The sequence below is a fragment of the Manacus candei genome, unplaced genomic scaffold (genome assembly GCF_025592945.1).
Source record: "Manacus candei isolate 608988 ecotype Guabito, Panama unplaced genomic scaffold, ASM2559294v1 h1tg000022l, whole genome shotgun sequence".
Lineage (NCBI taxonomy): Eukaryota > Metazoa > Chordata > Aves > Passeriformes > Pipridae > Manacus > Manacus candei.
This window is the reverse complement of record NW_026138070.1, coordinates 2,192,846-2,333,784: the sequence shown is the minus strand read 5'-3', so window position 1 is coordinate 2,333,784 and position 140,939 is coordinate 2,192,846. Positions and strand designations below refer to the sequence as shown.

The following is a 140,939-nucleotide window of genomic DNA, read 5'->3' as shown; positions in this document are numbered from 1 at the left end:
GTGGGCAGTAAGTGTGAAGGCTCAGCACGTGGCTCTGCCAATGCAGTTCCAGGTATATTCTTCCCATGCACACCTGGAATTCCTGCTTTCAGAGCAATGCCACACAACCTGGACAGGGGTGCCTTTATTTCGGTGGTATGTGCCAGCTGTCTTCCCACGAGGACATTTTCCACTGACTGGTAGATGTGCCCCTCTGACTATAAATGTCCTGACATTCCCAGTGTTCTCCCACAGGTTTTCCTACAGGGTACTTGCCAAGGGGTGCTGTGAAAAAGGCCAGGATAAGGACAGGGCTGGAGAACCAACAAGCCAGGAACGATGAAATATTACAAATGCAGAGGCATAGAATATGTCTGCTGGTAGTGGTTTTGTCCAATGCCTTTTTATTTATTTGTCCAATGCTTTTCTTTACCAGCACACTTCCTTCTTGGGACTTTTATGTTTGCTGAACAGATTGTACCCCCAGGACATGATCACTGATGTGGCAAAGGGAAAGGTCCTTGCTCCTGCCAGAACTGCAGGGACTGATACAACGATACCAGTCCATATCCTTGTTTTTCAGACAGAGTTCAGTTAAACCAACAGGGGCAGTGTAACAGGGATGCTCTTGGAAGCAAGTGATGTGTGGTCACTTCCAAAAAACATCCCTGATCACACTGCCTATGGTATCTCTGCAGGTCTTCCCAAGAGATCGTCTCTCTCCACACCCAAGGGTGGGTTTCAGATGAGATTTCAGTAATGGCACCAGGCTTCTAGAGAGGTCTTGCTGCACTGCAGAGGCCAGTTGGCAATTTGGAGAGGTTAGTGTGTGAGGTCTCACACCAACAACAGCCCTTGATGGAAAGAAGGTGCTTGTGTGGCGTTTCCAACCAGAAGGAGGTCACTAGAAGAGATGGTTTGGGAAACTCCATAGGGAGCCTGTGGTGTGTGGAGAGCAGGTCTCCCTCAAACATGTGCAGTGTGTCTGTGGGGAAAGAGTCTATTTTCTTGGGATTTGCAATGAAGTTTTAATTCAGCATTGAAATTAAAATTCATTTTATTATGGGGCCTTTAAATATTTCCAGAGCCTGACCTTTCTGGAGGCTGTTGACTAATTAATGTCTGGTCTGGTGTTCTTCAAACTTTCCACATAGTTCAACTTGTTGCCAGCTGCTTTCAAACACATTTTTCAAGAAATTAGGTTGTAATTAAGTACAGTTATTAATGACTGTTTTTCCTGCATGTCCCATTGGGTTTGCAACTTACTTTGCTCCATGTGGCAGAAAATGGCCAATATTTCACAGGATGAGTGAAGGAATGCCTAATATGATCTTTGACATGTTGACTTGACACAGTTCCAACTCTGCAAAGCATAGTGGTGATCACCCAACCATGTAGGAGAGACATGGGTAGAATATACAGAGTCAGGGTCAGGTCCCTGTGGGCAACCTAAGAAAGGGGGCAGGGAGCTCCTCCACCCTTGGAGAGCCTGCCCATGGGGCGAGCAGTTCATGCAGATGGGTTGGTCAGAGGATGGAGAGGAAGGAGGATGGAGAGGAGATGATGCAGACCTGCTGCAGTGATGGGCAATCACTCTCCTGCTTAAAATTCAGGGCATGAATCTGGGAGCTCTGCAAATAATGTGAAGCCCATTCGTGTGAACATTTGTCTCCTGCCCAGTCCTCTCTCCACCCAAGAGGGACCATCAGGGGAGACCCATGTGTGGAGAGAGCAGATGGAGCCCAGAGCAGCCAAGAAGGGAAGCGGCACTCCTACGCAGAGCCCAGAAAGGTTTTATACGCTCTCTGCTCTCCCGTGTCGCTGAGGTCACTCCTCTTTGTCAGGCACATGGCAGCAAATCCCCCTCTAAGCCCCAGATCTCCAAGGCATTATAATAATAAAAGCCTGGGCTGAAGCGTCTGAGCAAACACATCGGCTGAGCAAAGTGTTTTTCCCCGGCCCCAGGACCGGGTTATTCTGGGAACTGGCAGTGCTGAAACATCAAGGCGGCAACATCATCCAGTGAAATCTGCTGCCAGAGGGCCGGTGGGGCGCGGGGGGTGACGGGCAGGTGAGGGAGCCCACCCACGAGGGAGGGACAAGGGGGGTACATAGCACCTATTTCATTTCCTGACCTGCCTTCAACTGAGTCCTGGCAGCTCCGGGCAGCCAAGGCACAGGGGTGGAGGCAGAGAGATGCTGACAAGTCACATGTGCATATGTGCACAGCCCCTGGGCACACACACCAACAGCCCCTTGCCAGAGGGCTAGGGTTTGTCCAGGCCTTTTACGTCCCCCTTGTTTCCAGGGTCTCGCTCTTTTCCTTGGACCACATGCCATCCGTTCCCAGTGGGACAGAGGAGCCCTGTGGGCTGGCACCACCGTGGCCATGGGGAGGAGTGGGGATGCCCCCCACCCACCCCTGCCACTCCTGGCACACGCCTGCAGGCACAGTGTGTGCCACGTGGTGCCAGCTGTGCCCATGCACGGGGTGATGGGCTAACAGGGACACTGGTGCTAGAGGTATCCCAACAGCACAGAAACCCATCTGTGCTCTGCTCCCAAACGCAAAATCTGCTTAGGAGACAACAATGAAAACCAGCCCAGCAGCCACCTGCCTGGAGAGGTGCTGAGGGGCAGGTCAGCCCACAGAGCACCACTCCTCACCATGCAGCTCCAGCCACATCTGGGGCCTGTCCCTGCCTTGTGTTTTATCAGCAGATGCTCACACATCTCTGTCAGGCTGCCCTGCAGTTTATCAGCATCCACTGCTGCCCTTCAGCACCTGGGACCTGGTTTGGGCTGATCTTTATGGGCTCAGTACCCGATGGAAGAAGCAGCAGGAAGGAGGAGTTAGGAGGGAGGTGGTGAGAGAGGACACAGGGAGATGAGCCACCGATGCAGGTGAATCTAGAAAGGTAGAACTTGGCCTTGATCAAGAGCCAGGGCAGCCCGTGGTCATTCCTGGAATCAGAGCAAAGCTGGCGTCTCCAAAAGGATGAACAACAGGCCTGCTTCATCAGCTCAGCCGCTAGAAAGGAGGAGCAGAGCCAAAAATCCAGGAGAAAAATGTTATGCAAAATTGTTCATCTGTTACTGATTGGGAGGCTGAGAGCTCAATACAAACCACCCAATAAAACTGGCTTGGACGAGAATTTCCTGAATCCCAGATTAAGTGAATAAAGATGTTTCAGGAGTTCAGGGCCGTAGTTGGGTGGTTTGCACACAATTTGCTGTTGGTTTCACCCTTTGTTTCTTAATGAAGAACAGAAGGAGGATCTCCCATCTCATTCAACCAAGGGAAAAAATTATTTCTTCTAAATTTAAATTAATTTCCTGTTGCAGTCACGGCTCTGTTTATCTGTCCTACACAGGGTCTCCATCTTGGATTGTGGCTCATTCTGCTCCTTGCAAGACACTGTTCCCCCCAGGGACTGTGGCATCCTCAGGCTGGTGGCATTGAGGCAGCTTGGCAGGATTTTGGCATGACAAGGTTTTTGTCAGAAGTTAATGGTAAGAAGTATTTTGAAACCCAGGTCCAGCTCTGAGGAAATACCTGCAATTTTGCACACTCTGTGTGTGTGTCCCTGACTCATTCAAGGTCCTTCCTCTCCATACACCCCACTGCCACCAGTGTGCTCCCAGTCATGTCCTTGGAGGAAGCTGCAAGGAGCAATGGGTGCTCCACTCAACCTATAGATCTACCTATCATGTTTTTTTTTTCCCATCTTCTACCTTGCAAGTAAATGCCTGTGTCCCTCTACAAACTGAAAACCTTTAAGTCACCTGGCACCTGGAACATTCCTTCAAGTGGCACCATGAGCCTTGCTGGCGCTTCAAGCTCTAATTAAGTGTGGAAATGGGATGAAGATCCCTGGAGCAATCAGAGATTAAATTTTAAAGAAGGAAAACTAGATCAGAACAAAAGATAAAGAACTATAATGAGAAACTTGACCCAATGGTTCATCTCTCTAAGCCTCATCCTAGATTTTGCACAAAAATCTCCCCAGAATATTCCCCTTTGCAGAATGTCTGGGGAATACAGCTTCTTAGGAGGAGTCCAAAGGCTCCAAGGATGCAGAAAGCTGTTTGCAGCCTTGGGTCTGGAGTCCTTACCACCATACAGTAAAATGCAGCTTGTCCAAATGGCAACTCAGGGAAAATCTGACCATAACTGTCAGCAGGAAGGTGATGGGTCTGAACACCAAGGAGAGACGTGCTTTCAAAGGGTCCCACGGGGGGATCAGCAGGAGTAATGGGATGTGTGTGAGCAACAGCATATTTAGGCAGGGTATCAGGAAACGTTTCCATCTCAGCTGTTAGTTTTATTAGGAAAAGTCTCCCGTGGGAAACTGGAAGCTGCATCACTTGACTCACTCCAAGCTCAGCTCTAGATAACATGAAGCAGAGAACAGGCGGGTATTGGCGGAGGCAGATGGCCCAGATGACCTAATGGTCTTTTCCATCACTCTGATTACAATCCAGCCTGGGTAGAGGCTCTTCACTCGTCTCCATCTGACTCAGGGTAATGACAGGCTGGAGAATAACATCTGAGTTTGTTCCAGGGTTATATTCCAGTGTCTTCATTTGAGGTCTGTGGGTAGAAGATGGGCTGCAGAGTGACCTCAGCTGAAGTGACAATATTTCCCAGTCCTTTTGCCAGGTTCTCCTCCTCACAGAGCTTGTGTGTGTTGGTGTGGGGGCTGCAGGGTGGCCTGGGCTGCAAAGGCCAGGCCCTGGGTCAGGAACTTAGCAAAGGAGTGAAGGAAATACAGGTACAAAAGCCATCCAGAAAAGCTAGAAGAGCATCTCACCAGCTTTTGCCATCTGAGACACAGTTGTTTCGGAGTTGGTTATTTCCTTTTCTTGGCATTTGCTAGGTTCCCGTGGATGGATGGTGGGAGGGGTGGAAGGAGCAGGATATTTAGGTGCAGTTGAACAAGCAGAAGGTACTGAGTGCTTTTTCCTGGTGCTTGGGGAAAGCACAGCTCTGCTGAGATGGTGCCAGGAGTGATCCACAGATTTGTCTTGTCCCCAGAGGGTACCCTCAGGAAAGCCTATTCCTCTGAAAACAAAGCCTTTCTCAGCTCCTGAGACCTCCTCCCATGGTCCGAGGTGTGCAGACTGACATATGCTTGGCACCCATGCTGGGGTCCTCCTCTCTCCCCTGTGGTAGTTCCCCATTCCATCATCCTTAATGTCTGGGAGCAATATTCCTTCTTCTCAGCTGACTTCACTCTCCCCTCTATTTCAAATCCCCTTTTTAAAACTACTTCATCAGAAATCCAGCAGCCTCTGCCCACCCAGCCTGGCCAGGCTGCCCTGCACTGTTCATGGCTGAGACAAAGCAACTTATGATCTACCAAACAGGTCATGCAGCCTCAGTCCACCCTTCTCCCAACTACGTGCGGAGCCAAGTGGGATGTGCAGGGAGACAGCAAAGGGCTCTGGGTTCACCCTGGTGGCTCTGGAGCCCACCCAGCTCCTCTGCTGAAACCTCTCAGGTTGCCTCTGGCTTCACAGGGCTTGGGTTTGACACTGTACCCTCAGCAGTACAGCTCAGGTATGATCGAGCTGACATTTCCCTGCTCTTCCCACTGCAAAGTGCTTCGCTCAAGTTCACCTCTTAACATCAAAGGTATTTCTAAGTGCATTATTAAGAGGCACCAAAACCTCTTAAATATTTTGTTAACTAGGGGCCTTTACAGATAGATGGGAAGGAGCTGTGTCAGGGCAGGTTTAGGTTGGATCTCAGGAAAAGGTTCTTCCCCCAGAGGGTGGTTGGGCACCGAACAGACTCCTCAGGGCAGTGGTCCCCAAGGCTGCCAGAGCTCAAGGAGCACTTGGACAATACCCCAATTGCACAGCACATGGAATTCTTGGGGTGCCCTGTACAGGGCCTGGAGCTGGACTCGATGGACCCTTCCAACTCAGGATATTCCATGATTCTTTGACTCTTGTTGGCTGTTTGAAAAACAGGACTTTGTCACTCAGCTTCCCTCACTCTGCTCTCCAGTCTAAGAGCTGTCTGGGATTCTCTGCAGCTGGAGAAGAAAGGTGGACCCCTCCAAATGGCAATTCCTTTCAATACTTCAGATGCCTTTTCAGAGGGGGATGCACTGCCTCTGCCAACCCCATGATACTCTTCCCAGAATGCAAACATGGGACTGCCTGTGATGCTTTCTAAAAGGTTCTCATTTTAGAAATACCTGACTTAATGCTGCAGAAATCACCTGGAATGGGCTGTACTGCAAAGGGATAGCAAGAATTTTTTCTTTCCCTCTTGGAAGCAACTGGTATGCTGCAAGCACAAGAACATCATGGGAAAAGCTTGTTTATGGGACTAGTGACAGCACAGAGTGGTTGTCTGGTGTGGGATAAAAGCTTATCTAAAGAAAAACACAGACGGATACTTGGTGGCACAGGAAAAATCAAGCTGGAGGGATGAGGGGTTCATAGGCACTGGAATACAGAAAAACAGGGACATTTCGGTCACCACTTAATGATGGTTTGATATCAGACGTGCAGACCACTCTGTGATGATGGAACAGAGAGAGTGGGGACTCTGGAGAGGGTTCAGGCTTCAGCTGAAAGCCAGAGAGCAGAACTGCTGCTGCAAGGCTGGACAGGATCTTGCCATTCACAGGCAGGGAATATCACAGAGGTGGCACTGCTCCTGCATGTGAGTTTAGTGACATCATCACCAAGATGGCACGCTCAGGTTTAGTGCTTATGCTTGGGAGTCACAGTGAAAACTTGGAAAAGGCTCAGGAAAGAAGTAGAAAATTATCCCAGGGCTAGAAATCATTCTCAGTGAGAGACTAATGGAACATGATCTGTTTAGTTTATCTGGTTTTTAAGAGGTGATTTAATCATGGTCTGTGAGAACTGATGTGGGGAAATACTTTGAGTGCAAAGGGCTCTTTAATAGGGCAGACAAAGACAGAAAAAGATCCAGGGATTGGAAAGCAAAGCTGGTGGTTGTTGGGCTCAAGATAAAGTAACTATTTTTAACAGTGGGAATAACTGACCATTGGAACAAGGAGCTCAGAGACATGGTAAACTCTCCATCCCACACAGCCTTGGAACGTAGACTGGCCACTCTTCCCTGGGTATGAACTGAATCATATAAGCTATTGGTCTGGGTTAAATTAAAAATGTGAATTTTCAGCTAAGAAAACCTGAAATGACCCATGGTGGCACGAGAGGGATACTCCATCTCCATCACATGCTTCCATTGACACTGGCGAAGGCTGAGAGGCACAAAGCTGCTCTTCCTTTGCACCAAGTCCTGCCTGAGACTGCAAAACTTCTGCTATTGAACCTCCCTTCTGTGATGCATTCTTCCTTGTTGATCCCTTCTTCATTGATCCATCAATGCCATGTTGCTGGGAGCTCATTTGACACCACACCTTTCTGCCACTGACCGATACTTTGAAAATACATTTTGAAAATGCCTCTCCATGAGGAGAAAGCTCCTGGGAAGTTATACAGAACAAAACTTGGTGAAACAGGAGTGTCGTGGCTGGGCCTTGTGGCGGTTCAGTTGCTCCTTCTTGCACCAGCTCAGCTTGCAGGAGTGAATTAGTGTAGCATATCTCAGCCCAGCCTGACGAGGCTGATAACATGAAGGTACCAAGGGCAGGATTCCATGAATGTGCAGACTGTCACCTTTCCTTTGGAGAGGATCCTGGCTGGTGACCCTTGGAGGTGAGGGGGTCCCCCTTCCCTCAGCATGCAACGAATTTCCCCAGGCAAGCCCCCAGGTCTCATAACTCCCAAACTCACTGGGTTGCCTCATTTGGAGATTGCTGTAATTCTCCTAAAAGGCAGCTCTAGACCAACAGAGATAAACTTTATTCTAGGAAAGCAAGAGGTTAGGTTTCTCAGGACAAAACTGAAAATAAGTTTTCTCAAAGAAAACATGAAACAAGGAATCACCATGCCTGAACTTCCCCAACGTTGTCTGCTCAAGTGTCAGCAGAGGGGATGTTGGGTCCTGCAGAAGCAGCTGTCAATGGGGCAGCTCAGCCTCTCTCCCCAGACACCCTTCCTAAGGAACTCCCTCTTCCCAGTTATACTGAAGGGTTAACAATATGTTCAGACTCATTTGAGGACTTTGCTCTCTTGCCTCTAGGAAGGAACAATAATCATGTCATGTCTTTCACGAGTATGGTGATGAAAACTGCTGGGCTGCAGCTGATGTAGCAGAAGCCCTTTACAGGCTGCTTTGGTCCAGGAGGAGTCAGTGGACTCATCACTTCCCCAGGCACCTTCTATGGCATCACAACAGCTCATAGTGTCTGAATTAGGGAGACTGGGAGATGCTGCAGGGTCTCCCAGGGCGTTACTGGATGGTATTATAACAATTGCAGCATACAAATAATGTAGCTCTGCTCTGCAGGGGCTCCTCCTCCATGTCTTATGGCACTAAGAAAGTCTCAGCACTGCCACAGTAAGATGCCTTCTGGTCAGTCAGATGAAGATGCTTTGTGTAGGTGGTCTTTGCACCTTAAACCATCCTTTCTCTGATGTGAGAGGGCTCAGACAAGCAGAGCCCTCGTGGCAGAAAGGTTGACATCTGACATTGCCATGACTTAAACCACAGGCTCCCTACATGGCAACCAAGCTGGTCACCTCTCTGGTGCACTGAATAGAAGCCACCCAAATGTGGCCAAGCAGCCCAGACAGGCAGTGTGGTGAACAAATAGCAAATAAGCAGAAAATATTCTCAAAATAGTTTAAGGCTAACTCTTGTTTGTCCAAATTACTTGACCAAGACTCATGACTGAGGAAGTTACTGGCAGGAACTGAGATCACCCTGGGAAGGACTTGGAAAGGAGGGAAATTCATCTGCAGCTTTGTGTTGCTGGACAGTGGCAGCTTACATACCCGACTGGTTGTGTTTTGAAATGCCTCTCATGCCTGAAGCCAGAGTCGATGCTTTGGTCAAGCTGAAATCCTGGGCTTGAACTGCACCCCTCAGCTCACTGCTACAGACAGGGTTTATCTAAGTGTGTTACCAAGGCTGGGAGGAGTCCTGCATCCTGACACAGAATCCTGAAGAAGTACAGCTTACACATTAGTTTCTGGGAAGGACATAAGATCTTCTAAATAACTTCTCTGTGAAACTGGGAACTGAGAGGTGGAGACAAAAGCTTTCTTCCTAACTCAGCCCAACCAATTTTACCCATCCCAGGTTGCTTCCTATATATCTTTACGAGCACTTCCTTGTCATGCAGCACTTGCAGTGAGATCAGTGTTAGTTGGCTGGGAAGATGGCTCATTATTATGATGTCCTAGGTCTGCCTCCTGTTCAGAGAGGAATCACAGAATGGTTCATGTTGGATGGGACTTTAAAGCCCATCTCATTCCAAGCCCCTGCCATGGGCAGGGACAGCTTCCACTAGACCAGGTTGCTCCGAGCCCCGTCCAAAGTCTCAATAATTTAGGGGTTAATACGTTGGAAAAGCAGATGTACCCTGGGCTGCATCTCTCCAGCACAGAGGCACAGCAAGGCCTCTGGCTCCAGTATGAGGCACAGGCACTTCAGGGCTGTGCAGGCAAGAACTGAGCTGCCAAGGGTGTTCTGTGTTTGCAGCTGAGTGTGGATGGTCTCACTGCCTGGACACGGGCACAGGACACACCATCTGCTCCAGCCCTATCAATATGAGCTTGTCCTTCCCACCATGAGGGTGGAGGTTATTTATCCTCCTGGGCACACCCCTCAGCCCCATTGCTGAGATACCCCATTAGCTGAGTGCTAACTCATGGAAAAATCCTGCAGAAGAAAACTGGAAGAGGGAAGGGAACAGGAACTTTACTGGGTCAGAGCTACAGCCCAGCTAGCCTGCAACTAACAGGGCAAATAGGAGATGCTGTTTTGGGGGAGCCTTCTGCAGCCCAAGAACCTCCTACTTCAGCACTCACAGTCACTGGGCTCGGGACAGCAGAAGTCACAAGCCTGACTGTTCCTTTGGATATTCCCTTATGGCCCTGCTCTCCATCAGCTCTAATCCCTTTCTCACCATGCTGACAGCATCTCCCTCCACAGCTTCTTGTGGCAGCAGATTCTTGAGGTTTTACTCACTGGATGAAGAAATCTTTGCTTTTCTCTGTTTCAGAGTGATATCCTACCAGTTCCACTGATTGCTCCCAGCTCTTGGTCTCAAGATTTGATTTCAGTTTCACCTGATTCACTCCCTTGGGGAGTTTGCAAACTTCAGTCACATCCCTCCCAATTTTCTCTACTCTTCAAAATTACTAATTCCAATCTTGTCATGCTTTTCACAAGACAGCTCCTCCAGCCTCTCGATCATTTTAATTATTAATTGAATTGCCCTTAGTATATGAAAATTATCTCTGAGTCTCCTCTCCATTTTTCCAGGTGGTGCAGGTGCCTGTGAGGTACAGAGGAGGTGCCAGTGGAGTTTTTCCCAGAGGATGATTGTTGTTAGGTCCCATACATTAGAACAGAGAACACCATACAACTGGCACAGGGTTAGTGTTGCCCTGAGCCAGCTCTGCAGGGGAAGGTGGTCATGCACAACCTGTCCCCAGTGTGTGGGGACAGAGCTAAAACAGTCAGAGGGGCTAAAACACTTCCTTTGCAAAGAGCTCTGTGGCAAACAGACCTTTTCCATGTCTGCCCTGCCCAGAGAGATCCCAAAATAAATAATCCCGAGGCATGGAGCCCCAGGGGAGAGAGGAGCAGGAGCAGGGAGCAGGCTCAGGCCAGAGCACTCAGCCCCACACACAGGGCAGCCACACAGATCCACGCTGTTTACAGAGCCAAGAATAACTCCAGCATCTCTATTTAATGCTATTAAGAAAAGCCTCCTTCTCTGAAATTGGTGAGCTTCCCCAAAGACAGGATCAATATTTATAAAGGCCGTGACTTCCAGGCCCTGGTGATTTATGCAGGACCCAGGTTGGACAGGGTTCCTGCAGCCCTGGCTGGGTCTGTGGGCAGTAACAGTGTCCATAATTTTGGCTGTTCCCAGGGAAGCAGGATGGCCTGGGGCAGCCCGAGGAGAAGGTCTGGGCTGCAGGGCAGGGGCAGCTCATGCAGAGCCCGAACTTTCCTCCCACGTGAAAATATGATGAATTTTTGAGGGAATGCAGTGCCAGTGCCAACCGAGTCAGGATGAAGTTGCCCAGTAAGGTTGGCTGGTGGTGAGCTGGTTTCCCACATCAGAAAGAGCTGGGGGCTCCTCTGTGGTGGCAGAGGGAGCTGGGGGTAACCCCTGAACACAGAAGATTGACTCCATCCTCCCATGCCCAGATTTCAGGTCATCCTTCCCCTTCCCAGAAGCATGTTTTCTTGGGGGACAAAGATGATTTTAATAATTTCTTTCCCCTCAGGGCCCTGTCATCCCCTCCACTGCTCCTATCCAGCTGACTGTGAGTGCTATAGAAAGCAGATGGGGGGTTATATTTAACCCCCCCAAGTCATCCCCACAGCTCAATCTTCAGCACAAACAAGGGTGTCAGCAGACCATGGGGACAGCAAGTTGTGGATGAGGATGGAGAGATGATCTTCAGCAACCCCATAAATTGATTTCCCCTGATAAAAAAGCTTCCTTTGCAACACCACTTCCCAAAATGTCCTGCCTGGCATTCGGACTGGGATAGCCAAGGGGTGATATATGGGGTACAGGTTACTCTGCCTGTATCAGATAGGGATAGGTCCCACCTCGCTAGATGCCAGCCATCAGGACCTCTCCCACCTGACCTCCATTGATCCTACAACAGGACAGGTCCCAGTCCATGAGAAAGGACCTTTGTGAAGTATTTGGGGCACAGGTCCTCTGTGATGGAGGCCTGGAGGAAGGATGCTTCCCAGGCAGGTGCACAGGGCACAGATTTATCTGCATGGCTGAGTGATGGAGAACATCCCCCTTGACAGGACAAGGGGGAACGGCCTTAAGCTGAAGGGGGGTAGATTTAGATCGGATGTTAGGAAGAAATTCTTCCCTGTGAGGGTGGTGAGACCCTGGAACGGGTTGCCCAGAAAGGCTGTGGCTGCCCCATCTCTGGAAGTGTTTCAGGCCAGGTTGGATGGGGCTTGGAGCAACCTGGGATAGTGGAAGGTGTCCCTGCCCACGGCAGAGGGCTAGAGAGAGATGAGCTTTAGGGTCCCTTCCAACCTAAAGCATCCTACGATTCTTTGCTCAAGCCCTTCTCTTTTCTGCAGCTCAACACTTCTGCCCAGGGAGGAGCTTGTGATCCAAACCATGATACTGCCTTGGAACCATCAGGGGACTGCAGGAGATTCCATCCCCCATTCCTCCAGCAGGAAAAGCAAAGCAAGGTGGTGGGAAGGCCGAGCACTCTCTTCCCTTCCAGCCAGCAGCAGGCACTGGTGTGCAGCTGCCTGCCTGTGCTGAGGGCCAAAAAGGGACAGAGAGGGATTGACCCCAGCAGGAACATGGCCCATGCAGCAACTGGGTTGGGACGTGCAGAGGGACATGTGCCATGGGGAGTCGTTTGGAGGGAGAGCAACTAAATCAGCAAGGCTGGAGCCCTGCCAGCACCTGCCACCTCTGGAAATAGCTCTTACAGAGCCCCGGGGTCCAGGCATCGAGCCCCCTTCCCTTGGGTTATTACGCAGCACAGGATACGTGAAACATGCTGGCAGCAGTCAGTCTAGGGAGAGCTGAGGAAGGGAGGGAGGCAGATTAATAGGAAAACAAATCAGCACCTAGAAACAGAGCAAATGGACAACATGTAGGGACTCAGACCACCGGGGATGCTGGATCGCAGACAAACCCAGGCACATGCACGGAAGGGAAAACAGACTGTGAGCAGAGCTGAGCACCTGGAGCAAAGGCAGGAAAATGAAAGGAAAACCTTTTATTATCTAAATGAGGACACAATTTCTGGAAGAACAGACTCTTCGGCTCAGGAATGGTGTTTGAAGCACTAGAACAGCTGAGAGAGGTGTTGATGGGTGCTGTCATGAGAAAAAATGAGAGTACAGAGATACTGGGCTTTACCTAAAGCCAAGGCACAGGAGAAAGAAATAGATACTTGATTCTGGAGCAGGGAACTCTGCAGCAGCATGGGCCTGTGGAGGGAGCAAAGCAGTGGGAGAACTGCATGTGCTCAGTGTCCAGGACAGTCTGCAGCTTGCAGATCTTGGAGCAGGGATCCTGCTAAGCCAGGATCTTCCTGCTCTGCTAACAGCAGCTATAGATAGGAAGGAGGTTGTGCTCAGACAGAACAGGAGCTGCTGACTGCAGCCTCTGGCCTCTGAACCCCCAGCTCACTGCATTGCAGATGCTGAGCAATCCCTGCTCACCAGGAAGCCCCTCCTGAGGAGCTTTGGAGATCAGTTCTGAGAGAAAAGAGTTCCAGCAGAGCTGGGCAACCCCTTCACCACACACGCAGATGGATCTGCAGCCTGTCACTTTGTGATAGCATTGGTGTGGCTGGAAGGAGAGACCCGAGGGGTGTCCCAAAGATCCCAGCATATGTGAGTACCGTGGCAGGACAATAATTTGTACAGCAGGGTTGGTGAGATCACAGAAAATCAATGTGACAGGTACCAGTAGTTCCTACCAGCAGGTGAGGGGTGAGCTTTGGGTCGCATTTAGGGTGGGATTTTGTTTAAAAGAGGCCAGGCACTAATAGCAAGGGACTGGAGAGCTGACATCATGGACAGATGCCTAGGCATGCTGAGTGGAGGATGAAGGCATGCCTGGAGTGGTGCCAGGACTGGATATTGATGCTCAGCTGAAGACGAGTGCTGTGCCCCATTCTGAAAGGAATCTCTGCAGCCTCCTGAAACTCCAACCTGTCTGTGGAAAGACTGGAAGAAACCTGATCATATTTAGGAATGGATCACAGATATGTGCTAGCTGCAATAGCAACCACAGAGCCTGGGAACCAGACTTTCTAGAGGCCACAGAAGTCAGAATCTGATGGAGAAGGGGCAGTGCCCTTTGGAAAGCCTGATGTTCTCAACATGTTCTCAGACACTGGGCCACCACACTCAGCAACAGTGGGCACAGCCCAGTATCCTGTGGGAACCTGGACACAAGACTTCTTTTCCCACATACCCCACAGAAGGGAGCAGGAATAGCAAATGCCACAGAGATGGTCTTCCTTGGGAATCCTTGCAATACAAAGCAATGAAGTCAAAGCCAAGGAAATTGGTGGACCAGGAACTACAAGAGGGCATTACAAAGTCAGTCTGGGTGCCACCAGTCCACCTCTTCAGCGAAACTTCACTTTGGCTGGAGAAACACAGCAGCGAAGTATTCCAATCCCATTTACAGTCTCTTCCTAACGGGAAAGTCCCCTTCCCCACAACATCATCCAACTCAGTTTTGAGGGCAATTTAGCTGGAATAACAGGGCAACTTACAGTCTCTGAGTACAACCCTGGAATTTGCTGGCAAAGGCAAGAGGATGGGGCAAAAGGGGAAATAGAGATTTCTCTACCATAAAGCAGCTGCTCTAGTGGGAGCTCCAGGAGAGGGGAGGATTGGGGTGGGAGGAAATCTGGAGTTTGGTACAGGGAGAGTGCACTTTGCTTGGTAACTCCCAGCATGTCCGCTGGGACAGCTCGGAGGGGTTGTGCATGGTGTTCCACTCCATTAGCTATTACTTTATGCCAGCACATGTAAATAGTAATTCTGGCACAGGTTCCAGCAGAGAGCTGTGTGCACTGACCCTCAGCACACCCTGTGATTCCAGCTCCCTTGGAGACCAACACCGGGAGCAAGGAGATTTTTGTCCACACATGGACAGGCTGTGCCTCCTTGCATCAACAGTGCTTTGGAAATTTAAAGGATCTGTGCAGGTGAAGTGTAATCTCGTGTGATCAAACTCTCTGCTTCCTCTGGAGAACTACTGTGCAGCTCCGAGATCTGGCCCTCAAGAGAGAAGCCTTGGGGTTAAAAAGATGGAAGGGAGAAATGTTTACAGAAAAAGGAAGATAAATGAAGCCTGCGTGACTCGATATTTTCTGTGAAAGGTTTTGCCCGAGATGGAGCGTTCAGGCCAAAGCTACGAACCCCTGAGAACAGCAGTGCTCCAATGGAAGCCACAAAACTGATGTGCCTCTGCATGGTGTGACACGAAACAAACCTTTAACGCAGAAATCTGCCTCTTTCCGAACTCCAACAGTGCCCTCAAGTGCTCAAAGCAGAAGCCGCAAGCCAGGGATGGAGCTCGCTGCAGAAGAGACTGTGAACGAGGAGGGGAGAGATGTGGTCGCATGGCCTTGAGCTCGGCTCGCTGCTGTCCCTGCCTCAACTAAGCTGGAATGTCTGTGTCTTTTCCCACTTCTTTTGCCCTGAATGGGCGAATCTGTGCCGTGTGACAGCCCATCTGTCACCAAGAGATGCTCCAAGAGCATCAAGAGCAGATCCAAAGTCTGTGTTGCCCGGAAAAGATGCACACATCACAATCTGGTGAGAACAGCATGGTTTGGATTTCGCCACCGCAGTGATCCCACCCGGGAGACTTCCTGGACCCGTTCCTTCAGAAGACGTGACCTCTGGAGAGGAAAGGACTGCGCCCCAGTGTCCCAGCTCCAGAGGGGAGGTTGAGTTTCACCCCTTCTGACTCCCTGCCGTGAGCTTTTCAAGCTGTGTGGAGGCAGTTTTGGCAGCGAAAGGCAGGACAGTCCTCACTCCTTCAGTGGGCTGGCTCTCAGCAAGAGGGGCTCTTTCCAGGGGCAAGAGATAAGGCCTGTTTGGATCTGTGGGACCTCTGACTCCACTCCCAGTAAGAGGGGGAGCTGGAGACATGCTCACCTGGGCTCCTTTGTGTGATGTTCAGGTGATCCTTGTCAGGATAGTGAACTCAAAACCAGCTCACCTCACTCAGGGCTTCCCCTGTGGGTTCCCTGGAGATTCATGTGGTACAGCTTTATCCCACAGTCCTACACTTTGGGGAAAGCAAGCACTCAATGCTATAGCTTCACTCACCAGGACTTGCTGCACAAGAATTAAGATGACTCCAAGGGACAACAGGGAGTTACTGTGGTGGGAATTGACAGGACCTATACTGGGGCACTCTTCTTGTTTCCTGTTTCCTCACCCTTTTCCTTATTTGGGGAGGGTACTCCTGGATCATGGAACTGGTTTGATTTACACTGCATGGACTCAAATCCCATTGAGTTAAGCAGCAGAGGGGACAGAAACGGGGAGATGGGGAACTTCTGAATCTGTTTTTGTCCCTGCAGCCAGAGTGTCACGGTGCCCCTGACCACCCTACCCCTGCCCTTGGAGGAAAGTCTGCCCAGCTTCTCTGAAGGCATGTGTGTTGTTCTCTTCCTTCAGTTCTCAACATGCCACTGTCTTGTCACCTCCTACACCACTGTCTACCCCCCACAAGGTAGAAGACCACAGCTGCTCTCCCAGTAGGCTGCTGTCATCCCATCAGGCCACCCTGAATCACAGACACTGTCCAGCAAACAGCAATTTCAGCTGCAGAGCTGGTTTCAGCAAAGAGCCACCCCTTTATCACCTTTTGCTGCACTAGCTTGATCTGGGCAGGGATAGACATTCAGCTTTTTCCTCTCTCTAATGCTGGCGAAAAGCTGCTCCCACAGGTGCCTGCTCCAGGAGCTTGCTGGAAGTACCACAACACAAAGCCACACACTACACAGGCAGGCTCACAAGAATGTAGCCAAAACCTCACTGCTTTTAGTGCCTGAACTGAAAGTTTCTCCCCCAAGGACCAAATCTCAAGGTACCAGAGACATCAGGACTCTTCTCTGCTATCAAGGACGGTCTTGCAGGAAAGGTTTTTCTGCTGCGGAGAAGGCACCTGATGCAACACACAGCTCCTGCTCAGCACACCACAGACAGAATGAGATGGCCCTGCAGCAAGCACAGATCTGACAGCGTTGGGGATGGTGTGCCTTGTGTAGCAGCCACTGCCCTTCGTCTCACCAATGCTCCTTGTCCAGTGCCAGTCTCTCGCCCCGGCAGCCTGGAGCAGGTCATCATCACAGCCAGGGCATCACCTCCAGGTCAGCTGCTGACAGCAGCCTCAGAGCAAAAGCCACTGGTGACTTCTCAGGGCTTCAGCATCCCCTTGCTTTGATCATCACCAGCCTGGGGATAAAAATAACCAGATGTGGGTGCAGCGCTTTCTCACAGGGATCCCTTCAGCATATAAAATAGGAACACTCAGGGGAAAACTGGTGGAGCGGGCACTGACAGCTGTAGCAGAGACAACTCAGTGCAGGAGACTGGCAAAGGACCGTGGTCTGAACAGGTCCCCAGGAACCTCTCTCCACAACTCCACAAGAAAACAGCCTGTCCTGCTTTTGTTGCATGCATCAAAAGTGACCTTGAAACCTACTGCTGCTATGCCATTTCTATTGTACTGGCAGAATAGCTGCTGTGCCACTCTCGGCCAAGAATCCTGGCCAAGAGGCATTTCCCTGGCAGAGAACAGAGGCCTCAGAGCAGAGCAGGTCTCATCATGACGTTGTGGGTTTATAATTAATACCCATTTGTCTGCAAGCTGATCTGCTTGACCACATGCCAGCCCCAGAATTTCATCTGCATCCCTGTGGAGAGGGCTTGGCAGTTGCCAGGACCCGCAGTCCCAGGCCCTGCTGCCTGTCTGGTGCTCCTACACCAGGTCGAACACAGCCTAGGATATCACTCTCCACACCTCTGTGCACTTATCCTGCAATTAGCACTTGTTTATGCAAATGAGCGAGTTCATTAGCTCTTCTCCTCAATCTATCAATAGATGGAGCAGATAACCCCCCTCCAGGCCTAGGAATGTGAATGGTCACACCTGAACCTGCTGCTGCCAGGCAAGGCTGTTTTTTTTTTTTTTTATTATTTTTCATGCAAAATACAGCCAAAATCTTTCTGCTTCCCCAGTGACACCAGTCAAAAACAAAGCTTCCCCGGAGCCCTGCCGCAGCCAAGCACAGAGGGACCGGCAGTTTTCAGGTGTCCAACCATGCAGAGCGCAGAGAATGCCTGCTTGAGAGGGGTCACATCAGCTGGCACAGGCATGGTCCCTGGAGAGCTGTGGCTCAGCAAGGCCAGCGGGGCGACTCGGTGGCCTCCGACTGTCCCCTGCACTGGCTGCTGGAGGCAGGGCCAGTCCTGCTTGCTGGGGCCATCTGGAAACTCTCAGACCTGCTGAAATGAATTCACCCAGAGACCTTGTGTGAGCCGCGGGCCGGGTCTGGTTACTGACAGGGAGACCCGGAACATAAACACACCGAGGTCTCCAGGAGGCGCGAGGAGCACTCGTGCTATGGCAGAAATACAGATCGGGATCTCAGGGAGGAACAAGGAGCGCCCGTGCTATGGCAGAAATACAGACCGGGGTCCTGTCACCCCTGCCCTGAGAGCAGGATGCCGGCGCACAGACTGGGAACAGCCTGTTCCCACCCTGCATCCCGCTGCAGGCCGACACACGGCTGACACGCACGGAACATTGGCGAGCACGGTGGTCTTCAGCATCTGAGGGCTCCTCTGCCCCTCGCACGCCCTGGGGGCAGCCATACACCCTGGCGTCCCTGCCTGTGACACACACACCCCCCTCACCACCCCGGGTTTAGGCCTGGTGCTGGGAGAGGCCTCTGGGATCAAGTCCAACCTATGGCCCAACACCACCTTGTCAACTAGACAGCGGCACTAAGCGCCATGTCCAGTCTTTCCCTGAACACCTCCAGGGACGGTGACTCCCGCACCTCCCCGGGCAGCCCGGCCCGATGTCTGCCCGCGGGGGCTGCGAGAGCGCCTGAGGCGGCGGGCACGGGGTGAGGGTGCGGCGGGAGGAGCAGCCTCGGCCGGCGGGTCCCTCGGGGGTGGTTGTTCGCGACTTCGGGAGCTCTCAAAGTACAGGCACAGCGTTTCTAGCTCAGAAAGGAGTTTATGTTTATTCACCTCAAGATGCAACGCGGAGGTTTCCGCAAACCAAGTACACCCAGGGCCAAAAAGCTACGTCTTTTACACAGTAAAATTCGCATGAACCCGCCTATCTAACACATATTCTCCGCCTTCCTAATGCATATTTATTTGGGCGATGTGATCTCACGCAATGCTTGAAACACAGAGTTCTTTCCCTCATTAAGCAGCTTCTGTTGCAGAAGTTATCTGACTACATCAGTCGCCTTTACAAAAGGTGACAAAAGTCAGCCTGGGGGACAGAGAATTCCACTGAACACACTGCGGGGAGGCGGCCTCAAGATGGCGGCGCCGTGAGGGGGGAGCGGGCGGGGCCGGGGGCGGCTGTTGTTGAGGGTGTTTTTGTTCCCGCCGCGTCCACCGCGCCGCTCCTAATAAAGGTAAAACCGTGGCGATGGGGTTCGGGGCCGCGACCCTGTCGGGCTGTCCCGGCTCCGGCCGCCTCCGCCCTCGCTACCCCAGACCCGCGCGGCGGGTTCGCCTCGTTCCGCGGGGCTGGGGGACGGGAGGGTCCCTCCCTCGCCCGCAGGGCCCCTGCGAAGCCTTTCAGGAGGTTGAGGGGGGCCTGGGGGTGCCCCTGCCTGCATCCTGGCCGGGAGGGGAGACCCCCGCGGCCCACCCGTGGGTGCTGTGTTACATCGGAGTGAGCCTTTGTAGGTGCTCCGCGGGTGCCCAAAAAACCACTTTGCCTCTCATTTAGAACACTGCCCGCGTTCCCTCTGCCGAAGGGAGCTGGGCGATCTCATGTGGCAAGGGCTTTTCCTTTTGTAACCTGCACATAAAAGATGCTCCCACCGGAATTTTGGCTCTACCTGCCCGCTGGGTACCTCTGACCCTCCAAAGGTGTTTGTCATTAGCTGTGCATTAGGGCCTCTTTGAGCTGTGACCCTCTCCAGGATGTTTTTTAAAGGTAGGCTTGGAAGGGGGTTTATCTTTTGCTTTCACACCTATGGCCACAGCACATTCCTCTCTAATCACATCCACTAATCACATCTGTTCTTTGCCATGATCCATCAAGACCGGGCCTTCAAGAGACAAATAAATAGGTTTTTTGCACAACACCAAAAAGTGAGCATTGCATTTTTTCCTGTGTGATCTCCAGCTCGACAGAGCTGCTACAGAGGAGCAGTGAGAAGAGAGCAGCAGGGCTGATTAGATGTCTTACAGGTCAGATTAGATGTCTTACAGAAAGGTGCTGTGGTGGGTTCTGGTCAGTGAAGCCCAGCTCCTCCCTACAGAGGGTGAGCCTGGGGGGCAGTTTGCTCTCCTGTGCTGACACCCCTATGGGCCAGACGTGATATAAGGCAGCAGGATTCTGCAGGGTTTTGATTAAGAGATGCCAAGCGTCTTGTGTTTGAGGAGGAATTTGGGTTAAAACCCCCATTGAAAGACCGGGTGATGCAGGAAACAGCCTGTCAGAGCACAAACTGGAACAGAGGTCCTCTCCCGGCCTCTCGGCCCTCCTCATTTGCTCATGTTTCATCTCTTCCCGCTATATTTTAGCTGCCTCAACATACACTTAAAGAAGGTGCCAAAGATGAGCCCGTTGTCACCTGAAAAGCGGCTCAGCAGTTATAGAGTTCTTCCAGGAGGTGGAGGAAGCGCATTGGCTTCCTGGGGTAAACCCCACTCGGCTTTCCCAGTGCTGGATCTTCCTCTGCTGGGTCTTAGAGCAGATTCGCTCACGTTTGAAGAGCTGTTGAAGGGTCTTTTGTGTTAATGGAATCTTGTGGCTGAGAAGGTGCCTCGGATGGCCCAAAGCAGGTGGAGACAGCGATGGAAGTCCAAGTGTCCATAGACTCAGCTCACAGTAATTGTGTGTACTTACTAAGAAGTCTGAGGGAATTGGACCCGTTTTGGGGTGACCACGCTTGAGAAATGTCATTTTCAAGCTTTTTTTTTTTTTTTTTTTAATTCCCTGTGTGCTTAAACAGGCCTTTGGATCAAGGCACCTCAGGGATGTGTTAAGCCATGTCTGCCCTTGGCTGTGGGAACAGACGTCTCCTGTGCTTCTGCTGATGCAAAATGGGTCACAAAAACTGGTCTAGTGTCATTTTGACAAGTCAAAATAACTTACAACACACAGTTCGCTGACGTAAACCTGCCTTACAAACAGCAGTTCAAATGTCCAGCTTCTGTTTTTTGAGGATGTTAGGGGAACCTGCAAAATACAATTAGCACTTTTCAGCGTTCTTGGGAACAGTGATCTGTGGCTGAGCAGTGACTGGAGCAAACTGGCATTTTTTTGGAGTTGTGCAGGTTTTCCACTGCGTGATTTTATTCGCTTTTTGAGGCAACCCTCGGTTTGAAGTGTAACAGAAAACTTAACATTAAGAGTTGGAGCAGAGCCGTTTGTTTTTCAATCCGTTTATATTTCTGTTCTGAGCATCAGTGCAGACAAAATGCGTGGGGTTCAAGCTGTATATTCTGCTGCCTTTAGAGACTGTGGAGCGCTGAATTTAGTCAAAGTGTTGCCTATTTTCCTCTGTTATCAGCCTGCACTGATGCTCTGAACTGCAACAAAATAGATTGAAAAACAAATTGGTGTGCCCTATCTCCTTGTGCTGGATTTCACATTATCCTCTGGGCGAGCTGCCTGCTCTGCCCCGTTGGAGCACCCCAGAGACAAGTAATGACCCCCTCAAACCTCTTTCAGCACTTCAAAGACTGAATTGCTTTTGGTGGGAGAGGTAAGAAAATTGAATTGCAGTCCTTGATTTTCTGGCTTTCCAATAACCCTCATTGTAAGATCATCATCTTGGTAACAAAAAAACAGGAAACCGGTAAACACACGCAGAAAATATTCAGATTGTGATTTAAGGCTGCCACTGCCCTTAACTCCTCAGAGATAAAAACAAAACACTGCCCCTCGTTTAGAGGCCAGTGTCATTCCCAGGGTCGAGGAACATGAGAGATGAATCCCAGCTTTCCATCCTGCTGAATTCACTGATTTCCATAAGAACTGTGAAATGAGCCTTTGAGTGGTTGCAAGTGGGCCGGGGTGGAGTGAGCTCCTCTCACAGGGCAGGGAGCCTTTGTGGGCTGGCACCTGCTTCACTGACCACTTCTGGTTTTAGCTCCCTGAGCAGAGAGAGCTGGGGAGCAGGAGGGTTGAGGGGTGCTCCTGTGAGCGCCTCCCGTCAGCTCCAGCAGAAGTGGCATTTACTTAAGACAGGGAAGTTGGATTCTTCCATTTTGCTTATCTCTTTCTGTCCGCTTTGTGTTTTGTTTTGTTTTGTTTTCTGCCTGCTTTGGTTCGGCTTTTTAGAACTCACATGGGACTTGCTTTCTTCTGCTTTCTCATCGGGTGTGCTGGCTGATTTTATGAAGCTTCATTATCCATGTGGGTGCTCCAGGTTATCCATCTCTGCCTGGCCCTGGCAGTGCTGGGCTGTGCCGTGCCGGCAGCAGAGGGAGCAGCAGGCTGTGGGTTTTGTGCCTTTCAGAACCACTGTGCTGGGAGTGCTTCATGTTTTGGTAGTGTGCAGCAATAGTAGTTGGTTTGGGGTTTATTTTAAAGCTACAAAAAGCCTGCTCCAGGAGGAATTTCAGGTGTGGAACACATCCTCAAGCTGGCCACTGAGAGGGATGCAGAAAGAGCTTTTGGTGTTATTAATGGCAGCAGCTGTGTTGACCAGCACCTTGCAAAAGTCCTTAGTTATGGCAGTGAGGGACATACAGAATCCTTTTGCTAAGGCCACAGAGACATTAAAATTCTTTCTGTGCCTTGTGATGGGTGTTCTAAAGGTGTGGGTACTGTGGCAGCAGGAATTGTGAGGGAAGAGTGGTCTCATCCATGCACCTTTGGAGCACCTGTCTCTGCAGAGTCTTAATTGCCAAAGTGCTTGGTCCTAAATTTCAATTATCTTTTGATGAACCTGGTGATGTGGGTGGCTTTTGAATCTGTTGGATCTAGATGGAAGTAATTATGTGAATAATGAAGAGAAGTAATTTAATTTGGGCACTCTTTTTTAGTTATTTGGATAGAATTGGGTGTCCATCTTTCCTCCTTCTCTGTGAAGAAAGGTTGTTGCTCTCAACAGATCTTTTTCTGTTCTACTATAGCTTAAAGAAAAAGACACGATTCCCTTAAACTGTGGAGTTGTGTGAGGGCAGGAATACCTGGGAAAAGGTGGAATGAGCTGGAACTGAACAGTGGAGGGTGATGTTTGCTGCAGACCTGTTCTGGACCACCTCTACTTGGGAGTTCAGAAGAAGAAGGGGCATTTTGCTGAAGTGGGTGTCCTGAGAGCAATCACAGATGGCAGCTGCTGCTTAAGGATGACGGGGGACATTTATCGACATGTTGTCAAGCAGAGCCTTAGGAACTTTAGGCACTGTTGAAAATTTGGCTTAAATTGCTTATTTCACAGTCTCACTGGAAGCTGGTGGAAGGAAAACTCTTAAGCCATCTTGGTGTTCTCCCTGGAAAGCTGGAAGGATGGGGTTTAAGATGTCCCATCAAAGGATTAATTTTGCAAAGCCCGTTTCTTGTGCAGCTCAGATGGGCAAATGCCCTGTCTCCTTTGTCCCCTTTGTGACTCAAGTGAGTCAGACTTTGTCTTGGTTTACTGGCAGTATGTCCCAGGAGGGCTGCAGAGAAGCAGCTTTAAGATGAAGATGTGACAGTTGGCTATTTCTTACCAGTGCTGCTGGCAGAGGCAGACAGCTCATGTTCTGTCAGCACTCATCGCTGCTGAAGGATCAGTTACCTGCTCTCAGAGATTCCCAGTTCCACCCAGTCCCCCAGCCAGCTCTCCCAGAAGTCATCCAGAGGACGGCTGGGAGATGAAGCCAGACAAACTCAGGTGAGAAAGAAGACATGTAAATTAACAGGTAGAATAACTGTGGTGGTGGAGGGTCCTCCCCCTAAAAATCAGTTCTTATCATGACTAGGCACCTTGCTGGAAGAGAGGCTTTAGCCAAACCCAAGTTATGAGCCTGGAAATCTGGGAGGCAGTGATGGATGAGGAATCAGATTGCTGGTGTGGTCCCTTCTGGCTCTAAGCTTTGAATAAAAGCCTGAAGTGTGCTCTAAGTAGGGGGCAGTTGCCTTGAGGCTGATCTTGGCCAGCACCCCTTGTTACAAATGCCTGTTCTCTTTGGCGGTACTGGGTTGTTGGGTCCCTATAATTAAAGAAGTAAAATGTATTTAAACAAATATGTCTGTGCTAATTGCTTAGGACACATTTTCCAGTACTCTGAGTTGCTGTGATGAAGAAGGGGACACGCTGCTAGGCTGCTTAGAGCTTCACTGTTTCGAGCTGTCATGAGCAAATATGTCTTCTATATTCCTGCCAGGAATAGAGGGAGCAGACGGTGCTGCTGCTTCCTCCAGCTTGCCATGGTGCAAGCAATAGGTTTCATGCAGAAGGCTGTTCATGGCAAAGTGAGCAGACGTCTCTTCCAGGACATCGATGTTTCCTGCTTGTCCTTTTGTAGGAAGAGCCACAGCTATTATTATTTAACCAGCAGACCCAATTTCATCTCAGATACTGGAAGTCCTTCAGCTTCAGGAAAGAGTGGGTGGACTGAAAATGCTATTTACATTGAGCCTGGCAAAAGAATCAGGTCTTTCTCTTCTCCCACGGCCAGCAGCGACTCTGCTCATGGCAGCTTGATTCCTTGTGATTTACAACAGCGTGGGAGGAGAGCAGAGCCCACATGTTGGATAGGCTGGAAGTGCAGGTGGCCAGCCCTGTGCATGGCTGAAGGGGTGGATCTGGTACAGCAAAGATGAGCTGCAAACCAGCCAACCTTTGGTAGCGATGTGCCCCGAGAAGCTCTGTCTCTGAGGAGCAGGAGGGTGGGCTGTCATTCCGCTCAGGTTTTCCTGCCTTCCAGAGAAGGACCTAACCACCATGTGCTCTTGCTTCACAGGTGCCCAGATGGGGAGCAGGACACCTCTGCCTTGAGGTGATGGCAAAACCATCTGGGATCTTCACCTGGTGATTGAAAAACGTGTTCCATAGCACTTCATCTTTAGAGCCTGTGGGAGTTCTTGGCCACTCAGGAGAGCTCTCCTGCGTGGCTGGGATCCACCAACCAGTTGCTCAGCTGTCTGTACCTCTGGAATGAGGTGATGCCTCTTGACTTCTTCTGTCTTCCCACAGCCACCACAGGCAGTGCCACTCAGAAGGACAGCTGGGGTCCTGCCTGCCTGTGGACAGGAAGTCCTACTTCCCACAAAGGCTGAGCTCCAGAGGGGTTTGTGCCTTGAAGAAGCAAGGTGCCAGCTCAGCCTATGCCCAGTGTCTGCTTGTGACTTGGAGTGTTGGGAATTGCTCCGAGCCTGCTTTCCTGAGAGGCAGCGCTTCGAGGTGGAGTATGTGCTCCTTAAAGCTCATGGCCTGCTGACAGGCAATATTAGTCCTGTTCTCTGCAAGAGAGCAGGAAGCTGAGTGCAAAGATGTTAAGCGTTGAAGGTCATGTAAATTGTGTCCATCCAGGTGCTCTTTCTCTGGTGTTCATGCTGTTTTGTGGCCTGCACTAGTGTTAGGCATCCAAGTGTGTAGACAAGGCAGTGACATCTTTATCTTGTCTGGCTTAGATAAAAACTCCAGGTATCCCGCTGATACAAAATTCTGTTGGCAGATGTCCTATATGTTCTCCCTCCTGCAACAGGGTGGGGAGGAGGGAAGTAAAAGGAAGGCTCTGGTAGATGAGATTTAGGGCTCTGGACTTCTGCAAAAAAATTACAGCTTGGGAATAAAGACTTTTAAATTGATGAGTTGGGACTGTGGTGTGCTGAGAAGGGGGTGCTGAAGGCCCTGGGCTGCAAGCAGACCTCTATCTCTAATGTTCACATGGCCCTGCTCATCTTACCAGTGATGCAGGGAGAAAATGAACTGGTCCCAAACCACTTAGTGCTTTGCAGATCAAAACTAGCTTCTCAGATTCTCCTCTGTGTTTCATAGATGATCTGAACAGGTCTTCCTGTGCTGCTTTCCCACCTGTCCTTTCAGAAACCAGCTGCTGAATTCAGCATCAGCTCCAGCCCCTGGCTGCAGGCACAGCCTGGCACTGATCCGGTGGGCACTCACACCTCCATGAGCTGTGTGGCATACTGGGGAGGCTCTGCTCTCTTTTTAAAGCTCCTGGGACTCAGGACTCAATCCAAATCTGCTCACTGAGGTTTGAACACTATCGAGGTTCTTTAGGTCTCAGGGTAAACTGCTGAATTCATGGAATGTGAGTTCAAAATGGGGATCTCGCTGTAACCACAGAACTGCAGCACAGTAAACTACTGGAATGTGTAAACTAAAAAGTAGTTTTTATTTACTCTTCTGTCTTGCAGAGCAAAATGCTGACAGAGTCCCTTTCCTTCTCGTTAGCTGGGTTTTGTGAGAGCAGTGTGGACACCATGGTGAGAGGAGGCCAGTGGGTGCCATGGAGCTCCCCAGTTACAGCCAGCAGCTGCTGCCCCAGCTGTACACCCTGTGCAAGGAGCAGCACTTCTGTGACTGCACCATCTTTATTGGGGACGTGCATTTTAGAGCACACAAGGTGGTTTTGGCTGCTGCCAGCCTGCTGTTTAAATCCCTCTTGGACTGTACAGACAGCATCTCCATTGATGCTTCTGTGGTGATGCCTGAGGAGTTTGCACTCTTGCTGGAGATGATGTACAGTGGCAAACTCCCACTGGGGAAACACAATTGCACCAAAGTTATCTCCGTGGCAGATAGTCTGCAGATGTTCGATGTGGCTGTTAGTTGCAAAAGCCTCCTCAGGGACCTCATAAGCTGTTCTCCTCGGGACCAGGTACACTGAGAGGAGTCTCCAGCCAGGCAGCAGATTCATCTGAAAACAAAGCTGAAGCTAATAACCTGCCCCAGTCTGGAAAACCCAAAGAAGAAAAAACAGATATCCTTCTCACTCAGAGAGTTTTCCCTTTACCTGGCCCTGTAGAAGCAGAAATGGAAGCAGATGTTTCTCCTCCTGGCCAGGAACTTACTGTGAATTGCACCTGGGTTCACGAGGACTTGATGTTGAATGTCTCCAGGTCCCTCCAGGAGGATTCAAGCTCTGGCCCTGACCAGCCTGCCCATGCTGAGTGAAGTGGCTGTGTGGAAGAGCCTCCAGAGCTTGCTGAGCCTCCAGAGGGATTTGGGTGAGACTTCACAGGTCTGGGCACAGCATTGCCTCCTGTTGGCAACACATTGACTCACATTTTCCTGGAATGGGGTATCTTTTTCTCAGTGTTGGATCTTTTTAGTTTGCCCTGAGTTGGTAGCAACACCCTGTTCTGCAGGGATTTTCTTCCTTTGGCTTTTGCAGTTGTTTCACGCTCACCATTTTGCCAGAGCTGTAGTGAGCAAAATTTTTCATGCCTAGGTGTGTGAATGCATCTGCCATGTGGTGGGACCTGTGTTTGTGCAGGAGATGGGGCTGATCAGTCAGTCTGTCTAACAGCAAGTGAACAGAGTTGCCTACTAATGCTACCTTATCCTTTAAACTCCTGTTCAGCATGGGAGGAAAACAGAGGCTGTACTGGGTTTAAAATAAATGTTCCATTTATAACTGGTGTTAAATAAACCGTTGGTTTTCCCTCCAGGCTGTGTGATGTCTTCAGAAGGGATTTGTAAGTCACAGTTTTCCTATTATAGCCAATGTGCTGGTTACAAACTGGTGCCTTTCAGTCACATCGTGCTTTCTGCGAATCCCTTCAATTAGCAAATAACTCATCTTGTTTTTCTATTGCACAGCAGCAGAGAGCAAAAGCTGTAAACTGGATTTCTTTCTTGGATATGAAAGTGTTTTCTCTGAGGCCCTTTCTGATGCCCAGGCTGTGCTGAAAAGACTCGAGCAGAGAAACTGATGCCTCTCAAAAGGAGGTAGGTGTGTTTACTTCCATAAATGAGACAAGTTTTTCTTAGCCCATCCTGCTAAGGGCTAGGATAGTGTGCCTTGCTCAGGAAACTGTTGCATGGGAAACTGGTGCCTGGTTGTTTGAAGGGTACCATGTGCTCACCTGAGCACCACCCTGGAGAGAAGCATCTGTAAGTGCAAGCTGCTCATGCACACAGATAAAAAGTATGTCCTGCCCTGAAGACATCCTTGTGTTTTAGGAGAGCTCCAGCACAGATTTCTCTCCTCCTGTTTATGGCATTTGCTTCAGGAACTGCATCGACTTGTAAACAACTGACATGTGAGATCCCAGTATAGATTTCCCAATCTGTTGGCACTGTCTTGCTGTGGAGCTTCTGCTGCACTCTGTGGATGGCAGAGCTGCTGAGGGGGCAGTGGAATGGGGGGTGGAAGGGGGGTGCCAGGTACTGCCCTGTGATGCTTCTCCTGGCAGTGTGCTGCTTTAAGAGCAGTCAGAGCTGGTGGATGATGCTTGGTTTCTGTTGGAGGGGATAGCTGAGTCTGGTGCTCGGGGTGTGCTGAAGAGTACTCTGGGCTCTGAGCAGTGGTAGCCACATACCAGCTGCTGTCCCAGCTCAGAGCCACCACAGAAACAGCAGAACATTTTGGCTGTGGTGGCATTCTGCTTATAAAAGCCCAAGGCATTATGTCTGTTAGAAAAAAAACCTCCAAAACATGTATGACAGCAGGGAGGAGAATTCCCTTGAGCTGGGGAGCAAAGGATTGTTTTCTGCTGAGTCCTTAAATGTTCATGGAGGGAAACCCGAGTCCCTTAGCTGCTGGTTCTGATGTTATTGAATGTAACATCTTGTGGCCTTTAGGAGACAGATTTCCATTTGCAGTGGCAAGCCCAAGCCTGGCTGGGCTGACAAGCACCTCTGAATGCCCTGCTCAGAGAAGGATTATTTTTTTGTACATTTGTTTGTTGCCGTGATCAGATAAATATGTCAGGTTTAAAGGTTTTACTGTTCTCCACCCTTAAAATAGGAGCAGAGCTGGGGTGAGTGCTGTGCAGTGGGGATGGGCGTGGCCAGAAGGAATTTGGCAGCTCGATGCCCCCGTGCCAGCAGCACCACCACTGTCTCCTGCCCCCCTTGCTGCTCGAAGCAGGGCAGAGCTGTGCCAGCAGAGTGCCCAGGCAGGTGAGCTGCAGCTTCTGTGCTTGCTGTTGCTTTGCAGTCACTGCTGTTTCATGTTCCTTCAGCACCTCAGACCCAGCAGGGAAGGTTCACAGCCCCATTTGCGGCCCTTTGTGCTCCCAAAAGAGCTGTTGCAGCAGGAGCCAAGTAGAGAGGTTGTGGTGCTCAGAGCCGGTTTGGGTGTCTGGCTGCAAAGCGGTAGCTGGACAATTTTTCTGCAGCTATAAATAAATGCTGAATAAATGAGAAATGGATTTTCTTTAAGCCTTCCCGAAAAATCACTTCTCAGCTGTGACAAGCATGAAAAGTGTCAGCCCCAGGGCAGTGGGGGAACAGGCTGCAGCCTGTTGTAAGCAAGGACTCAACCAGATCTGTCCCTCTCTGAGCTCCCCTCTGAGATCAGCGGGACCTCTGGGCACCAGCACTGAGTCTGGGCTCTGTTTGCAGCACACAGAACAGCTCTTTCCCAGAAGGGCCTGGTGTTCTCTTTGGGGGGAAGCACACCGGTGTGTTTTTAAAGTCATGCTTGAAGTGCAAGTTCAGCTCTTAAGAGCCCAGCTAGGATGTGTAATTCAGGCTGAGGCTGTGCCAGTGGTAGATGTCAATGGATTTTCTTTTTCTCTCCTTTTTTTTCCCCTCCCCTTCTTTGTATCCTTTTGCTAGTCATTTGCTTGAAGTCTTGGGTTGCTGGGGACAAGTAAAAGCAGGTCTGGAAGCCGGTGAGATGCTATTTCTTTGCAGAAAGCATTGCTGGGTGTGCTTGCCCTGCTGCAGGGGAGGTCTCCTGTCCCTCGGGTGCTTCTGCTTGGGAGCCTTTTGGGGGTGGCTGATCTCTCTGAGCAAGCAGTGATGTGCCTTGGGCAGCAAAGCCTGGGCAGTGTGAGGGTTCAGGGGGGTTTTGCAAGCCTGCCTGTTGGCAGCAAGGCTGTCCTGGTGTTCAGGCTCCTCTGGTTTCTCTGGGATTTGGGGTTGGATGCTTCTTTATTTTTCTGTTGCTGGTGAGCTCATCCCTGCGTGGTGCCTTGTTCCCTGCAGCACTCCTGTCTGCTCCCCTCTGCTGCTCCTGCCTATTCCCTCCTGCTTCCAGTGGAGACTTGTTTGGTCGTGGGCTTTTCTCCTCAAGAAGGTTTGTGGTACAAGGCTGGCTTTTGTGAGAACTGTTGCTTCTCTTCTGATTTTGGTGTTCTGTTCTGCTCCCTGAACTGAAAAATGCAGATGAATTGCTTTTCAGTTTAGGGAGATGTGATTTTTGGGCTTGTTTTTGCTTTAGAGTTTCTCTGTATATCTCGCATAAACTATTCCTATCTAATTTGGTTCCGGCTTGGATGAAACCTGCTTGGAAATGAGAACAAGACTGAAATTGCAGTAATTTGGGGAAGCGTGGAAGAGCTTTGCTGGTGTCAAGTCTTATCTTCCCGTGCTCTCATAGAGAAACTCAATTCAAATTATTGCACAGCTCATTTGTTCCCTGTACTGCTGGGTTCAGATGAAGTGGGGGAGCGTTGATGCTCCCACGTAGAATAAATGTCACTGTGCTTGTGGATCGTTTCCATTGCCTGTGGGCCTGTCCAATCCTTGGTTGTCGTCCTTCATTTGCAGCTGCAGGGATTTCTGGATGCAGCAGAAGAAAGAAGTTTCCTGTTATCTTCTGCATCCTGATTAGCAGTGAAAGCTTGTGAGGGTTTTGCTTTTTTCCTGTCGTGGTGACAGAGCTAGGGAACTTTTTTCCACTCTATTCTTGTGTAGAAGTTTGGGCTGAGCTTTTGCTCCTGTTGAGTTGAGCAAGCAGGAGATCAGCATTGTCCACAGAGCCTTCATGGGGTCTCCCTCATCAGTCACATACAGATGCAGGCTTGAAAAAAAAGCAGTTTGGGTTTCTGAAGGAGGAGTGGGAACACAGTTTTTTTCTGATTATTGTATGCACAGTGATAGTTGATTGACTTCATGGTGGGGTCACAGCCAAGGAGCTTCTCTGAGAGCCAGGTGTGTGGAGCCTGTCCTGGGCCTGTCTGTGCACCAACCCTGCCAGTCTGTGCAGGTTTCTAATGACTTTTTAATATTTTTTTCACCTTCTTCACATTGAAAATTAACAGTATAAAACCCAAAGCAGCGTTCATTCACAGGGCACTGATGGTGTGGCTCTGGAAGTTTCCCCATGGTGCCCAGCCTCCTGTGGTGTACCTGAGTGTCCCTCTGCTCACACAGGAGAGGTCTGAAGGGAGCCAGCTTCTTCTGCCACCCTGAACAGCTGCTTTTCAACCTGCCTCTTGCAGATCCCTCCTCACCACCCTCTGGAGGTTTGCATTCACTCTAAAGCCAATGCTTGAAGGAGATCACTCAGAAATAGTCACTAAAGTGGCTTTTACTGGGATGTTGCTCTCACGGTGGGAGCAGGAGCATTGATAAGGCATGAAAAGCCATAACCCTGGTCTCCCACCTGCAGGGAAGAGCTAGTGGCCAGCTGGGCTAGTGACTGCCCTGCCCTCCCTCTCTCCTCACATCCCTCGTTAGTCTCAGTTATGGGCCACTGCACCTTGCCTGGGGGGATGTACATTGTTTGCCCATCTGGTTGAGGTTCTCTCTGGAAAAACATGGAAGATGTGGAGAGCTACCTCCTGGGCCCTTACCTGCAGAGATTCCTGTTCAGAGGTTGCCTTGGGGCTGCCGTGGGCATGGGAAGGCCTGAGATGAACTGGGGGGGCTGTTCCATGGTGTGTGACCATCGAGGTGGTGTGTGAGCTGGGAGTGTTGTGGCCTCCAGAACTGACATCCTCAACTGGGACCAAACTTCTCAGTCACCATGGAGCCTGTTTGGTGGCACAGCTTAAGCTTAAGCCAGGTCTTGGTGACTCAGTTTCCCTCTTGCTCCCATCTGGAAGCTGGATGTGTGCTAATTTGTGCCAACTTGGCCAGGAAGGGTTTTGCAGCATCCCAGGCAGTGAAAGCCTGATGGATGTGGGGGCATATTATGACTAAGTGGAAGCTGGGATTCCACCTAGGATCAGTATTTCTCCATTTTTTCCAGGATCTTTTGGAATTGTTAGTGCTTCAAAGTAAGTATAAAATGTACTGTGTGCTCTTTCATAGCAATGCTAAAAGGCTGTTGTTCCCACTGAGCAACATGTCTGAGGAAAAGTCTTCTGGAAAGAGCCCATTAATAGCAGATCAGTTACTGAAAAGTCATTTCCATTAACCAAGTCCATGCACTGTGGAAGGGATGTTGCCTGGGGCTCTGGGTAGCAATGCTGTGCTATTTTAATTTAAAAAATCCCAAAATTAAAAAATATATTGCAACAATGACAAGTTATTTTTCATCCATATTAGTACAAACATGGATTCGGGAGGATCAGGATGGTGAGAGTGGAGGTATTTTGTGTTTTACAGGCTCGTTTTGATCTGGAAGAGGCCAGGCATGCAAACCTTGAGAACAAACATGATCTGGTTATCAAGTCTCATTACAAATTAATGTTTGCATTAAAAAAAAAAAAACACCTTTAAGTTTGTTCTCCAGCGCATCTGCGGCGTCTCCTTTCTTCTTTACACCAGAGCCCTTCATGTCCACAGCCTCTGTTGGGCAGGAAAACCCAGTGGGAGAAGCTGGGACTCAGGCAGTTTCCCCTCTGAGGACAGTCATTGCACTGGGTCACTGCACTGCCTTGCTCCCCAAATCCATGAGCATTCCCACCTGCTGGGGAAGCCAGCCCAGCCTCCCCCGGCGCAGCCCCAAGCAGTTGCATTCAGTCTTTTTATCACTGGAATAAAAATGACAGTGACAGCAGAAAATGGCCGTTCTCCCTGGAGCGGGGCTGAACTCCCCACTTCAAAGGTACCTTTATAGCATCCCTGGAGTCTCCAGTAAAGGCTTGCCTGCTCCTAAAGGCTGGCATCTCTCCTGGAGAGCTGGGGAGTGTGTGTCTTCAGGGGCAATGTTTACAGCGCTAAAGGACTTGGGGGAAATAGGAGCAAGAGTTCCAGCTTATTTCTTTGCCTTTTATTTCCATAACTGCACAGGCTTGTTTGCCTCTGGTTGCTGTTTCAGGTCACTGGAGTAGATTTTGGAGCTCTGGGTTTGATTGCCCGGCATGCTGGGAGCCCCTGGCACTCAAGAGTTTGTGTGCCTCCTCTCCAGAGCTCTCTCTAGGAGACAAAACTCCACTGTGATTGAGGTTGGAGATTCCTGAAAGTCCTGTTTGAAATACTCTCTGCTTTCTATGTACGTGATCCCTCCTTGTTCTGCAATGAGACCCCGTATCCCTTGCCCCAGCCTTGGCCTTCCAAAGTAGTGGTTATAATCCATGGTTTATCAGGTCCCTTACACTTATTGGCCTGTGGCTATTTGGGGAAGACATGAAGAGAGGTTTGGTGCTGGAACCAGCTCCAGTTTGTGGGATTTGCTGTACAGGTAAGGGCTGGCAGCAGGGCTTGCTGCCTTCCTTCCCAGGGCTGGAGCTTGGGTTCAGTAGCGTGTGTCTATGTGGGGTTGTTTGGGGGTTTTTTTCTGTTTAATTTTGTCCCCTGAACAAAACCTCGGGGTTCTGCTTGTTATGTGTGTTTGTATAGGGCAGTTCACTCTGTTATCCAAGTCTTCTTGCATTTCTGTTCTGCTGTAGGCTCTGGCTGCCTGTCTCGCCAAGGCAGGGGAACAGTCACTGTTCAAGAAGTTGCTGAGCAAAGTGGAGCATGCTTGGCTCAGGGATACTCACACCCAGGATAGTGACACCCAGGACACTTGGCCCCTGGACACTCAGACGCTCCTGTCCTTTCTGAAGCTGTTTCAAGACATGAATTCCAGGCTGAGAGCAGCTCTGCTGGAGAGGGAACAGGGCACTGGAAAAGCCCCACGGCAAGGAGGTAGGAAATTGGGTGCTGCCTCTTTGCAAACTGAGTGGGTAATCTTACAGGCAAAGCAGAGAAACCCTGTGTCCTTGGATGCAGGAGGTTTATCACGTGCTGGCCAAGATCCTGGGGCATTTCTGCCTGCAGCAGCAGGTGTAGCTGTGCAGGGCTCTCCCCATCACTGCCCGGAGGGCTGGATCGATGGCTGGCAGCTAGTGTGGGTCAGAGCACAGCTGAGGCTGGGGATTGAAGGCTTCTTTCTTACTCGAGCCTGACACAAAGCAGTGGCCTTGCAAACCTGGTGTTAACCTCCAGCTTGCTTTATGGCTTTGTGCTCTGTTAGATAAATCAGACATTTTCCTTTCATAGAGTTTAAAGAGAATAGTAAAGTGATTTTCCTCTGCTGCTTGTGCTTGGGATGAGCTTTGCTATTCACTTAGATCTTTCACAGAGTCTCCCTTGCTTCAGGAGCCTGTCAGTTCCTTCAGACTGACTTGTTTCTTCTCTTGTGTTTCTGAATCCCTTTCCCCCCAGAGAACAGAGCTGAGGAGGAGACGCTGACCGCTCGCTTGCTGGGCTGCAGGGAGGAGCTGATCCAGAGCGTGACACAGCTGAGCCCCATCGTGGAGTTCTTGGAGGCAGCAGAAGAGGGATTCCTGACCCCCTTGGAGAAGTGGGTAAAACCATCTGGAATGAGGCAAAGAGTGTGGGCGAGGTGGGATGTGGGTGGGATGCAAAGCAGTGTCGTACCGTGGTTTGCCTCACCTGGCTGTTTCATTTGCCTTCTGCAAAGCACCTGTGTGCTCTCAGGTCCTTCTGTGCTGGACTGTGGGAACAGTGACAGCTGAGCAGTGAAGGCAACCTCAAAACCAGGATCCGTGTCAGACTGCCCCTGCAAGTGGAGCCTGGGGCAGAGGAGGTGCCTGGGATTCCTCCTAGCCCCGAAAATGCCTTTTTGGGAGCATGGAGAAGGCTCTGTAGGGGAGTGTGAGCAGAACCACTCTGCTACCTGGTTGCCAGTTCCTGGTCATCAGCTTCCCTTTCAGCTGACCCCCAGCTTTAAATCTTTTTTTGTGGCTCTTACCACACAGTTGTCTGCAAGGCTAACTGTTTTGGTGTTACTTTTTATGTGTTGAAGGCAGCAGTTGGTGGGGAGGACTGTTGCTCTCCTTTCATGTAAGCAGTTGCACTATGTGTGCTGATTTGCAGAAGCCATAAAGGACAAAGTTCTGTGTATAACTTGCTTTCCTTTGTGTTTGGGGGAAGCTGGCTGTACCCTGTGCAGCTGGAACTTACAGGGTGCCCTCACAGCTGCAATCAGGACGCAGCTTGAGACCTCCTGTCCTAGTTTGTCACATCAGTTAGTTCCTCTGACACAGGATTATAGTGAGTGGAAGGTTGTGCTCAGTGGCATGAATGATCTCTGCTTTCTGTCTGAGTGATCCTGACCAGAGCCACAACAGCTGGGCTGAGAACCTCTGCCCAGCTCATAATCCCCTCAAGTAAGGTCTACCTTGCTCCTGGTCCCTCACTGGATCCAGTGGAGCATCCCTGAGCACAGGCACAGCTGAGCACCAAGCTCTGGCAGCTTCATCAGCAGTGGGGAAATTAGTATTTTCATATATGCCTGTTCATGTTGCAGTATGGCCTTTCTTTTAAAGGCTGCACCTTTTCCTTGCACTCTTCTTTTTGTCTTCGTGGAATCAGGTAGTTAAAATTCAGCCATTTTTTGCTTCCCTTCCCATTTTAAAAAACAAACAGAACCCCCCAGTAATAACCAAAACCATTCTGCCATCGTAATTCTGCTCCTTGGGCACAGGATACAGCCTGTAGTTGCATCATCATGTGCTGCAGGGCTTCTGCCTCCTTTGGTGGAGGAGCAGTGTTATTCCATGTTTCTTTTCATCCTTGTCAGTCACTGTGTGCTCCGTTTGCTGCAGAGCCTCCAAACCCTGCCCTGAATACCAAATCCTTCTCTCTCTATGGGATCCCTTCATGCTCTTGTTTCAGGCCACAGTTTCCCACTGAATAACAGATGTATTTGGGGAGCACTCTGGTAAGGAGGGGGGCAGAGCTCTGTCCTGCTGTGGCACAGGAAAACAAGGCAGAAGTTGCCAAGCGTAGACTTGATCTTAACAGCTTTCCTGGTTTTCAGGTTTGGTTTATTTGTTTAATTCTACCCTCTCCCCTCAGGCCAATGGAAAAGTGTTTAGTTATTCCAGAAAAATTGATTAAAATGGCAGGCCCATAGCCCATGTGCAGGTGGGATCTCTGGTATCTCAGGGACTGGGAAAAAGAACATGGAATTAGCAGCCACCTCTGAAGGTTTCGTCTTACCTGATTCAGCCAGTGTTGCACTGGAGCTCTGGGCTGGCAGGGATGGGATCTAGTCCTCCAAGGGTTCATGAAGATGAGGCTTTCCTTTTTCTTCTCACAGTCGCTGCCTCATTAGCTACATATTTATTCAGCAAGATAAGTGGTAGTTTCTCATGTAACAGCCTTTTTTCTGGGCAACTGGGTTCTTTCTGTGCCTGGTCTGAGCTGTGTGTGGAGCAGGTTTGATTTTCTTTGCTGGAAAATCAGTACACGATGTTTTGTGAAGCCTCTTCGTAAATCTCTGGTTTTTTTCTGGGGAATTTTTTAACCTAGCCTTTCTCTTTTTTTGAGTGCTTAACTTCTGTGGCTTTTTGGTGTTTCTGTAATGTGGGGAGATGGGGCAGAGGATTTGGAAGTAGATTATCACCTAAAAGAAATAAAGTTGGATACAAAGGAAGAGCAGGTAACCTTTCATTCGTGGTGTCTCATGGCTTAGGTTGTTGCAGAGTTCAGAGTGACCACTTCACAATGCAGTGTGAGCTCCCCAGGAGATGCTGCTCTTGTACCTCTTCTCAGACTTCAGACTGAGGGATCCAGAGGCAGCTCGGTGTGAATTGGATGGGAGGATACATCAACAGGTTCACTAACAGAGTTTGGGCTACAAAAGGACTGATCTTTAGAAATGAGAGAAACTAATTAAGGAGTTCAGGTGCTCATTAGAGTGGAGGAGGAGCTGTTGGATTAGTTTCTTTTATGTTAAAGGTAGGAGAACTGTCTGAAGTTTGCATCCTGAATGAGAGAGAACTTCTATAAGAGGTTACAGACCTGAGTGAGTGAATAACTTGAGGAAAGGTTTTAGGTCCTGCAGGGAATGGCCAAAACATATGAGAGGCAAATAAATGTACTGTAGAGCTGTGAAGAGTCTTGTGGCACATCAGGCTGCTGGGCATCATGGCAGATATCATGACAAGCAACAGACATTTGTCTGATCAAGTAAATAAAAAGGAGAGATGGGACAGTCTCCCAACTTTGGGTGTGTTTAGACATAGCCTGAGCAATTCACATCGAGAGGCTCTGAAGTCACATAAAAATTAAAAACTAAATTAACATGCAGTGAAATGTAAATGAGTGTTTAATAGAAAGCAAAACTGTGCTCATAATGCTGATAATTTCCTCTGTAGCAAACATTCCCGACAGGCACTTTGCTTTGTCATTTGTTAAGCACGATTGCTTTCTTGAAACACCAGACTCCCAGCATGGCTAATTATCTTGTGGTAATACCCATTCCAAGGAGGAGCATTCCTTAATTACACAGAGCTGAATCTCCTCAAATTGCAGCTTGAACAAACAGAAGCACAAATATTTCTTATCGTGGGAATGAAGAGGGAGGGAGTGATTTGATTTTCCCGGCGACTGATGGATTCGCTGGTGGCACCTTTGGTGTCACCATGCTGTCCTGCTGATGGTGAGGAGGAGGTCCTGCACCTGGCACAGGGCACACTCTGGCTCTGGAGCTCACCTTGGCACGGCAGCAGAGCTGAGAGTGCATTCATAACAACTCAAATTTGCGTCATAAAATCAGAAGCATTCTGATGGGAGAAGGAGGGAAATAATTCATCTGTGAATTTCCCTTGGCTTTGCTGGGGATCAGACTCGTGTCTCCAAGAAGTCTTTGTTCAGGGAGCTTTTCATAATAGCTCAGAATCTTTCCTTTATTATTCCCCCAGCCTGCCATTGCCTCCTTCTCCATCCCAGAGAGTTTTCTCTCCTTACCCGGCACTGTGTGTCTTCTGGGTCCCAGAGACTTTATCTTTCCTCCCCATGCTGTGTGTGTTTAGCTGTTTTTCTCCCAGGTAGTTCTGTGAGAATCATGGATTGTTCTTGTTGGTACTGAACCAGAATGATTAAAAGGCAGAAGTACAGAAACAAAAATTGTGCACGGATGTCTTGGATGAATTATAAGGTTTGGGTTTGGTTTCTCCTACAAAAGTGTAACTGTGCATCTTCTTCAATTTAGAAACTTCAGTGGTGAAAAAAATCCTTCTTGGATTCATCTGTTTGGCAGTTCTCACTTTTATTTATCAACTGATCAGGTGACAAGGGCTTGGCTCACAGAAGCAGTGAAAGAGGTATGAGGGGATGCTCTTGAAGCTGGCATGGTTTGGGGCTCAAAGGGTGGACAGGCCCTCATAAGCATTGAAAGCCTTCCAAAGTTGGAGGTGCCTCTCTGCTGAAATGAGTGTGTTGGATGCTTTATTGGGTGTTTTATATAAATGAGGGCCTGCAGGAAGGCTGGAGGGGGACTTTTTGCAAGTGACAAGACAAGGGGAAATTGGCCTTAAAATGACAGAGGGCAGATTAAGATTAGATATGAGTTGTGATGAAGAGACCTGATGAAGCACAGGTTTATGAGTTAGGTGAGCTGGTAATGTTGCCAGGTGTTGAGGAACAACCTCTTTTTCCATGCAAAGGTGGTTTAAAGTGGGGTAATACCAAAACAGAAAGTCTGAGAATTTATTTTGTTATAACTTCTCTTAACCCTGAAATTCTCTCAACTCATGCACGTGTATCAGTGGAGGGACAGACGTGTATGGAAAGGGATTTCTTTTCTGGTTTCTCAAAGCAGATTCCCAGCAGTAGAGATGAATCAGGAAGGATGTGCCCTCACTCCCAGACCAACCTGACCTTTCACAGCCCAAAATCTTTCAGGTGATCTTGTCTTCTTATTATTTCTCCAGCTACTGAGTATTTCTGCTCAGAAGGAAAGTTCAGAGGCCTCCTTGAAAGCAGCTCTGAGAAGTGTGTCCTGACCATGAAGATCTACCAGGTGCTGTGCAGTGTCCATGAGTCCTTCCCAGACCTGCAGCCAATGATGCAGGAGCTGGGCCCTGTGTGTAAGAGAAGCACAGGCTTCACCTTTTAACACATGGTTCTGGGTGACAGTTTGGTGGTGGACCAAGTGTCCTGGTGGCCTGATGCCCTGGCCAGGTGTTGGGGTTGTACTTGCAGGAGGATTTGCAGGGGAGATCTCTGGTTCCAGGCACTGGAGTGTGTGTTTCTCCTGCTGGTAACATGCACCATGTCAAAGTTTTGTATGTTACAAGGGTTGTGGAGCCCCTAACTGACCCTATACTGGTGTTCTTTAACTGTGTTTGCATTTTTCCACCCCAAACCTTGCTCTGGAAGCATTTAAGCAGCTTAGTTCTGTAATTTGTATCTATATTGGATTATTTTTCAGAATTATTATCCTTAAGCTGTGGGGTTTCATTGGCTCTTCCTGTGCTGTTGGATCTGTATCAGTTTGGACTTAGATTACAGTCACTTGCCTTTCTATATGTGGATTTTTCACAGGCTGCAGGAAGATCATGGCAGAGCACACTTGTCATGTGCAAAGATGACCATGATGGCACAGTTTGCAGTCAAAGACTATTTTCTGAGTTAATTTTCTTAGAATGCTTTAATTTGGCCTTGCTCCATATGCACTTTACAGAGCAAATGCTCCCCTGTGAGGATCTGTGCTAGTTTTAAAACCCAGCAGGAAGACCAAGCCCACTCAAACAGCGCCCTTTTCGATAGCAGAGGAAAAAAACATCCTAAGAGGATTACAAATTGGAGTCACAATATACTGAAGAAATTGCAATAAACACAACAATAACAGTAAAAGATTGCGTGGAAGAGGGAATGGTTTAACCAACAAAGACAAGCTGTAGCCTGGCCCCCCCAGGATAAAACCAAAATGGAGTCTGTTCCTGTGCTGTGTGCCATGTGCCACCATCCACCATCCCATACAGAGAGCAATTTGATGAACTCCAGAACAAATGCAAAGCTGTAACCACGTGTGAGCCCTGCCCTGAGCTGTGGGAGGCTTTCCAGCTGAGCCCAATTGTGTCTTTGCATTTGAAGGAAAAATGCTGAACTGGATTTGGTGCTTTAATGACAGGGATAACAGAGGTCCAGGAAGGTAACTGCAGGTGTGCATTCTCCTGGAAAAGATGCAAATGTGACTTGCTAATTCTCTTTGCTCACATACATTTTCATGGCATCGTGTTTCCGAGTGCATCCAGATTTTTTGGGCTGTGGAGTCCACTGGGATGTGCACAGTGTGGTTTTTATCCAAGCACAGGCACTGGTTCAGCTCAATCCATCCCTATTTCCTTGTGTGAAAATGCCAGTAGATTGCTGGGGAGTTAGAGTAAGCAGGTTGCTATTAATGTCTCCTCTTTTTTTAGGGATAGAAATTTGAATGACTTGGTCTGAAAATATGGGTCAGGGCCATCAGTCTTTAAGCCTTGTGGCTTTGAAACTCACCCTCACTCTGTGTTTGGCAGGGACAGACAAAGCCTGGCCCCCTGTGCTGGGGGCAGGTCACCCTTTGCACCCTGGGGGTGTTGGTGTCCCCACAGTCTTGAGTAGTGAGGAAATGTTGCTGGAAGGTGGGACTGGGTGTCTGGGAGCAGGGCACAGGTAGAAGAAATCTAGGATCTCAATGACTGTTTTAGCTGTAGGGCTTGGAGGGTGACAGCACATGCTCTGCTCCCCTTCCTTGCCTCAGTGGACTCCTGAGAGATGTCCTACAACCAGTTCAGATCTAGGTCCTCTTTTCTAACTCCACCAAGAGCTGCCACCAATCCAGCTCTGATTTCCAGAGAAAAGGTGATTCTTTCTTATCTGCCTTTCATTCTGTCTTCTTCTGATCCTGCAGGCACTTGTCCCACTCCCCTTGACCCTGTGTGGCTATGCCTTGTGCCAGGGCTGATGCCCTGATGACTGTGGAACAGGCCAGCCAGCAGTTGATGTGTCTGTGGATGTGCAGCCCACACGAGCTCATGGACACCTTGCAGTGGGGACCAGAGGGGCCTGGGGAGCTGCTGCCAGGGCTCTGGCAGATCCTGCCTCTCTGGCAGCAACATCAGAGAGAGCAGAACTGCTGTCACTGAGTGTCTTTGCAGGGAGTCAAGCCAAGGTTGAGACGAAATCAAGCAAGAAGCAACATCAAAAACAAAACCCCTGGAAAATGGTATTTACTTGGCAAAAAGCATCTATTCTGGATGAAGTGTCCAGAGGAGGATTGCCAGGTACCAGCCTCTTTCTGGCATCCTACAGATCTTTGTACTGAACCTCAATATCTTAATTTTGAGGCTCCTCAGCTCTGACACCACTGCTTACCAGCCCCAAATGTTGCAGGTGACTTAATGAACCAATAGCCATGTGGCTCTTGGCATGAGATATGAGTGGTAGCTCTGGGCCTCATGTCTCAGCAGTGTGAGCTTCCTCTGGAAGCTGAGGAGACCTTATGTTTCTGAGAGTGTATGTGCCACATGGAGATGTGAACGGTCTCATTTCCACTTGAAAACAACAGGTTTTGCATCTCTGCTGCGAAAAAGCCCTCAAAAATTTCTGGTAATTCATTTAGGTGAGCTGAAGCACTTGGAGTGCCCTGTGGAGGAAACTGCATCCATTCCCAACCACGCTCAGCATTATCAAAGTAATGAGTTGATTCTTTTGGTGGAGGTACAACATGGAATCTCTTGGCTTCTCCTTGGGGTCCTGCTGTAGTTGGAGCACTGTCAGTGCTGGCAGCTGGTGCATGCAAGGACAGGGTTTGGCTTTTTCAGCCAACTCCATAACCTCCTCTCCAGCCATCTGCTTTCCAGTGCTCTCTACAGTCACTTCTTGGGAGATCACGTTTGTCAAGATGGGTCTCACTTTCCAGTCTCAGAAATGTGTCAAAACTCTACGAAAAGGCTTTTCTTCTTCATGGTCTTGTGTTTAAAAAAAAAAGTACAGTTATCCTTCTTCACTTGGGTCACAAAAACTGACAGTGTTGGTTGCAGGGATGTGGGAAGAAACCTGAGAGGTGACAGGTCAAGGCAACCTTGGCAGAGCAGGACAAACTGGAAACCAGTCTTCCAGTCTACTGTAAGTTCTCCCTTGATGTGTTCACAGGTTATGGTTCACCACTTGGCATCTTAAGATTTCCAGGTCTGTTGGAGGCAGAGATGAAGTTTTGCAAGCACAGGGTGAATTTCCTGTACTTTGGCAAAGGGAAAAGTCTGTGCTGGTTTCCATGGTCACACAGTTTCCTGGTTCTCATTATAGCAAAGAAGACAAATGTATCTGTTTGTATTTTGATTTCTTCCATACGTACATTCCCTGTGGGTTTTTTCTGTAGATTGAGATCCTGGGTGAATTTTCCAGCTTGTGCTTTTTGAGATGATGGTGTTACAGGGACAGGGAAAGCATTAAGCTTTGTAAGAAATGAACATAATGAGTGATTTAAAATACCTCAGGGCCCCAAGCAGAAGACTCAAAAGGGTCATAGTAAGATTATCTGTTCCCTTTCAAAGAGTTTGTGTTTGTGAAGTGTTTCTGAGATTTCTCGTAATTAAGGGCTGGATATCCACTCTCAGTGGCAGATTTAGGCAGTATCATATCTGAGGCTCAGGTCTGCAAACATTTAAGCATGGCTGTAACTTCATGTGTCTGAGCAGGAGGCAAATGCTTGGAAGCAACAGTTTGAGGAGAGCAAGCTTTTAGGAAAATCTGGCCCTGGTATGTGTGGTGGAGAAATTCAAGGATCACTCCTTATGCATCTTACCACGCACGACGAGAGCCACTTTTGGGCAGGGCCATGTGGCACCATTGCAATGGGCAGAGTGTCTGATTGCCTCTGCGTAGGAGCATTCAGGAGATATGAGACTGAGGGGCAGGTACCCACTCCTACTAGTCACCACCAAACCAGTAATTGCTATTTCCATAGGTCTCTTGACTGAGAGAAGTGGGGAGAAACCCGGGATCAGGAAGTGGAAGGTGAACAGTGGATCCCAAGTTAGATCTCTGGACAAAGATAAGGACAGGAGGCAGGAGGAGCTGGTGCCAAAGAAGCAAAGGAATCCCAAGACAAAGCTTAGTCCAAGAAGAGTTCTGTCTGCAAAGCCTGTGGTAAGACCTTCCACTTCTGCTGCTGCCTGAAAGTGCACATGAAACGCTGTCAGGTGTCCAGAGGAAAGCAGATCCAGTGTAAAGAGTGCAGCCAGGTCAAACTGACCAAGAAGGAGCTGGAAAATCATCAGCTGGAGGTCCACGGGGTGGGTGGGGATGGCCAAGGAAAAGAAGAAGCGGCTCCCTGTGGCGTGTGACATCTGTGGAAGAGAGTTTGCTCATGCCTCAGGTGTAGGGTTGGTGGGAGCAGGATGTTTAGGCAGAAGTTTGGACAGTATTGTAAAGTGATAGTCTGAAACTTCCTCCTCCTCCCTGCAGCTCTGTGAGTGCCATGTGTGAGAAACGCAGCTCAGCTCATTTCTCCTGCCCCACTGAGCACAACCACTTTCTGATTAGTTCTTCCCTAATTGGTTTTCCACATGGCTCATCAAGGAAAAGTGGGGCTACTGGCAAATTTAAAAGCCTCCAAAAATAACCAAGCTGTTCCAGTTCCTGGCTGCTTTAGCAGGACAAGTAAGAGGAGCTGAGTCTCTTTGCCCTCCCCAGGGCAGCTCACAATGTCCTGGTGGGCTCCAGGCTGGAGGACACCAGTGGGCCTTGGTGTCACTGGTGGGCTGGTGGACCCAGCAGTATGTTGGAGTGGTGCCTCTGCAGCAGGGTGAGGCAAGGCTGGCATCAGGTCCCACTAGTGCCACGCTGGTGTCCTGCCTGCCTCCCCAGGGATGCAGTAGCACAAGCTGACAGAACACTTGGATGAGAAGCCCTTCTCCTGCCAGGAGTGTGGGGCCAGGTTTGTGGCAAACCCCACGCTGAAGAACCACCTGCAGCTGCACCCGGGGGACAGGCCCTTCCTGTGCAAGCACTGCCTGGTGGCCTTCATGCAGGCCTTGGCCCTTGCCTACCACAGCAAGAGGGAGCAGGCTGAGGGTGAGCTTCCCCACAGGAGCCCAGCCATGGGCTCGGCTTGCTCCATCTACCCCTTTGTGCCCTGTTCCTCTCTTTGCCTCCTGGCTGCTTCTCCATCCTTTGGGGGCCTTCTGTGCATTGGGCTACTCCCAGACCTCCTTCACCTGCATGGGTTTGGCCTGCAGCTTCCCACTTTGCCCTTATCCAGCTCCTCAGATTAGCCACGCAGTCCTCCTCTCCTCCATCTTCCTTGTTTTTCTCTTGAGTAGTTCCTCTCTGTCCCATCACACCTAGACTCCAGTGATGCATCCTTCCTCTGGTTATCCTAGTTTCTCCTGCCCTTCCCTCTGGCTGAATTCCACATATTTTTCATGCCTCTGCTGCTCCTGCCCCTGCACTCAGTGCCATGTGCTCCCAGGGCTGAGGCAGGGCTCTTCCAGCTCATGGGCACAGAGAATGTATTGATGTGCCCATGTAAAAAATGTCCTTGGCTCTATTTCCCACTTCCACGAGTGTGATGCAGTTGGGCAATGCATTTTGAACATGAGAAACACCATTGTGAAAGTGTGTAGTACCTCTGGATACCTGAGGTGGGTGCTAATTTAATCCTCCCTGTGCAGGTGTGGAAAAGTGAGACTTTAATGGTTTGATGCTATGAGTAGGGTTATCTCAAAAATAATGGCAAACAGGCTGCTGGGAGCTCACCATGGAAAAGCTGTTGGTATGCAGGAACAGTAAAACCTATATGTGAAGCCCAAACTCCAGTTCTAGTTTCCACCTGGAAAGTAAAATGTCCCTCCCTTTTTTTGACTGTCTCTTAAGTCTTCTTTTCCCTTGATTTCTTTGCCCTCTGTGGTTTGTACTGTGTTTCTGGGTGGCAGACACTGAAGATCCCTACAGCTGCAAGAAGTGCCAGATGAGCTTTGCCACCCTGCAGGAACATTGCAAGCATGTCCATGAAGCACCTTCCTGGGAATACCAGCCCTGGCCTACCTGCTCCAAAATCTGCAGTGCCCCATCACTCCTGGAGCACCACATGGTGACCCACACTGGGGCAAAGCCTTTGGAATCTGTGACAAGACTTACCAGGTGAGCTGGTGCAGCCAGGAGTTGGTCTCATATGCAAAGGTTGCTGTTGTCTGCTCCTGCACCAGGATGTCTCTCCAGGCCATGTGCAGCAGTTTGGGGTTGGCAGAGGGATAACTTGGACAGAGGAGGCAGAGTCCATAGGGAAAAGGCAGGTCCACGGGGAGAGATGGGCTGTGACTGTGAAGGGCTGCATATCTCATTTACCCAAGTTTCCAGCTACCAAGAGGTGTAGGAATTAAAAATAATCATGTTGCAAATGGCATGCCTTGGAGGGAGCGTGTGTGGGAGCACATTGCTACAAGGGAACAAGAATTCACACCAAAAGGAGACCTGAGACAAGGATCAGGGATTCAGCTGTGTCCAGCTCCTCAGGTACAATTAAGAAACAGAGTCAGGTGTAAGTGCTTGTCCTGTGGGAGGAGGATCAGGTCTTGTATCTGCTGAGCATAATTCCCCTGTTACTTTTGCTTTCTACACGGTTCTTGCTGTCATGATGCCCCTGGAGCTGAATCACAGAATCCTGGAGCAGTCTGGGTTGGAATGATCCCCCATTTTTAGAGGGCTCTGTGATGTTAACCCCCAGCCACAGCCCTCTGGCATTTCTGTGCTGGCATGAGGAGGTCTTGCTGGAGGGGAAGCAGCTCGATCCTGGCTTTCAGGAGCCAAGGAGGGGGATTGGCAGGGTATGCAGAGGTGTCTGGCTACTCACAGGCTGTTAACACCTCGATGACACCCCATGAGACTACAGCTGTTCTGTTGGAGGCCCAGTGCTAGGTTTGAACCCAGCCCCTTCCTCTTCAAAATCTCAGCCATCAGTGGAGAACAGTTCCTTGGATGAGAGAACCCAGTGTGCAAGATTCCCTGGGATGGCATTCCTCCAGTGGATAATCACAGAGTGTTTACTGTCTACAGCTGCTTGTGGAGCTAAATTATAGCAATTTTGTGGAGAGAAATATTCAAATTACTCTCCTATCTTCTCTTGCATCACTGGCGTGTGTGGTTTGGCGTTTCCCATTAGTCTCATGCCTGTTGTAATTGCAGACCTGTGGCGTGGAGCTAAATGTTATTACCTGAGCTGAGGCTGGGGAAAGGGTGGGCAGCAAAGGGATCCTGGGGAAAGTGGTGCTGTACATGTCTGACTCTTGCACCATCTTCCTTCCACACAGGTGATTCTGACGTCGAAGCAAGGAGCAGCAGAGCACATCATCTCTTTTGATGGCACCCAGCTCGTTGGCTCCCAAGTCTTTTTGATGTTGCCTGAATCCCATGTGAGCCAAAGTGGCTCTGAGCAGGTGGCAGTGACTAAGGAGGACTTGTTTGATGACAGAGTAACTGTGATTTGTGAAGAAACCAAGCAGGAGACAGTGGGGGGGGCTCCAACTGCCATTTGCTATCCCCTGGACTTGTTCAGGAGCTCAGTGTGCTGCTCCAGCTCAGAGATCCAGGCCTTCTCTGGGAAGGCAATCCCAGGCAGGCAGCAAGCACAGAATGACCAGGGACAGGAGAGGTTCATAGACATTCAATGCCTGGGAAGTCTCCCTGCATTAAGCAGCTGCCAGCTCAGGTGAGCTGGACCACCTGTGTCTCCCAGGTGAGAAATAAAGCGGAGGAAAAGAATGGGAATTGGGTGTGACCCTCTGCTGCTGTGAAGGGAGGGGAGGGGACTAGTGCAGGACAAAACTGGGGTGTATGGGTATGGGAAGGAAAAAAAAAAAGCTGTCCTGAGAATTTAGGATGGAGATTTTTATGGCTGAATCAGTGATGTAGTCACAGGTATCTTGTCTGCAGGGTGTGTGAGGGCTGCTTTGTGTCTTCTGCTCTCACCTGTACTGACTGATGTGCAGCCAGAGACCTCCTCCAGCACAGATCTGACCGTTGGGTCTCTTCTCCAGCAGGGACTTCCTGGGAACTGGGCTAAATGACTTCAGTGCTGTTTAGGTAGCACCTTGTGCAGCACAGGTTCTGATCCCATCCATATTTTTGCTGTAACTGTCTGTTAGGAAGGAGGGTCCAAGGCAGATCTGGGGATCCCCATCCTCTCTGCAAGCAAACAGCCCTGAGATGTCCTACCACCCTCTTAATTCACCAGGAACATACTGAAAAAGGAGAAGGAGTTGTGCCTGCATGCCAGGGTCCCTCATTACTGGTGACAGTGGCTTGGCACTAATGAAAGTATTTGAGTGTGGGATAGCTGCTGTGACTGCAAGTGGACATTCCCCTGCTACACGGGGGGCACTGCCTTGTAAAATGCATTCTGGTGCCCACTGCAAAGTTTGCTTCTCTGGTGCCAGCAAGATGCAACAGCTTCATTGCAGCACACCAGCCCCTTTAAGGCTAAATTTCATAAAGCTTTTTTATCTGCAGCTTCCTAAAATATAATCTGATAATTAATGGTTTGCTGAATCCATTATGAAGTGCAATTAGATAGATGCAGGGTTCCTGTGGCTCTGAGGGGACTGGTAGCATTTATCTTCCTTTCCTTCGTGCCAGAAGGTTGAACTGTGCCACTGCAATATTTACACAGGGAGCGCTGATCCCGCCGGATCTCAGAGCCTGGGACCCCACGTGAACAGTGTACTGTTGTGTCCTGCTGCCCAGAGCCACGGGACATGAACAGATTGGAGTTTTCCAGCAGCATCTTGTGCTGGCTGCTCACTGCCACCAGGCAGAGATGGTGGCACAGGAGCGTGCCAAGGTGGCTGTGCCAGTGGGAGAGTTTGTTCCCATTATAACTTGGAAGGAACAGGGAGCAGCAGAGCTCCCAGGAGAGGGGCTTGGGGGAGCTCATGACATTTTGTGTGTGTGTGTGTGTAGCAGCAAGCATATGACCCTGCTGAAGTGTTGCACGTGTCTTGAAGGGCTCCCACATGTGGTTTGTCCCCCCAAGCTTTTCAGGGATGGCGACACGGAGGAAGCACGAGGTTCAGCTGCCACTGAATCCAGGAATGACCAGGAGATGGTGCTCAAGGCCTTGAGGATTAGTGCTAGTGGCCAAGTGCCTCTGCACCTTTGTGGAAGCTCCTCTGAGCCTTCCCAGGCCTTCCCCAGCTCCTGGGCTGCCAGTCATGGAGAGGTCTTGAGCCACTGCCAAGCTGAAGGAGAACTCCAAACCCTGGACAGGTCACCTCCAAACCCTGGATATCACTGCTTAAAGAGCCTGAAGCTGGGTCTTGGCCACTTGTAGAGAGGGTAAAATGCACTTGTTACTGAGGTGAAGAGATGAAAAAGCCTGGGATCCCCCTTGACCAGGACAGGGGCCAGAGGGGGAGCTGCTGGAGCCCATCTCATGTGTGGCGTGTGTGCATGGCACTTGGGATGAGCATGGGGATAATGACACAACGAGCAACTGTGTCTTGATGGTTTCAGAGCAGATGTGTTGGGAGGAAAGTAGTGGATTTTGTCCCACAGGCTGGTGGAGTTGGAAGCTGTTCCCCCTTTTCTGACTCCGTGGGAGCTGGGAGCTGTGGAAATCCTACACAGGTTGTGGGGAGGCTCTGGAGTGGGGAATGGATTGTCCAGACAATGCTTTGCAGGTGCCCTGGCCTTTATGTGTGAGCCAATATCTGCAAGGGAGAGCTAAGGTGAAGCTGTCCATTTGTTCCTGAAAAACTGTGGAGGGGGGGGGTAAAGGTTTAGCAGGGCTTGTGGAGAAGTTTTCTTTATTTCTGTCCATCTCACAGGGCAGAGCAGGTATTTGGGGCCTGTTGGCTGTGATACCTTTGGTCCCTGACTCCTCGTTGTTGTTACAGCTGGAGGGGGACGGTGTGGATATCACTTCAGGGGTGGTTCAGACTCACCTCTCCTGTTTGGAGCCATCTCTCCTGCCTTTCTGCCCAGCAAGATCCTATGTGGACATATCCTCAGCAGAATCCTGCCAGCTCCATGCACCCAGTGAGAGCTCTGTAGCTCGACAGAGCCCATCAAGTATCTGCTAGATCATTACGAGGAGATAATAACTTACTTCCCCCCATTCCAGTTCCTTCTTGATAGATGAGATTTGTACAGCAGAGCAAATTGCAGCATTAGCAACACCCATGTCCTACCCGGGAGGGAGATGCATTTCCCAGGACACATCCTGGTCTGGTGTGCACCACACTGGAGATGCTGATTGCTGGTGATTCCTTGTTTTCTCTGTGAAAGTAAAACATGGAGGAGGAAAGATGTATCTGCAGAGTGCCATTTGAAGCAATTCACTGGAAAAGAAAACCTTCTTGTGCTTGAAAATATGATTTTTTTCAAATCTCCTCCCAGGTGCTGGGTGACCCACTGGGTTTTGGGTCCTGTGCCCCCCCCTTGACCTTGGTGCCATCCTCTAAGGAAGCAGGTCAGGCTGGAGCATGGGACCATTCTGCCCTTCACTGTGTCCTCCTATTGGAGCTGCCAGATGCTTTTGGGAAAAGGGCAGAGTGCCTCTAACAAACTGAGAAGTGACATCCCATGGAGGACTTTAGGTCAGGTACTGGTGGAATGACAAGACAAGGTGAAATGGCTTTAAGCTGGAAGAGGATAGATTTAGATTGGATATTAGGAAGAAATTCTCCCCTGTGAGGGTGGTGAGGCCCTGGTTCTGACCCCGTGTCTGTCCTGTTGCTGTGGGATCCTTTGGAACAAGGCAGTGTGCCTTGTGTACAGCACTTGACCTTTCCCATGTAAAGTGTCATTTCACAGCCCCAAGGTGCTATTCTAACAGTGCCTGCAAATTCAGTGCTCTGGGCTTCATTTTTGGGTTGAGGTTTTTATTATTTTTAAATCCAACCTGCCTGTAATTAGGGGCAGAGATGCTGCTGCTCACCCAGGAGTTAAAGAAGGAGGTGGCAGGAGCATGGAGGGAGTTTGGACAGAGCTTGAAGCCTCTTGTGGGGGAGAGGAAGAGGAGAATGGGTACTAATGGCCTAAAAACACTGTGTGTGTGGTTCAGGCAAGCCCTGGCAGCCCCAGGTGATGCTGATATCTTGGCAAATTTTAACATTGATCTGGCAGGCTGCTGGCATGTCCTCAGTGAATTCAGGCACTGGAGAAGGGAAGTGATGTCTCCAACAGCCTCCATCCAGCTCAGCAAAACCTGAGTGCCCTTTCACAGCACGGAGATGAGACACGTCAGCAGCCAGAGGGATCCTCCCAAATTTCGCTGGTTTGCTGCAGATGGTGAGAGCTGAGGCACTTCCCTGGGACATGGGCTTGGTAACCTTCTGTCCTGGGATGAGCAGGCTGGCTGATGGGGGGCCTGGCTGCCTCCCCAGCATCAATTCCTGAGCCCCAGCACTGTCAGCTGCACGAGGCCTCCTTACAGAAACCTCCACAATTCCCGATTTCCTTTCATCGGGTCTCCAGCCAGCCTTCTGCACAAGCAGAAGCTCTCACTCTGCCTTCCCTGCACCCTTTATGATCACTCAAAGCAGGAAATCTACCCAGGTTTCTAATCATGTTTAAGCAGACCTGATATAAAGTGCAGTTCTTAGTCCATTTAACATCAGACACACGGGTGCTGTGTAAGCTGTGGTATAAAATCTTCATCTACAGTGGGAGTGGGGCTGGGAAGCACTCGTGGGTCAGACCATGCCACTGGTTTCTGTGACCTGCAAGGAAACAGAAAGCCCTTGCTGGTGAGACAGAGGCTGGAGGAGCAGTGAGGAGCAGTGGGGATCTGCCTGGCATCACTGAGTGTCAGGCTGTGTGCCTGGGAAGGTACCTGGCTGCGTGGGGACAGGAGGGGACTGGTTAGGATGTGTGACAGCGTCCTGAGGGCTGCTGGTTGGAACAAGAGCCCTGAGCAACGTTTGGGGGCTTTAGGAGCTGCTTTTGGCAGAAGTCTAGAGGAGTTTCCTGTTGCCCCTGCTCTGAGCATTGCTGCAGTGAGATGTCAGTGCTCACCCACAGCAGCGTGGGACAAGGGAATGACAAACTGAAGGCTCTGCAGGAGACATCTACCTGACAGCACGAGTCAGGAGGTGGGAAACCTGTCTGGAAGCACGAGAGCAAAGGAGCTCTCACTGCTCTGCATGGCTGAGGAGTGACCCGGTGGTAGCTTCACCCCCTGTGCTGGGAGATGGTGCTCACTGCCATCTCTGCACTCTGGCAGAGCATCATGTAAGTCAAAGTCCATTTGTACAGAGCACAAATACTTAGCTTGGCCTTATTTCCCTTTTCTTGGACACCCTGGAGATGCCTGGCATTGTGGATGGTCCAGACAGTGACCTTTCCACTCCTGACAGGAGCAGTCAGTCCCTGTCTTGCTTCTGAGGAGCTCAGGGTCGAGTTTGTTGGCCGATATTCCTTCATCCCGTGGATCAGGGATGCTTAGAACCCTGCAGCATATGGGAAGCCTCGTCTGGGCAGGCTGGCTGCTTGTGTTCTCTGCGCTTCCCAGACTTTCTCCCGCTGGCCCCAAAGCCTCCTGCAGATGGGGAGGGCTGGCCGGGAGGGGTCTGGTGTGCACATCCTCCCTTCGAGCACCAGGAGGAGCTGCCAGCAAATGGGTCCGTCCTGATAGATTAGATCTATCTTGAGGCTGTGCAAAATCATCTCAGCCCACAGGTCTCCAGCCACTGGAGGCTTCCTGCTGGAGCTGGAGTTTGCTCTCTTTCTCTTGGCTGCAATAAGGTGAGCAGAGCCCTGCCTCAGGTTTCAGGCTGCCTGGGGAGATAATCCATGCCCCTCCAGCTGTGCTGAACCTGCTAATGGGTGTGATGATGGCTTTCCCTGACATGTGAATCTGGCTTTCCCTGCCCAAGGAGGCCAAGGCCATATGTCACCTCCTCCATGGCCTTGGCCTTCCTGGCCAGCACTTTGGTGAGGAAGAGTTGAGCTCCAGTCTTTGCCAACTGCCCTCATCCCTCAGCTTTGCTGTCCTTCACCTGGACTAGGTCTCCCTGCAGGTTCACCCCAGCCCTCCACCTCCCTTCCCCTGATCTGCCATCACCCAGACCTTCTTCCCCAAAGCTCATCCTGCAGAGGTGTGCCTGCCCCTCGATGTGTTCCTGCCCCATGCAGGGTTTTGCTCTCTGTAGAGACTACATGTGGGGGCACATCTGGAAAGTCTCCAATTGCAGGTATATAATTCCCATTCTGATCTTCTGCAGGAGTCACAGGGGGACTCAGTGCTGGGTGGAATGGCTGTAAGAACCCCACGAATGTGGGGGTTGTTCCCTTTGTCCAACTTGTGTGTTTATTTTTCCAGCTCAGAGGCTCCAGTGAGACACTGTTTAGAGCAGAGCTGCCCCATCCACTGATACTTAATGCCATAATAACATCACATTGGTTCAGCACACTGCACTTCAGACCTGTAGTTGTTTCTTTTGTCCCTGAGTGTTTAAAGCTGTTGTTATTGAGCTGCCCAGTGACACAAGGGGCTTTCTCCAGCAGGGTTATAGATGATAGTGAGTTTGGTGATACACAGGAGCAGGTCAGATGATCTCTGTGGCGTGTGTGAACTCCTGTTTATCAACAGCCGGTCTCTGTGAGCAGTGAATTCCCTCTGCAGCTCCCTCCAGCCTCTCACATCAGCTAACCCAGATAATCCTTTGCTATCTGCCACATCTCAGTAGATCTATTAAACACACATGAGTTCTGGTGTCCTTGTGCATAACCAGTGTATGTTGCAAGATTTCAAATCCCCCAGTGCGGGATTCTGTCAAAGTTTTGTTGAAAGTCTAAATAAATAAACCCCTTTTACTCATCCATTTCTCAGTGGTTCTGAGGGCTTTTCTGTTTTAAAGGTGAGGCATTGCTGTTCCCCCAACAGACTGCTTCACATCATTGGTGGTACAGCTGGCCAGGAGCTGCTGCAGCTGATGAGACCCCATGGTAGGTGATTGGATTTGGGATTCCAGGAGCTTTGCACAGGTGAGGTTGGGTCTCCCCACAGCTCTAGTGGAGGATGAGGACAGATCAGACTTGCTTTGGGGGTTCACAGTGACTCATTTCATGATGAAGAAATCAAACCCTCAGCCCTGCCATGTGTCCAGCCTCTCTGGCTGTGTCCCTCTGGGATGTGCACAGGTGACAGCAGAGCAGGTAGCACAGAGAGCACATTCCTGCTGCTGCTCCTCGTTGCTTCTGTGTCAGTACCTGTCCCCCTGCCCGGCTCTCACTGCAAAAGGCTCTACCACTCCTGCATTCCTAATGCAAACATTGCAGGAGGATGATTCAGCACTTGGCAGAGAATTGCAGATGCTCCAGAGATTATTTTGAGCATCTTGGAGTGGCTCTGGGAAGCAGTGGGGTGATCAGGGTCCCTGCACTCTTCCCTGTGTCAGTCGAGGCTCTGTGCAGGGATGTGGGACTGGGCAAGCCCAGCATGCTGCCCTCCTGTCTCTAAGTCTGCTTTCCCCCTCCCAAAACTCTGCAGCCCCGGCAGGGATCCAGTGCTCCCCTTCCCCCTCAGGGAGCAGACAGCTCATCTTGCCAAAAAGATCGAACACAATTTCCTTTTTCTGTGTCACAGGCTCATTCCTGGGGCTGTGCTCAGGCCAGGTGCTTGCAGGGAGAGGTCTCCTGTTGGGAACAATCCCTTCCACTGGGCTGGGGGGATTGCTCAGACCTGTAATTTGAGTGGGGACTAACTGGTTTTGGTTTAAACGTGGAAACTGCTGTCTGCCATGATGGGAAGCAAAAAGAATCCAAAAGCAGCTGGAATCAATGGGCTGCAGCTCAAGGGGATGAACAGAGCCCCAAACTGCTGATGGGCCTCAGCAGGGGCTGTAGGATCTGCCTGTCCCTTGGGAACAGTGGCTGGACCCTGAGGGCTTGGACATTGGCATCTCTATTAATCTCTGATCCCCAGAGCACCTCTGCTGGCTTGGCCCTGTTCTCCCTCTAAGCCCTTGCACTGATGGTGGTGCCTTGGGGGAAACCACTCTGGAGACCCCAAACAAGGGGTTGGCAGTCTCACCCACAGAAGCTGTTTAATTTGGGGTGGTGGTGAGGGCTGGGGGCAGCCTCCCTCCCTGCACTGTGGGGAGCTATCCCCATCCTCTGCTCTGTGTGTTTGGAGCAGGTCTCTGCTCATCAGTGGGTTTCTCTGTTTCCTTCTGGACCTGCCTGTCGTGCACATCCCTCCCTTGCCTCAGTGAGCTCGCTTGGCAAGCCTTCCTCCATGCTCTGTGTGCTCTGTGCTGCATGGGGTGGACAGACTGGATGAGTTTTCCCCTCCCAACCTTGTGGGAGCATGACCAGAATGACTGTCTGCTGAGCCCACGGGCCTCCTGCCCTGTCCTGGACAATGGGGCCATTGGCACTGAGTGCCAAGGAACCAGCCTGGTCACTCTCCTCTGGAGGCAACACCGAGGGTGATGATGGGGGCCCAGAATCTTCCAGATGCCTGCCCAAGGGATGGTGTAGGAGGGTATCTCACATGCTCAGGTGCCCTGATCCACCCACCTGGTCTGCTCTGGATAGCTTCAGCAGGAAAGGGGAGAGGAGGGAGGTGCTCACATGAGGCCGCCTGGTCTCGGAGGAGGAGCAGAGTGGAGTGGCTGTTGCTGGGCAGAATGATGGAAAAAGAGGGTTGTGACAACCAGTATTAACCAGGGAGTGTTCCCTGTCCTCCCCCACCACTCCCCATCGCCTTTTTCTTTTTTTTTTTCTCTAAGCTCAAATAATGCAGAACACATCCACGGAGATTTTGGCTCAGTTTTCCCCCCTAAAAAACCTTTCCTCTGTGATGAAGCCTGAGACATCTCCAGCACAAAGGATTCTTTTTTTTTTTTTTTTTTTAAAGTTGTTAATGCTTTAAAAGAGGGGTTTAGGAGAGAACGACCTTCGGTGTCGGTTCTAATCTCACTGCACGAGTCTCTAATATCCCTTGCTCACACAAATACATAACACCCAGCTTCCTCCAGAGCATCCTTCAAGAAAATCGATGAGGAAATGGGATTTGCCATGCTGGTCCAGCTCACTCAGGGCCCTCTCTTCAGAGGTGACTGGACTCATGCACCAAAGGTAAAAATCCTCTGCCACCCACTCCTGCAGCAGCCTGAGGGAAAAAGAAATCCCTTCAGAGCATGGTTTCCCCTCCAGATTTTAAATAAATATTTTGGCCATCCCTGTTGGAGGGCCAGACCCTGTTACACTGCTGCAAAGCCTATAGTATCCAGGTGGGAATGAATTTACAGATCACTTGGCAAGACTTGCTTCAGGCCCCTTGCATCCAGGGGAGCAGCTCCAGGAACTTCCAGCTGTGAAATCACAACCTCAAACAGGGTGAGACAGAAATGACATCTGATGGGCACTGTTGATGTTGCTGTCACCCATAGGCTGTATGTCCTGCTGTGCCCCTGTGCTGTTACACCCTGTGGTGTGACCAGCTATGCCAGCGTGGCATCTCTGAGGGCTCAGTGATGTCGGGAGGAAAAGGCCCAGCAAGGGTTTGAGTAGGGGGCTGTGGTGAACTAGATGATATTTAGAGTTTCTGTCCAACCTCAACTTGTTCTGCAATTCTGTGATTGCAATTTTTTGGCAGATCTCTTCCATTTTTCCTGAGGATTGAGTCCATGGCTTTGGCTGGGTTCCCCTACTGCAGCACAGACCACTGTCACAGTATTACAGACTGGTTTGGGTTGGAAGGGACCTTGAAGTTCATCTCATTCCATCCCCCTGCCATGGGCAGGGGCACCTTCCACTATCCCAGGTTGCTCCAAGCCTTGTCCAACCTGACCTTGGACACTTCCAGGGATGGGGCAGCCACAGCTTCTCTGGACACCCTGTGCCAGGGCCTCCCCACCCTCACAGGAAGAATTTCTTCCCAATATCCAGTCTAAATCTACTCTCCTTCATGTTAAGGTCATTCCCCCTTGTCCTATCACTACATGTCCTTGAATGAAGTCCCTCTCCAACCTAAGCAAACCCTAAACTCAAGAGTGCTGCTTCCATATTTCTGCTAGTCTAAAAACCAAACACCTTTGGTGTAGGCTCCAATGCAATCCTAGTGTCAAGACAGAATGAAGCAGGACAACTCAAGGTGGACATTTTGTCTCACCTGGTTCCTGAGGGAGGAATATCTGACTCCCAGTTATGCCACTTATCCAGAAAGATGGGTGTGTGGTACTTTGTTCTGCTCTGTGCAGAGCCTGGGAGGTTCCCTGTAGTTTGAGTGACCATTTGACAGCTCTGTGCCCAAGGTGGTAGCCCTATGAGAGCACTGTTATGACCTCTTTCACTTCCCACAGGTCATACCAGCTCTCTCTTACTGTGAAGACGATTTGTACCCAGCTCTGGAGGTATCAAACCATAGGTTCCTCTGTCCTGGACCACACTGCCCTCTTGTCCCAGTGACATTAATCTGACCGTGCAGCTTCCACAAGTCCCCAGACATCCAGCTGGATGGCAGCCCCATCCTGCAGCACTGCACTGTTGGGGCCTCAGGCTTGTTGTCACAGTGCAAGACACCACAAGGTAGGTCCTGGAAGCTGTGGGATCACACACGTGAGCAGTGCATCACTGTGAGCATCCTGGGGGGCAGGCAGAGATATCAGCTCCTCTCCCCATGTTCAGCCTCCATGCAGGCCGTGGCTGTTTGCCAGCCTGATTCTGCCCTTCCAGGAGTTTCCTTTCTTTGAGGAAGCTGGTGTTACTCAGTAGTAGTACAGCTTGCTGCTGTCCCCTTTTCCCTGTCAGGGTCGACCATCCTCCCACCCTCATGGTTGCTGCAGCTCCAAGCCACATCCTCCATCTGTGCTGGGGACACAGCGGCTCTCGCTGCCTGCAGGCACGTCCCAGCACTCACAGAGCTGTTTTAACTTTGCCCTTCTGCCTTCTGTTCACCAGCTTCCAGATCTGCCCTTTCTGGTTCTCTCCACGTCTCCAAGGCTTCCCCAGCTCTAGGATGGTGTCTGGCCTTGGGTGTGGGACATTCCCACTCTGCACTGGCTCCAGTCTGTCCTTAATGGGAGTGAAGAAAACTCTCATGGTACCAAGGCGAGCAGCCTGGTAGTGTTCACTTGGAAAATGCATCACTTATCCAAGCTGTAAATGCTCTGGAAGGGACTTAAAGGCTCTTCTCCTTCCAGCCTGCTTACCATGGGCAGGAACACCTTCCACTATCCCAGGCTGCTCAAAGCCCCATCCATCATTAAACACTTCCAGGGATGGGGCAACCACAGCTTCTCTGGGCAACCTGTGCCAGGGCCTCACCACCCTCACAGCCAAGAATTCCTTCCCAATATCCCACCTAACCCTGCCCTCTGGCAGTGGGAAGCCATTCCCCCTTGTCCTGTCACTACATGCCCTTGTTAAAAGTCCAACAGGCTGCTCAGAGCACAAGGCTGCTGACTCACTGCTAGTAATGAAACTGGGCTGCAGAACCCATCCCCTTGTGTCCCACTGCTGCTGCAGTGCTCCTGCTGCACCTCCACTGGGCAAATCCAGTCCACTTGCAAGATTTCCTCTCCAGCTGGGCACACGGAGGCATGTGCATCTTCTAATGACAGCTGAGATTTGTGAGTATTGACTTCATTATTCAGTGATTAAAATATTCCAGCCTCCCTGCGACGAGGGGGTGCATTAATGATTTATAGTATTGCATTTTGATTCGACACCTTTAAGAGCGGCTTGTGCGGCGGATTCTGCTGAAATTTGGAAATTAAATCTGGAGATTTACCTGTTTAATTGGCTCGAAAGGTGGGACAGTGGGCTGGATGCACCACGGAGACAATAATCTGGAAGTGTCTCTGGACAGTGCCTGTGCCCCAGAGCAGCGTGGCTGCACCCGTGCCCGAGGGGGTGGCACTGGCTGGGGTGACACCACCCATCTCCACACACGACAGGAGGCTGGTGTCTGACCCTCTGTCATTCTTCTTGAGGCAGCTTTTGCAGAGTTTTTAAGTCTCTTATAAAGTGATGGGTCCTGGGAGCAGAGGGGCTTCCAGGAGTGTTTACGGGTCACAGGGGCTTCAAGCTCAGCACTTCTCTCCATGCCACTGTCCCACCTTCCTGTGGGACACTACTCTGCAACCATCTGTCCCAACAGACCATCCCAGCCCTTCCTGTTGCTCCTCTGGTGGAGGAGGCTGGGAATGAGACACAGTTGCCTGTGACTTTGCTGTCCCTGCAGGGAATCCATCACTGACCGTCCATCTCCATCCTCAGCCTCACCTGCTATTATCAGCAAACGCTCTGAGACCTGTTTGTCTGAGTCTCTTGTGTACGGTGGGGGGCCCCATCGATCGCCTTATCTCTTACCTCTGCTCTTAGCAGACCCCTGGGGCAGTGTCTTTTCCTCTTGCCCGCGTCCTGAGACGAGGAGGAGGGACAGCAAAGGGGGGGGGGGGGGGTGTGCTGTGTGACCTGCAGCGTGTTTCAGAGGGATGGACGGGAGGAGAAGGGATGTTCAACTCCAGGCATTCCCATCGCAGGATTTCCCCCTTGAACTGATGCCGGCAACAGCCTCAGCGCCTGGGGACCCCCAGGTCTCTTTCGGGAGTGTCATCCCATCCCCTTTTATCTCCACTCCTTCCCAGCCCAATTAGCTGTTTAAGGTACCGCAGACCTCATCCGATAAGTTTACCTAATTGCTTCACTTAAGTTAATTACTTCTTGGCTGAACAAGAAAGCAACATAATTGATGTCAAAGCGTATTTGTCACTTCGATTAACGTCCTGGGAGAGGGGGATCTCGTCCCTCCCTGGCACCCTTCCGTCCTGGCTGCGGCCACAGAGGCAGCCGGCAGCACCCCGCTCCTCGAGGACTTCCCTGAGTCCTGGATATTCCCTGGAAGTTGGGATAGCCGGCAGTCAGGACAGCCGGAATGTTGGGCTGAGGTCTCTCCTGCTGAGTAAGGCTGGCAGTGATTGTCAGGAAGTTTGCACCCGCTTCTTTCTTTTGGAGGGTTTTTTTTTATTTCTCTTCCCTTTGCATGTGAAAGGATTTGAGGTAGTAGGTTGGCTCACAAAAAGCTTTCCCTGGGAGCGGCTGCCTGCCGGACTGGGGGTGAATGCCCCGGAGAAAACGCCTCCCACTCCAGTGAAATCTTCCTCCCGTGACCTGCACCGAGAGGTGAACTTTTGTGCGAGAGAAAGATAATCCCCTTCGCTCACCGGGCCTGAAGGCGCTGTGATAAAAGCTTTATTCAAGATCAAAGACATATACTGCTTTTTTTTTTTTGCCTTTTTTTTTTTTTTTTTTTTTTTTTTTTTTTTTTTTTTTTAACTACTACCTTAAACAAAAAGTTTGGTTTATGCTGGATTGAAGCTCGGAGCGGTGACAGCTCCGGAGCTCATCTTCCCGGCTGTTCAGTGCCCGCGGGGAGCGGGACAGTGTGGGGATGGAAGGCACCGGGACCATTATCCCCGCACAAAGAGGGTTCGGGGGCTCCGCTCCATTTCCCAGTGCACGAAATCACTCAGGGTTCAGGTTCCCTTTCAGTCGGAGGGATTATCGGGCAGCTGGAGCAGGCGGGGGGGAGCCTGGGGAATGGTTTGCGTTTGATCTTGCTCAGCAGTTTCGGCTGCGCGAGTGTCCGGCGGGGGCTTTGCTCGGGGGTCCGGGAAACCTCCTGCGCTGGAGGTGACAGAAAGGGCTGGGGCTGCTCTCGGGGTGAGCAGCGCGGGGTGTCCTGCTGGTCTGCACTTCAAAAGCCGCGAGATGGGCTTCCAAACCCGTGGGCTCAGCCACAAATTGCGGGGTTGTTTGTTCGTTATCTGAGCCCCAGCTTCTGGGACCTTTGTTGTCGCTTTCTGCCCAGCTGCAGACATTTCCCTGCAGCCAGGCAGGCTGGTACCCAGTAAAAAATCCACCCAAAGTGTCTGTTCTCAGGGTGCTGGATGTCCTGTATCAAAACCTGCACCCTCAGGACTTCCCATGCTCCGGGCTACCTTGCGATTTCGGACACCTTGTGTGGTTGGGTGTATCACAGGGCACCAACTGCAGGACTCCCCACATCATGGGACACCCCAAAAACACATACCCTGTGTCCCCAGACAACCCACATCCCGTCCTGCAGTACAGAAGAGCAGCCACAGTGTGAGATGCTCAGTTGCCAAGGCCACGTGTTTCAGCCAGGGAAATAAGTCCCACGTAACCCCGACTTCACCCCGGCGCTGATTTTCACATCACAGCCGTGCAAAATGGCAGAGGATCTCTCACTTCCACTGCTACATCCTCTCCGTGTTTAGCCCTTTGTAAAATGAGGGATCACAGGTCGAACTGTGTGCTCAGGATAACTCCTCTGAAGCTAATGGACTTATTATGGTCCCTCATTTCAGACCTAAGCTCAGCAAACCTGGTCTCGGGGTGGAAAAAAAAAAACCTCTCCAAGAAATGAAATTCACTCTGTCATGTGCGACGTGTTTTGCACGGAGATAAAGCTCCCCCTGTGTGGCTTCTGCAGGGCCTGGCCCCTGTGCTGTCCCCAGCTCTCCAGGCACTGCTGGGCAGGCAGCCCACAGCCCAGATTCAGCTCTGCTGCCCGTGGAGCAAAGTGCTGGGTCCCAACTGTGCCAAGCCAGGGACGTCAGATGATGTTTGCCATCTTGTTCTGGTGAAAATCTATCAATCCTCAGGCCAGGGCGTTGGAAAAGACCTACTGCCTTACACTGTTAGAGAAGTGAAACCATTTAGAGAGTCAGGGTTGACCCTGATATATCCACTCTCCAGTATCCTCCAGCTGGCTCAGACACAACTGTCTCACCAGATCAGCATTAGGCTGGGAGAAGATCCTCCCCGGCAGCACCATGGAGCCAGGAAGGGTGGACCAGCAGCTGTATGGCTGATAGGATGTCACCACCTGCAGTTTGAAGCCTCCTTTACCTTATGCTCCTGCTGCACAACCTTCCCTTGCACCCACAAGCAGATGGCAACTTGGATGTGTGAACGTGGCTACTGAGGTTGAAATGAGGGAAGGAGGAAGCCCAGGGTGCTGCCTGAGTTTAGGACCCCATGGCCCAAGCAGAGGGAAGGGGTTAACCCACAGAGATTTGGGAAAGGGGGACATTTTACCTCTGCAGGCCATGAAGACCATGACCATGTCTCATATATTTGGAGAGGCTGAGATAGAGATTGCTCCTGGTCCCTGCTGGGAATCCACAGAGCAGAGTGGAAAATCAGCACAACACTGTCACAGAGGACTCCTCCAGAGCCAGGGCTGACATGAACACCAGGTCCCACTGAAGGGTTGCAGGGCTTTACCTTGCAGCTCTGAAGTCTGTCTTTAATTAAAGGGGTACAGTTGAGTTGGTATAGTTCCCAGAGCTTGGGGAGGACTTTTCTTCCCTGGAAAGAAAATGCAGGAGGTTTGTGATGTGGGGAAGGGCTTCCTCTGAGGGCTGGGCCAACATCAAGTTCTTCTGCTGTGTCCATGAGGTGGAGCAATGTCCCACTCCATTCTGGGCAGCAGCTTGTGCCAGAAAGGCTGCCAAGGACGTGGCCATGAGCCACACAGAGCTGCCCAAGAGCAGTCAGGGAAGAGGTGGGCAGAGGAGAGGGTCACAGCCCAGACCTCCTCTGAGGGAAATTGTCCTTTTATTTAGAGTCAAAGCTGCACTGTCAAAGGGGTCGTTCTGGACACAGGGGACCCGGCAGCACAGCAGCTGATGGAAGTGCACTCTCACTGGGTAATCCAAGAGCTCTAATGATCTGCCTTTGATCTCCTATTCAACGGGGAGATTTATTACAGCTTTCATTTCAAGTCAGAACTGATGAATTTCAGTGGACCTGTCGAGTGGCTACAATCTGGAGGCATTTATCTTTCAGGAGGAAGAGACAGTCTCCTCTCTTTGTCTCTTTGAAATGATGGGGAGAGACATGGTACCCAGCTAGGGAGGGTCAAATGATACCTGCTGCATGGCAGCAAGGTCTGCCTTGCTCAGGGCAGGCTCCCTGCTCCAGCTGTGGCACAGCAGCTGCTTCAGGGGCTTTTCTGCTCTGGCACAAAGTTAATCTGCTTAATACATGTTGCTCTCCCTCTTCCCTGCTTCTGCAGAGAGCCCAGAGGGGCTGAGACCCAGCATCATGAGCTCCCAGGGCTCTTTCTCTGCAGCCATAGATCCTCTGGATCTGGAAGATGCCTCTGCTTCTCTAGCAGAAGGTGGCCTGGAAACCTAGTATGGAAACCCACCTTTTCTGGCTTGAGTAGTGCAAGGGAACTCTGTTGCATTTAAACTATTTTCTGCTATTTAATCAGAATCAACACATTTAGGGTGCTGCGGGAAGCCCATTTCAGACTTTTCATGTAAGTGCAGTTTACCTGTGCCATCTAACCATATTTTCACTTGGCACCTCTGCTGACACAGGTCTGCAGCTGCAGATCCCTTATATGAATGATGGCCTGTGCCTTCCTGCAGCACAGGAAAAGCTGAGAGTCTTTACTAAACAATGTAAAATTTATCACAGAAGGGCTCTCAGGCACTATTTGCAGAGTCTTCTCAGGCTGCTCCTTGTCAGGGCTAGACCTGGGCACCTCTTGGTGCTGTTGCTGATGGTCCTTGCCTGCACCAAGTGGCTGCAATGGCAGGAGGGTGTTTCTGTTACACGTTGGCACTGGTTTGGGATTTGCCCTGAGAGGTGCAGTCCCATCATTTAGCATCTGCAGCGATTTCTCTCAGTCTCCAGAACTGGTCTCATTGCTTTGGTTCGCCCTCTACCCCATCCTGTCCCCATCTCTCCCTCTGAGGAAGAGGCTTTCCCTTGGTCAGAGCTTTTCCCCTCCTGGTGCTCTGTCTCAGTGCAGCGAGGTGTTCCCTGGGAGGGTGCACAGGTGGCTGCAGCATCCATGCAAGCTCCCACTGCTGTCCTGACCACACCAGTCACCTTGGCCCTGCACCACTGGTTCCCCTGTGCAGCTCTGTGTCGTGTCCTGGCAAGCTCTGCCTGGCAGTGGCACCTTCTCAGAGCTGTAACGCTCCCTCCCATGCACAGACAACAAAGAGGCTCCGATGTGCTTCTGTTCCTGAGCAGTGATGGGCTCTCCTGGGATGGGAGAGCTTGGCTGCCTTCCCTGGCTCGTCTCTGCTTCACCAGAGCTTGGCTGAGTACACTGCCAGCCCTGAGGACTCCGTGTCAAGTCCTTGGTCCTTTGCTCCAGCGGGACCTGTGGAGGCAGCAGGAGATCTTTCCTCTCCTTTCTTCTCTCATCCCTTCAAGGATCTTGCCTGCAGGAGCCCCAGGGGCAGGGAGCAGCAGGATGCTGGGTGTCTTTGGCTCCCCTTGGCCATGCATTACCCCTCAGGACCCTGCTGCTGGTGCTGGTCATGCCCCAGGGAAGAGCCTTGTCCCCAGGCCAGCACAGCTCAGCAGCATGCAGGGGTTTGGGTGAGGATCTGGGTACCAAGTCCTGATCCAGCCAGGGGCAGGAGAGATGCATGTGGTCCATGCAGTCAAAGAGCAAGGGCTGTGCAGAAGTAGCACCATCCCAAGGGGCCTTGGGAGGAACCAGGGTGCAGCCAGAGTGCTTAAATTACCCTGATGCATTGCACAGTCATAGAATCATGGAATGGTTTGGGTTGGAAGGGACTTTAGGGCTCTTCTCCTTCCGGCCCCTTGCCATGGGCAGAGACACCTTCCTAGATTGCTCCAAGCCCCATCCAACCTGGCCTTGGACACTTCCAGGGATGGGGCAACCACAGCTTCTCTGGGAAACCTCTGCCAGGGCCTCATCACCCTCCCAGGGAAGAATTCCTTACTAACATCCAATTTAAATCTACCCTCCTTCATCTTAAGGCCATTTCCCCTTGTCCTATCACTCACTACTCTTGTAAAAAGGCAATGGGGTGGACACTGGACTCTGTGGCAGCAATGCCTGGCCCAGCTGGTTGCATCTCTCTAGCTTTGGTTTGCTGGTTTTGTCTCTGCAGCTGGATGGACTAAGCAAATTTAAACCCAGGGTGCTGAGCTAAACCTTTCCCTCAGTACATTTTCTGCTTACAGTGGCACTGCACATGACTTGCTTGGAGGGGTGATGGAGGCATCCTACAGTAAGCCCTCTACCATGCACCCAGGACTGGCCCAGCACCATTTGGGTGCTGTGTTGTCCTGCTGTTCTGTGTCCAGGGAGCACATGGTGCTCTGTGGAACCTCAGGATGAGGAAGCCAACACTGTCCTCCAGCACAACCCTGAGCTGCACGTGTGTAGGGTAAAGCACAGGGTGTGACACTACACACAGACACACAGGGTGTGCACGGGGTGTGACAGGGTCCCAGTGCCTGATCCCCATCACCCACAGCTGCCATGTGAGTGTGTGGGTGACAGTGGCAGGGGAAGGTTGTCACTCTGTCCCTAATCCATCCCACAGACAAGAGGCTGCCTACCTGCCTGGCAGGGAGTGCTTGGAGAGCTGTCACTCCCTGCCAGGGATTGCTAAGGAGCAGCCACCACATTGATTGGCCCTGTCACTGCGTGAGGGACGTCTGGGATGAGCAGCCTCTGGCATTAGCAGTCTGCTCAGGTGTTGGCTGCATCAAAGGGCCACCAAAGTCCCCATCCCTGCAGGTGCAGCAGGGACAGAGCTGGTGGTTGCACTCAGCAGGTCCTACCCAGACAGCCAGACCACAAGGATGGCTGAGGTGTCCCTCACCAGAGCAGGAGTGGGAAGGAGAAGTCCAGGATGGTGTTGTGTCCTGGGATTCAGGTGATGAGGGGAGGCTTTGTAAGCACATCTGGTGAGGTCTGCATGGGCACGTGGCAGAGGTGTGGATGCTTCCAGGTCCTACTTTGTGTCTGTTTGATTTGATGGTGTCTTCCGTGGGAATCAAGGATTCAGAAGGGTGACTGAGGCCGGACAGTTTAGGGTTTTTCCCACAGAAAATGCTGATTTGCTAATCTTGAAGCCATTCAACAGTAGTTTGGGCAAAAATACCTCTTTTGAAAAAAATAGGATTCAAAAGGTTCCAGATTTCTAAAGTGGCCCTTCTTTGGGAGCCATCAGATTGGAGAAGCTCAGGGTCTCTGTTAAGAGCTGGTCTGTGCTTCAGCAGGTAAATGGTGATTCTTCTGATCCTACCTGCAGGTGCAAAACTCATTCACAGTTCTTCATGTGCATCTGCTGTTTGCTGGGCCTGTGCTGTTTGCAGATGTTATTTCTCCTTCTGGAAGAACAGTGACCCAGGAACCATGAGAAAAGTTGGGATGTGCTGCACCAGCCTGTCTATGCAGCATCAGGCTCTGTGCCAGCCTCTCCAAACTCTGCTTGCTTGCATTCACAGGTTGTTTATTTGTCTCCTGAACGAGAAAATAAGATATATGTAGTTTTCTTTTTCACCTGCCCCCTCATTAAGATGATGCTGAGCAAGAGAGCAGATCTGAGTGGTGCTGTCAGACTTCATTACAGGGCTCCAGCCCAAAGAGACACATAGCTCTGGGAGCTCACTGCCAGGCCATCCGTCACACCAGACCCAACTGTCCCTGGGCAGACACAATGTCAGACCCCAGCAGAGAGAGGGGAGAGTGATTCCCTCGGCCCAGCACAGACCGAGCTGCTCCCACTATTAATTCTTCCAGAGAATGTGGCTCCTTTCTTCCATAATTGCCTTAAGCTGAAAGGGGCTTGGATTCAATAGTGGGAAGAAATTCCTCCCTGGAAATTCTGGGTGGTGAGGCCCAGAGAAGCTGTGGCTGCCCCTGGATCCCTGGAAGTGTCCAAGGCCAGGTTGGACAGGGCTTGGAGCCACCTGGGATAGTGGAAGGTGTCCCTGCTCATGGCAAGGGGCTGGAACTGGGTGAGCTTTAAGGTCCCTTTCAACCCCTATGATTCTTGGGTAGCATTAAAGAGATCTTGGTTTCCTGCTTACCTATCTGCATTCCTGGTGCAGTCACCCCATTTCTGTCTCTCCAGCTGCCTCAGTGTACCCTGGATTATTCACCACCAGACACCAAGGCTGATGCCAAACCCAAATGGATGATAAGGCTGTTCATGAACACTGTGACACTATGTTTGCCTTTGTGACAAATCCTGCCTTTGGGCAAGACATTTAAGGGGTGCTCTGCAGGTTGTTGTATGTGTTGGTGTAAAGGTCTCTCTGGAGCAGCAGGTGGTAAATCCTCACCAGCCCGCAGAAATTCAGGTTAGTTCTTCCTTCCCCACAGGGAACAGACCAGACCCCACCCTGAAAACAGCTCATGACCTGGAATTCTCCCTCCATACCCACCCTGCAAACCCAGGCTTTGTGCCCTGCTCTCAGAACAACCTGCAGCAGAGGGATTAGTTGGGAAAGACCTCCAGAAGGAAAGCTGTGGCTGTGGATATGCAAAATGAGGGCACAAACCAGTGCAATGGGCAGCAACTTGGCCCATGGTCTGTGAGGGTGAAGGACACAAGATCCCAAGGTGAGAGATCACCCTGTAACCACCACTGCTTCCCAAGGGGTGTTAAAGCCACTTTGTTGTCACTGCTGCTGAGGATGGGACATTGTCATCCTGTGTCCCCTCTGTCACACACAAGGGATTCTGCTCAGAACACTTGGACACTGCTGGGTGCTTTCTTCACCTTGGAAATGGCATTGAATAAATCCCCTTCCCATTCATGCAGTCTTCCAGTGAGGTTTTACATCAATTTCCTGCTTTTTAATCTTACCAACAGGATCTTTTCTGCTAAAACAAGCAGGTTTAAATGGAGAAGTCTCGAGATTGCTTCCAGATGAGAGCCTTGAGGGATGTCGTGCCATCATGCTGGTCCCTGGACTGACACTTGTCCATGCCTGGGACATGAATTTCCCACTCCTCTCCTCCAGCCCACTTCTCCGTATGATCCCATGGGAAAATGATCTTGTTCTCCTTAGGGGCTTTTCACATCCTGAGGAAATATCCCAAGAAGTGTCTCCCGTGGCACTCAAGGCTCCCTGGGCTCAGCAGAAGGGGATATATGGGGAGCTGGTACTCGGGCTGGTGGGATTCTTTTGCTCTTGCAATGCCCATGTGCTGGAAACCTCCCCAGCCTCGGGCTGGCAAAGCAAGTAGTGCTCAGTGTGTGTCACCTCTGGGTAGTTACAGCAGAAAATGGTGACATTTAAAGCCTTTCTCCCTAAGAGGAAGTGGCACTCACAATGAGGAGTTAATGACTCTGGGCTCTGCCCTTCCCTGCCGCCCTCTCTGCTCCCCAGTTAATGCCGTGGCCGGATGGCTGGGCTGGGCTGTGTTTGCCAAGACAGGAGGCAGCAGGGCAGGGATGGATCAGAGGAGGCACCAGCTGCTCCTCCTGTCACAGGGAGCAGATGAAAGGAGTGTGTGTGCTAAGGGAACAGAGGCCCTGCACTGCCTCCTCCCCTCCCGCTGCAGCCGCTGCCTCAGAGCTGTTCCAGTGGCAGCAACAAGGAGCTCGGCAGCTTTTGGTGTCCATGCCTGGTGTGTTTTGGTGCTTGGGTGAGTGATGGAGATGTCTGCCCCAGCTGGGCAGGTTGCTGCTGCCCTTGCCCCAGGCACACTCTAGTTGGCACTGTTGGTGTCCGTGGAAGGGTGGTGAGATGCCAGGGAAGAGCAAAGCAGTCGCAGCCTCTGGCATCATCTTAGAGAGATGGCAATTAACAGCCCAGAGCTGCAAGAAGCTTTGTTTCTGGCATGGCTTTCCGGCCATCCTACTGCTTTCCCATCCAGGCTGCTGGCAGCCAAGTGACAGGATTTCTGGGGGAATGCAAGGGGATGAGGTGAGACCTTGAAAACCGAGATCAGAGGTTTGAACTTCCAGCTGAGGCAGTGCCTTGCTTGAGGTGACCGAGATGTGATCCACCAGTTGCAGATCAGCTGGTCACCTGCTTGCCAAAGCTTGAGAGGTTTGGGCTGGGTTTTAGGGAAAGGTTCTTCCCCCAGAGGGTGGCTGGGCACTGAACAGGCTCCCCAGGGCAGTGGTCATGGTCCCAGGGCTGCCAGAACTCAAGGAGCATTCAGACAATGCTCTCAGGGACAGGATGGGATTGTTGGGGTGTCCTATGCCAGGATTTGGACTCAGTGATCCTTGTGGATCCCTTCCAGCTCAGGATATTACATGATTCCATGATTCTATGATACTATCAAAAACAACAGTGGTGGATGTGCCCAGTGATCCCTGGGCACTGCTTCTCCCTCCAAGCTGGAGGCTGGTGACCCCTGGCAAACTGCAGTTGCTGCTTCAAGTCTCCTCCCCCGCAGGGGATTTGGGGTTGCATGGCAGAAACACGCGCTCCTAACCCTGGCATTGTCCTCCCTGCTTGCTGCTCCTGCTTGAGAAATTGTGGTGCTGGGCTCTACACAGCACCTGACCTACAGAGCATCCCCACCCCACCCAGCACTTTGGTATTGGGCCTGACCAAGGCTGGGAAATGCAGTTAAATACCATGAACTAACCATGGTGGTGGAGAAAAGCCTTCTCACTATGCACCCTGACGGTGTATCTGCTAGGTTGGATCTGTGCCTCTTCATGCCCCTTTGTCAGAAATCTGGGGAAAATCACAGTAAGGAGCTAAGGACTTGGAGAACACGCTCAGCCCTGCACACTGTGACCTTTCTGACAAACCCCTCAGCAAAAGCCTCTGCTCAGCCCGTGCCACGTGTGCTGGTGACGGCAGGAGCTCAGCTCTCCACCTGGGCTGGTGCAATTTGCATCAGCCCAGGAAAATGTCACAGGTTACATGCTTTGGGGCAAGTTCTGCTCTGCCTTCTCCTGCAGTTCAGCGGGGAATTGGCCACACTTCCCACCTCTGACCTGCTCCCAACCCCTCTCAGAGCCCTGTGAAATCCGCAGCTGATAGCTCTTGGCTCAAAGATATTCCGTGTCAAGATGCAGGAGTGTGACTAGTGCCACTCTAAATCCCATCACATCAGCTCGGGAATGAAAGAAACAACTCCATCCAGCAGCAGCTGTCTGCTCGAGGATTCGGGCTGACAGGGAAACCTCTGCTTAGAGATTCAGGGCAGGCAGAGAAAACTGGATGTCCCTGCCTGTGGGGCTGGGGAAAGGGGGAGCAGTGTCTGACTGCCTCCTGGAGAGCAGGAATGTTGTGCTCAGCCCCCGAGGAGAGGGTAGGGTGGTTCTGTGCAAAGCCTGAGAGATGAGGAGGGGGCTAGTACTCATCCTAAGAGAATGTTTCTGGGCAAATGCCTGGTTGGACTTAACTGGAGTGGGATGTCAGCCCAATTTTGTCTGTGTTGGAAATACCCACTAATGGCAGATGCTGCAGCTGTTCTTGGGGCAACTGGTTACCACCCCACTGTGGCCAGTCACTGGTCTCCAGTGTCTCAGGGAGCTTCCCTTAGTCCCACCACATTCTGTGGCTCACAAAGGCTGTGAATACCTCCAACAGGCATCTTTGGGATGCAAGGCACCTGGGGTTCAGGTGAGGAGAAGCTGTTGCTGGAAATGATCCCCTTTTTCAGTGCCAAATAGTCAGGGGTGCTTCATCCAGGGCTTCCACTGGCACTGCAGCAGCTTTCCAGGGATGGTCTGGGGATCTCCAGGGCCCTTCCTTGGGACTCAGTGACCTCTGGGCCAGCAGGATTCTGACTCCAGTCCGTCTGGAAGGCACTGGAATAAAGCACAGCATGTAAAAAGCCTGGGGAGGGGACTGCCCCTGCTTTTGTGAGGTTGATCCTGGCTCTGCATCCCCTCAGGGCTGTGATGAGCTGCATGTCCCGAACATCCCATCAGCTCTGGGGACAGGAGTGGGGAGGAGCCCTGTGCCCTCCTCACCACGCTGGCTTTGCTAACGAGCCTACGGTGCTGTTGGCTCCGAGGGCACAGACATGGGGACAGCACTGACCTGCTTTGCTGCCTTCCCTGCCAGCACCAGACCGGCCCCCTTAATGGGAGCTTTGAAATGACTCGTTCATTTAAACTAATGCAGTGAGAGCTCAGTTTGAGTGTGGGCTTTGTGTGGGAGCAAACTGCCTCTGCTCTCTGGAAAGGCAGCATTATGCTGTCTCTCGCACTCCAATATGCTAATACACCAACTCCCTGCAATTTCATTTTCAACAGGGACTAATTTAAAAGAAATGACCAGCCTGCCAGTGGACTTCAAAGATATCTTTTGATGAGTTTTAGCAGCTTCAGCAAAACTCTAATTTGAATTTCAGTGGCTGCCGTGTGATTTTCTCGGTGACAGTTAAGAGAGATGATAGCGCCAGCTCCATCTGTCATTGGAGCCTCTTCTCTTCCCTCTTTTCACTGATTTGTTACAGAAGGGGGGAAAGGAAAGAGGGGAAAAGTTGAAAGAGAGGGTGGCTAAATTGTGGTGCCCTCGTGCAGAGGTGCACAAAGGGGAAATGTGGAGCTGAGGGGCAGGAGGAGGCAATGAGGGTGGCTGGGCAGCATTCCTGCCACCACGGGCAGCATCCCAGCACAGGCAATGTCCCTGCCCACACAGGCAGCAGGCTCAGCAGCTCCAAGGGTTTGACAAGATGGTGCACTGGCTCAGGCAGTCCGGATTAAACGGATAATGGCACAGAAATGCTTTCACAGGGAAATTAGCCATTGTTTTCTGTCCCAGTTGGGTGCCCAGGCCAGCAGCCCCGTCAAGGTGAGAAGCAGGGGAAGATAGCAGGCAGGTTTTGGGTTCATCTGTCAGCAGCTGCCCCCCTGCCATCCTGCACCCTGAGTGCTGCAATGCCCTTTGTGTTCAATACATTTCACAGAATCGCAGCACAGAATATGCTGAGTTGGAAGGGACCCACAAGGATCATCAGGTCCAAACCTTTAGCCCTGCACAGGCCCATCCCCAAGAGTCACACCCTGTGCCCCAGAGGATCACCCAAATGCTCCTTGAGCCCTGTCAGCCTTGATGCTGTGCCCACTGCCCTGGGGAGCCTCTTCAGTGCCCAACCACCCCCTGGGGGAAGAATCTTTTTCTATTTCATTTGGGGTTGCAGCATCAGGCAGAAAGCTCCAGCAGCTGGAGTCATGACCAGACTGGGACAACGTGTCACCCTGTCCCTGTGCCGGTGAGACAGGGAACAGGGAATCACCAGGCAGTGGGGCCAAGGCAGGGTCTGTCCCCATCTCCTCCTCTGTCAGTCCTCCGCCCCACCACTGCAAGCTCCGCTCCTCACAAAGGCGGCCGAGCCTCCCGGGTGGATGCAGCACAGTTCCTGCTCCTCCTCTCATGTCTGGAGCTGCCCCTGTTATGGTTGTCACCCGTGATTTCATGCTGCCTCTTACATCTTTAGCTTCCCTTGTCAAACACAGCTTCATCGCTGGCTCCCCTGAGCCCTGGGGAGTCCTCTCACGCTGAGCTGGCAGCTTTGGGGGCAGAGGCGCCGCAGCCTTTTGTTCCTGGAGACCTGGATTTCCATCCTCGTGGACAGAGCCATGGCCGGGCACACTCAGGGCCAGGCCCAGCATCCCAGCTTGCCCTCCTCTCCCAGGGAAGCCCTGGCCCGGGTGACAGGAGCCACTCGGGTCTGCTCGGGCTGCCCCGGGCAGTGTGGGAGCGGCTGTCAATCCCACTGTAAGCCCCAGGCAAGCTGCTCAGGACCTGTTCAGCTCATGTAAAATCTGGGATTAGAGACTGGTTCATGTGCCCCTGTTCCCGATTACAGCTGCTCCAGAGACCTAGGCCAGGAGTCACGCTGGCAAAGCTTTGTTGTTCTCTGGTACCCGGCATTGCTCGCCGGTCCCCAGGAATGGTTTGATCCCAGTTTGGGTTTTTTGGTGGTGAGCATCCTGCCAGTGCACACTGATGGCAGCATGATGCCAGGTCTCTGCCCTGACAGAAGAGCCTGGATGTGCCCCATCCCACGTACTGCTCTTGCACTCTGGAGCTGTGCACTTCCAAACCTCTGGGAGCCCAGCGCTGCAGGGGTCAGTGCCAGGAGGTGCTCCTGTGGGACATGCTGTGCTGCCAGAGTGGGCAGGAGCACCCTGAGAGCTGGAGATGGCATCTCTCTGCAGGCCCTGGATGCAGAGGGCACTGGAGATTTGATGAGAATCATAGAATTGTGTAATATCCTGAGCTGGAAAGGACCCACAGGGATCATTGACTCCAAATCCTGGCCAAATCCTCCAACAATCCCACCCTGTGCCTGAGAGCGTTGTCCAAACACTCCTGGAGCTCTGGCAGCCCTGGGGCTGTGACTACTGCCCTGAGGAGCCTGTTCAGTGCTGACCACTTTGAGAACCATCCTTGGCTGGGCTCAGCTGCATGGATGCCATGCCAGCTTTGTGGGGTCTTTGCACCATGTGAGAAGATGACACAGCAAGGACCAAGACAGGAGCAGCAAGGGAACCTTGCGAAAAGACAAGTGAGAGTGTCCTGGGTGGCAGCTGCAAGGCCAAGCAAGGGCTATATTCTGTGCCTGCTGAGCCTGGGAGGTGTTTGGGCAGTGGAGGCAGTGGCACTGCCCCGTGTTTCTGAGCATTCTCCTCTTTCAGCTCAGCAGAGCTACTCCTGCTGACAACAGCCCAAGGATACAGTGCTGGCCCATTGCAGCCCTGAGGTGGTACCCCAGGAGGATGTGCAGGTGGTGACCCCCTGCAGTGCATGCCCATTGTCCCCTGCCGCACAGAGCCGGGGTCAGTGGCTGGCTGAGCCGGTGTGACAGCGCTGCCGAGGCTCCCCGGCGGAGATCCAGCTCCCAGCCAGCCTCCGCTCTGAGAGCCTCCGTGAAATCACTTTGACGTTAGGCACTTCCTAATAAAGCTGTCACAGACACCCCCATTATCTCCTGGCTCAGCCCCCTGCCCTCTGTTTAACCAGATAATCTGCTTTTTAAAAATACCTTTTCCTCTGGCTCAGTGGAAGCTCAGGTCTGTCCCAGTTCCTTGTCACCGAGGCGCACTGAGGAATTATCAGCACGCAGGGCTTTTTTATTTTCCTTTGTCATTGTGTGATACTGAAAAGTCTATTTTGTGGCTAATTATGCTGGCATCTGCATGCCTCCCTCAGCGTGCATCTGAGCCTGTCCCTGCTGCAGTGGAACAGCCTGTGCGGGGAGGCTCCTCTTTCCATTAGACATGGAGAGATCAGACCTGAAATTTGTCCCAGCCCTATGCACAATGCTGATGCTCCAGTCCTTACACATCCTTTTGTCCTCGACCCTGGGAAATTCCCATTTCTCTCCCACAGTCTGGGGGATGAGCGGGTTTTCTCTCCAGCAGCCAGGTCTGCCACCAGACGGTGACTGTGGGATGTGTCAGGATTTGAGAACATTCCTGGGATCAATCTGCAAATGTCATTGTGCCACTGTGGTCATTCCTTCCTTTCCTCCAGCCTGGCCATGTCCCCCACCGTCCCTACCAGGAGCCAGAGCCTGGCTGGCCACAGGAGTGGGGGCAGAGCGAGGGTGTTCCCCCACCACTCCCCATGCCCATGGTCCCAAGGTGGGACCCAAGTGGGGCAGTGCCACTGCAGATGTCACTACAGATGTCACTACAGATGTCACTTCCCCTTATGTTCACCCCAAGGACCATGGTGTGAATCTCTTCCCCTTCTCCTCTGTGCCCAGCCCAGGAACTTGCCCACAGTGTGATTGCAGGCTCAGGCATCGGGGGACAGTTGAGGACAAACAACACAAAGGTTGTTCCCACCTTGTGGAGGATCAGGCCAAGCATTATGCTCACTGATCTCCCACGAAGTGCCAAGACACTCCCAACTGTAAGGTCTGACCTTCAGAAAGGCTCCCTGAGCCCAGCAAGTGTTTGGGCAGGGCAGAGTCTCCCTGGGCTGTCCTCAAGGCTCCCCCTTCCTCTCTGCGTTGGACCCCTGGCAATGACCTTTCCTTACCTGGCCTGGCTCTGCCAGAATGGGGCAAGGTGGGGAGGGCTCACCTGTGCTTTCAGTTTTGAATTTTAGCTGGGAGTAGGGGAGTGGCAGGAGGAGCCACCCTTAGCCCCACCATTCCAGGCTCTGCTGGTGGTGTTGGTCAGGCTTGGTGTGCATGACACCTGGTCATCATCTGGAGACCACATTCAAAACCCCCTTGGCCATGAACTGGCAGATCCCAAAGCCTGGCTGCAGTTGTTAATGCCTTGGTTAGTCGCAGGGGACACTGGTGTAAAGCACTGTACTACGCTCTGAGGGTCATGTGAAAAGTGGCATATCAGCCTTCAAAAGAGGCTGATTTATATTCCAGGACTGAGCTACCATCTCCTGGGAGGATGATGTCTCTAATCCCTCTCACCTTGCTGAGACACAGCACCTGTAACACCCACAGCCCTCGCAGAGCTGGAGGCAGCTCCAGCTATAATTACCCAAGTTCACACCAACATGTCCAGGGTTAAATTGCTGCTTTGGAGAGCTACTGGAGCAGCACTGTGGATTTGTGTCAGATAAGAAGTGTGACATTGTTTTGCAGAATAAAAAAGAGCCTTATCAGGAATGTACCAGCCCAAGTGTTTGTTCAGCTCTTCGAGCAGCTCGCTCTGTGAGTGGCCAGGCTTGGTGGTACCTGGGGGGGGGGACTGGATGATGCTGCATCCCAGTTGGGAGAGGTGCTGCCCTGCAGCAGAGACAGGTCCCAGCACCTCTCTCTTGGGTGTAACAGAGAGGCTGAGCCAGGCAGTATGAGCCTGGCCTGGAAAAGGTGCTGTTAGCATGATGCTGGCAGCTCTCTGGTGGCTGAGACAGGACCACACCACACATGACCCATAGCTGGAAATGCCTCTGCACTGCTGCATTCCCTCTGAAGGCATGGCCAGGGTGCCATGCCCCTGATATGCAGGAGTAAACTGGTGAGGAACCACAGAGAGACATGTGGTGCTTCTTCTTATGGCAGCATGAGACGATGAAAAGACAGAAATTAGAGACCAATGCAACAGCTAAGAGGAGGATCATCTGGAGCTGGAAACAAGACAGTGTGTTTCCAATGCCCCTCAGTCGACACAGGGCCTGGGAACAGCAGCAATGAGCTCTCACCAGGGGATGGTATCGCCACTAAAAGGGAGGAAATGAGTTTTTCCACATGCATTAAGACAAGACACGTCAGCGTGAAGGCAGATGTTCCATGGACCCAGAAATGCACAGAGAACTGCTGCGTGCTGGTGTCTCATCACAGAGGATACGGCAGAGAGTGAAATCATGAAAATGATAATGGGTGGAGAGCGATTTCCACATGAGATGAGAGCAGAAAGGAGCTATTTAGTTTGAGAAGAGATGAATGAGAGAGAACACGGTGAGATGGAGAGAATAATGAATGGGACAGGGGAGACATATCCACCACCCTCCCACAACAAAACAAGAGGTGCCTGGGGAGCTGAAAGGGCCATTCTTGCAAATGGATACGGGAAAGAGCTTTCTACAGGGTTCAGGTGATCTGTCCCTGGGATCCAGAGCAGGAGGAAGCAGAGGAGAATGTACCAATGCATTTCTACTGGTTCTGCCTGCAATGCCTCCGTATCCCTCCACCTTCCTGCCAGCATTGAGCAAGGCAGGACCTCTGATCTGCTCTGTCTGCGTCTCAGAATGGCAGAGATGCCCAGCAGCTCCTAGTGTGGGGCTTTCCTCTGGTTTCACACCAAGCAGGTCGTGGCTGTGGCTTCTCACAGGCTCAAAGGCCACGTGATGGCCACAGGGCTCTGACACATTGCAGACAAGTCAGCCAGGTATGAAATGCAGCAGCTCTAAGATAGTGTTGGGCATCAAATGCCTTCTGAAATGACTCTGTGACCAAGACACAGTGGACATATCCATGGGGATCAGAGTGCCCCCACCCCAGCTGCACATTCCCACCTCCCCACGTGGCACATCAAGGCAGTGAGTACAGGTTGGAGTGAACTCAAAGACAGTCCCCTGCTGAGTCCTGGCCACTCAGTGCTCTGGAAATTGGGAAATACTTCCTGAGATGCTGTTGGGGACTCCAGAGTAAAGGTGGTGGGTGATGAGGAGCTGGCTGTGGGGGAGCTGCATTGCACAGAGGCTCAGAGATGGGTGTGATGTGGAAATTGATATCCAGAGGACCCCTGTAGGATTTAGGAGCAGTCAGAAGGGAGTTACCCACACAGAGTGAACGGGGACTCAAAGCAGCATCAATACCATCTTTTGTATATTCCTTCTGATCCCTTTCCCTCGAGTCAGAAAGCAGTGTGTCTCCCAGGGCATGAGGAGTTGCTCTGTCCAATCCCTGTGGAGACAGGAGCTGCCAGGTCCCTGTGCCCTCTCCCTGCTGCGCTGCTCTGCTGGGCACACAGAGCATACTGGGCATACTGGAAGCCAGTATGAGGCTGGTGGAGGAGCCAGTCCACAGCCCTGTACCCCTGAACCTGCCTGGTGACAGTGACAGCAGGACAGTGATATGGTGCACGTTGCTCCCACAAAGATCCATCAGGATCATTTTGGGGTGGTTTCCCTGGGTCTGCTCGCTTAACAGTCCAAAAGGCTCTGCTGCCACCGGGAGGTGCTTTCCACTGCATTTCCATCCCAATCCGTGTCCCCTGCTGAGGACTGCCTGTGTCCCAGCCTCACCACCCGTTTGGGCCAAATGGAGCAGCTGGGGAAGGAAAAGATCTCAGGGCTGCTCCTCCTCACTGCATTCCCACAGCACCCCCTAAGGTTTTCCGAGACACACTCTGCTGAACAGCACTGCCTGGTGTCGCCTCTGTGAGAAGCATCTTCCCTGCCCCATGGCCTGGTTGGGGTGGGGACAGCAGGGTCACAGGGGCAGGTCCCCCCCAGCAGCCCCCCAGCACCCAGGAGTGATGCTGGCAGAGAACTCGGGGCAAGCCCAGGGGAGGCCTGAATGCTGCTGCCTGCAGAGCTGTGTCCTCCCAGGATGGTGCAGGTGGATCAGAGTTCAGTTTGCTGACAGGTCTGGAAACTGAGCCTCTAAATCAACACCTGGGACCTGTCCAGAATGACACTGTTTGTTTGGTTTTTTTCCCTTTTTTTCTTTTTTTTCTCTTTCTCTCTCTAAGCATTTTCCACAAAACAAAAAGTCAGAAGAAAGTCTTTGGAAGGGTTAAAAAAACACGTAGATACAGTGCTTAGGGACATGGGTTAGTGGTGGACCTGGCAGTGCTGGGTTAATGGTTGGGCTCAGTGATCTCAGGGGACTTTGCAAACCACAGTGACTCTATGATTCTAAGCTGGTTTTGGGGTGAAGTGAATGATTTTTGTACTTCAGCATCACTTAAGGCTCAGGGGCCTCAGGAAAAAGGATACACAGTCAGGGAGCTGGTTGAGTTTTAAAGCCAGTGGACTTTGCAGATGCCTTGCCGAGGAATGAGAGGACACAGCCAGGAAGTTGCACACAGCCAGGAAGCTTCACAAGGGGATCCATTGCATCCTCAGGGATCCACTGCATCCTCAGGGATCCATTGCATCCTCAGGGATCCATTGCATTTGCCAACCACAGCCTGCAGCACATCATCTCCTTACTTGAGGGGATCTGTGCTGGAGCTCCTCACTGGTGAGGTGACCCCCAAGTGCTCTTCTGGATCCACTGACAGGCTGGGGCTTAGCCAGTGTGCAGGACCCTTGCCAGCCCCTCATCTGTATCCACAGGGAAGGCAGGGTGCAGCACATTCCAGGGTCCAGTGCTTTGGTCCCTGTACTTTCCATCTGGGAGTGCCTCCACTTTCCAACACTGACAGGGTAATTGCAATATTGTCATGACATGCAGCAGATCAAAGGCTGTGTGCAGGGGAGGTGGCAATGGTGGTAAGAATGACATGCAGTTTGCATTTAGAAAGCACTTAAGAAGCAATTATCCAGTGCTGGGAGCCCTGGCCAGAGAGTGTGGCTCATGTATTTTAATGTGGATTTCAAAGAGATGAAGGCTGGTGCCCAGCGGGAGGCCTGGCAGTGCAGAGCAGCTGTGTGCAGTTTGCTGCAGGCCAGGCTCCACTGCAGTGGCCTCACGGGAAGCTGTGGGCACAGGGACAGGCAGCTGCCCTCAGCCCTGCCCTCAGCCCTGCCCACGATGCTCCGCTGCATCCAGGCATCCCTCCCCTTCTTCTTCCCCCTGCAGTGCCATCCACAGGACAAGGGAGGAGGAGGAGGAGGAGGGAATCTTGCACTGACCCCCCTCTTTGGGACAGGGAGGTAGGGTTGTCTGTGCAGGGCCAGGAGACTTCAATGATCCTTATGAATCCCTTCCACCTCAGGATATTCTATTCTATTCTATTCTATTCTATTCTATTCTATTCTATTCTATTCTATTCTATATTCTAATTCTAATTCTAATTCTATCCTGTTTCAATTCTGATTCCATCCTATTATATTCTATTCTAATTCTGATTCTGATTCTGATTCTCTGCTATTTTGGATGAGTTGCTGGGCTCTGCTCTGGTTGCAACAGCCAGCTGCATCAAGCTTTCCTACTCTGGCATGGGTGCTCAGGACCTTCCTTGTGCCAGCCACAGCTGATGGGAAGGGTCTGTCTCAGCCTCCCCTGCTTGCAAGTCCCAAAGCAGCTGCAGCTTCGATAAGCTGGGCTTACAAAAAAAGAGGAAGAGTGACTTTTTGCACAGGCAGACTGTGACAGGACAAGGGGGAATGGTTTTGAACTAAATGAGGAAAGATTTAGATCAGGTGTTAGAAGAAATTCTTCCCTGGGAGGGTGGTGAGGCCCTGGCACAGGTTACCCAGAGAAGCTGTGGCTGCCCCATCCCTGGAAGTGTCCAAGGCCAGGATAGTGGAAGGTGTCCCTGCCCATGGCAGGGGAGGTGGTGGAATCTAATCTAACCCTTTCCTCTCTCAGTTTAAACCCGGGTTAACTTTTTCATTGCTGATTGGAGCAGCAAAGAGCACCCCCTACGCTGAGCTGGAGACCTGCCATCCAGGACAAAGGCCTCCCAGCTCTTGGGCTGCCCCAAGGACAGGCAGCCAGCAGTGCCCCAGGGCAAACCCCTCCGTGGGTGGGTGCTGAGCTGGACCTTCAGCATCCGTGTGTGAGGAGGCAAAGGACAGGGAGAGGGCAGGCAGGTGCAGGTGGCATCGCACCAGGGATAGGTCTGGGAGTAACCCCGGTGCCCGGGCACCCCGTGCAGGCACCTCACCCCCTCGGCAGGGCCGAATGGAACTTGTATCTCACTGAGTGCAGGAGCGTCCCGACGCGGCTGTCGGCATCAGCCCCCGCCCGTGCTGAGCTGATGTGCTGCTGACAGCGCTGGGCGGCTGTTCCGAGCCCTGGGGCCGGCCAGGGCAGGCTCGCAGCCCCGGCACTGGCTCCGGGAGCTCTGCCCCCGCATCCACAGCAGCGCTGTCCGTCAGCCCTCCCCCGGGGGGCTCGCTGCTCTTGACAGGGCTGGCCGGGGAAGGGCTGACAGTCCGTTTCAGGGGAAGGGGCCATGGGGGGCCACGGCATCTCGCTGCAGCGCTTCAAACACTTGTCCAACCCCCCCCAGCGTGCTGAGTCCATGGGGATGCTCTGAGCTGAGCTCAGCACCCCCAGCACAGCCTGGCAGACCCCTCAGCGAGGCCAGTCTGCAGCCCACCCGGTGTGCTGCTTTCCCCTCCCGACATTACCTCTGCCCACCAGGGACCTCAGGTGTCTGGCCACGCTTAGCTCTGAGCTGTGAGGGTGCTGCTCTGATTTCCCAGGGCCTTGGAAAATCTGGGGGCATGTCTCCAAAGAACCCCAGCAGCCCCTGTCCTTTCTCCCCTCCACCTGTTGGAGCAGGGAATGCCTCTGTGGGAAAGTCAACAGCTCTGTGCCCAAGTGGGACAGATTGAAGATAATCCCAGAGCTACAGGGACGTTAATTCTGACAAATCACAGTTCTGACTCCAGCCCAAAGCTGATTGCTCTCTGTTGCTGTTCCCATGCACAGTAACCCTGCCCCGGGGTGATAACAGAGCAGCTGCTGGCATCAGCTCTGCTGCAGAGAAGGACACATGGTCAGTGGATCCATCAGGGCCATGCAGAGTCCCTGGCACAGTCCTTAGCTTCACCCACTGATTTCTGAGCCTTTTCCTTGGTGATGTGTATGTCTTATCCAAATGGTTTAGACAGGAGAAGGGTTCCTGCTTAGGTTTAGATTTAGCTTTATATCCTCCAGCATATCCACTGAGGAGATTGTCCCCTGCATGGGAGACCCTGGTGCCAGGCTGGAGCCCAGTCTTTGAGACATCTGCCACTCCTTGATGTAGGTTGTCCTCATCTCCTTTCTTCTGCTGCATGTGAAGTACTCACAGTGTCTTTGGGAGTGTATAAGAAGATTTTCCAATCCTATGGGGCAGGACAAGGGCATTCCATGTAATGTGTGTGTGGAAGAACTTGAGAGGTGGTACTCTGGCTAGGACATCTGCTGCCTGGGCTTTAAGGCAAAGCAAGACTTGGGGTGTAAACCTGTAAGCAAAGGAGAGAACAGGATCCAGGTCTCCATCTGCTGAGCAAAGGCAGTCCTGTCCTCTCTGTCCCTTTCCCTCCTGTTCTGAGCACTTTGTTCAGTCATTTTATTTAATAACTTCTGAGGCAACAGCATTTTCTTCTGGGTAGAAAAATATGGTTCTGGAAGTCATCAACTTTGTTCATATTATGGATGGTCTGATGTACAAGACTGAGCTTCCCAGACAAGCAGGGAGACACAATTTTTACTTGGCTGGTTACAGCCTGGTACACTTCAGTCTGATGTGCCTCAGCTCTGTAGGCAACATCTTTAATGGGATTTTGGCACCACAAAACCAGCCTGGTTGGAGCAACCCACCTTCCTAATCCAAGGCACCTGGTATAAGGCCAAGACAAGCTGGAGTCTTCTGGAGCTTGGGAAAAGCTGAGAAGCCAAAATTTCTACTCTCTCTTAAGGCTGGGGCACACCTCAAGTAAGATCCCAACTCCAGAGTGATCTTCTGAGTTTGGTCTCCTCACCTGACCTCTCAGGGACCTCCTAGGGACAAAATCTGTCTCTCCAAGCCCTGCAGAAGGGTGATCTGCTGCACAAGGCTCTGTATTCAGGGCTCACAAGCACTGCCCAAGGGGTACCCAGCCATGCACCTGGGAGGAACATCCACCAAAGGCTGGAGTTCAGTCTGGAGAGGTAAAAGTTGAATCCTCTTGGAAAGAGGGACATGTGGCATTTCTGCCCCACACCACGTGTGAATTTGCTGGTCACTTGTGCTGCTGTAGACCAGGAGTGTTTCTCCTCTCGATGTGCTCCTCCAGCTGCTGGGGTGCAGCCTGTTCCATGGGAGGATGCTGGAGTTCCTTCGGAGCTGGACTTCTCTGGCATGGGGAGAGAGCTTCAAGCAGCTTTCTCACGGCCACTGAAGTGGTAGGTTGCAGTAAAAAAGGCAGGTGTCAAGGCCTTTTTTTTTGACACTAGCTGGCTCTGAAGCATTTGATTTCTCTGGTAGCTTTCAGCTGACTGAGGCTGAGGATGCTAATTACGACAGTTGTGGCACAGAAACCCGAGGCACATGGGAACACCATGGGAAAAAATGGAACACAAGAAAGACATGGTTTAATCAGAGAGGACTGAAAGAAAGAGAAATCTCAGAAGAGCTGGTGACTGATGTGTGGCTGGAGAGCAGGCAACTTAGAGGGAGGCAGAGGGAGCGAGCAAGGTCTGGTGCCGGGCAGAGCAATTAGAATTTGTCAGGCAGCAGAAGTCACCCTGTCCAGAGCGACACCTTTGAAGGGTGAGCAGCACAGAGCTTTCACAGGCACGGCTGAAAACACCTGACACCAGCAGAGTGACCTGTGGCAGAGATGAGAGCAGATCTGAGAGCAGGGATGAAGCCAGCACAGCACCTGGATGCTGCACGGGCTGTGATAAGCACCAAAGCAAAGGGCCCATGGCTGGGGGAGGCAGTGAGTGCAGGAGCCTGCAAACACAAGCAGATGCACGGGCAGGATAAAGAAGAAAGTGGCCATTCTATTAGCTCAGATGAGTTCTTCAAAACAGGAAAGGAAAGGGCTGCTGCAGAAGGCAAATGGACTCTAAATCTCCAGGTCAAGGCGACTTGCTTTACTTTGAATACAAATATTTGAGAGCAAACCAGAAAATATCTCTACAGAAGGAGCCACCTCTGAAAGTGGTGAAGAGGCTTGTCTCTGTTACGTGTGAACATTACCTGAGTGTGCCACTGACCAGATAAGAACCTATTTCTGCTAACATCAGCGCCTGAGTGCTGTAAGTGGAGGACCAAAAGAGTGAAACGTGTTAGGGAATGTCCTCCTGCACAGACAGATGAGAGGAGCAAGGGGCACAGAGTCTACTGCAAAGCTCTCAGGGGGTAGACTGGGATGAGAGACCCCCAGGGCATGACACGGTCAGAAGTGCAGCTGACAGCAGAGCTGCCTTCAAAGGGAGCCTACTGCCTAAATTAGGGCACCTCGAGACCCCAGGCACTCTGCTCTGAAGGGGAATTACTATCCTATTGAGAAGTCTTTCCAAAGAGAGCTTGGAAAGAAGGTATGGACCTAGGTGTGATGCCCTAGTGGGCTGAACTGCCCAAACAGGAGACAGGGTCTTGCCCTGCAGCCAGAGCAAAGCCTTGGGTGGGCTCTTGCCTGTGCCTGGTGCCCCACGGGACCTCCCACAGCAGAGCAGGGCCTGTGCAGGGGTTGCTGACAGTGGGTGAGGAGCTTTGCTGCAGCATCCTCGGGATGGGGTATTGGAGAGGAGAACAGCCATAGGGAATGTGGAGTGATGAAATCAGCTCTGCTTGGGGCTCTGTTTGCTTTGCCTCATGGAGAGACTGTTTCCAGAGACAGAATGGGAAAATCTGTATATATTTAAAAATTAGAGACAGCTTGCTGTCAGTCAGAGCAAGAGGAAGATGACTGTGGAGTGTCTATGCCTATTCCTGGGCACTTGTCTCAGGCCCTGCAATATCTGGGGTTTGATGACACACCCATCTGAAGACACTCGAGTTCGACTTAGCCCAACTTTCCCAAACCAGGGGAGAAATAAACTTCCCCCATGCTGCAAGTTAGGAAAATCCCACGATGTCTGAAAATGTGGCACAGGGAAAAGTGATGCCGGAATCTGGCAATGTGATCCTTTGCTCCAGACCTGGCTGCTGATCTCACTGTCTTCAGCTGAGCAGGCAGCAGCACAACACAGTTTGGTCAAGCCCTTGAAGATTCTCCAGGGAAAAAACTGGTGTCTAAACCTGGAGCTGTGATATGACCCAGACCTTAGTCCTCTCCCTGTGAAATACACCCCGTGTCCTCCCTGACCCTTTGCCACTTCCCCTGAAACATAGATTGTATTTCAGACAATTTCCAAGTTAATCTGTTAATTATTTCCTGAGACAGTATTAATTGAATACACTCTCTTTACAAAATTTCAATTTGTTTGTTCATCTTCTGCTGACCCTTGAACTGACAAAGGGCTTGTCAGTGACCCCTCACATCCCACAGGGAGTTCAATCTCAGTGAAATAAGGTGGAGGGGTGGATGTTTGGAGAAATTAGGCTGCAATTCTGCAAGGTTACCCAAGGTAACTACGTTATTTATAGCTTTCTGTAATAGCCAGGCCTGGGTGTGTGGCTTCAGTTCTCCCTAAATATTCCAGCATCCAACATGCCACAGAAAGCAATGCTCCTGGGCAGGAGGCAGGCTCCACACTGCACACAGAGAGACCTATGCTGGGTAATAAATAGGCCCAGCTGGTGGCACTGTCCCTGCTACAGATGAACTTTGTCATCAGACAGAGCAAATATTAAACTTGAAGCTGCAGCTGGGGATCCCGGGATCTGCCTAGGAAAACCCTCTCTGGGTTCTGAAGTGGCTGTGGGTGTTCCCATTTGTTTTACTATTGTTCTCCCATCACTCGCCCCGTTTTAAATGCAAATTTTGTTTGGTTATTTTTACAGCATCAAAATTAATTTTGGACAGAGTCTCATTGTCAGCTTTCAAAAGGATTATGCCTGGGTCTGCCCAGCTCTGTAATTAAGTCTCTTTGAGATTTCCACTTCCAGCAGAAAAAATGTGCTGATAGTTTCAGCAGCACCAGAGCATTCTGCTGGCTGTGCAAGGGATGCCTCAGATGGGGCTGGAGGTGTTTTTGGCCCACCTTGTTTCTCCTATGCCCTTTGCCCCAGCAGTTTAGGGCCAAGCTGAGATCTTTAGCTTGGAGTCAGAGGCTGGGGATGCCAGAGGGTGTTAACTCTTGCTGTACTTCCAAGGCAAGCTGCAGGACTCTGGAAGTGCTGTCCTGCTTTCCTTTCCACCTCATGACAGTGTCCAGAGACAGGCTTAACTATTTTGGTCCAGAAACCACAAGAAGAAATAACCATGGATATGCCCTGTTTGATCCTGTGGAGGATCTGTGTCCCACAGCACAACTGACAGGGGGTTTGGGTGCCTTGGACAGCACTTGTTGCTGCTGGAGAAGCCTGATGGTGCAGGCAGGGTGAAGTCGAGCTGGTACCCACCAGGGAGCAAAGCAACTTCTGAGCAACCTGGTCTAGTGGAAGGTGTCCTTGCCCGTGGCAGGGGGTTGGAACAAGATAAGCTTTAAGTTCCCTCCCAACCCAAACCATTCTGGGATTCCATGAAAGCGGTGACCGGCCCTGCGAACAGGGGAGGCAGTGGTGGGTGGCAGGGGATGGGGATGGAGGTGCCACAGCCATCTGGCAGACACAAAGCTGTTCATCTGTCCATGAGGGATAAAGCCCCAGAGACAGGAAAGAACAAACCAGGCACAAGAAAGGAAAGAGCGAGGACAGAGGGGAGTGAAGAAAAAAAAGGTGTGGAATAAATTGGGAGGAAAGAAACACAAGCTGGGTCCAAGACACACACGAGGATTACCCCAGAGCAGGGTGATGCCCATGTGTGAGGGGTAGTGAGCTAGGCTGCAGGCTCAGCTGTCCTGCAGGGACCCTGTGTTTTCCCAAAGTCTGAGCATTTCAAACCAACTGCTTAGCCCACAAAGACTTTCCCTTTGGCAATATCGGAGCTACCGGGCTCTGGAGACTGGGGTTAAACACATGCCGTGCTGTCTGGGCTTGTGACAGCCCCTGCTTTATTAGCTCCAGCTAATTTCTGTTTGTTTGTACCAGCCTTTCCCTAGAGAGCTCTGGGGCTGTCCCTGTGTCCCTTTCTTTTCCAAATGTGTGTATATTTGATGGGGGTCACCTGCCTTCCTCCACAGCTGCTGTCTCTCACAAATGCCATGGGCAGCATTATGTTATTTTTGGGTGCTTTCAAGCCCCAGATCCTGGAGGCCTATCGTTACAGCAGCAGACTCTTTGGCCTCTGTGACCATGCAGGACAGAGCCAAGGTTAGAAACCGGAAGGCAAAGGAGAGATATAAGAGCACTGAGGTATGTTTGTAGCTCTTGTGCCATTCTGGCATCTGATTTATGGGTTTTGTTTTGTGACGTGCCTTTGAACTGGTTGGACTTGACTGTGTTGCACCTCTGCTTCTTCAGCCAGCAAAGCATCACTGCTTGCCCCTGCGTGGTCCCAGCCATGCCGTGGGCTCGTGCTGTGGCACTGAATGCTGTGATGGTTTCCTCCAACATTCCCCGTAGCAATGTCCCCACTCGGCTCCCTGAGGTCATTACTGCTCTGGGTGCAGAGGTGGGTCGAAGGTACTCCCTTCAGCAGGGCACAGGAGCATTTTTTCCCATGCTTGGAGATGCCTGGCCATGACCAGGACTTACTGCCATATACATTTCACCAGCATAGCCCATCCCTCACCATCCCTCAGCTGATGCTTCCAGCTTGGGCCTGGGGCTGTTGTGGTGATTTCACTTGGGCTAAACTTCTGACTGCTCATCCCCATCTCCTCTCAGGACCAGACTACCCTGCCAAGGCATGATCTTACACCTCCTTTTGGGTAGCAGGGACACAGTGGGACTGGGAGATGCTAGTAGAAAAGTCATGGTCCCTGGGAGATTCTTGCTTTGCATCTCTGTACAGCCCTGGTCCTTGACAGCTCCACAGTCACTGTGTGCCCACCTTAGGTAGCAAAGACTTAGTTTCACTTCAGCAATACAGAAAATAGGCAAGAAGGCAAGCGCAACCCCAGCGCTCTTGGATAAAAGGACATTAATGTCGTTAATATCCAGCAATCAGAATTTCTTAGAGAGAGAACAGTGCTGCATTGCCTTCCCTCCTGCTCATCCTCTGCTTGTTTAATGAAAATCAGAGACAGCCTTTAAAGAGCTGCTTAGCATTTCAATACGTTTAATATCCTCACTGATAAGGAAACGATGGATATTACCAAAAGGCCGTTCTTAAACTCTCCCCTTCTGCTCCTGGCTTGTGTTTGTCTCAATTCCAACTCCAAACTGTCTCCTTCAATGAGGAAAAATTATGATAAGATTTTTTTTTTTTTTTAATATAAAGGATATCAATACACAGCATTTCTGATAATGACAAGGAGGACAGGCATGCCAGGCCTCCCCTGCCTTGACCTGAATTGATCGGGTGCTGATTGCTCAGCTAGCCAGTGGCTCCCACAGCCATTTGTAGTGGGTTTTTCTAAGGCTGGGTTTTGGTAGGGGGAGAGGCTACAGGGGTGGCTTCTGTTAGAAGCTGCCAGGAGGTTCCCCTGTCCTGTGGAGCCAATGCCAGCCGGCTCCAGGATGGAATTCCTGCCTCTGGCCAAGGCCAAGCCAAACGGGAGCAATAGTAACACCTCTGGGATAACATACTTAAGAACAGAAGATTGTTGCACAGAAGGAATTCCAGCCAGGGAAGAGCGGAGTGAGAACATTTGAACAACACCACAGACACCAAGGTCAGTGCAGAAGGAGGGGCAGGAGGTGCTCCAGGTGCCGGAGCTGAGGCCCTGCAGCCCGTGGAGCAGAGCAGGGTGGGGCAGCTGTGCCCCTGCAGCCCTTGGGGGAGCATCGGGGTGCAGAGACCCCCCTGCAGCCCATGGGGGAGCATCGGGGTGCAGAGACATCCCTGCAGCTCATGGGGGAGCATCGGGGTGCAGAGACATCCCTGCAGCTCATGGGGGAGCATTGGGGTGCAGAGACCCCCCTGCAGCCCGTGGGGGAGCATCGGGGTGCAGAGACCCCCCTGCAGCCCATGGAGGCTCCCACACTGGAGCAGGTGGATGCAGGAAGGGGGCTGTGACTCCGTGACAGGCCCAGGATGGAGCAGGGTCCTGGCAGGGACCTGCAGCCCATGGAGAGGAAAGCCCAGGCTGGAGCAGGTTTTTCCCAGGCAGGACTCGTGGCCCCTGTGGGGGACCCACACCAGTACAGCTCATCTGTGAAGGACTGACCCCATGGAGGAGTGACCCACGGGACAGCAGGTTGGGAAGAGCTGCTGCCCGAGGGATGGACTCACACCAGAGAGGTCCATCAAGGACTGTCTCCCGAGGGAGGGACCCCACGGGAGCAGGGGAAGGACTCCAACTCCTCTCCCTGAGCAGCGGCAGAAACAACAACTGACCGTGACCCCCATTCCTGTCCCCCTGCACTGCTGGGGGGGAGGAGGGAGAACACAGAAGGAGGGGTGGGGGGAAGGTGTTTTTAAGACTTTTATTTCTCACTCTCCCCACCAGCTGCAAGGGTGGAGTGTCCTCTGGGGCTTCCTGGTGGCTGGGCGCGATTTGGGAGACCATCAGCCCTAACCCCTTTGGTCCAAGGTCCACTGCAAAGACCACCGTGTAGCTGCACCCCTGGCCCCCCAGCACAGCTCAGCCTCTGCCAGCTGCCTTAGGAATGTCTGGCGTCCTCCCTGTCAGCTGTGTCCCCGCCTGAGCCGCTCTGCAAGCCCATCCCATGATACCGCCGATGACAGGATCTCTCCAGCACTGCCTCTGGACGGACAGCTTCCCAGGCAGTCAGGGGAAAAAACCTGGAGGGACCTGAGGCCCTGTGCCGTTCCCAGGTCCTGGTGATGAGTGGTGCAGACGTGTCCCTGCAGGCACAGTCCTCATCCGTTCTGAATGAGGAATTGTTGCCACCACATGCCGTGAGTTGGGCAGGGAGCCCCTCTCACTCCAGCACGTAGGAAGCTGCTGGTGGTGCCATGGGGTGCCCTGGCATGGGGTGCAGCATCTCCAGGGAACACACTGGCATACAGGGTAGAATGGAGGGTATGCAACACTCCTCCCACCCTGACCCCACTGAGCAAGTCTGAGGTGAGTTTTATCCAAGGTATGGCCTGACAGAGAGACAACAGAGAGAGATGCTCATTCTGCCCCATGTGCCTCATCCTGGGGTGAGTTCCTGGGGCAGGGGAGAGCTGCAATCACACATCAATCCCTGGCTATGAGTGCATAGAGGAAGGAGCAAATAGCCCCCTGCCCGTGGCATAGGTGGGAGTCAGCATCTGTGGTTACCACAGGCAGGTATTAGTGATTGTTCAGCATTTAGATGGGGAAGCAGTCGTGGCCGCTGTAGGGGGTCTGTTGACAGATGTTGAGTGTTTAATGCTGAGCAAGGTACTCACCTGGCTTGGCAATTCTGGCAGCTTCAAGCAGGAGGGATGCAGAGGCTGTGGGAAGGATGCTCTGTGCTCCCCAGGAAGCCCAGACCCCCTGTCACAGGGCATCGGTGCCCAGTGCCCGGCCTTTTATCCGCCTGGCACAACTGCTTTGTCCTCCCCAACTGCTTTGGAAAGACCCTCTCTCAGGTGGCCAGTGTGGCTGTAAACAGGGTGTTGTCAGTCCTGGCCCCGCTGTCCCCTGCTCCCACTGCCCCAAGTCAAGGGCAAGCAGACAGTGTCTATCCCAGAACTACGTGGCCTGTAAAGCATCAGGGTGGGGGGTGTCCTGCCTGTCTTCCCCAGCCATGCAAGGGGAGCGCTTACAAGGGATTTTCCTCTCCGCGCACACCGGGACGGAGGGGTAACCCCGTCCCCTTCACACCTGACCCCGGCCGAGCGCAGAGCTCCCTCCTGCAGGGGCTGCGAGTTTGTGTCTCGCCGCAGCCGGCCGAGAGCAGCGAGGAGGGATGGGCGGCACGGGGAGCAGCGGGGATGCTGGAGCATTGCGAGGGCGGGAGGGCGAGCGAAAGTGGGGAGCGGGAGCCCGAGTGGGATGCCGGGTCCGGGTACCGCGTGCGCGTGTGGCGCGGGAAGGGGGGCTCGCTGCAGAGCCCACCCAGCCCATTGGCTTGCGAGCGGTGACGGGCAGGCTGCTCCCTCCCCGCTCGCTCGCCCGTGTGGCTGCGAGCAATGTGCGCAAAGTGCCTTTGCATTAGCCCGTGAGTGCCGTAGCTCTGGACAGAGGTAGCTGGCTCGCAGAGGTGCTGGGACGACAGAGGTGGCCCTGTCCCGCGCCTGGTGGCCCCGCCGGACCATGGCATGGGCACAGGGGGGTCTGACATCCTCGCTCTCCATCGTCATCACGCTGGCTGCCTGCCTCTCTGCCACCACCAGCGAAGGTAGGAACCGGGGTGGCCCTGGAGCGACGGGGCAGTGTTGGGGGGACCCACGGGATCGCTGCGGCTGTTTGGATGTGTCTGCCGGGCTTAGGTCTGCCGGGTTTGGCTTCTCCGTGCTCCCAGGGGAACGCAGCTCCAGGTTGCTGCCTGGCTGAGTTTGCTGATCCTGGAGCTTTTGCACCAGAGGCAAAACTTTGGAGCTGGGCAGGAAGACCTGATTCTGCAGCAGTGCCGGCAGCTCTGCCTGCCTCCCCTGCCGGGGCTCTGCTGCAGCACGCAGGGGTGGCTGCAGAAGGGACGGGGATACCGGCACCAGCCCAGCCATGGCGATCCCCACCACCAGAGCTGGCAGCAGCGCAGGGCCGTGCATGTTGGCCGAGCAGCATGGGCTGGGCTGGCGTGAGCAGGTGGGCATGGGCAGGTGTGCAGCGGATGCAGGGAGCCGGAAAGGGCACTCAGGTGGGAAACTTCTTGTGAGAGAAAGGGCTGGAAACTTCAGAAGTAGAAAGCAGGGATGCAGCCAGGGATCCTCTCCCGACATCTTGGTGTCAGCCACATCAGGCCTGCTCCCTCCACCCGGCTGCTCTGCCCTGCTGCTGGCTGCCCTCATCCCTGGCCTTTGTCCACGTCCCTACTCTGGTGCTTCAGTTCTCTCTGAGAACTCGGCTTCGGCAGTGCTGCTCCTGCTCTTGCCACCCACCCGTTCTCCTGCCTCCCTCTGTGCTGGCAGCAGCGGCACGGCTGCTTCCTGGGTCTGCTGATCTTCATCACCAGAGATCTGCCGTTCCCGCTCCCGAGCGTGTCCTTGGCACTGGCAGCAGCATCCTTCCTCCCTTCTGCTGTGCCTGAGAGCCACGGCAGCTCTGCAGCGAGCCCTGGGGCCGGTGTCCCTGCCCCATGCTGGCAGTGGCACCTCTCCCTTACCCTGCCCCTGCATCCCTGCCATCCTTCTGGCATGCTGAGGCCCATGGGCTGGCGCTGCTGTGCCTCATGTGCTTTGTGGTACCCCGCTGGGTCGGCTCCTTGTGCTCACTGCCGTCTTCCAACACACACCAGCACCTTCCTCCCTTCCGTTCCCCATTTCCAGCTATTTGCTGGTCCTAACTCTGTTTTCTGCCCACTGCCCACTTCCCGGCCCTCCTCCTGCTCCTTTCCTCATCAGCTTTCCTGCCCGTGCAGGGAGATTGCATCGGGTCTCACTCCTGGGCATGGGCTATGAGGGTGCAGGATGGGGCCCCAGCACCCTGACAACTCCAGCCCTTGCTTGGTTTCTGCTCTGTGGTGCAGGATGCTGCCCCGTGCCCCAGGCCCTGGGCACAGAGCAGTGCAGGACGCTGCCCATGCTGCCCTGGGCACTGCAGCCCCACAAAGCCAAACAGCCCTGCCTGGACTTGGCGGACCTTGGGCATGGACAAGCCAGGCTGGGGCCTCTTTGGTGTCTTCTGCAGAAGAGATCGCTGGCTGCTGGGGTGGATTTTATGGTGTCTGCATGGACAGCCAGGCCTGAGTGCTGGGTGACATCAGGAAAAATTGTGGGGCGCTCCAGCAAGCTGTTGGTGCTCCGTCCTCCGCCCCTGAAGATGTTCCTGGCTCTGGATGCTGTGGATCCTGTGCCATGGAACGGGGCAGCTCAGTGCCAGCCGGGCCTCACAACACGGGTGGTGGGGCTGGGGATGTGGCTGCAGGCTCCTGCCAGCTCCCAGTGTCCCAGGGTGCTGGGATGAGCTGGGAGCAGCGCCCGTTCTGGGGCAGCTGTGGTGCCGGTCGTTGGGCACCCTGGCACGGAGATGGGGCTGGAAACGTGGGGAGATGCTGCAAAGCACAGCCCAACCCTGGGGTCTCCCACATTCCAGTCGTGCCAGGCTTGACCGCCCCATTCCCACTGCACATGGTGCACGCGGGCACGGAGCGAGGGCATCGCCACGGCACAAGGGTGCCCCGTTGCCCGTCACCTCTGCCTGCTCCCACAGCCTCTCCCTGCCCTGCACCCCTGGCTGTGCTCCCTGGCAAACCCAACGCTGGTTTGAGAACCGCAGGGTAGAAAATTACAGCCGCAAAGCAGACTTCAGGCCGGGCGTGCTGCGCCTCGCATGCGCGTGTTGGGAGGCAATTTGTGTATAAAAACACGTATTAACCGAAAAAACAGCCTCAATCCCGGGTTTTTTCCTCTTCCAGGAGCTCCCAGTGCCTTTCTCTTTCCTGAAATATTTGTTCCGAGAAGTTTTAAGCTCATATTTTTTTATTCCTTTCAGTCTTGCATGCGGTGGGTACCCAAGAAATGGGAGGAAAAGGGAATCACCATTCCATGGGAATCCCCCATTTCGGCACGGCAGCCATTGCAAAATGCACCGAAAGCCAAAACTCAGATTTTTTTTTTTTTTTTATAGATTAGTGAAAATTTGCAGGATGTGGAAGATTGTTATTTGGAGCACTGTAAAAAAGATTTGTCTGAAATTGTCAAATTGCTTTAGAGCAGAGAAGTATAAAAGTTATTTTTAATAATATGAAGATAGTGTGAGAGACTAAAATATTTACACTCTTGCACACTGAGTTGCACAGGTGAAAATAATAAAGTGGGTGTTTTATATGATACCACAAATTGAAGTTAAATAATAAAATATGAAATATCTTTGTCGTATTGAAAGAAAATCAGACGAGCAGAAATTACCACATCTGGAGCTTGGGCGGGGGGTAAAAAAAAAAATCATATTTTCTGCCAAAAAACGGCACTTAAATGCTGCTGCTGGGGTCTGCTTCCTCCGGGGTGATGCCCGTGAGGAAGGCGACCTTCCTCCCCATCACAGCGCAGACCCCACGGCCTGCGGGTGAGCTTGAGTGGGACTGCCCTGCAGGAAAGGGGGATCTGGGACATCTCCCCCAGCATTTTGGGGCATGTAGGTCCGGACGAGGCGGACAGCAGGTGACAGGGATGTGGTGATGCACAGGGGAGGACGCAGAGCCGATGACAAGGGGATGCTTGTCTTCTCCTCGCACCACGGGTTTGGGGATTGAGGTGTTTTGTTCCTCCACTCAACGGGGATGGGGTGTAGGAGAGCACCAGGATCCTTAGGAAAGCCCAGCCGCTTGCCGCGCTACCAAAACGGGGGCCACAGGAAGGGTCCGTGGCGGCCTCCCCCACTAATCTCTCATTGTAATCTCATTAATTGCCTCTCTGCTCAAACAGAAAAACTCATCTGCACATTTATTCAGTGCTACTTTCCTACCCCTCTGCAGCAGCGCTGAAGTCGGGGCCGGGGGAGAAGCAAAGCGCTGAAAGGGAGAGGAAATCGCCTTTTCTGTGCTCAAAAGGCTGTGGGGATGTGTGTTCCTCTGTAAGAATAGGAAACAAGAGAGTTTAGGCATACAGCCTTCTAGTGATGGGAGATGGAGAAGGGTTAGTTTAAAACAGGGAGTTGATTCGGGCTACGCTTGTAAAAAAAAATAAATAAATTTGGGGGTGTTTAATTTTTTTAATTTTTTTTATTTCTTCCAAAACGCTGATATAAAACATTTGATATAAAGCATGCTGATATTGCATGATTTTAGGTAGGCTCACGGGGATATGTTTCTGGTGTCATCTTCATTTCCATCCTTCCTGTATTAACAGCTTATAAAACTTCCGAAAATCAAGCCCCCAAATCTGCAGAAAAAAAATAAATAACACGACAGCGCACAAAACACACCTGCTCTGTGAGGGTTTTTCATTCTCCTGGAATTCTTGTTTCCTGAAATCGCGAGGAGTTTGTTTCCAGTGACAATAAATGGGCACCCATTTTGGCGACGGCGAAAATGGATCTGATGAAGCCCAATTTAAGTACAACCGAAAGAAAACCCGGTGAATTGCTACACGGAAGAAAGAATTCCCTATTTTTTTTTTTTTTTTTTGCTTGCTGAGAAATTATTAGAAAAATATTTTACCCGAAAGAAAAGCAAGAGCTCGGCGGCAAACCCCAGCCCCAAAAGATGCTCAGGGAGAGGAGGGAGAGAGGAGGGAAGGAGAGAGGCTCATCCCAGGCGTCCTGCCGGGGTTGGTGAGCGGGTCCTGGCAGGCAGGACCTGGGGGAGTGTGGGTTTCACTGAGACACCCCGACACCTCTGCTCTTTGTTCCGGTTGGGTCCTGTGTTCCGCCCGTGTCCTGTGTTCCGCCTGTCCCCGCTGGCCTCGCTGGCAGCCTTTGGTGCTGCCTTTATCTCCAGGGAACATCCATTCATATGATAACTCTATTCATACCCTGACAGTTTTTTGATAGTTCATTCTCCTAACCCAGCCTGTTTGCCTGGCCAACACTCAAAATGATTCCTCTGTCACAGGGAAGTGATTAACCCCTTCGGCCCTGCTGGTTCAAAAGTGAGTGGTGGGATCAGCCGGGCGTTATTTCCTTCAAAACTAAACAAACCCCCCCGTGTCTTGCCCGCGCCGATGCACAGCACTCAGGGTCATAAATAACAACATAAGATGTAACTCCTTAATTGATCAGATCCAGGCACACCAATAAAGCCTAATGAAGTGTGTTTGGCCCGGGAATTGAGTCCAGAAAAGTATTCACCTTTTATCTGAAGGCATCCGCAAAAGCAGACCCAGCCCTGCCTTTAATAATCCCTTCCAAGGGCTCATCAGCCCCAACCTTTAAAGATTGGCCCCCTCTTTCCCTAGTACAAATTTGCCTGGCTTCACCTTCCAGCCATTTGTTCTTGTTAGGCTTTTCCTGGAGGATTAAAGAGCCCACATTTTTCAGCTGTGAAAGTGTGCTGAGCGCACCCGGGCACCTCTCAGCCCTCGTGGGCATGAGCAGATTGGGCTCTGCAGGTTCCCTTCTGGGATATTTTTTTACCTCCAGCCCCGGTATCATAGTTGTGCCTGTGGTGTTTTCTGCTCTGTCTCCAGTTTCTCGTATTTAAAATGCTTATTTAACCACATCAGTGAGTGGCAACAAGCGCTGGCTGCAGCTGGATCGACCAGCTCTGTCCCAGCTCCATCCCAGCATCAACAATGAACAATGCCACAAGTCCCTGGATCCTTCCCTTGGATGAAGTACCTTCAGTTTTATGTACCTCCCATGCAATTTTTAAGGACTTTTGTGATATTTAATTACCAGTGGTATGAGATATTCAGCCTGTCCCCTCAAACGCGGTTAGTATTGGTATTTTTGTCTGTGAAAATGTTCCATTTTAGAAAGCTATTTTTAAGACAGCAAAGGCAAAAGCCTTTAAAAGAAATTATCTTGCTTTAAAAATGTCACTGGGGTACAAACAGCTCAGCACAATTTAGGGTGGCCAACTGGTGTGAGAGCAAAGACATCCTCAGAGAAATTAGGGAAAAAGCATCCGACAGCCTGAAAAACTGCCATGCAAAGCCCCTCCAGATAATCCAGATAAGCAAGCACATTTGTAAAACCCATGTTTCCCTAGTGAGGATTCCAGAGAGGATAACACTGAAATCTTTGCCAGGACTGCTGGGACACAGGGGTTCATGGGAAGGGCAGGGTGTCATTTTCGGGGTACTGCAGGGTTTGTCCTGCTCTGGGACTCCAGGATCTGAGACAGGCACAGGTCTCCAGCACCTGAGTCACTGTGGATGGTATAGGAAGGGACAGTTTTACGTAAGAAATCTGCAAAATGCCAAACAGGCAGGAGATAACAGAGTGGACACGCGACTTACGGGTGGAGAGTGAGATGCTCTAGGATAAGGACCTGGGATGGTGTTAGAAGCTTACCTGGCATGAGCTTCAATGCCTAAAAAACGCAGCAGAGGTCAGAAACCTCAGTGACCAAAGCTGAAAAAGCGTTTGTGCCATTTTATTATACCCAACAGATGTGAGAAAAGAGAAGAGGGAGTCAGGTTTTGGCCATCCGGGACGTGGCTCATGTCACACCACACACAGAGCTGGTGTGAGGATTCTTGGACAAACCCTTCTGGACACGACTCCCATTTCTTCGAGTCTGTACCACATAGGTTTTGCTGACTGCAAGTAGAGGACATGTATTTTGTGCTAGAAAACTTCTGTATGGTTTTGAAAGGCTGTCATGATATTGGTGGTATGAGGTGTTTATTCTGTTCCTGTGCCTGGGTTTGGATGCAGGTTCAAGCTTCTGGGCTTGGGGATAGTGGTCAGGGATGCCAGGAGCTACCCTTTGGTGGCATGGGGGTTCAGTGGATCAGTTCTTGCAGGTCTTCAACCAGATGAGATGCCAAGGGGTGGCTGTGCAAGGCACGGGCTCCTCTCTGCTGATGGATAGGGCCGGATCGTCTCGCCGTCCCTCAGGCTGGGGACACTGTGATGGAAAGGACTCATGTGACTCCCAGATGGCCAAATCCAGACCTGGGGTCACCAGTTGTACCAACCCCTCGAGGGTCCAGGGCCACAGGGACTCCGGTGCCTGTCCCTTTCCCAGCCTCACCGTTGTTCTGCTCTTTCCTCTGCTCACATCAGACTGATGGAATTTCTTGCCTCCCTGACCTTTCTCACCCCCTATCCCCAGAGCCTTCTCACCTTCTCCTCTGGCTTCTGCCCTGAATTACAAGTCCAGCCACCCCTTGAGTTCAAAATAGTTCCTTCCCCGCTGGCACAAGCTCCTGGACCAGCGACACGGAAGAATGTGCTCACCCTGAGCCCCATGTCTGGCTCCAGGCACCCCGTCCTCAAGCCCTGGGACAGCCCAGGGGGGTTAACATTTCCAGTCAGCTATTTATGTCCATCTCTGACCACACACTGCTTGCATTGAAACCTGTGAGTGCCACAGTGCAGGGATACACACCAGTACTGGGGACATACACACCAGTACTGGGGACACACACCAGTAATGGGGATGCACATCAGTACTGGGGATATGCACCAGCACTGTAACGCCCTGCCCAGCAGTGGGGAGTGTGTGGGCTTTCATTTGGGTCTCCTAAGCCAGCGTGCCCAGCTCTCCCTGTCTATCCCACTGCAGACAAGCATCAGGAGTCTCAAAGTGAGCAGGAGACACGACCATTTTACGTCTCTATTTTCTCACCCGTAGTTTTGAGAGGGAACATCTTTTTGCCGTTTGGCTTTTGATGTGCTTTTTTTTTTTTTTCTTTTTTTTTCTTCTGGGAAATAAAAAAACCCTGCCCTATAATTTCAAGGTTTCTAGCTTTAGAAATACTTTATTCAGGGTGTTTTGTTTTGTTTCATTTTTTACATTACTTCACAACACCTCAGCCCTACCGCAGGTTATGCTCTTGCGCTGCACATTATCTCACATGATATCATGCAGGGGCTGGAAGGATCAGGTTGATAATTTTATTTTTAAAACCTGAACTGCAGCTTTTTATTAGCACTGATTGAACAAACAAGCTTTCTTCCTACATCAAAGTATCTCCTGCTCTGGGTATAGTGAAAAGGGGTGACCCTCTGGGCAGTCCTTATGGGCATTACCGCTCCTGATGCATTACAAAACGATATAAAATTAAATACAGAAAGTTCACAGCAACAATCTGGAGGTCTGAGAAGAAATCCTGAAATGGGAATTAGGGCATGGCCGAAAAGCAGCACTGCTTTAGTTTGAAAATGTTTCTTTTTAGCTTGTTTTGGGTTTTCTGGGGGGGGGGGGGGGAGTTGTTTTGTTTGTTTGACTGTTTTTGGTTTATAGTTTGTTTTTTTTTTCTGGTTGGTTGTTTTTTTTGGTTTGGTTTGGTTTGGTTTTTGGGGGGAGGGGTTGTTGTTGGTTTTTTTTTTCCCCAGCCTGATTCTGGCATTTCCAGCAGTGTGGAAATCCTGGATTTGGTGACATTTTTTTTAGATCTACCCACATTGCTTTTCTAAACTCCTTCTCTGGGCAGCCGAGGCTGGTGGGTGCTGAGTTGAGCACCATCCCTGCTGTGTCCTTAGTCTGTGCAGCCTTGTGGATGAGCAGCTGCTGGACAAATCCCACCTGGATCCTGTCTTTGGTCTGGCAGAGCAGCACCCCAGTGCTGCAGTGCTGACCCAGGTTTGTGGGGAACATCCCTTGTGCACAGCTCCCAGATGGGGAGAGCTGACCTACCCCCCAGGCTTGCTGCTCCTCCCTCTGAGCCCCAGTGCTTGGCCTCCCGTGTTGGGGAATAAATGGTTATTTTTCATTCCTTAAAGGTAAATATTGTCCCAGGGATCAGGAAACTGAAAGTGAAGCTTCCCGTCCTTTCCTCCTGCCATGTTCCAAGGCCAGCAAGACACAGCTTTGTGTCTCAGCTTTGCCTCACAAGTTGGAAAGGTCGTGGCTGGCTATTCAGCAGGCTCTTGGATTAAACGGTGGGACACAAATAGCTGACCCAGCCCGGCCCCATCTGCCCCTTCAAAGTCCTGCCCGATCTTACAGGAAATGAATGCCACTGGCTCTCGTTCCCCTTCTCTCAGGGAGCCTTCCCTGTCCCTTTCCCATACCCTGACTTTCTCCCTGCTGTGGATAACCCTCCCTGTGTTGTCCCCCCATGGAATGGGGCTGGTGTGGGGTGTGCAGACCCGCTTGGGGCCGCGGAGCTGAGCCTGCTGGTCTTTGGGCAGCGGGGAGCAGGAGTGCCAAACCGCGCTGATAAGAGTTTAATTATCGATGCAAAAGGCGTTGTTGCATGGGGGGGAGCCTGGCTGGGAATCTTGGGAGGCCTTTGAAGTTGTGATGGAGAGGAACTGAAGCCCAAGGGAACAGGGCTGCTCCCACTGACCCTTCCTCCCCACGCCTGCGCTACAAAGCCCCTGCCTAGGAGGGAGACGGTGGAGTAATTAGAGGAAGGACTGCAGTGGGTTAACAATTAGTGAGGGTGCTCAGAGCTCTCTTTGGTCCCCCACTGCTCTTCCAGAGGCTGGGGCTCAGCACATCCCCCAGCAGGTCAGCCCCAGACCTGTTTCACCACCCCACCATGCACCCCTGGGTGGGCTGAAGATCCACGTGCTCCCTTAGGTACCATGAGCCCATTTCTGAGCCTAGGACACTTGGATGTGAGACCCCGAGGTGCTCATGCATCTGCTTGTAGGGATGTAATACAGCCCTGCAGGAGCTGTGGCCACCAGTGCAAGTGCTGGGAAGGATATCTGAGCACTCACTCTTTATAGATGATAGAGGTATAAATATAGATATTGATATAGATATAAATGATACAGATATAAACATAGATATAAGATATAGGTGTAGATATATGACAAGAGATAGATGGTTCCAGGAAAAACTTACGTCCTCTGGATGCTAGTCCCTGCCTCAGCTTCCTCTCTCATCCCAAGCGGTGTTTGGGATTTGGTAGACATGGGTATGGATACAAATATAGGTACAGATCCAAAAATAAAGGTAGAGGTAGAAATACAATATACATATACATCATATACAGATTCATATACTTTGACTCCAGTCTAATCTGTGGCTGCAACGGGCACTACTCACACCCCATTACAACTTTATGCAGCAAGAGGGTCTGCCTTACGTGAGGCTCGGTCTCCAGACCCCAGTTGGTGCTGGGAAGCAACCTGCTCACTCCTAGGTGCTTCCATTTGAAAGGGCAATCAGGCTTGACAGCTTTTCCACCAGGGCGAGAATTTCCCCTGACACCTCCTGGTGTTTTGGCTCAATACGCCGAGGCAAGGCCAAGGCACAGAATAGGGGAACGACAAAATGGTGCTCGGGAGAACAAAATGGAGCTCGCAGTTTGAGGCTGATACGTGCAGACAGTCCATAACATCAAACAGAATCGCCCAGCTGTAGGAGAGAGAGGTCTCCCAAACCGGCACATTTTCTGAAAAAAAAAAAAAAAAAAAAAAAAAAAAGAGAGAAGTTTCAGCTGAAAGGGGTCCTGAAAGGGGTCCTTTGTGGGGGTCTCTCTCGCCCTCCCTCCGGCGGCGAGGGCGGGCTCTGAGCGTCGCCCCTGGAGAGGCGGCGCAGCCGGGAGATCACCTGCGAGGGGCTGGACGGGCACTTGTCGCATGGTCCCCTCCAGAGCTGGGCTGGAGCCCCGTCTGTAACAGGTTGGGTTTTGGGAGACTGTTGGTCTGCCTGTACCCGAGCCCAGCACGTCGCAGCGCTGCTGGATGGCCACTTGTATCCAGGGATGTGTGTGCTACACCGGGAGTTAACGCAGGAGCTCTCGGGCAAGCGATGCCTTTATGTTTGTACAGAGCCTGCCACAGTGGGCTTAATGCACAGGGCTCCCGTGCACTTGGCTGAACTGCTTGGGAGAGAGTAAAAGAAATAGCTTGTCCCTCTTCCTGCAAAGGGGCGTGAGGAATCTGAGCACGGATGCAAGATGGTGGGCACCAAAGCACCCACAGGGAGACAACTCCTCCATCTCTGTGGGACTGGGTGAAAACGTGGTCAGCATATGGGTGTGGCAAGGAGGCTCCAGCTTGCACACCCCGCTGTGCAGACAAGTCTGGGGTACACCCCACTATGTGGTCTCAACATCGTCCCTCACAACATGATGCTCCCACTGGATCCCGGCCCATGCAGGCTCCTCGTGCTGCCTGGGGAGCAGTGGGAGGCACCCACATCCACTGCAGAGCACCTCGGCGTGGGAAAGAGGGTGCGGAGACCACGGTGGGGAGGGGAGAGAGGGTCTGTGAAAACTGCCCCCTCCCTGCAACCTGCCTGCTGAGGGTCACCAGGACCGTGCTCCTGCACTGCGAGCAGGGAAACTCCCAAACCTGGGCTCCTGCTGGGCGAATTACCCAGGGAAAATAGGCAGAAAATCTTCAGATTAACAATAACAAATAAAAATGGATTTGAGATCTTCGAGGTAATTACTCCATACTGAGGGCAAGGGGCCTCCTCAGCAGTGGGAGCAGTGCCGTGCGGGGAGTGGAGGGGCTCAGCCTGCTGTTGGGCCAATGGAGCCACACAAGAAACCCTGGAAATTCTTTCAAATTGTTCTGCTAACATTAATAAATGCCTCAAAAGCTCCTAATCTGCTCTGTCAGAAGCATGACGTACGGGTGTTTCACAGCCAGCTCACGTCTCTGCTCCCCTCTCCCCCCCTCTCCTTCCCTGCCTGGTAATAGTAAATGAAAGTGGCACCCGTTCCTCGGGCTGCAGGGACCAGCCTCACGCTGAGCTCGGGCTCTGCCAGGGCTGGAGCTGCTGTCCTTATGTGCCCCATCCCCGCTGAGACAAAGTTGGTCTTTGCACCAACACCAGTGTCCCTCCAGAGCCCAGGGACCAGCCCAGACCTGGTGCTGCAGAGGGATGCTGTGACAAGGTGCCCTGAGGTCCAGTTTGAAGCTGCTCAAGGGTGAGGAAAGGCAGCCAGCATGGGCACAGCACCTTACTGGGTGGCTGCAGGACAAGGAGCAACGGGGAAAGCTGGAGGCACTGGGGGCCCTGTGGGAGCCTGGTGCTGTTGAGGGGTGATGAGGCAGCAGGGTGCTGGTGCCCACTGCACTCACTCCCAAGGGTTAGGGCACCCTCTCCCAAGCCTCCATCCCTCTGAATCTGCACTGTGGAGCTGGGGCTTGGGCTCCTTCCTCAGGTGCTGAGCAAGTCAGGGGGTTATCAGGCATTGGCAAGGCTCTCCTCTGCCTGGTGCTGTGGGATCTGGGTGTGGGGCTCGGGTGACTGAGGCAGCAGGGCCATGGCATCCTGCTTTCCCCCACTGCTGACACTGCACAGGTTTCCACAGGAAGCTCCTGAGCACATTCAAAGTCGTCCTCACTTCTCCCCCCCCACAAGCTGCTCTCCTCTTGCAGTTTGCCTGTGGCTCCTCGTTAAGCTGGGCTCCCAGTGGTGGCAGGGATTTGGAAGGTTTGGCTTTGATGGACCTCTCCAGTGGGGTGTCAGCCAGGACCATGGGGGGTCACTTTGTGCTGGAGCCAGGCACTGCAGTGTGCAATTACAGCAGCTGCTGGAGCACAGACTTCAAACCAGGGATGCTGGGAGGGAGCTGAGCCTAAAGGGCTTCCAGAGGAGAAGTGTCCAACCCAGGAACGATGCTCCAGCTGCATCAGTGTTGGCCCAAGGTGGGAATGGTTGACAACCTGGTGTTGGAAGTTTGTTTCCACAGCCCCTCCTTGCTTTGCATTCCCTCTGACCTGCTGTTTGCAGCCCACTCTCCTCCAAAAGGTCGCAGTGCTCTGTTGTGGAGCCTGGACTCAACCCTGTCCTGATCAACCAGCTCTGGGCAGCATCACTTGTTGCCATCCCCTCATCCACGCCTTCCTCACGTCCAGCCAGGCAGTCCCTGCCAGCAGATTGATGGGGGGGGGGGGGAATATTCAAGCAAGTGTCATGTGTGGAGGGGGTTCTTGGTGCCTTGGCTCCTCACCCCTTGGAGATGGGGACAAAGCTTTCTAACACAGCCTTTTGCTCCTGTGTTTTCCAGTGAACTTGCTAGACACATCAACAATCCCGGGGGACTGGGGCTGGATGACTTATCCCTCACATGGGGTAAGTATGAAGCGGCTGTTGGCACAGAGGGAACTCAGTGGGACAGGTCACCGTGGGTCCCTGTGGCAGGGGGTCAGGGGATGGACAGGGAATGGACATCTCAGCCCCAGGTCAGTGCTTATGGGACAAAGAGACAAAGTCTGTTGGGAAAATGCCAGCCTAAAAGACTAGCAGTGGGAAGCAGCTGTTTTGGAAATGCCATTTAACCCTCCATGTCCTCTGCTAGGGACCAGGTTGTCACCAGGTCCTGAGTTTTGAGGGGACTCAAGAGGTGGGACTCATGCTAAGAAGCATCTCATTCCTTGCTGCATCAGAGGGAACAGCCATAAACAACTGGGAAGCTCCCAACTGCCTGTAATCAGAGAAGTTTCTGGGGAAACTGGGCAAAAGGGTCGGGGGGACTCCCCTGCAGATGGTTCCTGATGGGGAATGGGGATGCAGACACAAAGCCCTGTGGTGTGGCTGGGAGGGACGTCGGGGTGGTGACGCCCATGTGAGCCTGCCATCCACACTGGCTGGATCCTCTCCCCGTGCCCCCTTCACTTGCCAGATTTTTCTGCTGCAGCAGCTTTCTGGAAATAGAGTTCCAGATGTCAGAGTGACCTGGCTGGAAGGATTTTTCTCATTCATTTAGAGAACAGAAACAATCCCATAAATACCCACAGGACCTACTGCAAGGCACAGTGGGGCTTGCTGCAGGCACGAAACGTGCAAAATTGGGGTGCCTACCTGGCTGCTGCTACTGTTTTGATTTTTCATGTCCATTCTTTTTCATCCTTTCTCTGAACTAAACGGTCCTAATCTTTTCAATTCCACCTCCCACAGAAATCTTCCCAGGCCTCTAATAATTTTCATTGATCTGTTGCTTGAGATTTTCAGTCCCTGCGCTGCTTGAGCAGGAGTGATCAGAACGGTGAATTCATAATAATACCAATGATCAGATTTCTATCAGACTTTATCGTATATGTAAATATATTAAATTGTTAACTCAGCTCTAATTTTAGCAGTTAGCTGTTGCAAATGAGTGTCCTGGGAATGTAATAGATTGAGAGGTACAAGGTCAGAGGGGACCGCGGAACTAATGTGATGTGATCTCCTGCATAAATACAGGCCTTCAGGCCTGTCAGTTCATTCAGCTCTCAGAGCAGCCCAGCTTTTAGGAGAAAACATCCTTGGCTGCAAAATTGCCAGTGCTGGTAAATACTCCAGGTCCTGTGGTGATGCTGTTAACAGGCCCCTGTTAAAAACCCATCGCTATGAGGGTGTGCCTGGCTTTGTCTCCAGCCACCAGACTTTCCTCTGCCACTGTCTGCACGAGGCAGATGTTGTCCTCTTCATGGTCATCCATAGGCTGCCCTTGGTTGTGTGGATCTCTGTCCTGTCACTACTCAGCTGTCATCTCATTTCAGCCCTGCTGCCAAAACCTGGCACCCTGGAGGAGCTCAGCACACCTTCAGGGAGTCAGGGACCAGGGCTTCCTCTGCTCCCCTGGGAAGGAGAACTTTTCTGGGATTTTCTGTGAGTCAGGGATGTTTTCCTCTGTCCACATCCAGTGCTCTGCCTTTCATCGCTCCCTAGGCAATTCCTCCTCATAGTCAGATCCTCTGCCACTCACAGCCTGCCCAAGGCTCTCCTTCTGGATCCTCTTCCATTAGTCCAGCTCTCCTGATGCCCCTGTGACCCCATCTCCAGGCCCATTGCCTGCTGTCATGCAGGTGGGACCCATCATACCACCGAGGGGACTTGGGTGAAGATGAATCCACCTGAGCTGGTTGTTCTGGGCATGGCCTGGCACTCCCAAAGCAGACAAAGGACTGAGCCCAAAGGAGCCTCATTCTCACCACATCAGGGACTTCCATGGGTGGTTAAGGTGCAGCATCCTGTACTGCACATTCACAAATCCAGGGGATGAGTCCAGGGTCCCAACTCATTTGAGCTGTCAAGTGTCATGCACTGGATGACCACAGGGTGCTGGGGCTGTGTCTCAGGACAGTCCTCTACAGCAGGTGCCCAGCAGCCCTTCACCAGCAGCTCCTGAACACTAATACATCTAAAGTCTCCATCTTATTAGTGATGTTTGCTAAAAATATACAACAATAATAAATAATAAATATAATAAATAATAAAAAGGGTGCAGGATTTCCTCACAGTGTATCTGTGCCATCCACAGACAGACACAGCATCCTCCTGCCAAGGGAGAGCATTGCTGACCCTGTCTCCCTAGCTGAAGACATGTTTGTTTTGCTTTACCCACATCTCCATTTTCCCCCAGGGCCACTACATGGGTGACACTGGGAAGTGAGTAGCTCTCTCTGGGTCTTTGCAGGGCACTAAGCAGACAGAGCCTTGGTCTCCAGCCTGAGGAGCCTCAGGAAGGGACTTGTGTCTGCTAGCTCACTGCCTAGTGCCCTACAGCTTTCTTTTCCAGCACCTGCACGTTCTGTCCCACCTCTCTGGGTCTTCTGGGGATGCCAGAGGAAAGGCAGCAGCCTCAGAGGTTTCCTCCTCTGGACTGGTTGATCCCAGAGCTGCCCACACGGTCAGGGCAACAGTCCAAAGCATCAGCACTGCAAAACTGGAAGGGTGCCACCCACAAAGTCCTGATGTTTTCATCCCAGCTGAGGGCAAAGTGAACCTGCCTCACTGGGAGGTTGTTTCCCTTCTTGGTTTGCTGTGGACCAGCAAGAGTGGAGGAGCAGGGGCTGGGAGCAGTGGGCATGGTGAGAGCCAGCAGAGCTGTGGGCCCTGGGCAGTGTCAGGCCATCAGGGAGCCATGCCTGGCCTGTTTTGACATTTTCTCTTGCCAGACAATTAACTGAGGGGTAATTGGCTGTAATTGCTGCTCAGGGGTTTAATCGCACCCCCCCTCACCTCCACCCTGGAGACACGTGCAGGAAGGGAAGGGTCACCGGGAGCCTCCCTGTCCCGCGGGCTGCGGCTCCTCTCAATTAGAACTTCAAAGGTCTCCCAGGAGCTTTTCAGCTCGCTCCTTTCCCGGAACAATTCCCTTTGCATTGAAAATTAAACTCTTATCAGTGCCGTCAAAGAGGCTGCCCCTTCCCCTCCCACACCTCCCCCTATCCCAGTTCTCCCCAGCAAAATGCCCCAGTGCCTTCCTCTCCCCTCTCCTTGCTCGGCACATGACCCTCTGGATCAGAGGGGGCCTGATGGGCCCCTTTGCAAATTGCTTTTCTACTGACTAATTAAAATGCTGATGAGATAAGTCAACATATTATTAATAATTATTGTATCATCTACTTTGATTTACAAAGTCAAACAGGAAATGATTTTGTTCAGACACAGGGTATCTAAGGAGCTGGAGTGATGCCTTGCAAAAGCTTATTAGAACGGGAGCACCTGGAGTGCTGGAGAAAGGCCCCCCCATGCTGCCTGTGACCTCCCATCAGCACCCCCATGCTCTGGCCCCACAACAGCCCCCTCACTGCAAGGGCTGGAGTCAGCCCAGAGGGCTGGTGGGCATCTGCCACCCAGGCAGCTGCCTCTACACCTATCACAGAATCATGGAATGTCCTGAGCTGGAAGGGACCCACAAGGGTCATCAAGTCCAGCTCCCAGCCCTGCACAATTCCCAGCAATCCCACCTGGCATATTCCATGTTGGCTTTGTTGGTGGAAGCACCAGGAAGGACCTTCAGAGGAGGTTTGCAGCTCCCCATCTCTGCCCCTTCCGCTCCTCCTAAAGGGATGTATCCTGAGGCCCCTGGGCACAATTAGCCAAGAATGCTGCTCCCTCACCCTACAGTGCTCAGGGAGAAAACTGTTAGAGAGGCACTAGATTTGCTGAAACACCCAGCTGAGAGCACAGATGAGCCTGTAGGATTGTTTCCCAGCAGTGTTTGTGCATCGGGGACGGGGATTTCACGATGCTGTAAATGTCCTGGGACTGAGCTGTTTGCAGAGCAAAGCCTAGGCACCAGGGGACTTCTTTTGCCTGGCTATGGTCCTGCAGCCAACAACCAGTTCATGGCTTGGATGCACCTTGTCTGTCACAGAGCTTGGGGACCCTTTGCCCCAAGCCCACCCTGTAAAACACTGGCCCCCAGTCCAAGCTGCTCCGTGTCCTTGGCACTTCAACTCCCTTCAGGGTCATTTCTTTCTCCTCAGAGCACCAAGAGATGCTGGGGCTCTCCCATCTGCCAAGGCCACGTCTCTGCCCTCCCTCACTTTGATGTCCTTGTTGCATTTCTTGTGTTTCTCTTCCAAGCTGAAGCCTCTGCCTGGATCCAGGAATATCAGCAAGTTACAGCTCAAGCTGTGGTGAAATTAATTTTCTTTGAAAAAAAAAAAAAAAAGATGGGTTGGAAGGGAACACTGGAAAATAAAGATTTAAACTAGTAATTGAGATAAAAGCTCATCTCCCAGTGCTTGTTCAGTAAATGCTGGGTTATTGCTAATTCCCCAGATGCTGGTCACTACCAGGAGTTAATCACCTGCAGTGAAGCTCAGGGTAGTTAACTGCCTGACAAATCCCTCCTTAGCCACAGCAGTGACTGATTTCATGGGGATTATCTCCATTAAGGCCTCCCATCTGATGATTTATAGCTGCAATAACATCCTTCTCTTTTTTTTGTCTCCCAGTAACAGTGGTGTGAGGGACCTGGCAGCTCCTGGGGAAGTGTTGTGGTTCACTGGGAAGGAAAGTGCTGGATGTCTCAGTGGCCACAAAAGCATTGCTATGCCAGGCAGACCTGGCATCCCTCCTGGAAGCTGTCCCAGGACTAGGGAGACCTTGTCCCTTGGCACTGCAAGGATGGTGGGAGGCTGAGCTGCTGCTCCAGGGGGACACAGTCCATCCTCCACTCCTCCTCCTTCTCCTCAGCCGTGCCACACAGGCCCTAGGAGACTTCTAAGACCTTGCTCAGCTGCCCACATATCTGGTGTTTGCATCTTTTGCCTTTCATAATCTGGCAATTTTTTTTACAACCGGTGTTGACTTTAATTTAAACTATTAGGCAAAAGCCCTGAGTGCAGATGCAATCATGTTCCCCCCCCCCCCCCAGGGCACATGTGCTCACCATGTTAATTATGATGTCCTCATTTCCGTCTCACTGGGGGATCTTATCACAGTGGATGGGCCGAGCTGAGCTTTGGTTAATAAAACCACTTCAACCCATCAGCTGGTGATGCTGGGGGTGTGCACAGGGCCTGCACTCCTCATCCAGTGGTACCCAGAGCCACGGACACCTCTCCCTGCCCATGGAGCCTGTAACTGAGGTGAAACAGAAAAACCCTTCCAGTCATGGGGATTCCTGAAGCAGGTCCCTCCATCCCCCCGTTGGTATCTAAAAGGGCCTACAGGAAGGCTGTAGAAGGACTTTCAGCAAGGTCAGGCAGTGATAGGATAAGGGAAAATGGCTTTAAGCTGAAGGAGGGTAGATTTGGATTGGATATTAGGAAGAAATTCCTCCCTGTGAGAGTGCTGAGGCCCTGGCACAGGTTGCCCAGAGGAGCTGTGGCTGCCCCATCCCTGGAAGTGTCCAAGGCCAGGTTGGACAGGGCTTGGAGCACTGTGGTCCAGTGGAAGGTGTCCCTGCCCATGGCAGGGGGGTGGAACAAAATGGTCCCTTCCAACCCAAACCATTCTGGGATTCTATGATTCCAAATACCCTGCAGGTCCTGGGATCTGGCAGAGCTCATGAGACCTTGTGACATGCTGGGAAGATGCACCTGTGGCACCCAAGCCACGAGTTCAGGTGACCTGCCTGCCCCTGTCCGTTTCCACTGGTCCTAGAGCACTTTCCCTGCAGGGCAGCTGTGGTGTTTTGGGCTGGTCTCAGACTGGGATCCCAAGGCACTGCCCACAACCCCGGGACAGAACTGACAGTGCAGCCCCTGTGAAAAAAAAGTACCACGTTTGAAAGAGTGATGGTGCAAATGCAAACTCTCCAGGTTCACCTGGGGGGTGGAGATGGGGCTGATGCCGACTGCTGCCCGTGCTTGGAGGTGGGCATTTATATCTCCCTGTTCTGCTGGCTCTGGCAGTGCCACGAGGGTGTGGGGACACTGCAGTCACGAGCTGCATCTCCTGTGCCAGATTTGGGAGAGAAGTGAATGTCTGGAGACGCAAAGCAACCACACGAGCTGGAGCCAAAGCGTTTTGGTGCACACAATAACCTCATCTTTCCCTCGCTGGACGCTCCTGGAGAGCCCTGGCCCCACGGGCATCGCCGAGGGGAGCCGGCTGTGCATCGGGAGGGTAATCCCTGCTCACCCCCCCAGCTCTGCCCTCTCCCCGCGTGTCTCCTCCCATGCTCGGCTCTGCCTCACTTCCCCCGGGGAAACTCAGCAGGGAAAAGACAGGAAGCAGATGTTGTGTTAATTTGTGCTCGATTAATTTCGACAGCGACTTCCACACCCTCGGAAGAGCCTCAGCGTGCGCACAGGCGGGTGTGGGAGCAGGGAGAGGCAGAGGGGCTGTGCCGTGCCTGGCTCTGCCCACACTCCTGAGCACCACTGTACCCTCTGGGCAAGCAGCAGGGGGGTGTCCCGGGTGTCACAGCACCGTCTACAGGCTCATCTCTGTGGCTGGAGAAGCTGAGGGGTGCTGCCCTCACCCCTCCAGCCAAGCACACCGGTAGCCTGGCCCCTTTCTATGTTGTCTACCTGAGCTCAGTGATCCCCAGACAAACCTGGGCATTTCTGGAATTCAGAAGACAAGTTTTTTTAAATGAACCAGAAACATTTTTCTCCTCTGGCAGTGGCTTGACTTTCACCCCCTTTGCAGACGTATTTCTCTTGGAATGAGTTTCCGTGTTAGTTCGCACCTGGAGCTACTGCCTGTTCCAGGTAACTTTAAGCTCTTTAGGAGCTGAGAGCAGAGTTTTCTCCTAAATGCATGATGCTGGGGAAGTTTTGAAGATGTACCTCACCAAAATGACTGCTCTGATCACCCTCACACGAGCAGAAGGCACCACACCACCTCCCCAGGAGCTGCAGGTCAAGGAGGTCGAATGAGGAAGGACATTCCCACCTGAGAGGGGAAAAGGGAGTGGGTTGTCTTACAGGTATCACTGATACATCTTTCCAGTATCTCACACGCTCTGGAGGTGTGCTGCCCTCCCCTAGCTGTGTCCTGTCCCTGCAGTGCTGGTGGCCACACAGCAAGGCTGGCAGGTGCCTGTCCCAGTGGATCTGCATCCTGGTCAGCTCCCACAGTCACTGGGGTGAAGGCTTCAGGCTCACTGTCTCTGAGCTGAGCATCCTTCTCTCAGGACTGCTGTTGGTTTTGTCTCTGTAATGAAACACGGGTCACCACTTGCATAAGAAAACACCAGTTTTGCCCTGTCAGGGCAAGCCTGGCAGTTTATTTTAATGTGCTTGTAATGCTGCTTAAAAGACTTGTTTTCCTGCTCTGTGCAGGCACGGTTGGAGCTTTCCTTGGCTCCCCATTCCCCCCAGACAGCTGGTGCTGAGGTGGGGGCTGCTCCCTGCCAGCTCCCAGGCAGAGCCAGGACCCCAGGGTGGTGCAGGCAGGGGGGTGCTGATGTTGGTGTGAGGAGAGGGGCGATGATTTGGAAGGCAGAGGAGCAATTGCTGCAGCAGTGCCAGTATCTTCCCCAGCTTCTGCAGCAGTGCATCTGGGGCTGTCCCTCACAGCTGGACTTGGGCACAAGAGTGGAGCTCAGGCATCTTCAAAGCCTGTTTCCAAGTCCAGGGAAAAGTCAGAAGGTTTGAAGTTCTCCCCTGCTCCTCCACCTCCTCCCCTTTTCCCGTAACAATTCAGGAGCCCCAGACCCATCCATAGGGGTGTGATCAGAGTGCTTGGTTTGGGCAAGAATGTGAGCTGAAGAGGTGGTGGGTGAGAAGGGAAGGTCTGTGAGTCCTGGCGAGGGGTTGCTGAGGTTCAAGAGGGAGACCTGAGGCAAGAGTGAGCCCCCCAAAGTGTCCTGTAGCCTACAATATCTAAGTTCTACTTGTCCCTCAGCTATGGAATTAATTTGTATTCAAAATATCACTACTTCTCATTTCTCATAAGTTAAACCCTTTAGCATCCCTCCCTTGTGTGACACCCATGTCACTGTCCCTCTAAACTCACCCAGACCACCCTTTATTGCAATCCTGCTTGCTGCAACATGCTTCTGCCAGCTTCTCCTCCCCAGACTCCCCCTGCTGCCACTGCAACATGGAATTTTCACCCCAGAGCTGTCAAGCCACGAACCTTTGTGTTCCCAGAGCCAGTCCCCATCCAGCCTCTCAGCTGGGTTGAGCACTGTGGGTTCACACCGAGGAGCCACGCTGGCATCACCTTGTGGGGAAGAAGAGGGCTCTGAGCCCCCAGGGGCCCCTGTTTCTTGCTGGAAGTCCTGTGTTCACTGCATGCTTCCCCTTCACCCTGTGCTACCCACCCTGACACTCCTTCTCCAGATGGAAAGCACCCAGTTGAGTCTGTGCATGGACAGTGCACGAGCCAGAGGAGACCCAGGTGAGCACCACACAGGTGGTTTCTGCTGCTGCCAATGATGGGCTGAGCACCAAGAAAAGGGACTCACAGACATGATCTAGAGAGTTTGGAGCCCTCCCAAGCACATGCTGCCATCAGCCTCTGCCAGCACATCAACCTCACGCAAGCGTTCCCAGACGGGAATAGCCAGGGTGCACCTCACGCAGAGCTGCAGCAGGGTGGGCTGGGAGTCACTGCCCAAATCAGTGCTGGTTAAATGCTGCTCCTCCTCATTTCCCTTTGCCTTGTGGCAGCACTGACCTCCCAGCCAGGCACAGGAGCAGAGGGAGTTCATCCTGGGGCGGGAGACAGCAGACTTGTGCATGCTCTGTGCTCAGCCGGTGGCTGGGGACATCAGGAATGACCTGTTCTCTCTCCGTCCCACAGTGGGATTCGATCAATGAGATGGACGAGTTTTTCAGCCCCATCCACACCTACCAGGTCTGTAACGTCATGACCCCCAACCAGAACAACTGGCTACGGACCAACTGGGTTCAGCGGGACGGCGCGCGGCGGGTCTACGCCGAGATCAAATTCACGCTGAGGGACTGCAACAGCATGCCAGGGGTGCTGGGCACCTGCAAGGAGACCTTCAACCTCTACTACATGGAGTCCGACCGGGACCTGGGCACCAGCACCCGGGAGAGCCAGTTCATGAAGATCGACACGATCGCGGCGGACGAGAGCTTCACCAACGTGGACCTGGGGGTGCGGCGCCTGAAGCTGAACACGGAGGTGCGGGGCGTGGGGCCGCTGAGCAAGAGGGGCTTCTACCTGGCCTTCCAGGACATCGGGGCGTGCATTGCCATCGTCTCGGTGCGGGTCTACTACAAGAAGTGCCCGGCTACAGTGAGGAACTTGGCATCCTTCTCTGAGGCCGTGACTGGGGCGGACTCGTCCTCCTTGGTGGAAGTGCGGGGAGAGTGCGTGGGGCACTCGGAGGAGAGGGACACCCCCAAGATGTACTGCAGCGCCGAGGGAGAGTGGCTGGTGCCCATCGGGAAGTGCGTGTGCAGTGCTGGCTACGAAGAGCAGCGGGATTCCTGCATGGGTGAGTCTCCCTGCTTCTTGCCTGCAGTGCCTGCGAGGGGAGGGATGGCCGCGAGGGGCTCTTGCCTCTTTGGAGAAGGGCTGAGGACAGATGCCCTTTCACAAAAACTGGCACAGCCAGCCTCCTGTGGAGGCCCAGGGCTGCCCAAGCCTTTGCTGGCTGGCTTCACGCTTCCCAAATGTGTTGTTTGGCCTCTCCAAAGCACCCCCCGCCGCTGGCAGGGGTTTGAAAGGGAGGGAAACAAAAAAAAAGAAAAACATCGAGCTTTCATGAAACAAGGTCACTGTGTCCATCCCTCACCCTCCCGGGGCTGCTGGGGAGCTTTCCCGGGGGACCCTCTGGGCAGGCTGTGAGCTGCCGACTGTACAAACTGCGATAAGGAAGTGGGGTGACCAGCAGCAGGCGTGTGGGATGTGTGTGTACAGAGCTCCCCGGGAGAGCCCTGCACACGGATTTGTTTGCGCTCGCTTCCTTCCTGGGACGTGGAGAGGGGGAGCAGCACAAATATGAGTGCGGGGGCCTTTTGTTTGAGCTCCGTGGAAATGTCAGGTGGAGGATTTGTCTTAGGGAGACTTGACTCAAGGTTAGGACGTCCGGCACCGGGCTGGAATAGACCCAAGGGCTGCTGGGACTGGCGCTGGCTCCCGCAGGTCCCTGGCTACACAGAGTGGGAAGGATGGGCAGAATAAATGCTTCTATCCCAAACTCTTCCTGTCTGCGACCGTTGATTTGAGAGTTATCCTGGGATAGATAGGAAAGGATCTTCCATCATGCTAAAGAGTGGGTGCAAGGTGTGTGTGGGGCCAGGCACATGCCACTGTGGGAGGGGACACCAGCAAGGGCCTCCTGGAGGGCTGGGTCCAGCTCCACCACTGCAGAGATCTGTGAGTTGGTTCAGAAGCACCAAACACCCAATCCCTGTATTCCCCTCCAGCTGTCCTGTATTGCAGTCTCTGCCCCAGGAGATCCCAAAGCCAGGAGGCTGAGGGAATCTGTGGCATCAGTGCTGCCTCATTTTCCTGTGATTTCTCAGACAGGTTTGCTCTCTCCTGGAAGCAAAGCTGTGGGAGAGCTGCTGTGCCCTCCTACCCTTTTCTAGTGGGATTGCTCCTACCATAAGCATGGCACATGTGGTCCAACATGTGCTCCCAGATGGCCCCTCTGCATGGAGATGGACCCAGACCCAGCAAAACTCTCCAAGGCTTGTGGCATCAGAAACCGGACGGAAATGTCACTGGATTTCCTCTGACCTCGGTGTCATCTTCCTCTCCTGCTTTCCCTGTCACATTTTTCCAGCTCCCAGCACAGTTTGATGACCCAGCATCAAGTGAGCAGGGGCAGCACCTCCTTGCCCACATCCCCTTTGGTGGGTGGGTGTGGAGCAAGAGTACATACGAAAGCAAACAGATGCAAATCTCTGATCTTGTGCCTGACTAGGGCAGAGTTCACTTTTCAGGCTGAAAAAATGCCCTCCTGGAGTGATTTATAACACCAGCAGATCTGTTGGAGTTGGAAATTAGCCGTTTTAATTGTCAGGAGGACAAAAGCAGGATTCCAGCCGCTGTGGCCCCAGCAATTTTTCATTCTCGGCCACAGGGATGAGATGATATAAATCACTCCTAGTGGCCCTAATAATCTTTCTATAAATATCAGGGAAATTCATTTTTTTGCTTGGGCGGGGGGGCAGGGGGATGTGTGGAAATTAGAGAGAAGATACTTTGCCTCTATGGCAGTGTTTAAAATGTGATTCCAAATTAATTTCCTTCTGCCTTTCACAGCCAGACACCTTATCTGTCAAAGCTAAAGATGTTTGAACAGTGGAGGTTTCTCCCTCTCCTCTTTAACGTTCATTTTTCTAAGGACCTGCCAGAGTGATGGAGGACAGCTCAGGAAAGCAGACCAAAGCCAGAGCTGTTCCCAGCCCTTCAGAGGAGAAGGAAGGTTGTGCCACAGAGCTGGGAAGGACAGGGTGAGGTGCCACATGGTGAATATGTGCAGGAACACTGGGAAATTCTCTGTCTCTCATCCCCTTTACAGAGTCATAGAGTCACAGTCTGGTTTGGGTTGGAAGGAACCTTAAAGCTCATCTCTTTCCACCCCCGTGCCATGGGCAGGGACACCTTCCACTAGACCAGGTTGCTTCGAGCCCCATCCAACCTGGCCTTGGATACTTCCAGGGATGGGTCTTTGCTGTCATCCATCACATTGGATACCCCTTTTCTGGGAGCAGGAGGGTGGTGTTTGGGATCTCTGACTTCTGCACCCGTCTCAGTGGGATCCACACGTTTCACCTTGTTTTGATGTCTTAACATTTGCCATAAGGATGTGAGGGGTAGTTTCCATGGGATCAAGGGGGCCAGATCTCAGCCCCGGGACACTGGGATAGGGACGACCTGAGGATGCCAGCTGGCTTGGCATCAGATGTGACCCCCTTCTCCAGCTGTGTGCTGCAGTGCCTTACTGGGCAGAAACCAGGTTTGAGCAGGAATTCCCACAGCTCCTGATGGCATCCTGGGGTCTGCCAGCTCCTAAAATTCCCATCAGTTTAGCCCCACAGCACCTTCTGCCACGGCCACCACAAGGATGAAATCCCTCCTGGGACAGCACAGCCCTGCTGCCCCACTTGTTTTTCCCTTGGTTTTCAAGGTTCTGAAGGACTTTGCTTCCCTCACCCCATCACCCACAGCCTCAGAGTCGTTGCTCTTTCCTCCTTGAAGTGCATCGGTCCACACATGACACATTAACATCTCTTACACACAGCAAATAGCAACATTAACATCTCTTACACACAGCAAATAGCAACTGCTCTGCCTAAACAACAGAATAAGCAAGAGCAGGAGAGAAAAGGATCTGTCCCAGCAATTTATCAGATAAGGAGGCAATCAGCATAATTCACCTTATTGACATGCAGCTGCTGTGCAGGACAAATAAGAGATCCATTTCAATAAGGTCAGTGCAATTAGAGAGATGGGAAAGGGGAGCTTGTTAACCCTGGTTTTGCTTCTGTGGGAAGGGAAGGACCTGTAACCCACCTCCTCAAAGGCTGAGGGCTGAGACATGTGTACCATGTCCAGTGGGTGGATGGATGGAGAGGTGGATGGGAAGCTCAGGCAGGTGAGGACAGTGGCTCTCCAACCACATCCCTCCTACCACGTCCTCTTTGGGAGGGCTCCTGAGCCACCAAGACCTTGTGTGATGGTCCTTGGTGGATGGATCTTGGTAAAGCCAGGTCCTTGCATGAGGGTCCACCTTTTGGGACCCCGAATTATTCCTTGGGCTGCATCTCTCACCAGTTATCAGTGAGCAAAACTTAAAATTGAGCTAAAATCTGTTCAGCTGATCCCAGGTTGTCCATGCACAGAGAGTCAGTTTGGAGCATCAGTGGCAGTGCCATGGCTACAGATCACAGAGCTGCTGTCTGGGAGCTGACACAAACCCATCCAGCATCCAGCCATGGAGACCTCCAGGAGCACAGAATCTCCCAGGAAGCATTTTCTTTAATGAAGAAATAGAAAAGGGTAAAACAGAGGGACAGGTCCTCTTCCCTGTTGTGAGAGCAGGTGGATGAGCCTTTGGCAGAATTCCCAAAGAGCATCTCTGTGGTATATCCATGGCTTTCACAAGTGGTTCTGCTTTCCCTCTGCTGTGCTCGGGGCCTTCAGCCTGGCTGTTTTCTTTGGATGGAAAAGAGGGATGGGGGAGCAGCACCTGAGCAAGTCCTAATTCCTGCTCCATCAGCCCATTTGCACATGAGGATGGGTGTCTGTGGCCACCAAACAGGGGTCTGCTGTGTGTGGCTGAATGAGGATCTGGCCCTGGTTTAGACTTTACCCAGCTCTGTCCAGAGTACAAAGTCCATTTCTTGGCTGAAGCAAAGAGGGAGAAGAGAGGGAGGCTGCCACTGCTCTTCCCCTCCAGCTCCCAAACTGAAGGAGAAGTGGGAATAGGGGAAGGACTTCTGGGCTTTCTCCTGCCTCCTGTGGGACACGGCTGGTGGAAATGGATCTGGAGAGTCTGGTTAGCAATCTGGAAGCCAGTTAATTTTTTCCAGTTGGTGGGATTCATGCTGATGAACCAATCAGCAGATTTAATGTACCTTAAACCTTCCTTGTGGGCAACTTTAATCGAGCAATTAAAGAACCATGGCACTGCTAATTAAGAGGAGAAAATACCCAGCTTGGTAATTATGTGCTTGTGAATACAGTTTTGCATCCATGGACATTTATGAAGGAAGTCAGTCCTGCAGCTGGTGGGGCAAGGGGGAAGCAGAGCTTAAAGCTCATCCAATTCCCTCCCCTGGCCATGGGCAGAGACACTTTCCACTAGCCCAGGTTGCTCCAAGCCCTGTCCAACCTGGCCTTGGACACTTCCAGGGATCCAGGGGCAGCCACAGCTTCACTGGGTAACCTGTGCCAGGGCCTCACCACCCTCCCAGGGAACAACTTCTTCCTAATATCTCATCTAAACCTACTCTCTTCCCTTTTTTCATTAGGACAGACTTCTTCACCTAGAGGTTTATACAGCCCTGGGATGGGATCCTTGGATTCACACTTGCCTCATACCAGGACCTCCAGCACACAGTCACAGCCCTGGCTGCTGGTCTGTTTGGATCCCAGGGGTGCTGGGCTGTGTGTGTGGCTAATTCAGCCCAGGGAGGAGGCTGGAGAAGGCAGGGGGCAGGACAAGGTGATCCCAGTATCTCCAGCACACTCACTCTCTCCTCCAAAATCCAGTGGCTAATTGCAATGACCGGGAAAACAAAACAAAGCAGCATCCCAGCACCTAAACCTATTTATTTAGTTTTCTGGTAAGGAACAAACAAACAGGACAGAGGTACCTGCAGAGCTGCCCTTGTCCCACCAACACAACAACACAGGTTTTGTCCCTGGCTGAATATTTTATTGTTTGCCACTTTTCCTCTGAGTTTTCTGTGTCTTTCTGCTGACAGAGATAAAGGGTGAGAATGATGCTAGGCTGGATTTCAGGGAAGTGATGGGGATGAAACAAATTTAATTTGTGCTTTGTTGGTCTCTGTGGCCCCTCTAAGAAGTGCCAAAGAGCAGCTGGGCTATGATGAATGGAACTGGCAGCACTCAAAGACATTCACCAGTTTGGGAATGTGTTTTTTTTTGGGGGGGGGGGGGGTTTGTTTGTTTGTTTGTTTGTTTGAACTCTTCCACAGAATTTGGCTGAGTTCAGGTAATGAACACAGGTTGTCACTCTGGATTTCCCATGTGCAGGTGCCTGGGAAGCTGTTGCTGGGGAGTTGGGACACAGCCAGACTGCAGGAAAGAGCTGGAATTCCACAGCAGTCCTTTCCCTGGGGACAGTGTAACACAATGGGGGGCTGGGGACATCAAATTCCCCACCAGCATATTCAGAGGCTTGGTGTGATTGCCTTGCATGGGGAAGATGCTCCTCATCCCACAGAGCAGTAGGACCCTGCCAAAAAGTTGTTCTGTACTTGGCATGAGCTCCAGATCCCACCCATGTCACTGCTTCAAGTGATGACTTCTCCCTCTTCTGAAAACAACATGCTGCTGCTGACACTTTGCCATGAAGGAGAAGGGGATCCAAAGGCTGGTGGGGTTCAGCTGTGTGTGGGTGAGGACTGTGCTGGCCACTGTGATGCTCTTCACTTGCTGGAGGGCTGGGAGCCTTTATTTTGCAGCTCAGCCCCTCTACACATCCATAGTTATATGGATGTGGTGAGAGGGCTCACACGGCCCCCAAAGCTCCATTCCAGCTCCTGCCGGGGGTGGGATGAAGTATTTAGTGTTTTGTGTGTCCTTTCTTCATTTTTGCCCCACAGCAGGGACACCTCCAGCACTGTCACCTTCAGGGGTGCTCCCATTCGGCCCCTTTCTCTACTCCAGACTGTGTTTTCTGGATCTGGTTTTGGTCTGATGAAATCTGTGGGGGTTTTTTTCAGAAACTTTGGATAGTTCTGTCTAAAACCCTTTGACAAGGCTGAGTTTGGGAAACAGCTTTTTTTCTAATTCTAGCATTAGGCTGCCTGTTTCCATCCAACTCCTGCAAGTTGTGGCATTTCCCCAGACAAGCTTTATAAAAAAGCCTTTGCTCTGAGCGTGCCAGGCTGTCTCTCCCACAGAAGTCTGCACAGCATCACCTCCACTCCCACAGAAGGATGTCTGCACCAGGAAGCAGCAAACTGGGATTTGGATGTTTCCTACTTTTATTTTTGTCCTTTTTTTTTTTTTTTTTTTTTTTAAGAGGTGGAAAAGAAGATCAGAAGAGAGTCAGGGCTGAAATCAGGTTGGATGGAGCTCTGAGCAACCTGATCTAGTGGAGGGTGTCCCTGCCCACGGCAAGGCAGGGGAGCTGGATGATCTTTGAAGTCCCTTGCAACCCAAACCATTCTGGGATTGTAAGGCTAGAGATGTGATTCTAAGTCATGCTGTGAGATTCTAAGACCTGCTGATTTTTCTGTGGCAGCACCATGCAGATTTCCAGTCTGGGATGCAGCCAGTCTGGACCACCATGGTTCCAGTTTGCCCAGCACTACAAGTGGAATTACTCCACTTGGAAGAGCAGGACTGTCCTTATGCAACTTGTCTTGGTGGCAAAAAAGTCTGGGTGTTATCAAGAAGGACTCAGGGAGTCCTTTGCTGCACGTGCCATTTGCTGGCAGCCTCATGCACAGGGTTCTGCTGGCTTTGCAAAGTCTTTATGGGTAAAAGAGTGCCCCTGTTCCTCCCTCTGAAACACTCAGGGGTGCAAAGGGTTAACTGTGGGAAGAAGGGCCAAGCAGCAGGGATGTGAGGTGGAGTCTGGGGTGACAGAGACAAGTTGAGGTGTGTGGAGTGGTGTGATGGGTTACTGGGAGTGGGAAGGGTTGCAGCAGAGGGACTGCAAGGTGGGAGCTGAGTTGTGGTCAGGCTCACGTGGCACTCAGAGGTAAGGCAGGGGCAAGAGCACACAGAGGATGTGTGGGCATCAGCAGAGCCTTAGGGCAACCCATGATCTATGGACCAGGAGTTTACTTGAAAGCATCTGCCAGCCAGGCCCCCAAACCCCCTCCAGAACACCGACCAGGCCAGAGCCTGGGCTGACCTGAGACTGCAGGGAAAGGGGAGCACAGCCTTGTAAAAGCACAAGATTTTGGGCAATGAGGCAGATGCCTCTTTTTAGGACACGACTGAGAATAACCTGCTCCTGTTTCAGTGTCTGTGTCATGTGGGAGTTGAGATTGGAGGCATCATGCTGAAAACTGGATTGAAAGGAGCTGGTTTTTTTGTGCTGGCTTCTGCAGCCTGGAGGGCTCTGGGACTGGTGCCTGTCTCTGGCTGTCACAGTGGCTTTGACACCTCTATTTCCATCTCTATCTCTTCCTGGTGTGGCCAAAGGGAAGTATATGACTGCTCTTCTGGTGCTTGCAGATGCCCAGATCTGTTGAAAGGTCAGGAAAGGGAGCAATTGGCAGCACTGGGCTCACAGAGCTGCCCCATGGCACCCTCTCAGCCATGCCCAAACCTCCCAGGCTGAGGGTGAAGCTGAAAGGGAGTGACACAGGGTCAGTGCTTGCATTTGCAGCCCCACCAAAGCAGCCCATGGTGGTCCCATCAGGTCCACCTGCAGAGCACTAGACCCAGACAGCCACTTCAGAGTGAGAAGAGCAGCTTGTTCCCAGCCAGCATCTCCTTGACAGGTCCATCCATCATCTCCCGAGCTCTGCCAGCTTATTAGCAGATGTTGTCCCGTCCCCAGAGGATGGAGAAGGAGGGAAACAAATGGACCGAACTCCAGATGGTGAGCAGAGCCCTCCCCACGCTCACTGTTCCTGAGACAAACCTGCTGCTCCCTTGGGCACACGACGTGTGAGAGTCAGGCTGGTGGGCAGGGAAAACAGGCAAGATGTGCTGTGCAGGGTGTGGGGATGAGTGGAAACCCCATGGAATTGAACCAAACAGGTTTGGGGTTGATCACTGGGGACTCACCTGTGCAATACGGGGCTAGAGATGTGCTCTGCCAAGCGTGGGTTTAGTGTTGGGATTTGTAGGCTTTGCTGGTGATACTGGGACCAGCCAGGTCTGCACAGGCTGCAAGCCCAGTCAGGTGTGCAAGTCTTGAGCTGAGTGGCAGGTGAAGGGCTGCTCCTGTCCCACTTGCACTGCAAAACCACACCATGAGATGAAACTGCAGGGACAGGCATCCTGGGCTGGGCATTGCCAGGGAATGGCACTGGGGACAGGAGGACACCAGCAGCAGGACTTCTGGTAGTTCACAAAGAGGCAGGACCTGAGAGCCTCAGACACAGAGAAAGGGTATCAGTTGAATAAAATAATGGGGAAAAAAGAGAACCCCACCTTCTGCAGGGCTCCTGGGAGGGCACTTCTGGCAAGTGGCAGTAGTTGGCTGCAGTGAAGACAGCAGCACAACCTCACTGGTGGGAGGCTTCAGATTTGAGAGGCTTCTGGGTGTGCTGCCACAGCCATGGCTATGGAGACCAGTGGATTTTATACCTGGTGCATTGATTGAATTGTTCCTGCTGGCCACTTCTCTGCTGTTTGCTCTTCCCAGAGCTAACCCAGGAGGTCCTGGTCCTCCACACATCACTGGCCTGGCATGAGAGAGCTCAACCCAGAGCAGGACATGCCTGGCATCCTGTACTGTAGGGATTTTATATCTTGTGCAGGTTCAAGCTAGTGCCCTCTCCTGTTCCTGTGAAAGGCTTTGCACATGTGTTCTGCTTCCCTCTGAAGCACTGAGATACCCAGAGGTGCATGACCTGCCTGAGCAGTGCCTGCCCCAGCCCCAGGTGCTCTCCAGTCCTCCTTGTGTGCTCATGCTGTCCCTGTGCCAGGAGATGGCTCTGCCCTGGCACACAAATTCACCTGCAATTTGTCATTTAGTATAATTTTCCCCTTGAGTGCATCTAAAATAATTGTGACTCATTGCTACAGGTAATTAATGGTTTTTTTACAGCATTAAATGCTAAGTGATTACAATTGCTCCGTGCAAATCTGCTGCACTTCATGTTCCCATCCTTCCTGCTGCCTGTGTCTCCATACCCGAGGCAGCACTGATTTCTCTGCCCTTAGTTAAATATTGGTGGAAGGGAACCACTCCAGTTCCTCTGGAATCACAGGTCCCTGGTTGCTGCATGGTTAGAGATGGTGGTGGTTTGCAGGTCCAAGGGAGATTCACACAAGTTGAGGGCAGCAGTTCCTGATCTGCGTCTGCCCAAAACCAACTGTGAATGTCCCATTGCTCAGCTCCCATCTGTGCTCATTCTGTGTCTTCATCCTTTCCCACGTGGAAAAAATGGGAGATTTTATTTCTTACAGATTTATTTAATTCACAGAGTTTTTTGTTTTCTTTTGTTTTGTTTTGTTTTCCACCAGCTGGCTACCTCCCAAATTTGTCACCACCTGAGAACAGGGTGTATCAGCACTCATATCAGTCTTATACCCAAAACTAAAGGGCTGCAAACCAGAGGGTGATGTGGCATTAGAGGACTCTTGGCAAGGGTAGAGAGTCCCTGAATCTCTTGGCATGTGGCATGACCAGTCAGCACAGGAGCCTGGCAAATGTCCTGGGCTATCCTTGGTGTGACTGGCAAGGGACAGCAAACCTCTCCCCAGATCTGCATCCCCTGTGTTCTCTCTTCTTCTGATGCCCTTGAGGAGGTGAAAAGTGCCAAGAAAACACCTGGGGAACAAAGCCACCCCCAAGCTGCTGCAATTTCACAACTGCCTTCCCTTGCATCCCGAAGTTCAGGTATTTCTGCTCCTTGCTCTGATGGCCTTTGGGGAGTGGAGGAGCAGGAGTTCAGGAGCAAACTCTGGAACTGGTGGCCTTTGCTGCAGCAGGATGTGACACCAACCTGCAGTACCACCTCTGGCACTTGCAGCACTGGTGGTATCACTCCCCTGCTGTTAAAGGAGCACTTGGTGCCAAAGTGCCACAGAAGCTGGTGACAGAGTCTGAAGAAGGACCAGCAAGAGGTCCCCACACCAGGGACGTGTGTGGCTGGAGCACTGCCTTCAGCTGCCATTGCTAAACTAGCTCAATTATAAAAAGGCTCCTGTATTACTGTGCAGTGTGTGATGGGTGGAATATGCTGGTCTGCCTGCCACAGGGAGATCTGTGGCAAGGAAAGGAGTGTTATTAAAAAGCAAATGAATCAGCAAGAAACAAAACAAACAGCATGGAGGGACCCAGCCTCCCTCGGGAGGTGGATCACAAACAAAACCCTTCTAGATGCTTGGAAGCAAAAATTGAGGCTGTATGCAGATCTGGACACTGGATGTAAAGACAGGAAAATGAAGATATTACTACCTCAGTGGGGAAAGTAGAGATGAGTCAGAGCCAGGAATAATCCTTGAATCATTGTAACTGGTCCTAAAAGTACTTCCTGAGTACTGGGACCCAGACAGAGCCTGCTTTTCCTTATTTGGAATCTAAATCGGCAAGAGAGGGCAGATCCTTCCGCCCCCAGATACCTGACATGCCACATGTCACTCTTGAACGAATCGATTTTCCTAACGAGAGACGAGCTGTTTGTTTGTGTGACAAATGATGCACCCGAGGGGCTGCCGGGAAAGGGGGGGTGGGATGGAGCGGAGCCTCGGCGTGGGACGAGCTCCTGCATCAGGAGGCGGCAGAGAAACTGCAGGCAGGTTGGGTTTTGTCGGAGGAAAAAAAAAAAAAACAACTCATTTTTTTTCAAGGCTGTCTCGTTTGTCCTCGCTGTCCCTCCGCAGAGAGTGGGCAGTGGGCTCCCTGTCCTTGGGCCAGACAGTGGCTGCACCGGGGAGAGCTTCGGGCAGCAGGCACGGGCACAAAGGAAGCACCTGGAGCTCTGCAGGCGGCTCAGGAGCGGCAGAGACACCCGAGTTTGCTTGTGGAGCAGTGGGGAACGGGTGCCAGGATGGCAGTAGGTGCAGTCCGGGGGCCAAAAGTTTTCACAGAGCCCAGTGTGCAGCCGGACAGCAGGAGGGGACTCGGGCAGGCGCTCGGGGAGAAGGGCTGGTTTCCCACGCACCAGGTGAGAGCGCGGTCCAGCTTCGTGCTGGTGGGATCCCCTCATCCAGGCGCATCCCTCTGAACCTCTGCCCTTCCCCCTGCAGCCTGCCAGCTGGGATTTTACAAGTCGGCCCCCGGGGACCAGCTGTGTGCCAAGTGCCCCTTGCACAGCCACTCGGAGAGCCGGGCAGCCCGGGTGTGCCGCTGCGACAGCAGCTTCTACCGGGCCCTGCAGGACCCGCCCTCGGCCGCCTGCACGCGTGAGTACCCCCCGAGAACCCCCTGCCCCGTCTGCCCTGGTGGCCACCAACGCTGCAGAGGGGCAGGCGGCACGTCCTGGGGCACAACAGCTGCTCCCCGGCTGAGCCTGGCTCACTCCTGCCCCTGTGCACGCTGCCCAAGGGGCTCCAGAGCCTTACAGCTGGAGCCTTACAACCCTGAGTCTCTGCTCAGGCAGGAGCTTCCTCACTGCCTCTGTGTCGTCCTCGTCCTCATCCTGTGTCATCCTGCTCTCCAAACGTCCCTGGCCAGAGTCTTAGAATCACAGAATCATTAAGGTTGGAGAAGCCCCTAAAATCAGGTCCATCCATCAGCCCAGCACCACCACCACGTTCACCACTAAACCATGGCCCCAGGTGCCATATCCACAGGTTTTCTGGACGCTTCCAGGGATCGTGACTTCACCACTGCCCTGCATGGTCTGTTCCAATGTCTGACCACCCTCTCTGGGAAGAAATTTTCTCTAGTACCCAATCTAACCCACCCCTGGCACAACTTGAGGCTGTTTCCTCTGGTCCTGTCACTTATTCCCTGGGAGAAGAGACCAACACACCCCTACCCCCTCCTCCCCCTCCATCTCCAGCCTTTGCAGCTTTCCTTTGCAGAAGTGCACCGAATGGTCACACACCCCTGAGCAGCCACTGGGGCAGCTCAAGTGTTGCTGTGCTCTCCTTCTCTGTGGATGTGGCACTAGGGCTTGTTTTAAGGCCTTAGCTTAGCTCTTTGCAGTTGGCTGCTTTGAGGGACCCAGTGCTATTAAAAAGGGGTTCAAGGACATCCCAGGAGGAGTCCTCCTTTCTGTAGTTGGTCCAGAAGGACAGAAAGGCGTGAGGCTGATGGCTGAGGTCTGGGTGAAAGACAGGTCAACAACATCCAATTGTGTTTCCCTAGGGGATATCCACCCAAGTTTATTAATCTTTCCAGGAAATGTGAGTTTTCCCTTCCCTTTAGATGAGCATATCCAGCTCATCAACACCTTGGCTCTTCCTCCAAAAGCTTCCTGCATCACCGCTGCTTCCTGCTTCCCCCAGAACAAACATTCGCTCTTGCTATCTGGCATTTGGCATCCTGAGCCATGGCACTTCACCCTTAGCCCTGTCTGTGTCTTCTCTGTCTTGTGTTCGGAGCATTCCTCTCCCTGGGCAGCTCTGTGTTCCCTGCAGCACCCTTTGTACGCTCAGGCACGAACCCAAAATGCCCAAGGCGCATCCCTCCGTTGGTCCCGCGCTCCACCACTCCCAACACCCCGGCACCCCCTGCTCTGCCTGAACCTCCTCTTCTCTCCCAGGCCCTCCCTCCGCCCCTGTGAACCTGATCTCCAGCGTGAACGGCACCTCGGTGACCCTGGAGTGGGGCCCCCCCCTGGACAAGGGGGGCCGTGCCGACGTGGTGTACAACGTGCTGTGCCGGCGCTGCGCGGGGGACGCGGGGCCGTGCGAGGCCTGCGGCAGCGGCATCCGCTTCGTGCCCCAGCAGATGAGCCTGGTGCAGGGGGCACTGACTGTCACCAACCTCCTGGCACACACCAACTACTCCTTCTGGGTGGAGGCCGTGAACGGCGTCTCCGACCTCAGCCTGGAGTCCAGGAGAGCCGCAGTCGCCAACATCACGACAAACCAGGCAGGTAGGAGGAGCAGACACCCCCCATCCCCAGCCTTTGCCTGTGTGGGTGATGCTGATGTTGCTCTGATGTTGCTCCAGTATCTGCATGGGCCAGAACCTGCTCTAACAGCAAAGGGCTGGTTTGGTGATGGGCTTGGAACCCCCGGGAGATGTGACCCCCGTCCTCTCCGCTCCTGGAGGTGGGTTCAGGGAGCTGAGGTGGGACAAGCTGCTGCCCGAGGCACCTCTTACCTTTCTCTGGTTCGTGGTGTCCTTTTTCCTCCTTCTCCCCTTCCAGCTGCTGTTGGAGGCTCCTTTTCTGCAGGAGACAGGGGCACAGAGAACACTTTTTTATTGACAGGAACACTAAGTGGAGCATGAATCTTTAAGGCTGTTCCTCCAACCTTCTGTCCCTTCCCAAAGGGCTGGGCAACATTTTGTGCTCTGCTCTTAGCTCACACCAATGCCAGTCCCTGGTAGGTGACAGCAGTGTTTGCTTAGAAAAGTATCTCCTATGCATGTCTCACCTCTGCAAATCCCCTGCTGCAAAATGCTATTTCCCCAGAAAATTCCTCTGAGCAGTGCTCTAGCCCAGGTGGGACAGGGCTCCATGATCTCCAACTCCACTGCCCCTTCTCCTTTCTGGCTCCAGATCACAACAAAGCACCAGTGTCCCCTCCTGCCTGTGCTGGGACAGTGCCCTCCTCTCATCTCCTCAGAGCTACTTACTCCATGGGTAGGAGATCGAGGGAGCTGAAGCAAGGAAAAGCCTGTTTTCAGCTCCCATCACAGCACTTGTCTCCACATGGCTTTAATTAAACCAGACACCTGGTTTAAACCAGGGGTCCTGCCTGGGGCTCCAGTTCCACCCTTCCCTGCTGCTGTCTCCTCCTGTCCCACCCCTCCACAGTACCCCCTCAGCAGACCCCTAACGTGCTGTGTCTGCCTCCCCAGCCCCGTCGCAGGTGGTGGTGGTGCATCAGGAGAGCACGGGCCAGAACAGTGTCACCCTGCTGTGGCAAGAGCCAGACCAGCCCAATGGCATCATCCTGGAGTACGAGATCAAGTACTACGAGAAGGTAACGCCGAGCCTGCTGCTGCAGGCCAGCCCCTGCCACCCGCCAGCCTCGCACAAGAGGCTTCTTTGGAAGGCTTTGTGGTCGCCGTGCTGGTGCAGCGAGGTTTTTGGCGTTGCTTTTTTTCCCCCCAGGACAAGGAAATGCAGAGCTATTCGACTCTGAAATCCAAGAGCACCACTGCCACCATCTCTGGGCTCAAGCCTGCAACCCGCTACGTCTTCCAGGTCCGGGCTCGCACCTCGGCCGGCTGCGGGAGGTTCAGCCAGACTGTGGAGGTGGAAACAGGGAAGCCGGGTGAGTGTGTGCAGTTTGGGCGTGTGGGGCAGGGAGCATGGAGGATGGTGATGCCCTTCTTCATGGCCGTTGTTCCCCTGTCACAGGAGCAGGGAGCCTGGAGGCACTTCAGCCTGAAGGGATTGCTTGAGGTTGCCCTCCTCAGGTACTTAGGACAAGAGGAAACAGTGTCAGGTTGCAGCAGGGGAGGTTTAGATTGTATATTAGGAAACATTTCTTCACTGAAAGGGTGGTCAGCCATTGGAACAGACTGCCCAGGGCACTGGTGGAGTCACCATGCCTTGGAAGTGTTTAAAAGGCATGTGGATGTGGCACCTGGGGACAAGGTGTAGTGATGGGCTTGACAGTGCTGGGTTAATGGTTGGGCTCAGTGATCTTAGGGGTCTTTTCCAAACTCAAGGATTCTGTGATTCTGTGCTTATACACTAGAAAGAAGAGGGAGGAAGGACATAGCAGTTAGGGCAGGGAAAACCTGGAAAGGTCCTGGGGCATCAAGCTCCTCTCTGTGCTGATTTGCTGTGTCACCGTGGCTTTCTTAGATCTCTGCTTAGTTTCCCCGTGTGTAAATGGTCCCCGTATGCTGAGAGAGACCGAAAGCTGGGAATGGATAGGGATAGTGTTTTATCTTTGAAGACCATGACCCCACTGTGGTAGGTACCTTTCTGAGCTCAGCAGAGCATTCCCTACCCCAGCTCACCTCCTTCCTGCCCCGCTTCTCCCAGTGTCCCTCCGCTACGACACGATGACGATTGTCTGGATCTGCCTGACGCTCATCACCGGCCTCGTCGCCTTGCTGGTGGTCCTGATCTGCAAGAAGAGGTAAAAGTTTTCTGGAGGCCAGATGGGGGACAGGAGGGATGGGAGAACTTGAGCACAACTTTTCTCCTTTCGGTTTGTGCAGAGCATCCACAGGTCAGGGGTTAATGAGCAGCCAAGAGACTTCATTTAGGGGTCACTGCTTTCCCTGCAGCAGAGCCAGTTTCCAGATCTTCCTCTAATGCCAGCAGGCAGAATAGCAATAAATTAGTATATATACACTATAATATATATAATATATGGATTATCAGTGGCATTAGCAATAACAATACCAGTACCAGTACTACTACCAGTACAAGGGCTGACTGGATGGGCTGGAGGTAGGTCAGAAGGGGAGAGAGCTTTTTGCCATCAGACAGATCTAAGGAATTCTGTGCTACATGGCTGAGCCAGGCATGTGGGGCCCAGGCATACAGTCCCAAAAGGACTGCAGCTTTAAGCACTGCCAAGCCTTGGAGAGCACCAGGAAAGTACCTCAATCCAGGCCAAAGTGTCAGTCCAGCAAGACACGGGGATGCAGCTCCTCCTGGGCTGCCCACAACCCTGGCATGCACTGCCTTTCACCCTGCCTTTGGGATGCCTGTGGGAGTGAGGGACAGGGGCATCTCTTCTGACCCTTGTCCCCCCATGGCAGGCACTGTGGGTACAGCAAGGCTTTCCAGGACTCTGATGAGGAGAAGATGCATTATCAGAATGGGCAAGGTAGGACTCTCCTTGTGAAGAACTCCAGCCTGTGGGTGGGCACAGAGGAGGGCTGTTACCCCCTGATATTGCTGTGGTTTCCAGGGGGAAGGGTTTTGACTCCTGCCTGCTTCTGTGAACATGTCTTAGGAGAACTGAGAGGGGCTCTGATTTCAGGGGCGTCCTGGTAATGGGGTTGAAGGGTTGAACAATGTACCATGAGACTGAAGCAGGATCATCCCAGACAGCAGGGATGGGGGTGGGGGGGGTGATGGAGAGGGACAATCACATGGAGAACACTTGGGAAGCCAGGTCCTGGGCTGCTCTGAGGAGACTGCTATGCCAAAGAGTGACTTAGGATTCCTTGGGCTGCACCCCTGTGACCCCTCAGCCTGTTGACCCTTGAAATCCTGCCCCTGCCCATCACCCCATCACCCCATGGGGCTGCCTGAGAAAGCTGTTCTCCTCTCTCCCCTTTGAAACCTGGCAGTGAAGTTCCCTGAGTCCAAGTTCTACGTGGATCCCCACGCCTACGAAGACCCCTGCCAGGCCGTGCATGAGTTCACCCGTGAAATAGAGGCCTCCCGGATCAAGATCGAGAAGGTCATTGGGTCTGGTGAGTCCCGGGGCCCAGCTGCCTCTTTGCATCACGTCTGCCCAGGGAAATTCATGGTCTGAGGTTGTGCCATGCCCATGGCCTGCTGGGACCACAGCAGTGCTCAGCCAGGGGGCTTCATCTGCTCCTTACCCTTGTGATACCAAACCCATGGGTAGAGTGGGGGTTTTGGTGCGTGAAATGAACCCACTGGGAGCAGCCTGGTGCCAGGGGGCTCCTTGTCAGCAGGTGTGGCACCGACGGCTCAGGCTGACACAGCAGATGGTTCAGCCTGGCCCATGTGGGTACTCCAACGTGCCACCCTGCTTTGAAACCTGGGGTGACAAGATGCAAACGAAACTGTAAGTGAAATGGTGAATTTTCAGAACAAAGGGGAGTTCTGCATAGGAACAGGGCTTGCAGGGAAGCATGGGGCAGAGATGGAGCTGGAACTTCACTAGCAGCACCCCAAGGACTTAACCCAGAGCAGCATGAGGAAGCCTGGATGGGGGTCATCCTTGCTGCTCTGAGACTCCCACATTTGTTCATTAAAAGCAGTAAAGCAAGTGCTACTGTAATCACTGCTCTTGGCCCCTTTAGGAAAAGGCAGCAGACAGAGGTGATTTCTGATGTTCCCACCCTTCCAGCATTGGGCAATTCTTTCAGAGGACTGAGTCCTGGAGGGGTTGGAGGGGGTTGAAATCCACAGTGAAACCCAGAGGGGCTGTGAGTGTGCTGGTAGACTGGATGATTCATGGTGTTGGTAAGTGGGTGTGAGAAGCTGAGGAGCTCTCCGTGCCCTCACCTTCCCTTGTCTTGCAGGGGAGTCTGGAGAGGTGTGCTATGGCCGCCTGAAGCTGCCAGGGAAGAGGGAGATTCCCGTGGCCATCAAGGCACTAAAGGCAGGCTACACAGAGAAGCAGAGACGGGACTTCCTGAGCGAGGCCAGCATCATGGCACAGTTCGACCACCCCAACGTCATCCACCTGGAAGGGGTGGTGACCAGGAGTAGGTGGCTGGAAGGGATGGTGGGGCAGAGCTGGGGTGTATCTCCCTGTGGGCAACCTGAGGGATGTGGGTCAGGGCTCACTTTAGGTGCACTCCATCCCTCAGCTGCCCCAGTGGCTTTTCAGATATCCATTTACCTGAGGTGCCCTCCTCCCCGCCCCTGTGCCATCTCTTACAGGACAGACTTCCCAGTGGTGGTTCCACACCTCGCTCCTCAGTGTGCTCCAGGTCAGGGTTATTGGTTTGGGAGACGTCCTACTCAGTAGCGTTTATTTTAAAGGCTGCCTGTATTGAATCATAATTTGAAAGTCCTCCTTCAAAAAGACACATTCTAATGCAAAGCGTTATGCTAATGGCATGCAAATTTCAGCAGGATAACAAAGCTGACCTATCCACATCAGTAGCACCTGGAGGGAGGGGGTACCTGCCTGGGTTACTGCCACATCCCCACTGTTTTGCCAGTGGTGCCCAATGCAGGGGTGAGACCACTCTGAGGGGCTGCATGAGACCCACAGGCCTGGATTCACATCTCTCCCAGTAAAAACTTGTCACTTGGCTTCCCAGAGGAAGGTGACTTCTCTGCTAACTTGACCTCCCTTGTCTTCTGCAGGCAAATTGGTAATGATTGTTACTGAATACATGGAGAACGGCTCGCTAGACACCTTCCTCAGGGTAAGGAGCAAGGCTGTGTTTTTATTCACTGCACATCCCCCTGGGCTGAGCGGCTGGAGGAAAGGCTGGTTCCTTGTCCTCGGCCTCACAGCCACTGCAAGCCCTGGGGGAGAGCTGTGTGTGCTGGGCTCTCATCTCTCTAGCAGACACAGGCTCCAGGCATCATGTCTGGCTCCCTGGAGTGGCACTGGAAAGGCAGGGACAACTGCCTGAGCACATGTCAGAGGCACTGAGAGGGCAGGAAATGGGCAGGGGACAGGTGGGAGGTGCTGGGCTCAGGGGAGGTACTAAGCCAAAGATGAGAGGCACTGGGGGGGCTGGTTTAATGACAGCAGCAGCAACAGGGTGCCAGCGAAAACCACAAAAGAAACTGGTTTTTTTTTTTTTCCTTTCCAGAAACACGACGGGCAGTTCACCATCATCCAGCTGGTGGGGATGCTGCGTGGCATCGGAGCGGGCATGAGGTACCTGTCGGACCTGGGCTACGTGCACCGGGACCTGGCTGCCAGAAACATCCTGGTCAACAGCAACCTGGTCTGCAAAGTGTCCGACTTCGGCCTCTCCCGCATCCTGGAGGACGACCCCGACGCTGCCTACACCACCACGGTGGGTGGCTCCCTGTGTTGGTCCTTGCTGGCTGTTATTGCCCTGACAGATGGGAAAGTTAGAGACTCTCAGGTCGAAATAGGAAGGGCAGAAATGGCAGTGTCACCTCTGTGCTGGCGTTTGGGCCAAAGAGCTCAAACTCAACTCAGCTCGAACTCAAAGAGCTTTGGAGCCTTAATGCATTGTCCTTCACACAGGGACATCCCAGAATGAGTGTGCAGGGAACAGAGAAGCAGGATGTGAGGGCAGGGAGTTGATAAACATCCCTGGCCAGCTGCTCCTGTGGGCACATGTGGCCTACCTGTCCCTGTTGGAGTCCTTCCCAAGACTGTGCAGCTCCATCCACTCCTCAGCTATCCTACAGCCATTGGTCCATAGGTTATTGTTCTGGTCCACTCTTCAGTATTGTGGCCACACACTAGTTTTGACATGTGACTCTGCCTCATTCATGGATGTGGGAAAAGTCGGCATTGTTTTTGCAACCTGTGATTTTGTTTTATGTAGGACACTTGTGTCTGTGAAGCCATTTTGAGATTTTTCTGATCCACCCAACAGCTCTGGAGCCAGATGTGCTCCTCCAGGGGAGGTCAATGGAAGCAAAATCAAATACATTTTCATGAAATACATAAATTACATTAAATAGAAAGAGCTCTTTTTACTCTTCTTTGTCCATGAAAAGAATTAGTGTGCTCCCCTGGCACACCTCTGGTGGATGACACACCATTCCTGCCCCACGTGCTCTGGGAACCACCCAATGTTCCCTACTCCACAACTTTCCTCTTTGGGTGGCTGCTAACCACATTTCCAGCTTAAGTGTATTCTTAGTCCATATATTGCTGATTTTTGTCAGCATTGTCCTTCAGCTCAACACACCATCCTCTTCAGTGCTTGCCTGCCAAAGCAAGGAGGAACAGGGAGCACATTCCATCCCTTTCCTTCTCTGCTCAAGTCAGGCTCTCTGCCCACGCCCAGCGTCAGCTCCATGCTTGCACACTCTGGTAGCCCTGGGGTCCACTTCATCACTTTGAATTCCTAGCCCTGGGGTCCACTTCATCACTTTGAGCACTGAGGGACAGAATTGCGCAGGAAGACTTTGTAAAATAGGTACAGTGTTCTCCTTGCTCTACTGGAAACACCTTGAAGTCATCCTTCACTTACACTTCCAGGCTTCTCTCGTATGGGCTCTCCTTCCCAGTCCTTTCCGGAAGACACCGCCCCAGCTTTTTGCTTGTCCTGGCTGCAGAGGTCGGGACGCTGAGCGCTGCCTGCTCTGAGCCTCCACTCTTGCTTGGTTTTCCAGGGGGGGAAGATCCCCATCCGCTGGACGGCTCCGGAGGCCATCGCGTACCGCAAGTTCTCCTCGGCCAGCGACGTGTGGAGCTACGGCATCGTCATGTGGGAGGTGCTGGCCTACGGCGAGCGGCCCTACTGGAACATGACCAACCGGGACGTGAGTGACCAGCCTGCCCCTCCTCCGGCCCTGCCCCGGGCCAGCCCAGCACGGGGCTGGGCAAAAGGGGCCCAAAGGTCAGCTCTTGCCTCTCCTGGCGTCCCTGCAGGGCTGTGCACAGCGTGCTTGTCCCCTCTGTGGGGACGTCAGAGCGCTGTCCCTCCCTGCGCTGCGCACTCTTTGCAGCCCCGTGGCTCCTGGCTGCTGTTGGCAAGGTGACCCGAGTGACCAAACCTACTGTCCCTTTCCAATCCTACCCATTGCCTGGGGACACCGACTCAAGCCCCTGGTGTGAATGTGGCAGGGGGGTTCCTGCCATCCTGGCTGTGTGCACCATGGGTGTCCCCAGCCCTGCCTGCTGCTCTGGATGAGCCTTTTATGCTGGCTGGAGAGATTCAGCACATGTCGTGCCAAGTTTCCCAGTCCCTGGAAGGAGTCAGGGCTTCCCTGGGATTGCTGCAGTCCCACTGCATGATCCTGCCAGTCCTGGTGCAGAGGGTCCATCCCTTCCACTGCCCAGGTGAGGCTGCTGAGAGCCTCAGGCTGGCACCACCCAGCTGTAGGTTTTGGGCTTGTCTGAGTTATGTGAGGCCACTCTCACCTTATGAGTAGCATAAAATCTGTTATAATATAAGTTATAATCCTGAGTACAACCTGGGTTCAAAATTTCCAAAAGGAGGCAATAAAACAAGCATTTTGACTCTGAAGAACCACAGGACTCCTTTTTTTTTTTTTTTACCTGTGGGGACTGTAAGCTTCTCCCTGCTTTGGGAGTCCTGAGAGCCCCCACTTTTCCTAATGTTTTTATTATTTTAAAAGTGGCTTCGGTGGCAGCAGGGCATGAATGCAGTGGCTTACACCACCTCCTCCACACAATTCCTTCAAGCAGGGTTTCTTCCAGCCTTGCTGAAGAGTGGCTGTAGAACAACCAAGTGTGAGTCCAGCCCTTGTGGCTTGTCTGCTGGAGGGAAGCTGCAATATTTTAGGCCACTGGACCTCTAAATAGCTCTGCTGCCATAGCAGTGATTTCCTGCACAGAACAATTCCCTGTCGTTGAGCATGAAGGCTTTAGCTCTGCTCCCTGTGTGACGGCCCCAGCAGCTCAGGCATCAGGGGTCTTCCCATCCTGGGGGGGCTGGGAGCGGGGTGGGGGTGCAGCTCCACTGCGGTTTGTGTGGCTTCCTTGCAGGTCATTAACTCCGTGGAGGAAGGCTACCGCCTGCCTGCCCCCATGGGCTGCCCCACCACCCTGCATCAGCTCATGCTGGACTGCTGGCAGAAGGACCGCGGCGAGAGGCCGCGCTTCTCCCAGATCGTCTGCATCCTGGACAAGCTGATCCGCAACCCTGACAACCTCAAGTGCACGGCCACCGTCAACAGGTGAGGGCAGAGCAGGTGGGTGGTGGGGATAAGGGATATTTCAGCTCAGCTCTGGCACTAATGGCTTCCCTTGAGACCACGGACACGCCCAGGGCCCACGGGCACAGGTTGTGGTGGGCAGTGGGAAGCTTCCTGCACTTCACTGCCTTGCTCCCAGCTGTGGCATCCCCATGCCAAGGTCAAGTATGTGCAGCAGTGCCCATGCTCTACCCTTAGCAGCCTGAGAGGGCTCTCTCTGTCCTGCCCTGCAGGGTCACAGATGTGTGCCCAGCTGGCCAAGAAGGCCAGTGGCACCTGGCTTGTACTAGCCATAGTGTGGCCAGGAGACCAAGGCAGTGACTGTCCCCCCATGCTGGGCACTAATGAGGCATCTCAAATCCCAGGGTCCGTTTTGGGCCCCTCGTGACAAGACAGACATTGAAGGGATGGAGCATGTCAAGAGGAGGGTAAGGGAGCTGGGAAGGGGCCTGAAGAGTCAGTCATATGAGGAGTGGCTGAGGGAGCTGGGGGGGCTCAGCCTGAAGGAAAGGAGGCTCAGGAGGGACCTTCTCGCTTTCTCCAACTCCTTGACAGGAGAGTGGAGCCAGGTGGGAGTCAGGCTCTTTTCCCAGGGAACAAGTGACAGGTCAAGAGGAAACAGCCTCAGGTTGTGTCAGGGGAGGTTTATATTGGATATTGAGGAGAATTCCTTCACGGAAAGGGTGGTCAGGCACTGGCACAGGCTGCCCAGGCCAGTGGTAGAGTCACCATCCCTGGAGGGACTTAAAAGATGTGTGGATGTGGCCCTTGGGTCCATGGTTTAGTGGTAAAGATGGCAGTGCTGAGTTAATGGTTGGACTCGATGATCTTAGAGGGCTTTTCCAGTCTTAGTGATTCTTCAGGTGCATTCAGTTGGACCTCACAGCCTGGTCAGTTCAGACCAACACCTCCTGGTCTAACCCCTTCTGTCCTGCTCCCAGGTTCACCCAAACACACTCGGACAGGGGTCTCCTGGACCTGACCAGCTGCTTGACTGTGGAGGACTGGCTGGACTCCATCCGGCTGGGGCACTACCGGGACAACTTTGCCATGGCCGGGTACTCCTCCCTGGGCATGGTGATGCGCATGAACATCGAGTGAGTGCCAGAGAGAGAGCAAACAGCACTGCTTGAGTGTCCCTGCACTGACCCACTAGCCCCAAACAGTGACCGTTCTGCCTCGGCTGGCTTGCTCTGGTTGGTCCCTGGTGCCTCACCACATCCCTATGGAAATGGTGTTGAGACCTGGGACAATGTCCAAGGCCATGCTGAGCTTGGAGGGAAGGTGTGGGAGCTGCACTGAGAGGGTGTGAGCACCAAGTCACCTCCTGTGGCTCTCCAGAGGCCCGTAGGTAATTTGGGTGCTTCGGGAGGTCGCTCAACCCAACCTCCTGGTCACAGCAGGGACAGGCAGGAGGTTGCTGACTCCTTGTGCTTCTCACCTTCAATTCCCCTGCAAAAGGCATTTCTGGGCCAGAGTGTGGCTGTGCCATAGTACACAGCTTCTCTGGGATCACCAGGAAATAGATGGAGCTGGGAGTTACCTTGGAGCTTTTTGAGACCCCCCCTGCACAGGACTGGCTCCCTGCGCGGTGCAGCCAGGCAGGGAGGCACCGTCCAGGCCTCAGGGGAAGTGGAAGGTCTTTGACACATGACCAAGGCTGGGTTAAGTAAGGAGGGCAGGCAGAGATGTGTCTCACTATCCTCCTCCTCCTGCTGTAAGGAGCTTGATCTCCCACCTGTCTGGGGAGTTTCCAGGATGCAACATCCAAGTAGTATCATAAAAGAAGGCAACTATACCTGCTCCTACCCTAGCCTTACATCCCCCATCCCTTGCTGTTACCATTAGTAACAGGCAACAACCTCTTCTGCCTCTAAGGAGACTTGTTCCCTGTCAAAAGGCTTAGAGCTGCTGGATGGTGGTCCCTGTGGCTCAGGAAAGATGTGCCAGTGCACACCTTGGTCGAGGTGTGGCAGGTGGAGGAGGCAAGGAAAGGGAAGGCAGACAGAGGGGCTGTCATGTGCATCAATTGGGGGCTGTACACAGGGCCTTTACTGTGGGATTGAGCTGATAGTGATCCTTGTTTCTCATGCACATCAGGGAAGCTTTTGAGTGTGGAAGGCTCATCATCCATCCGTCTTTCTGACTGGGTTATCTGAGGGCATCTCACTAAAACTGAATCCAATTTCAGAGCATCGATCTTGTCACCTACCAGCCTGTCAGGAGTGATCCCCCTCCTGCTCCTGCTCCCCCCAGGGCTGTCACAGTGGCCCTGTCAGGAGGATGCACCCGAGGGAATGGCAACCTCTCTGTCTGGGAGGATGCCTGTGGATCCTCAGCAGGACCAGCCTTATGCTGATGGGCGAGGGGAGAGGAGCCAGGCCTGGGCCCCTGGACTGGTCCCTGGGGTGCAGTTGTCTGCACGGGGCCTGGCACAGGTGTCTTTGTCTGGCAGTGTCTTTGTTCTCCAGGGATGTTCGGAGTCTGGGCATCACCATGATGGGCCACCAGAAGAAGATCTTGAGCAGCATCCAGGCCATGAGATCCCAGCTGCTGAACACAAATGGCCCCAGGAGACATCTCTGATCACCAGCTCCGCAGACACACATTGGGCATTCCTTAACACTTACCCTGGCAAAGGGGCAGCAGGGTAGTGAGCGGGAAAAGGGGCACCAGACCAGGAGCTGGAACCCTGCCAGCATCTCTGATTTCAGCATGGGTGGAAACATGGCATTCCAGATACCTCGGTGGTCCTGCTGCCTCCTTCCCCCATCTGAAGGAGGGAGCAGCCTTCCAAGTGGGCTAGGGACACGTCATGCCTCTCTGCTATGTCCCTGTGGGACTGGGGGTCTCCACACAGCTGTTCAGGACGGGTGGAAACCCCTTCACACAGCAGGATGGTCTCAGCTACCCCCGCAGGTGGAGGGATATCAGACACATCAGCAATACCAGGAGGAGTGGGACTGGGCTTGCCATGGCACACAGCTCCTTGGAGCTCTGAACTGAGCAGGGCTTCACAGGCTGCCCCACAGCCTCCCAGTACCTCCCAGTGTACTCCAGCCTGGATGTCCTGAACTGCACCAGCCTTCAGGTGACTTCACAGTCCACCTCTGCCAAGCACAGGAGGGCAGGGGACAGAGTACAAGGTGGCAGTGCCAGGAACAGCTGGCTCTGCCTTCAGAGGAGACTTCCCAGCATGGAGGAGAGTTGTCTAGGGCCTGCTGCCTGGATCCTCAAGAATTCCCCAGGGTGCAGCAGGACACTCTCTCCCTCTTCAACCCACCAGGACAGCTTCTCCCTGGATCCAGCACAGCCAACCAGGGCAGCCCAGGCACATTTTCTAGGGCCATAAGCTCAGGTTTCTCCACCAGCAGAACCATCCTGGCCTCCTCTAGAACAGAGAGGAGTGGGAGACTGTGCTCCCATCTTACATGATGGAGAGACAGAGAAACTTGTGCCAAACTCTTCTCTGGTTTTATATTACCCCAGAGAAACCCAAGAGCTGTGATGCCACAAGGCTGCCTGTGCCCAGGGCTGCCAGAGACCTGCAGAGAGGGGTCCTGCCAGCATTTCCAGCTGCAGAGTCCTGTGCCTGGGGACAGGGGCTCTGGGCACAGAGGATCTCCACCACTACCCATCTGGTGACCCCAGTGACTGGGAGGGTGGAGGGTCCTCCACATCCCTCCTCTTCCCCACAGGAGTATCTCTTTGGGCAAGCTTGCCTGATGCCTCTGAAGATATGTGGAGCTGGTCCAAGAGGCTGAGCTGGCTGCAGAGCTGCAGATGAACTGGGGAGAGGGGCAGGCTGTGGGCTGGGAAAGTTTTTTTTGGGTGTAAATACAATTTTCTATGGGTTTGGGAACTGTTTTACTGAAATAGGAAGTTAAGTACACAAAAATGGTCTCAAAGCACAGAAGCCTCAGTTGTGGGGCTGAACTCACTGCAAAAAAAATCTGCTGGGGATGTGGCTGGGGAGTGGGGGCTGGAGAGGAGAAGGGCTGGAGGGGAGCCACAATCACTGCCAGGATCCAGCCTGGCCCACAGCACCCTGTCCTTAGCACTGGCACAGCAAACCCAATGCAGGTAGTGGTAGGACTTGGCTGTTCCTCCCAGGGCTGTTTGGGCACAAGGGGGGTGGGGGGCGGGTTAAAGCCATTTCTCAGCTGCAATAATCCTGGCTAAACTGGCCTCTCCAGGGCTGGCTTGGCTTTCCATGCAGGGCTCTTATGTCCTGATGGATTCTCTTGACTACGGCGGGCACTTTACTTCTTCCTATGGAAGCTTTTTGTAATGGGGGACAAGATGCAATGTGTTGTTTCATTTCTATTGCACCCTGTGTCCTGCACTCAGCCCTGTCCCAGGCCCTCCCCACAGCTGGACAGAGTGACAACAGAGTGACAGAGGGTCAGCCCAAGCCCTGCAGCACAGGGTGGTGGGTGCTGGCCGTGTCCTCCCTTCCCAACATTTGGGACTCCCTGGAGGGTGAGTCCGTCATGGACACACTGGTGAGAGCAGAGGTCAGACCAGTGCCACAGCCCTGTGTCCTTGGGGGTTTGCTGGGCAACCCTGGCCAGGTGGGCTGCAGGATCTGAGGCTGGGAGCTGCCAGATGGCCCCTTTCCGGGTGGTTCATGGGTCAGATCCTGCAGCGTGGGGTCACTGGGCTGCTCTCGGCTGCAGGGATGGCAGGGCAGGGTTTGCCTTTTATGTTCAGTGTGCACTTCCTCCTGGACAATAAAAATCCTTCTTCCCACCATCCGTCTCCTTGCCTGTTATTGTCCTGGTCTGTGCAGAGCTACCACCACTTGCAGTGAGAATAGAGGACAGCCTGGCTGCTTCAAGGGGGCCAGCACTGGGATGCTCAGCCAGCCACCACCTTCCTCGCCCCAGAAAGCCTCCCACATGTGAAGGATGCTTCCCTGGGAAGCAGGAGTATCCGTGGGGTGGGCCCACAGGGACAGGTGAGCGACAAGAGGGTGGTTTGTAGGCTTGCTGGGGTGGGGAGAAGACTCTCCAAACCCACCCAGTCATTGCTAGCTGGGAGCATCTCATGCAGGAGATGATGCAAGCACAGGATATCTTGCATGCAAAGGCTCCTCTGAACCTCGGGGGTCTCTTGCAGGTTTTTCCAGACCCAGGTTTACCTTATTCTGCAAATGCAGAAATTTTTTAAAAAGAAGGAAAAAAAAACCCAACCAAACCAGTAAAACCTCTGTCCTCATCCCCTAAAGTCTGAGCTGAAGTATCGTGTAGGTGGGCTTGCAGGATCCTTCCTGTGAGTGTTTGTTCCAGCTGCCCTCCAGTGAATGAGCCTGGCAATCAGCATATGAATTGCAGGACATTTTTGGGAAAGGAGCATGTTTTTCTTGCCATATAAAGTCAAAAGAGCACCACAGCACAGGGTATGTTAGATTTAGGGTTTGGTTCAAAACATGTCACTGCCTGCTCAGGTGCTCACAGCCTTTGTAACCCTTTGAAGATGGAGGTGACCATTCCAAGGCCCAGCTCTGCTTCCCACCCTGGCTATGGGTAAAGACCAGCCTGGCTGCCCATGGCACTGTGCAGCTGGGTCCTCCCAGGCCCTTCCTTCACTGTCTCTCTATCAGGTTATCCTGCCAGCCCATCCAGAGCTTCCTTCCTCCCAGTCTCCCATTCCACCCTTCTCTCTGGTGCCCCTTTCCAGAAGCATTAGCCTCCAGGCTGGACAAGCTGCTCCTGGGCAGTCTCCCCTGTGCTGAGGGTTGGACTTACAAGCCCTGTGCTCTGCATTCCCCCTCACCTACCCCATTTCACTACTTACATTTCCCATCCCTACAACCCCATCCCTTCTCCTTTCCCCCTGTGGCTGCCCCATCCCTGGAAGTGTCCAAGGCCAGGTTGGACAGGGCTTGGAGCAACCTGGACTAGTGGAAGGTGTCCCTGCCCATGGCAGGGGGGTTGGAATGAGCTGAGCTTTAAGGTCCCTTCCAATCCAAACCGTTCTGTGACGAATATGGTTGGAAGGAATCTCTGAAGGTCACCTCGTCCCAGCCCTCCTCACGCCTGTGCAGGTTCTGCCCAGACTCCTACCACGTCCTGCAGACAGGGACAGCAGCCACATCACACCTTGCTCATGGTCCAGCAGGCACTGGGCACAGTGGGGCAGACTGGAAGTGCTGAGGCCTCTCACACCTCACCCAGGGCACATGTTTCACTACCTTGTTTCAGTTATTGATAAAGGCATTATCCACACTGTGCAGAATGCACAAGGTTTTCTTATATTTTTCATACCCAAACATTTGATCTGTGGAAGGATCAGTGCTGGTGCCTGGCTCCTCCCAGCAGGTTTGGGCAGGGGCAGTGGCACTCAGCCATGCTGGTGTGTGGGTAGGGGCCCACAGCAACCACAGACCATGAGGACCATGCCCAGGGCATCACCCTGCTCACAGCCCCCAGGAAGACGAGGCAATGGTGTGTCATTTTTAAAGATATTGCCATGAAATCACAGTCCTGGCAAAGGCCCATCATTGGGGACACTTCTCCAGTACACAGGGCCATGTTTTCAGAGCTCCTGCACTGCTCTGTTCCCTAAGCTGAGCCTAACTGTACCCAGGGGTGTCCCATCTGGCCAGGCTGGGGACAGGGACCCTGAGGGCTGAGGGAGGAACCAATTCAGCAGAGGAGCTTAGGGAACCTGTCTGGGGGAAGGGGCCGGTCAAGAGGCAAACTCTTCCATCCCAGGAGAGATGATGGACACCCTGGCTCATATATGCCAGCAAACCAACCCTTTCCTGTGTCAAAAGAGCCCTCAGGATTTTCACCCCTCCTTCCAAGAGACTTTTATTCCAGCTTGCACCACCGGGAGCTGGTCCTTCCCTCTAGTAAAACAGCTTTTCCTTTCTACCCACACCCAGCATTACCCCGAGCTTCCAATAACTCATCTCTGAAGCGTTTTCTTCCCAGCTGCCCGGGCTGTGCCATCAGCAGGCGAGGCTCTGCGAGCTCAGTGTGCCTGGAGGTGGCAGTCTGGACCTGCAGAGCACCTGCAGAGCCCTGCACGGAGCTGCCCGCCCCAGCCCCGGTGCCAGCCCCGCGCAGGTTTGCAGGGTTTGAAGGGTCAGATGTGCTCCGTGGCCGGCGGGAACAGATGGTGAACTCGCCTTCGGATTTACTGATATGATTCCTGTCTGATCACACACCAGCTCGGTCTGCCAAGGAAGGCTGTATTCCCAAAACACCTTCTCTCTCTGCTTTTAGCACAGTCGTTTAGCATCATGTCCAAGTAAATTACTCAGGATAATCCGATGTAAGATAGAAATATCAGCCCCAGCTGCTGCTTTAACCCTTGGAAGGATTACGGGTTAAGTTCTGCTTGGGTTTTGAAGTACCCCACAGGTCACACCTTGGAAACCACGATCAAGGAGTGAGATAGCAGCACAGCTCATCCCAGGATGACAGGATTTCCTGCTCTGCCATCAGGACAGTGTCTCCCCACCTCAAGCAAGCCAGGCTCGGGGAGGGATGAGCCAGGACTGCAGCGACCCTGACTTCTGCTGCAGGGCTGGGAATATGGGGCAGGATTCAGAGCAGAAAGGTAGGTCTCAGATTAGAAGGGATCCCTTGTTGCAGCCACCTGCTGTGACAGTAAAAGGAGGAAAGGAATGGCATTTCATCTCCTGCCTGTGCAGGTGCCTTCCTCTCTCCTTTGGGCTTAAAAAGGAACCTGGACTAAGCAGCTTGGCTTAACCTCCAGTTACATGATGTGCATCCAGGGCAGTCCCGTCAGCCCATGGGATGCAGCCTAAAGCATCTCACTCAGAGGGGAATGCCAGGGGACCCCCCGGCAGCCCAGCCCCTCAGGGACCTGTGTCCCAGCCCATGGAGCCTGGGATGTGAGGTTCTGCAGAATGGGAGCAGGATCCTCATGCCTCAGCAGTTTGTGGGGCCCTCGTCCAGCAACCCAGGCACAGTTACACCTGCTTTTCTGAGAGGGCTGTCAAAAATCCCCAACATCCAGTCAGACAACAGAGCCTCTCAAATTTCCTGGGCGAAAACTCCTGACAGTTGTGTTTTGGAAAATCCCAGTGCACAGTTACTGCATCTCCTGCTTATGCTGATCCTTCTGGAAGGGAATTGCAGGCAATCTGCAAGTGCCAGAAAGAATTCTGAATGCAAAGCTGGGAACATTTCCCTAAACCTGTCCTGCTTATCCCTGGAAGTAAAAAAAAAACAAGCAAGAAATGATTTACTGAGATAAAAAGACCAAGGGGTTGCACACCACATGGGGAACTTGTGAAAAGGGTAAAAGCTTTGGAATTTGTTGATCTCAAATCCCAGCCATGACATGTTATTTTCATTTTGCTGAAGGTGAAATCATTCCCAGCGCTCACTGGTGTCTACCTGACCCCAGAGTCACTTATTCTTAAAGATTTGTTATTACTCATCCTGTGTCTCATTTCCTCCCCACATTCTGAAGATGTCCTGAAAAGTGACCCTTGCAGGGAGCAGGAATTGGGACAGAGGGAGCAGAGGGGTGGCACTGAGCAGGTAACAGCAGGTAACATGCTCTTCCCAAGCACAGA

The 140,939-nt window shown here is 52.4% G+C and overlaps 2 protein-coding genes across 2 annotated transcripts; both read left to right on the top strand.

Annotated features, from left to right (window-relative positions):
- Nucleotides 1-25,104: 25,104 nt before the first annotated feature.
- Nucleotides 25,105-52,659, top strand: ZBTB40 (zinc finger and BTB domain containing 40). The gene is given in 14 exon segments (XM_051786143.1): nucleotides 25,105-25,205; nucleotides 26,178-26,644; nucleotides 26,647-26,921; nucleotides 26,923-26,990; nucleotides 27,586-27,685; nucleotides 27,687-27,714; nucleotides 33,498-33,738; nucleotides 34,258-34,400; nucleotides 38,762-38,933; nucleotides 42,800-42,981; nucleotides 43,087-43,210; nucleotides 44,769-44,948; nucleotides 44,951-44,976; nucleotides 46,143-52,659. Coding segments are annotated over 13 exon segments (2,316 nt in total). The 5' UTR covers nucleotides 25,105-25,205; nucleotides 26,178-26,269; the 3' UTR covers nucleotides 46,545-52,659.
- A 36,047-nt stretch (nucleotides 52,660-88,706) lies between these two features.
- On the top strand, nucleotides 88,707-137,088 carry EPHA8 (EPH receptor A8). Its single transcript, XM_051786327.1, has 17 exons — nucleotides 88,707-89,039; nucleotides 101,335-101,399; nucleotides 110,247-110,910; nucleotides 122,004-122,159; nucleotides 123,467-123,802; nucleotides 124,735-124,859; nucleotides 124,991-125,153; nucleotides 125,876-125,972; nucleotides 126,604-126,671; nucleotides 127,141-127,266; nucleotides 128,068-128,253; nucleotides 128,864-128,925; nucleotides 129,322-129,531; nucleotides 130,832-130,981; nucleotides 132,171-132,361; nucleotides 133,321-133,476; nucleotides 134,851-137,088. The coding sequence occupies exons 1-17, from the start codon at nucleotides 88,955-88,957 to the stop codon at nucleotides 134,963-134,965; spliced, it is 2,955 nt and encodes a 984-aa protein (XP_051642287.1). The 5' UTR covers nucleotides 88,707-88,954; the 3' UTR covers nucleotides 134,966-137,088.
- Nucleotides 137,089-140,939: the final 3,851 nt, after the last annotated feature.

Excerpts from the sequence above, each read along its gene's own strand:
- EPHA8 (XM_051786327.1), top strand. The coding sequence starts at position 88,955 with ATGGCATGGGCACAGGGGGGTCTGACATCCTCGCTCTCCATCGTCATC. Across the intron at positions 89,040-101,334 it reads CTCTGCCACCACCAGCGAAG|TGAACTTGCTAGACACATCA; the intron begins GTAGGAACCGGG and ends TGTGTTTTCCAG. Across the intron at positions 132,362-133,320 it reads TGCACGGCCACCGTCAACAG|GTTCACCCAAACACACTCGG; the intron begins GTGAGGGCAGAG and ends TCCTGCTCCCAG.